This window comes from Ranitomeya imitator, chromosome 4 (assembly GCF_032444005.1).
Source record: "Ranitomeya imitator isolate aRanImi1 chromosome 4, aRanImi1.pri, whole genome shotgun sequence".
In the NCBI taxonomy this organism is placed as follows: Eukaryota; Metazoa; Chordata; class Amphibia; order Anura; family Dendrobatidae; genus Ranitomeya; species Ranitomeya imitator.
Window position 1 is genome coordinate 175,413,342 of NC_091285.1, and position 144,179 is coordinate 175,557,520.

The 144,179-nt window shown below is 44.2% G+C and overlaps 1 protein-coding gene across 1 annotated transcript; it reads right to left on the bottom strand.

Annotated features, from left to right (window-relative positions):
* Nucleotides 1–9,414: 9,414 nt before the first annotated feature.
* On the bottom strand, nucleotides 9,415–117,537 carry UBTD2 (ubiquitin domain containing 2). The gene is made up of 3 exons (XM_069764106.1): nucleotides 117,384–117,537; nucleotides 55,102–55,338; nucleotides 9,415–10,209 (listed from the first exon to the last, which is right to left on the bottom strand). Exons 1-3 carry the CDS (start codon nucleotides 117,451–117,453, stop codon nucleotides 9,812–9,814), a joined length of 705 nt encoding a protein of 234 aa, XP_069620207.1. The 5' UTR covers nucleotides 117,454–117,537; the 3' UTR covers nucleotides 9,415–9,811.
* Nucleotides 117,538–144,179: the final 26,642 nt, after the last annotated feature.

Consider the following 144,179-nt stretch of genomic DNA (forward strand, 5'->3'; position numbering starts at 1 on the left):
TATATATATATATATATATATATAATTGTCTAAGGGGTACTTCCGTCTGTCTTTCTGTCTGTCGGCAACTTCAGTCATGGAAATCCCACATCGCTGATTGGTCTTGCCAGCTGCCTGTCATGGCTGCCGCGACCAATCAGCGATGGGCACAGTCCGATTAGTCCCTCCCTACTCCCCTGCAATCAGTGCCCGGCGCCCGCATACTCCCCTCCACTCACACAGGGTTAATGCCAGCGGTAATGGGCCACGGGTACCGCACTCCGTAACCACTGTTATTAACCCTGTGTGACCACGTATGCAGCAGCAATAGTAAAAAGATCTAATGTTACAAAAAAAATAAGTTATTCTCACCCTCCGAAGTGGCGCTGTCCTCGGCAGTGCAAGCGGCAGGTTCTAGTGCCAAGAATGCTATGCGAGAAGGACCTGCCATGACGTCATGGTCATGTGACAGCGACGTCATCAAAGGTCCTGCGCTTATACCAACCCTTGGACCAGAAGCTGCCGTGTGCACCGCACACAGGCGCCAGGACTAGAAGAGCCTTTCAGAAGGTGAATGTTTATTTTTTATTTTAAGTCTTTTTTAACCTGTTACATACGTGGCTGGGCAATATACTATGTGGCTGGGCAGTATACTACGTGTCTGTGCTATATACTACGTGACTGGGCAATATACTATGTGACTGGGCAGTATACTATGTATCTGTGCTGTATACTACGTGGCTCTGTGCTGTATACTACGTCGCTGTGCAATATACTACGTGGCTGGGCAATATACTACTTGACTGGGCAATATACTACGTGGCTGGGCAATATACTACGTGGCTGGCCAATATACTACGTGACTGGGCAGTATACTACTTGGCTCTGTGCTGTATACTATGTCGCTGTGCAATATACTACATAGCTGGGCAATATACTACGTGGCTGGGCAACATACTACGTCACTGGGAATATACTACGTGGCTGGGCAATATGCTACGTGACTGGCCAATATACTACGTAGCTGGGTAATATAGTACGTGGCTGGGCAATATACTACGTGGACTGGGCAATATACTACGTGGACTGGGCAATATACTACGTGGACTGGGCAATATACTACGTGACTGGGCAATATACTACGTGACTGGGCAATATACTACGTGGCTGGGCAATATACTACGTTGCTGGGCAATATACTACGTAGCTGGGCAATATACTACGTAGCTGGGCAATATAGTACGTGACTGGGCAATATAGTACGTGACTGGGCAATATACTACGTGGACTGGGCAATATACTACGTGGACTGGGCAATATACTACGTGGCTGGGCAATATACTACGTTGCTGGGCAATATAGTACGTGACTGGGCAATATACTACGTGGCTGGGCAATATAGTACGTGACTGGGCAATATACTACGTGGCTGGGCAATATACTACGTAGCTGGGCAATATAGTACGTGACTCGGCAATATAGTACGTGACTGGGCAATATAGTACATGACTGGGCAATATATTACATGACTGGGCAATATAGTACATGACTGGGCAATATACTACGTGGACTGGGCAATATACTACGTGGCTGGGCAACATAGTACGTGGCTGTGTAATATACTACGTGGCTGGGCAATATACTACGTGGCTGGGCAATATACTACGTGGACATGCATATTCTAGAATCGGGCCACCATCTAGTATATATATTTGATATTTTTTGGTTTTTCAATTTGGTTATTTTTCCATCAATTCTGTCTACAATATGCATGATTACTACAAAGTAGGATACACATTGACAACGGTTTCTTATAATTGTTTTTCCTTCAGCTTGTTACAATTATTTCCAACAATAAATAACTAGATTGGATCTAATTTATACATATACTTTTCAAAATATTTTTATTTAATTGTGCTTAACCATTTTCATTTTAGGGTTACATATTTTTGTTTTTTTGCCAAACATTACTTTTGTTGTCAGCGTTTCCTCAGCTACCTCACCTTCCAGACCTGGTGGCAATTTGTTTTCTTTTGGTTGATTTTCTTGTACACCGTCTTTGGTTCTCACATCTAAAATGACTGTTGAATTCCAAATGTTCATTCACTCTTATTTAGGGCCGTTACATACAATCCTTTTATCACAGACGTATTTATTGCTTGTTTTTCAGTGAGGCTCCTACATGCCGCCTGTGCATCTAATACCAGGATGCTTACCACACTTTATTCAACCATCTACTCTATCGGTCACTACACAGCATGCCTCTATGGATTTAGTTAATTCGTGTTTCGTCATTTTTTATACCGTTTTCTCCTTGTAGTGTGTTTACTGCCATGGATGGTTGATCCCTCTTCATTTGGATAGCACTCCGTGCAATTTCAAATTTTTTTTTTTTGCGTTTCATGCTGCCTTCGCTTGTGCAAACTTTTTTCATAGATCTTTAGATCACTCCTTTTAATGCAAATGTGTAATTAAAACAAACTATTTGAGACAATGATAGTGTTTTTATCTGCATCATTTATTCGCACGTCTTGTGGTTGCTAGGTACCTATATTGACAGACTTAGGGTACCGTCACACAGTGCCATTTTGATTGCTACGACGGTACGATTCGTGACGTTCCAGCAATATCCATACGATATCGCCGTGTCTGACACGCAGCAGCGATCAGGGATCCTGCTGAGAATCGTACGTCGTAGCAGATCGTTTGGAACATTCTTTCGTCGCTGGATCTCCCGCTGTCATCGCTGGATCGGTGTGTGTGACGCCGATCCAGCGATGCGTTCGCTTGTAACCAGGGTAAACATCGGGTTACTAAGCGCAGGGCTGCTATACGATTTACCAACGATCCCAACCAGCGATACGACCTGGCCGTGATCGTTGGTAAGTCGTGTGGTCGCTGGAGAGCTGTCACACAGACAGCTCTCCAGCGACCAACGATGCCGAGGTCCCCGGGTAACCAGGGTAAACATCGGGTTACTAAGCGCAGGGCCGCGCTTAGTAACCCGATGTTTATCCTGGTTACCAGCGTAAATGTAAAAAAAACCCAAACAGTACATACTTACATTCCGGTGTCTGTCCCTTGCCGTCTGCTTCCCGCACTGACTGACTGCCGGCCGTAAAGTGAAAGCATAGCACAGCGCGCTGTGCTGTGCTTTCACTTTACGGCCGGCAGTCAGTCAGTGCGGGAAGCAGACGGCAAGGGACAGACACCGGAATGTAAGTATGTAGTGTTTGGTTTTTTTTTACGCTGGTAACCAGGGTAAACATCGGGTTACTAAGCGCGGCCCTGCGCTTAGTAACCCGATGTTTACCCTGGTTACCCGGGGACCTCGGCATCGTTGGTCGCTGGAGAGCTGTCTGTGTGACAGCTCTCCAGCGACCACACGACTTACCAACGATCACGGCCAGGTCGTATCGCTGGTTGGGATCGTTGGTAAATCGTATAGTGTAACGGTACCCTTACACCAGTTGTACTGATTGCTAATTCATCATAGTTGCTAATTGGTTTAATCCATTGTAAATGGCAGCTCACAATGTACTTCCTTCACTTGTCCTATGAATAAAGGTGTTTTCCCATACAACAGCCAGAAATGTGTCAGATTTCTTAACATTTCATTTTACTATGTTTTAAATCCATTTTCCAATAAAGAAATTTTATATGGATCCTGGATGGATGTGCCGATGAACTTCCATTTTTCCTTACCATTTCACGGTGTTCACCAGCGGGTGCAGCACCCTCGTGATGAACTCCAGTTGAAACATTGATCCAGCATCTTGCAAGGTAGTAAGCTTTCAAACCTCTCCCTCGTCCCTCCCCATCATTATCAACCTTTGTGTTTTATTAAACAGTTCATCCTCAGGAATCAATGTTTCCATTCATTGACGGCAAGCAGAGGAAGCTGTGCAGGCTGGATCTTATGCATACATAAGGCCAGACGAGAGATGGCTGAAGCTAAACATAAAGGTACCTTCACACTAAACGATATCGCTAGCAATCCGTGACGTTGCAGCGTCCTCGCTAGCGATATCGTTTAGTTTGACACGCAGCAGCGATCAGAATCCTGCTGTGATGTCGTTGGTCGGGGCTAGAGGGCCAGACCTTTCTTTGGTTGCTGGCTCTCCCGCTGACATCGCTGAATCGGCGTGTGTGACACCGATTCAGCGATGTCTTCGCTGGTAACCAGGGTAAACATCGGGTTACTAAGCGCAGGGCCGCGCTTAGTAACCCGATGTTTACCCTGGTTACCATCCTAAAAGTAAAAAAAACAAACGCTACATACTTACCTACCGCTGTCTGTCCTCGGCGCTCTGCTTCTCTGCTCTGGCTGTGAGCACAGCGGCCGGAAAGCAGAGCGGTGACGTCACCGCTCTGCTTTCCGGCTGCCCGGCGCTCACAGCCAGAGCAGAGAAGCAGAGCGCCGAGGACAGACAGCGGTAGGTAAGTATGTAGCGTTTGTTTTTTTTACTTTTAGGATGGTAACCAGGGTAAACATCGGGTTACTAAGCGTGGCCCTGCGCTTAGTAACCCGATGTTTACCCTGGTTACCGGCATCGTTGGTCGCTGGAAAGCGGTCTGTGTGACAGCTCTCCAGTGACCAAACAGCGACGCTGCAGCGATCCGGATCGTTGTCTGGATCGCTGCAGCGTCGTTTAGTGTGAAGGTACCTTAAAGCAATCAGTCTATTAAAGCCATCAGTATCTCAGGGTCTCAAGCCATTGCGGTCCCAGCAACTAGGGGAGCCGTTACCACAACACAGGGGGTCTCGCATGCAATTAGGCTCAGCCTGAGTGAGACCTCACCAATGCACAGTTAGCTTTGGGAGTGGAGTGTTTCCCGAGGGCTGGGTTCAATTCCAGGAGAGGGGGGAGGTATTGAGGACTCATGCAAGGAAATATTTTTGTTGTTGGCTGGAGGACCATCCATGAGCTATGGTCGTGATATCCATCGTCTGGAGGAACATAGGCTGCGACTGTACACTGTCTGGAGATACCAAAAGCTGCAAGACAACCAAAAGTTGGGAGGCAGTGGAACTACTGATCCAAGTTTGGGAACTTGTGGACCGAAGACATTGTATTTTGGCATTCTACCTGGATTTGCTGTATAACCATGGATGGAAGAAATAAAGCGAGGTGCATCACTAACCTGCCTAGGTGATTATTATAACCCACAACCTCAGATCTTCACAGTCCGGATGGTGGTTAAGCAGCCACATTTGGTTGATTGCACTAGAAGCACTTTTCTTCTTCTCCAGATTGGAGGACGGCTGGGGCAAGTGTTGAGCAAGTGGTGTAACATTATGAGATTGAGTAATTGGATACTTGTGCAGATTCAATCACCTTCAATTAGCTCACAACAAGTTTCATAACCAGTTCAGATAAGTCATCCATATCCAGCGGATACAGTGTTAAAACTGAAAAACAGGGGTGGACATATGGCCGATGCTGCTGCACAGGGGCCCCAAACAACTGCTGAAATTTATAAGCCCATTGTAGAGTCGGTGGCAGCATGATCACAGAGAGAAGAGGAAGGTACCTGTCCTGTAGTTATCTGCAGAAAAAGGAGGGTGAGCCCACTCTGCAAATGATGCCAGAAAGGACCCCATTCCTCTTCTCTCAGTACTGATGCTGTCGCCGGCTCCATGATGCAAGAGACATACAGTACTGTAGGGAGCCTCACAGTGTCAGATGGTTGACTTCATCTGCTCCTGAGAGTGGGAGGGGATGTTCAGTGCCTCAGAATCCTGGTGGTTGGCGATGAGCAAATGTGCTCGGATAACGTTGGGAGAGCAGGCAGGACTTTGCTGGAGAGATTAAACAGCTGAATGAAGTGGATGAAGAGGTAGCCTACTGTAATACACAGTATCTGAAGCAGAGCATCCAAAATATTTAGACAGCACATAGTCCCTTTGTCAGCACAAAATGATTGTTCAAACCAAGTACACGTGCTTGGTGCGTCACAGTGTGGACAATAACATACATCTTCCCACCTGCTTGGGTTCCATCCATCTCCACCCTGTCAAAGAAGAGGGGTACGTTGCTAAACAAGGTCAATTTATTTACAGTCCGTGGATCAACAGCTAGTGGATAATGCCGCTCAGCCACCATAACCCAGCGCAGACATACCAACCACCCTCAGTCCTTTAAAGTGTCATCCCCTATGAGTATTAACTACTCATCTTCCATTTAAAGAACAAACAGCATTTACCTGATGAGGATCCATGCAGGTCCAAACGTTATCAACTAGCTGTTGATCCAAGGACTGTAAATTAACTCACCTTAGTTACCAACATATCCTTTTGAGTGCAGAGTTTCATTACTACTACTGGTATGGGCTGGAACCCTACTCAGGCACCTCATCTATCCCCTCCAGAGTGTCATTTATGATTTTTCTTCTAGAGTCCCTTTAAAAGGCATTGTGAGCATAGCCAATAAACTTCTACTTAGCTTACATATTATATGGTGCTCTGCACCATCGCTCCAATTAATCAAGACAGGCATTGTTCACGGTTGCGTTGCTGAAGTCTTTATTTCTGTTAATGTTGATGATTATGGTTGCAGCCAATGAAAACCCAAAAGTCATTATCTCCGTAAATTAGAATACTTTATAACACCAGCTTGAAAAATTATTTAAAAATCCGAAATATTGGCCTATTGAAATGTATGTTCAGTAATTGCACTCAATACTTGGTCGGGGCTCCTTTTACAGCAATTACTGCATCAATGCGGCGTGGCATGGAGGTGATCAGCCTGTGGCACTGCTGAGGTGTTATAGAAGCCCAGGTTGCTTTGATAGCAGCCTTCAGCTTGTCTGCATCGTTGGGTCTGGCGTCTCATCTTCCTCTTGACAATACACCATAGATTCTCTATGGGGTTAAGGTCAGGGAGCTTGCTGGCCAATCAAGCACAGTGATACTGTTGTTTTTAAACCTGGTATTGGTACTTCTGGTAATATGGACAGGTGCCAAGTTCTGCTGGAGAATGAAATTTCCATCTCCAAAAAGCTTGTCAGCAGAGGGAAGCATGAAGTGCTCTAAAATTTCATGGCAGACGGCTGCGCTGACTTTGGTCTTGATAAAACACAGAGGACTTACACCAGCAGATGACATGGCTCCCTAAACCACTTGTATAAGGCAATCAACCAACAGCACTCAGGTGGAGGATGCACGCTCCAAAGTCCCAGGATCCAACTGGACCAATAGTAACAAAAGAAAAAGAAGGAGCAGCATCCATTCCAGGTGAAGAGTTTTCTTGAAGAATCTTTATTCTGCCATCACAGGAATACAACGTTTCGGCCGGAGTGGCTCATATACTTGATAAAGGCCACTCCGGCCAAAACGTTGTATTCCTGTGATGGCAGAATAAAGATTCTTCATGAAAACTCTTCACCTGGAATGGATGCTGCTCCTTTTTCTTTTATGGCTCCCTAAACCATCACTGATTGTGGAAACTTCACAGTAGACCTCAGGCAGCTTAGATTGTGTGCCTTTCCACTCTTCCTCCAGACTTGGAGATCTTGATTTCCAAATTAAATGCAACATTTACTTTCATCTGAAAACAACATCTTGGACCACTAAGCATCAGTCCAATTCTTTTTCTCCTTGGCCCCTGACAAGGAATGCGACACTTGTAGCCCATGTCCTGGATACCTCTGTGTGTGGTGGCTCTTGAAGCAATGACTCCAGCAGCAGTCCACTCCTTGTGAATCTCCCCCAAATTTTCGAGTGGCCTTTTCTTAATCCTTTCAAGGCTGTGGTTATCCCGGTTGCTTGTGCACCTTTTTCTACCACACTTTTTCCTTCCACTCAACTTTCCATTAATATGCTTGGACACAGCACTCAGAACAGCCAGCTTATATAACAATGGCTTTTTGTGGCTTACCCTCCTTGTGGAGTGTGTCAATGACTGCCTTCTGGACATCTATCAAGTCAACAGTCTGCCCCATGATTGTGGAGCCTACTGAAACAGACTAAGGGACCTTTTTAAATGCTTTGGAAGCTTTTGCAGGTGGTTTTTTGTTCATTGTTCTAATTTACTGAGATAATGACTTTTGGGTTTTCATTGGCTGTATGCCAGAAATAAACACTTGAAATAGATCACTCTGTTTGTAATGACTATATAATATAGGAGTTCCATTTTTTGTATTGAAGAACTGAAATAAATTAACTTTTGGATGATATTCTAATTTAGTGAAATGCACTTGTATATAGCACCATTACTTCCTCAGCGCTTTTCATACATTATCATCACTGTCTCCATTGGGGCTCACAAACTAGATTCCCTATCAGTATGTCTTTGGAGTGTGGGAAGAAACCAGAGTACCTGGAGGAAACGCAGGCAAACCTGGGGAGAACACACAAACTCCTTACAGATGTTGTCCTTGGTGGGATTTGAACCCAGCACTTCAAAACTGCAGTGCTAACCACTGAGCCACCGTGCTGCCCATATGAATAAGGAGCATCTAAAAAGTGGCATGTGACTCGGCATTAATCTTACTACAGTCAGAGACTGAAGTTAGATTTCTGGCGTAAGGGATGCCACAGGTCGTCCTGATTTAGATGAGCTGTGGTGTCACGCCTCTTCCCATATTGGCAGAGCTGGGCAACTCAATAGTGAAAACGCTAAAAGTTGCTAGATTTTTGCACAACCCACCATGGTGTCAATTTTAAAGGGACTCTGTCACCTGAATTTGGCGGGACTGGTTTTGGGTCATATGGGCGGAGTTTTTGGGTGTTTGATTCACCCTTTCCTTACCCTTCCTTACCCGTTGGCTGCATGCTGGCTGCAATATTGGATTGAAGTTCATTCTCTGTCCTCCATAGTACACGCCTGCGCAAGGCAATCCATTCTCTGTCCTCCATAGTACACGCCTGCGCAAGGCAATCTTGCCTTGTGCAGGCGTGTACTATGGAGGACAGAGAATGAACTTCAATCCAATATTGCAGCCAGCATGCAGCCAACAGGTAAGGAAAGGGTGAATCAAACACCCAAAAACTCCGCCCATATCACCCAAAACCAGTCCCACCAAATTCAGGTGACAGGTTCCCTTTAAGTCTTTTCAAAGCAACTTAAGCCAGAAATGTGACATACCGTAATTGCTTTGATGAATCAGGGGCTACATGTTTTATTAACCAAAGAGGTCACACCATACAGATTTTGAATGGTGCAATCGTACCCTTGCGCTAATGTGTTAACTATTGTTGAATTGAGAGGAGAAGTTTGCAGAACCCAACCTGGTTTACATTGAACTTGCTCCTTACTGAGTTGAGAAATGATGGTTACCGATTAGCATTATCTTCTGGACTTTTAGTACACCATTATTTTGAAGTGCGACATTTATATGTTTGATCTGGAAGGAGAGCCAAAATTACATTGGGACTATGTTTCCTGTAATATATAACCTTCCCCACAGTTTTCACAAAAACAGGACAAAACATTTGATTGTTTCAAATTTTCATTATTTCGTTTTTTAAAAGTGCAATGCTAAATACTCCACATACAGTCCAAACCTTTATAGAACAGATAAAAAAAGATAGTTTTCCTGGTGTTATAAAAAGTCTTTTGTTGCATTAAGAAATACGTCTTGATTCCCCTGTCCCACCCTCCCTTAAAACTCAGAGGAAGGCCCGGCTCTTCCTTCTGTAGTCGCATGTCCACTGAACCAGCTACAAAGTCCTGTGATGCCAAAGAGGCCTGCAATGGGTTACATTGCTTTGACAATTCAGGACTTATCAGAAGATTAAAAAAAGAAAGAGAAGTTACAGGCTGCGTACAAACATAGCAAGGAGTGATGGAAGTAAAGAGAAGGATGGTGAGCATTGTCTTTGAGATGGTCAATTCTCTACTGGTGTGGGATTGAGAACAGGCTGGCTCACTATTACTTGTACTACATAGTCCTTGGGAATCTTGAGCTCTTCTAGCTTCATTTTGTCTGTGAGTGGCCGGCCAGAAAAAAACCAGCGCTGGCTGGCAGGTTCAACGCCTTCTGCAGTGTGGAGGCGCCTCTTCATGTGATATACAGTGTCCGTGCTGCGCACTAAGAGCCGAAGGTCCTTGCCTGTCGAGAGGCGCAGGCGGAGCTGGCATTCATGACCAGTATTTGGAGGAGGCTCAGGGATATCTAAAGTCTCTGTGTCACTCTTCTCCTCAATCATATTAATGGGAGGGGCAAGGCAGTAAACTGGTAGCTGGTAGCGGTTTCCCAGTTCGTCGTAGCACTCAGTAAGGGCACCTTCAAAGTAAAAAGAGAATATACATAGGTAAAAAAATATTTATTCTGAACAATAAAGGAAACATTTATTAGTGAACAATCTACATGAAATACAGGGTCCCATGCATGTGGCAAAGACCAAGCACATAGAACTTAAAGTGTTTAAAAAGTAGCCTGGAGGCGATTTCCAATATTAATGGGGTGATCAGATACCTATAAAAACCCTTTATAAATATCTATCTTTAAGCCCTAAACCACTTTTGTAATTGCTTTATTATTAAACTCCCTACACTTCTCACTATCCTGCTATTTCCTTTACGTTTATTTTTTGTGTACTTCCTGCAGGGCCGGCGTCAGCACCCGGCACAGCGGGCAAATGCCGGGGCCCTGGGGAGAGAGGGGGGCCCACTTAGCTGTCATAGATACAGCTGGGAGAGCAGAGCAGGAGATAACATGCTCTCTCCCCCCACAAAGTCACTGCTGGCTGCGTTCTCTTAACCCCTATGTGCCAGCTCTGACACAAGCATCTTCTCACTCAGTCAGTGCAGCCAGGCAAGCACACATAGGGGTTAACAGAAGGCAGCCAGTGTGACATTGTGGGCGGAGAGAGCATGTTCTCTGCTCTCCCCCCTGGGTGGCTGCAGACAGTGCTGAAGTTTATCAGGCAGATTCCGGAGGAGCTCCGTCCTACCAGTGCCTGAGTGCAAAGGTATCTTGCAGTTGTGGCTCAGTCTGCTGCTGTCTGTCTCCGCTGCCTAAAAATGTGGGTGATGTCTGGAGGAGAAGCTGGTGGGGTGCAGCCTGTAGCCACCCAGCTCACCCAGAATACATGCATGCTGCACCAAACCTGCACCAGTGGGGTAGGAAGAAGCTTAACCCCTTCCCATCTGTATGAAGGTTATTGCTGAACCTTAAAGATAACAATCCGACCCGCATAAATGGGGTTAACCAGATGCCAGGAGGTAGGGGAGCTGCTGCCATGGATAAAACTGAGCTGTGGGCTGTACGTTGGGGCCCCGTGGCCCCAGGCTGGTGACTGGAGGGACTTTGCCCAGTGCTGGCATGTGGGTGATTTCTGCTCCGGAGTCTCAGCTTCTCTCCTCCAGGTCACACTGTGCAGTCAAAGCAACATTGGTTGTCTCTGTCCAGGTCCCAGCAGCTGCCACTGCTCCCACCACAGACATGGCATCACTTAACCCTTCCCCTGCAGCCACCGGCAACAAATCCACATTATTCCTTGATTAAATCAGGTTCCAACCCAATAGAGGAGCAGACATTTCCTGCTGCCATTAGGGTCCGGGAGGGGGTGACCTGTGACATTGGCTGCCCTGCTACTCTGTAGTGGGGGGTGACAAGTGTAACATGGGGTAACGATGACGGAGAAATGCACAGGATAATAGTGAGCGCGACAGAGGGCAGTGTATGGTATGGAGCAGTCAGGGGGTGGGCTGCAGGATCTCCCTATACTGTACATGACTGCTCGGGACAGGGAGGTGTTTGAGCTTCTAATGACAGGGCACCAATTGGGTCATTAGGGTTTGTGGAAAGGATTCAGTATCAGGTCCCTCATTAATGCCCGTGCCGCCTGTTACTTTGTAGCACAGATCTGTTGGGGCCGCAAAACCAAACAACGTTGTTTATGTAGAAAAGTCTTTGTTTCATAGAAAAACTCAAAACAGAAAAGCACCTCTCCTGTATATATACACTGCACAGCACCTTTCCTCCTGTATATATACACTGCACAGCACCTATCCTGTATATATACACTGCACAGCACCTTTCCTCCTGTATATATACACTGCACAGCACCTCTCCTGTATATATACACTGCACAGCACCTTTCCTCCTGTATATATACACTGCAGAATCTACAATAGCGGTCACTCATGTAAGAAGTGAAATCTGGCATTGTACTATACATTTCTCTGCCGTATCTGTGCATCATAAATCAGGGTATGTGTTAAAGGGGGAAGCCCACTGAGACTCTTTCGCCCGGGGCCCTCGAAAACCTGGAGCCGGCCCTGACTTCCTGTGACATTTTGTTTGGACATCACAGGAGACCGGTGCTGCACTCACTTCTCTGCAACATCTATAACCTATCCTACAACTCCATGACATCAGGGGGCTACGTGGCAGCCACTTAGCACACCTACTGTCACCGCTGTACCATGAGGACATCGTGCTTCAGTAGAAGTCAACACATCTTCAGTCGGGGCTGCAGCCACTTACCACACCTACTGTCACCGCTGTACCATGAGGACATCCTGCTTCAGTAGAGGTCAACACATCTTCAGTCGGGGCTGCAGTCACGATCAAAGCTTCTACCACCACAGACTATTTCACCGACACAAATGGTCAGCAGATGTTGGTGTTAGAAGTATGAGTGACACCTCCACCCCCTGATGAGGAGTCATTTGAGGACTGATTAAAACTGAGGGGCGGCGCTGCTGTCAATCACTCTGCTGCTATCACCGCTCTCAAATCGAATAGTTGTCAATGGGCGGCTCTGGTGTCACACTGCTTGTAACACCACCCCTTGATGAGGATTCATTTCAGGGAAAGACTTCAGTATCAGAATCAGTGACTGACAGCCATGGTGACTGAAGATGTGGTTGCCATACTTAATCACCTGTACTGAACCAAGACTTGCTCAGGGTACGGTGGTGACAGTAGCTGTTAAGTGACCACAGTGCCACCCCCAATGACATTGTTTCAGGAGGGGTGATATACACTGCAGAGCAGTGAGTGCAGCCCCAGCCTCCAGTGACTTGGTGTTTGAGACTCCTCTTAAATGAAAAGTCACAGGAAGTAAAAAAGACATATATGGAAATAGCAGGATAGGGAGAATGGTAGGAAATGTAATAATAAAGCCAAATACAAAATTGCTTAGGTCTTGAAGATAGGTATTTATATAGGGCTTTATGGGATTTGGACCACCGCTCTAACCTACCTTTCAGATTTTTAAATATGCCATAATGACAACAATTATGTGCTTAAAAACTGTTGTGTCCAATTAAAACAGTTAAGACTGTAGCATTTGTCCAATAATATTAGGCATAAATCTGGTTTAAAAAAAAAAAGATGCATTATAAATACAAATATACACAGCAATAAAAAAAGTAAAAAAAAAAAAAATTCTGAGATTTTCTCAGGATTCCTACTTTGACCTGCAGATGGCGCATAAACACTAAGCAGTTCTCATTCTACAGGAGCCAAGTCCTTATAGCAAAGCGCATTCAATAGCGTTTAGGGTAAAAATTCTGCCCATTTTCCTCAGCTGGTCCTCATCAAAAATGTAGGAGTGCTTCTCTATTTTTTATTGCAGTCAGCTGGCACAGCTTCTTGCTGCCTGAGCATGGCACAGAGGTAGGGTGGGTTATGGGTGTGGTTTTTGTGATTCCACTGTAATATTTGTGTCTAGTGACCTCATTCTTGACAACAGTAATGGGCTATAATGATTCTAGCGATCATAACTCTCAATACAACACTACACTGAAGATATGCAAACACTTGGGATCACCCCCTCTGCACAACCTGTTCGGTGATCTCTTGAGGACACTATCTGCCTACAGCAGAACATTTTATGGTCGGTGTGTGTACTGAAGAGGTAAACTAGTCATTAGCGGTGGTGTGTTTAACCAGATTGTGTAATTTATCACTAGTCACAGATAAAAGAAAAAGCTCCCTACATACAATAAAACTCCTCTAAATGCATTGTTTGGTTTTGTCTTCATTGCAGGTAAGTAGCTAGTAAATAAAACAATTTCCATACCTAAGTACATTGACCCTATGTATACCTCCTTGGAAGGATATACTAAAAACATAGGGGTGCATATATATTGCAATGGATCCACTCTATTAGTGACTCCCCTTAGACATTTTGTTGACAGATTTGGAAAGGTATCAATTTCCCAAACTATTTATTAGCTAAAACTTCCTTTACGGCAATAATAGGTAAAGCGACCTAAAGCGTACCATTTAGAATGATTGTAACAAGCTGCATGGCTGCGGAATGGAGGATACATTCCTGTGATGTAACAAAGCAGCGCAGAGCAATAATAACGGCCATTTCTAAGAGCCATGTGAAATATGGGAGCGCAGAATGGCCCAATTAAGAACAGCTGGCCTTTGATGTGCACTTCTGACAAAGCCATGGGATGGGACCTACTGGGAAAGAATAGATTCCAGAGCAGCATCGCTGTCATGTTTCCACAGATGTAACCACAGAAATAGCTACTAGCCACAATCTTCTCAAGAGGATCTTGGGTAATGAATATTTCACATAATGTCATGAATTATTCCAAAGACACTATGCTACCAGAGAAGGAGATGTCCAAACAATAGCAGGATCGATCACGATACACCCCACTAAATGGCAACCGATGGGGATACAGTTGTTTTCCTTTTTGGGATACTTCATAATGCCACAAGGGGTGGTGGTGGTGGTGACCGCAGCATCTGCCCCCTGATGACGTTTCCTTTGAGTATCCCAGCATGCACTAGGATTGTCAAATAAAGCATCATCAAAAAAAAAAAAAAAAAAAAATGGGAAAAAAAGTTAGGGATGAAAGGGGATGCTGTGGATATGCATGAAGATTAGCCCACTGAATGACTTTGGAGCTAACCCTCACCTGCCCAGTATACAGTTTAACTGTAGAGGAAAGCACAGCTGACCTAATTTTCCTGTACAGAGGAACACTGCGAACAAATGTATACCATTTGGTATACGCTTCTTTACAATGGGTCCCTTAGTGGACGGATGCCTCTGCATTGGTGCGAAGCGAACGTACTCGTACACGGTGTTATCAGAGCATGCTCGGAAGCTAACAGAGTATATTCGGCATGCTCGAATACCATGTTCCAGTCCTCGCGACTGCATATCTCATGCACATACAGGGGTTACCGGTTTACTAGGGAATCCCTACACGTGTGGCGGCTGTCAAAAGCAATTTGTTCTTGTGCACATCGATGACATCCCTATTGAATGAAAACCAATCCAGCAGAACAAACGCCGCTACTCATCCACCAACAATACACTATAGTCTTCCACTATGGAAGTATTTCATTTACCAACAGTGATCCATCACTTTTTTGGGTTTTCAGGACAAAAGAACACCACTGCCCTTCTCTCTGATGTACACGCTGAGCACAGACCATTAATATGATCAGAACTAGATGTTAGAAACTTTTAACGACATGCCTAAAGTATAAGTAACCTGGAGCTAATGCTTCCATTGTGTATAGCACAAGCCACAGTACAGAATCACTCTTTTGTATTTAGGAGCTTTTCATAGCAATGAATATGACAGTACTATTTTTGCTCCATGACATCTGACAGTAACAGAATATAGCATTAGATTTACTTCAGGATGTCTTCAGCATCTCTTAAATCTGGCACCAGCCTCTTGATACAGATTGAGAGCCAATAATGACTGAATCAAGTCCTCAAGTGTTCTTCCTCCAGGCATCAACCCGTACTACAGCCAAGAGTATGAGAAAACGACTAGGAGTGCCGGGTGGCCCTAGACAGTGCTACTGAGCATACCGACGTGCTCAATAAATCAGCTGATGGGCAGCTGTTGGCTTTTTGACTGCTTATATTGTGGGGTGATTGATTTTTCTTAAGTTTGTTTTTATAAACGTTCGTTGACAAGTAAAACTGACAGTCAGCCCAATCTCTACCACACATTTCCACTTCACACAGAAGCCAGCACCACATTATAGGGAGGCACAACATGATCATGAATACAGTAACATCTCACCCAAAGATCAGATTTTTGGCCAGAGCAATTTTTCTGTGACATACGGCATTTCCAGTCCCATGACATAACATGCAAACTGGCCATGTTCTTTGAAAAGGCAACCTCTCAGAAGGCGATTTTAGATTTTTTTTTTTAAACATTCCATATTTAAAAGACATAAAATATAAAAATCTACAAATCTCTTAAATGGACAGTATTAAAACAACTGTCCACACAGAGTGACAGTGCTATGTAGATTTGTACCCAAAAGGGAATGATTACCTGCGATCATTGATCGCTTTATTCCCCTGTTGTTATAATGGTCTCCTGTGCGAATTGATGGACAGACACTTTTTGATTTTACCTCCCCCTGATGAATATGACAAATGAAACGCGTAGGGAAGTAACAGTTTCTTTGGGGTTTCGGTATGGGTCATAGCTGGTAAATCTTTATTGTCGGGTATTTCTGTGGATGAAAAGGTGCCTCCACCCTCCCAGACACGATACCAGCGATTATGGTCCCGGATTCACCTGATGAATCAGAAACATAAGGCGAGATTGTGAAACCAGGGATTCAAGCTTCAGGAGGCTAATTTGCATATTCCAGGTGCCTTCTGGGAGAAGCGAAGTCTCCCTAAGCTAGAAGATCGTTGGGTACAGCCGGGACCAGCTGCTTCGAAAGCATCACCAAACCAGGGATTCAAGCTTCAGGAGGCTAATTTGCATATTCCAGGTGCCTTCTGGGAGAAGCGAAGTCTCCCTAAGCTAGAAGATCGTTGGGTACAGCCGGGACCAGCTGCTTCGAAAGCATCACCAAACCAGGGATTCAAGCTTCAGGAGGCTAATTTGCATATTCCAGGTGCCTTCTGGGAGAAGCGAAGTCTCCCTAAGCTAGAAGATCGTTGGGTACAGCCGGGACCAGCTGCTTCGAAAGCATCACCAAACCAGGGATTCAAGCTTCAGGAGGCTAATTTGCATATTCCAGGTGCCTTCTGGGAGAAGCGAAGTCTCCCTAAGCTAGAAGATCGTTGGGTACAGCCGGGACCAGCTGCTTCGAAAGCATCACCAAACCAGGGATTCAAGCTTCAGGAGGCTAATTTGCATATTCCAGGTGCCTTCTGGGAGAAGCGAAGTCTCCCTAAGCTAGAAGATCGTTGGGTACAGCCGGGACCAGCTGCTTCGAAAGCATCACCAATTTTTGCCTGTAGGACATTATTGCAAGAGAGCTTGGCTGAGTAGATTACACAAGAAGGAAAACACACAGCAAGTCAGCAGGATCTAGGAGCAACATGGCAGATGTGACAACCTACATGGTGAGCTGCAGCATGTGCTACATGTTCACAGATCGACCAGAAGAAGAATCCAATTTCACCTGTCAGAAGTGTAGACTAGTGGCCCTTTTAGAAGAAAAGGTGCGGGGTCTGGAAGAAAGAATAGCAACTTTGAAACTCATCAAAGAGAATGAAGACTTTCTAGACAGAACAGAAGCATCTCTACTGGTCACAGAAGGTGCAAAAAGTGTCAGAGAACCTCCAAAAGCAGATGAGTGGAAGCATGTGACCAAAAGAAGCAAGAAGACCATGGAGAAATCACCAACCACACAACTGAAGAACCGATATCAAATCTTTGTAGAGGATGAAGATGGCACACCTAAGAATGAAGCAATACCAGCAAGCAAAAAAGAAAAGGGCACACAGCAACAAGTGACAGCAAAAAGTACAGCCAAGAAGCAACGAAGAGTGGTGGTGGTGGGAGACTCACTACTGAGAGGCACCGAAGCAGCCATCTGCAGACCGGACATAACTGCAAGAGAAGTATGCTGCCTTCCAAGTGCGATGATCAAGGATGTGACCGATAGGATACCAAAGCTCTTCAGCTCCAAGGACGTCCACCCATTTCTTCTGATACATGTTGGCACCAATGACACGGCAAGGAAGGACCTACCGACAATCTGCAAGGACTTTGAAGAGTTGGGGAAGAAAGTAAAGGAACTGGATGCACAGGTAGTTTTTTCTTCTATCCTTCCAGTAGACGGGCATGGCACCAGGAGATGGAACAGGATCCTTGATGCAAACAACTGGCTAAGACGATGGTGCAGACAACAAGGATTTGGATTCCTGGACCACGGTGTGAATTACTGGTATGATGGACTCCTCGCCAGAGACGGACTACACCTCAACAAACCTGGGAAACACACATTCGCCAGAAGACTCGCTACACTCATCAGGAGGGCGTTAAACTAGAAGAAGAGGGGACGGGAAGAAAAACATTAGACTCGAACAAAGAAGACCCAGGAAAACATACTCAGAAGGGAGGTAAGAACATTTCTAAAACAATCCACAGTGAGGAGATTGGAACAAAACAAAATCCTCTAAACTGCATGCTCGCAAACGCCAGAAGCCTGACAAACAAGATGGAAGAACTAGAAGCAGAAATATCTACAGGTAACTTTGACATAGTGGGAATAACCGAGACATGGTTAGATGAAAGCTATGACTGGGCAGTTAACTTACAGGGTTACAGTCTGTTTAGAAAGGATCGTAAAAATCGGAGAGGAGGAGGGGTTTGTCTCTATGTAAAGTCTTGTCTAAAGTCCACTTTAAGGGAGGATATTAGCGAAGGGAATGAGGATGTCGAGTCCATATGGGTTGAAATTCATGGAGGGAAAAATGGTAACAAAATTCTCATTGGGGTCTGTTACAAACCCCCAAATATAACAGAAAGCATGGAAAGTCTACTTCTAAAGCAGATAGATGAAGCTGCAACCCATAATGAGGTCCTGGTTATGGGGGACTTTAACTACCCGGATATTAACTGGGAAACAGAAACCTGTGAAACCCATAAAGGCAACAGGTTTCTGCTAATAACCAAGAAAAATTATCTTTCACAATTGGTGCAGAATCCAACCAGAGGAGCAGCACTTTTAGACCTAATACTATCTAATAGACCTGACAGAATAACAAATCTGCAGGTGGTTGGGCATTTAGGAAATAGCGACCACAATATTGTGCAGTTTCACCTGTCTTTCACTAGGGGGACTTGTCAGGGAGTCACAAAAACATTGAACTTTAGGAAGGCAAAGTTTGAACAGCTTAGAGATGCCCTTAATCTGGTAGACTGGGACAATATCCTCAGAAATGAGAATACAGATAATAAATGGGAAATGTTTAAGAACATCCTAAATAGGCAGTGTAAGCGGTTTATACCTTGTGGGAATAAAAGGACTAGAAATAGGAAAAACCCAATGTGGCTAAACAAAGAAGTAAGACAGGCAATTAACAGTAAAAAGAAAGCATTTGCACTACTAAAGCAGGATGGCACCATTGAAGCTCTAAAAAACTATAGGGAGAAAAATACTTTATCTAAAAAACTAATTAAAGCTGCCAAAAAGGAAACAGAGAAGCACATTGCTAAGGAGAGTAAAACTAATCCCAAACTGTTCTTCAACTATATCAATAGTAAAAGAATAAAAACTGAAAATGTAGGCCCCTTAAAAAATAGTGAGGAAAGAATGGTTGTAGATGACGAGGAAAAAGCTAACATATTAAACACCTTCTTCTCCACGGTATTCACGGTGGAAAATGAAATGCTAGGTGAAATCCCAATAAACAATGAAAACCCTATATTAAGGGTCACCAATCTAACCCAAGAAGAGGTGCGAAACCGGCTAAATAAGATTAAAATAGATAAATCTCCGGGTCCGGATGGCATACACCCACGAGTACTAAGAGAACTAAGTAATGTAATAGATAAACCATTATTTCTTATTTTTAGTGACTCCATAGCGACAGGGTCTGTTCCGCAGGACTGGCGCATAGCAAATGTGGTGCCAATATTCAAAAAGGGCTCTAAAAGTGAACCTGGAAATTATAGGCCAGTAAGTCTAACCTCTATTGTTGGTAAAATATTTGAAGGGTTTCTGAGGGATGTTATTCTGGATTATCTCAATGAGAATAACTGTTTAACTCCATATCAGCATGGGTTTATGAGAAATCGCTCCTGTCAAACCAATCTAATCAGTTTTTATGAAGAGGTAAGCTATAGACTGGACCACGGTGAGTCATTGGACGTGGTATATCTCGATTTTTCCAAAGCGTTTGATACCGTGCCGCACAAGAGGTTGGTACACAAAATGAGAATGCTTGGTCTGGGGGAAAATGTGTGTAAATGGGTTAGTAACTGGCTTAGTGATAGAAAGCAGAGGGTGGTTATAAATGGTATAGTCTCTAACTGGGTCGCTGTGACCAGTGGGGTACCGCAGGGGTCAGTATTGGGACCTGTTCTCTTCAACATATTCATTAATGATCTGGTAGAAGGTTTACACAGTAAAATATTGATATTTGCAGATGATACAAAACTATGTAAAGCAGTTAATACAAGAGAAGATAGTATTCTGCTACAGATGGATCTGGATAAGTTGGAAACTTGGGCTGAAAGGTGGCAGATGAGGTTTAACAATGATAAATGTAAGGTTATACACATGGGAAGAGGGAATCAATATCACCATTACACACTGAACGGGAAACCACTGGGTAAATCTGACAGGGAGAAGGACTTGGGGATCCTAGTTAATGATAAACTTACCTGGAGCAGCCAGTGCCAGGCAGCAGCTGCCAAGGCAAACAGGATCATGGGGTGCATTAAAAGAGGTCTGGATACACATGATGAGAGCATTATACTGCCTCTGTACAAATCCCTAGTTAGACCGCACATGGAGTACTGTGTCCAGTTTTGGGCACCGGTGCTCAGGAAGGATATAATGGAACTAGAGAGAGTACAAAGGAGGGCAACAAAATTAATAAAGGGGATGGGAGAACTACAATACCCAGATAGATTAGCGAAATTAGGATTATTTAGTCTAGAAAAAAGACGACTGAGGGGCGATCTAATAACCATGTATAAGTATATAAGGGGACAATACAAATATCTCGCTGAGGATCTGTTTATACCAAGGAAGGTGACGGGCACAAGGGGGCATTCTTTGCGTCTGGAGGAGAGAAGGTTTTTCCACCAACATAGAAGAGGATTCTTTACTGTTAGGGCAGTGAGAATCTGGAATTGCTTGCCTGAGGAGGTGGTGATGGCGAACTCAGTCGAGGGGTTCAAGAGAGGCCTGGATGTCTTCCTGGAGCAGAACAATATTGTATCATACAATTATTAGGTTCTGTAGAAGGACGTAGATCTGGGTATTTATTATGATGGAATATAGGCTGAACTGGATGGACAAATGTCTTTTTTCGGCCTTACTAACTATGTTACTATGTATTGTTCCTTTACTATGTTTTTTGGACTAAGTTTTATGTAAAGGGCTATATCTATATGGAATTTTGCCCTTTTTCCAATATTGTTGACTTATGATTTTCCAAATATGGGTTCCAACCAGAGTCCTCATATTGAGCATACTATGAAATTACATGTAGTATTTTGCTCCCTGGATCTTTGGAGAGATATATATGTGATAATTTTGCCCCTTGGATCTTCTGAGTGACATCAGAGTTATCTTTATTCAGCACACAGCTGAGTGTGATTTTTGTGAGTCTGTTTGTGATTTTTTGTTTCTTTGAGCACTTTTTTTTTTTTTTTACACAATATATTGATTAAAAGTTATATTTTAACTTATCAGTCGCACCCTGCTTTTCATATTAATTTTGGATTGGTGGTCATAGCTTTTTAGACTAAAAACACAGACACCCAGAATAAAGTCCTTTGATTCAAAGAAAGACACACAGACTCCTTTAATAATCTTAATTAAACCATACTCACGACCTATCCCAATTCCACCGAAGCCCTCATTCTCTTGTAATAAACCTGTAATAAACCAAAAATTAAAAAACAATATCCTCACCTCTCCCTAGTTCTGTCCCACGCCGTAATCCATGTCTGGGGGATAAATAGTTTTCAATCTGGACGGTGCCAAGATGCGAACGTACAGGCTGAGAACCATTGGTGAATGAGCTGCTGAGTTCACAACGTCTGTGACCAGCAGGGATGTCAGAGGTTACCTCCGGTTACTGAGGCTCTGTCCGGCTGAACGGCAGTGACATACCCGCTAGCACGGTGAGAAAGTCTTCGTGGTTGGGTGAAGCCATTCATTGATCAAAAGTTCACATATCCTGGTGATTTCGGCCTGATAACATGCACAGATGTTGACATAAATGGGTTTGACTGGCTACTAAAGGAAACATCCTCACCTGTGACCTGTTTGTTTGTAATCAGTGTGTGTGCATAAAAGCTGAGTGAGTTTCTGGGATCCAGACAGACTCTTGCATCTTTCATACAGCCACTGACGTTTCTGGATTGTGAGTCATGGGGGAAGCAAAGGAACTGTCAACTTATCTACGGGAAAAGTTAGTTGAACTGTATAAAACAGGAAAGGGATACAAAAAAAGTATCCAAGGAATTGATAATGCCAGTCAGCAGCATTCAAACTGTGATTAACCAATTAAAAATCAGTGGCTCTGCAAAAACAAAGCCACGGTCGGGTAGGCCAACAAAAATGTCTCCACAACTGCCAGGAATATTGTTCGGGATGCAAAGAAAAACCCACAAACAACATCAGCTGAAATACAGGACTCTCTGAAAACTAGCGGTGTGGCTGTTTCAAGATGCACAATAAGGAGGCATTTAAGAAAAATGGGCTGCATGGTCGAGTCGCCAGAAGAAAGCTATTACTGCACAAATGCCACAAAGTATCTCGCCTACAATACGCAAAAAACACAGAGACAAGCCTCAAAACTTCTGGAACAAGGTCATTTGGAGTGATGAGACCAAAGCTGAACTTTCTGGCCACAACCAAAAACTTTACATTTGGAGAGAGATCAACAAGGCCTATGATTAGTGATGAGCGAGTGTACTCGTTGCTCGGGTTATCTGGAGCACACTCGGGTGGTCTCTGAGTATTTGTAACTGCTCGGAGATTTAGTTTTCATCGCCCCAGCTGAATGATTTACAGCTACTAGCGAGCTTGATTACATGTGGGGATTCCCTAGCAACCAGGCAACTCCCAAATGTACTCAGGCTGGGTAGTAGCTGTAAATCATTCAGCTGCCACGATGAAAACTAAATCTCCCAACACTAACAAATACTCGGAGACCACCCAAGCGTGCTCGGGAAACCCCAGCAACGAGTACACTCGCTCATCACTACTTATGATGAAAGGAACATCATTCCTACTGTAAAGCATGAGGTGGCCCACTAATGTATTGGGGTTGTGTGAGCTACAAAGGCACAGGAACCTTGGTGAAAGTTGAAAAAAAGCTGAATGCAGCACGTTATCAGCAAATACTGGAGGCAAATTTTTACTCATTAGCCCGAAGCTGCGCAGGGACGTACTTGGACGTTCCAACATGACAATGATCCAAAACACAAGGCCAAGTCGACCTGTCATTGGCTACAGCAGAACAAAGTGAAGGTTCTGGAGTGGCCATCTAAGTCTCCTGACCTCAATATCATTGAGCCACTCTGGGGAGATCTCAAGCGCGCAGTTCACGGTAGACAGCCCAGGAATTTACAGGAACTGGAGGCTTTTTGCCAATAAGAGTGGGCAGCTTTACCATCTGAGAAAATACAGAACCTCATCCACAACTACCACAAAAGACATCAAGCTGTCATTGATGTTAGAGGGGGAAATACACGGTATTAAGAAATGGGGTATGTGAACTTTTGATCAGGGTCATTAGGATGTTTTGGGTTGTCATTATGATTTAAAAAGAGAAAACACAGTAGTTTGACAATAAATGGCTTCACCCAACCACTAACCATGAGTGGAGAAAAAGTTTTGGCTTTATTCATATTCTCTTAAAAAAGGCCAAGAAAGCAAAAATTCAGCCGGGGTATATAAACATGTGAGCACAACTATATACACAGGGTGGTCCAAAAGTAAGTGGACAGCATGTGTAATAGGGATATGAAGGGGGGAGATGTTATGATCCGGTGACCTTGGAGCTGCATGAGAACTCTCACTGAAGAAGGTGGCCACTATACTAACCGCAATCCTGAACTTAACATCGCAACTAGAAGTAGCCGTGGAGTGAACCTAACACACCTAGACACCTCGTCACAGCCGGAGGACTAAATACCCCTAAAGATGGAAATAGGAATACTATCTTGCCTCAGAGAAAATCCCCAAAGGATAGACAGCCCCCCACAAATATTGGCGGTGAGTCGGAAAGGAAAAAACATACACAGGCAGAAAAACAGAATTTAGCACAGGAGGCCACTCTAGCTAGATAGGACAGGATAGGACAGAGTTCTGTGCGGTCAGTATTAAAACTCTTCAAAACATCCACAGCAGAATATACAAAAAACTTCCTACATCTAACTAAAAGATGTAGGAGCGTAAATCTGCAACTCCAGTGAATCCTACAATCAGAGCAGGAATAAAAATGAAACAAACACACAGCAGTGTACCACAGATACAAAAACCAAACACTTATCTTTGCTGAATTTGGCAGCAAGCAGGAGAAGTCAGAAAGTGATCTAACACTTCACAAGGAACATTGACACCTGGCAAGGGCTAAAGGATCCTGCACACCTAAATATCCCAGTCAGAATTGTAATCATCCGATACACCTGGCCAGGACTGCAAGTCAGAGACAACTGCATTCCCACCTACAACCACTGGAGGGAACCCAAGAGCAGAATTCACAACAGTACCCCTCCTTGAGGAGGGGTCACCGAACCCTCACCAGGGCCCCCAGGATGATCAGGACGAGCCAGATGAAAGGCACGGACCAAATCAGCAGCATGGACATCAGAGGCAAAAACCCAAGAATTATCCTTCTGGCCATAACCCTTCCATTTGACCAGGTACTGAAGCTTCCGCCTCGAAAAACGGGAATCCAAAATCTTCTCAACAACATATTCCAACTTCCCATCAACCAACACAGGGGCCGGAGGATCAACAGAGGGAACAACGGGCTCCACATATTTCCGCAACAAAGATCTATGGAAGACATTATGGATAGCAAAAGAGGCCGGAAGCGCCAGTCGAAAAGACACCGGATTAATAATCTCAGAAATCCTATAAGGACCAATAAACCGAGGCTTAAACTTAGGGGAAGAAACCTTCATAGGAACATGACGGGAAGACAACCAGACCAGATCCCCAACCCGAAGTCGGGAACCAACACACCGACGACGATTAGCAAAACGTTGAGCCTCCTCTTGAGACAACACCAACTTGTCCACCACATGAGCCCAAATCTGCTGCAACCTGTCCACCACCGAATCCACACCAGGACAGTCAGAAGGCTCAACCTGCCCAGAAGAAAAACGAGGATGAAAACCAAAATTACAAAAGAAAGGCGAAACCAAGGTAGCAGAACTAGCCCAATTATTAAGGGCAAACTCGGCCAATGGCAAGAAGGCCACCCAATCATCCTGATCAGCAGACACAAAGCATCTCAAATAAGTCTCCAAAGTCTGATTAGTTCGCTCGGTCTGGCCATTTGTCTGAGGATGAAATGCAGAAGAAAAAGACAAATCAATGCCCAGCCTAGCACAAAAGGCCCGCCAAAACCTAGAAACAAACTGGGAACCTCTGTCAGACACAATATTCTCCGGAATACCATGCAAACGAACCACATGCTGAAAGAACAACGGAACCAAATCAGAAGAGGAAAGCAATTTAGGTAAGGGCACCAAATGAACCATCTTAGAGAACCGGTCACAAACAACCCAGATAACAGACATCTTCTGGGAGACCGGAAGATCAGAAATAAAATCCATCGAAATATGCGTCCAGGGCCTCTCAGGGACTGGCAATGGCAAAAGCAACCCACTAGCACGGGAACAACAAGGCTTGGCCCGCGCACTAGTCCCACAGGACTGCACAAAAGAACGCACATCACGTGACAATGAAGGCCACCAAAAGGACCTACCAACCAAATCTCTGGTACCAAAAATGCCAGGATGACCGGCCAACACGAAACAGTGAACCTCAGAAATCACTTTACTAGTCCATCTGTCAGGAACACACAATTTCCCCACAGGACAGCGGTCAGGTTTGTCAGCCTGAAATTCCTAAAGAACCCGTCGTAAATCAGGGGAAATGGCAGAAAGGACCACCCCCTCTTTCAGAATACCGACCGGCTCTAAGACCTCAGGAGAATCAGGCAAAAAACTCCTAGAGAGGGCATCAGCCTTAATATTCTTAGAACCCCGAAGGTACGAGATCACGAAATCAAAAAAACAAGGACCATCGCTAATCTAGGATTCAGCCGTTTAGCAGACTCGAGGTAAAATCAAATTCTTATGATCGGTCAAGACCACAATACGGTGCTTAGCTCCCTCAAGCCAATGTCGCCACTCCTCAAACGCCCACTTCATAGCCAACAACTTCCGATTGCCGACATCATAATTGCGTTCAGCAGGCGAAAACTTAAGGGAAAAGAAGGCACACGGTTTCATTAAGGAACCAACAGGATCCCTCTGAGACAAAACGGCCCTTGCCCCAATCTCAGAAGCGTCAACCTCAACCTGAAACAGAAGAGAAACATCCGGTTGGCACAACACTGGAGCAGAAGTAAATCGACGTTTAAGCTCCTGAAAGGCAGAGACAGCCGCAGAGGACCAATTCGCCACATCAGCGCCTTTCTTCGTCAAATCGATCAAGGGTTTAACCACGCTGGAAAAATTAGCAATGAAACGGCGATAAAAATTTGCAAAACCAAAAATTTCTGAAGGCTCTTCACGGATGTGGGCTGAATCCAATCATGAATGGCCTGAACCTTAACCGGATCCATCTCCATAGACAAAGGAGAAAAAATTAAGCCCAAAAAAAGAGAATTTCTGCACCCCAAAGAGACACTTAGACCCTTTCACAAACAGGGCATTGTCACGAAGGATCTGAAATACCATCCTGACCTGTTGCACATGAGACTCCCAATCATCGGAAAAAAAATCAAAATATCGTCCAAATATACAATCAAGAATTTATCAAGATAAGTCCGGAAGATATCATGCATGAAGGACTGAAAAACAGATGGAGCATTAGAGAGTCCGAATGGCATCACAAGGTATTCAAAATGGCCTTCGGGCGTGTTAAACGCAATTTTCCATTCATCACCCTGCTTAATACGAACAAGATTATATGCCCCTCGAAGGTCAATCTTGGTAAACCAACTAGCTCGCTTAATCCTAGCAAACAAATCGGAAAGCAAAGGTAAAGGGTATTGAAACTTGACCATGATTTTATTCAAGAGGCGATAATCTATACAGGGTCTCAAGGAACCATCTTTTTTAGCAACAAAAAAGAACCCCGCTCCCAACGGTGAAGATGGCCGAATATGCCCTTTCTCCAAAGACTCCTTAATATAGCTCCGCATGGCGGTATGTTCAGGCACAGATAGATTAAAAAGTCGACCCTTAAGAAACTTACAGCCTGGAATCAAGTCAATAGCACAATCGCAGTCCCTGTGTGGTGGAAGGAAACTGGACTTGGGCTCATCGAATACATCCTGAAAATCAGACAAACTCTGGAATTTCAGAAGAGGAAGAAGAGGAGATTGACATCAAAGGAACATCATTATGAACCCCCTGACAACCCCAACTAGTCACAGACATGGACTTCCAATCCAACACAGGATTATGTACCTGCAACCATGGAAAACCCAGCACGATATCATCATGCAAATTATGCAACACCAGAAATCGACAATCTTCCTGATGGGCTGGCGCCATGCGCATGGTCACCTGTGTCCAAAAAGCCGGATTACTCACCGGTAATACTCTTTTAGTGAGTCCACGACAGCACCCTACAGGAGAGAGAGGGATCCGACCCACAGGAACAGGAAAGCTACAGAAAGATAAAGGGGGGCGGTCCGCCTTTCCTCCTCAGTTTTGATTTCAGAGTACCAGGAGGACCGCCAGTATTAGGCAAAATATCATTATTTAAGTTTAAACTTATTTGCACTATATTTAGTAAGAGGAACTTTTTACTTTATTAGTATATACTATATTAACCTAGGGAGGGATGTAATAGGGTGCTGTCGTGGACTCACTAAAAGAGTATTACCGGTGAGTAATCCGGCTTTTTACCCCTCGCCACGACAGCACCCTACAGGAGATCTTTCAGAGACCATCACCTAGGGGGGGACCACCGTGCTGAGGACAGTCCTGCCAAAGTCTAGGTCAGAAGTAGACGATAGGTCAAGCCTATAGTGGTTATAGAAAGTAGAAGGATCTGACCAAGTTGCCGCCTTACATATGGCTTCTATTGGGACGTCTCCTCTTTCGGCCCAGGAGGATGCCATAGCTCTGGTAGAGTGTGCCGTTATGCCTTCCGGAGGGTTTTCTTTCCTCGCGGAGTAAGCCAGTGTGATAGACTCCCTGATCCACCGGGATAAGGTGCTTTTTGTGACTGCATGACCCTTCTTGTGACCCTGAAAGGATATAAACAGAGCCCTACACTGTCGCCAGCTACTGGTCCATTCAATGTATTTTAAAACTTCTCTTTTAACATCTAGAGTGTGATATTTACATTCCTCAGGAGTGGAAGGGTTACTGAAAAAGGTGGGTAGGACCATTTCTTGTGAACTATGGAATTTCATCGCTACCTTGGGGAGATAGGAAGGGTCTAATTTAAGAATCAACTTATCCTGAAAAGTTAGCAGGAAAGGTGGATCTATAGAAAGAGCTTGGATGTCACTGATTCTCCTAGCTGAAGTCAGTGCTACCAAGAGGACGGTTTTGAGTGATAAATATTTAATGGATACTGAATCTATTGGTTCAAATGGAGAGTCTGTTAGGGCTTGTAGAACTAAATTTAGATCCCAGGGTGGAATTCTAGGTATATTAACAGGATTTATCCTTTCACAAGCTGTGATAAATCGGGATACCCATCTATTTCCTGCAATATTATGGCCATAGAGGGCTCCCAGTGCTGATACGTGAACTTTTAACGTATTTAGAGCTAAACCTACTTCCCTCCCTTTTTGGAGGAATTCCAATATAGATTGTACTGGAATTTCTGATGTGTTGGGAGATTTAAGGAACTGTAGGAATTTTTTCCAGATTTTTGTATAAATTTTTGTGGTAGAACGTTTTCTACTTTGGAGGAGTGTGTCAATTAGTCCCTCGGAAAATCCCCTTAGTTTTAGCATCTGCCTCTCAAATTCCAGGCCGTCAGATGGAGATTGTCCACCTGGGGGTGGAGAAACGGACCCTGGAAGAGAAGGTTGGGTGTCAAGGGGAGGACCCAAGGGTCAGAAACCGACATGGCTTGTAGGCATGAGAACCATGGCCTTTTGGGCCAGAATGGTGCTATTAGTACAACTCTCGCTCCATCCTCCCTGATCTTCCGAATAACCTGTGGTAACAATATTATCGGAGGGAAGGCGTATGCTAGACTGTATTGCCAAGGGGTTTGGAGAGCTTCTAGAATGTCCGGATGATCTGCTAACGATAGGGATGCAAATTTCTGGACTTGCCTGTTTTTTCTCGTGGCAAAGAAGTCTATTTGCGGACAACCCCATAGGGATACTATCTGTTGGAAGATATGATGGTTTAAGCACCACTCTCCCTGCCTTAGGGTATGTCGACTTAAGAAGTCTGCCTGCTGGTTGTTTTTCCCCTTTATGTGAACTGCAGTGAGGGATAATAGATGTTTTTCTGCCAAATCCAGAATTTTCCCAGCGGAAGACATCAGAGTCTCTGAGTACCTCCTTGTCTGTTTATATAAGCCACTGTGGTGGTGTTGTCGGAAAGGATTCGGACGTCTTTTCCCCGGAGCTGTGGGAGAAAATGACATAAGGCGTATCTTACTGCATTTAGTTCTTTCAGATTAGATGAGTTGTGGCATTCTTCCGTGTCCCATAACCCTTGGCAAAAATCATTTCCCATATGAGCGCCCCATCCATGAGGACTGGCGTCAGTGGTTATAATATGAGATGGTGTTATTACCCATGGAACACCACTCATCAAATGGTTAGAATCCAGCCACCATGTTAAAGAACATTAAACTTCTTGGGACAACGTTATTTTTGCATTTAAGCTAAGTAGCCGTCTTTCCTCTTGGAGGATTTGGTGCTGCAGTGTCCGGGTATGGTATTGTGCCCATTGGACTGCAGGGATACAGGAAATAAGAGATCCCAGTAATGACATGGCTTTTCTTAGGGTCATGTGAGGATTATTTATTGCTGTTGTGACTTTATGTCTGATGAGTGAGATTTTTACCTGAGGGAGCAGACATTTTTGAGTTATGGAGTCTAGATGGAACCCCAGAAACGCTTGAAGTGACAGTGGAGTCAGTCTGGATTTGTCGATATTGATTATCCAACCTAGATCCTGTAGAGATGAAATTGCATGAGCTAAACGGTCAGCACACTGAGAAACTGAATTTCCGATGACTAAAAAGTCATCTAAGTAGGGCACAATTAATGTCTCTTTTTGGCGAAGATAAGCCATCACCTCCAGAATCACTTTGGTGAAAATCCTTGGCGCTGTAGAAAGGCCGAAGGGCATGGCTGCATACTGGAAATGACAAATCTTGCCTTTGATTGCCACCGCTACCCTGAAGAACTTCTGGTATGTCATGAATAGGGAGATGGTAGTAAGCATCTTTTAGATCAATGCCCCCCATCATACAGTTTGGAAAGAGTAGCTTTATGGTGGATTTTATAGACTCCATTTTAAATGTATTATTTTTAATAAATGAATTAAGCTTTTTGAGGTTTAGGATTGTTCGGAATGAACCATCGGGTTTGGAAATTAAGAATAGAGGAGAATAGAATCCTCTAGTCTCCTGTCCTTCCGGAACTTGGACTAAAACCCGTTTTGATAATAGGGTTTGGATTTCACTCTCAAGGGCCTCCTGTTGTATAGGCGAGCTGAGAGATGTTATAATGTATGATTCGTGGGGAAAGCGAGAGAATTGTAATTTTATTCCAACACTGATTATATTTAAAATCCACGAACTAGATGTAATATTTTCCCACTGGGGAGTGAAAAATTTTAATCTGCCCCCCTACTGGAATGGTTATATCCTCAGTATTTGCTTTCTTTTTGGGGGTTGGGTCTTCTGAACACGGTACCTCTTTGTTTATCTTCCTTAGGGAACCATGTTGCCGACCTGTCCGTCTGCCTTCTCTTGCCGAATGGCTCTCCTATAAAAGGGAATAGAGGTATCAGGAAAAGAATTTTCCTGTCTTTTGCCTTCTGGAGTATGTCGTCTAAGGTTTTTCCAAAGAGGAACTCACCCTCACATGGGATTGCGCATATCTTAGATTTTGATTGTGCGTCCCCTCTCCAGCTCTTCATCCATAACGCCCGTCTTGCATTGTTTACCAGACCTGCGGATCTAGCTGCTAGGCGGAGAGAATCTGCAGATGCGTCCGCCATAAAGGCTGCTGCACCTCGTATTAAGGGAATAGCAGCTCGGGGGCGTGGCCTGACGGAGCAGGAGAGCAGACGTGCTACAGAGGAGCTCCCGCTTGTCACCCAGCTATTATAGCAAAAAGATCCACTGGGAAGCTTCTTGCCGAGCCTAAAGGACTGTCCTAGGTCCCTGGACCGGAGAGAGAGACCTCCTGGAAAGGGCGCCCAGCTGCGCTATCTGGTCCCAGAGGAGGCGACTGGTGAGGGAGCCGGCGGGAACGCTAGCCGCCATCTTGGGACCGCGGGCGGGAAAGATCTGAAGGCACAGGGGTCGGACCAACTTGAACCCCCGCTCTATACCTGTCTCCGGCGGCCGCCGTCGGGACTCGTCCGCCTGAGACCGCCGGTAAATAGAAGAAGCCGCGTGGCGCCGAGGAGGCTGAGCGGCTCGTCCTGGTGGGGGGCGCTGGAACAGACCGCCGGATCACCGAGCGGCACAAGAGGTGAGGGTGCACGCTCGACCTGACGAACATAGAGACCAGCTCCAGGGGGACGTCCGCTTGGCTGCGAGATTACCGGGCAGACACCAGCGGAGTGATCTCCTTTCAACAGCCGACGCTGGTTAGATAGCGGCTCCTGCACCGCGCCGACCAAGGGACTGCTGTGACCTCTGGTGCCTGCCGCAGCTGCTGCTGCGGAACCGACGGCGGCGAAAACCAACAGAGCATCTTTAACCCTGAGGTGGGTCCTTCCACACTAGAAGGCTAGGTGCCGGGTTTTAACAGGAGACTGTGGGCACAGCTCAGATCAGAGAATTGGGGAAACTAGCCGCAGATCATTGCAGCCACCGTTATTTGACATCCAGCGGTTCTGCCCAAACTAGCCCCCATCTTTGGGGTCATTGAGGCTTTTTATACTCCACCACGAACGTTACGCTGATATCAGAATTGACCCCCTCCCCACCACTACCATCTAGCCTCCTGATAACTTTACTGTGGCACGTTTTTCTGACAACCTCTAAAGGATCCCCCCCCCCCCATCGGGGCTCCATCATAATATCCTACCTTCTCCCACTCCTGCCTGCACAAAGTAGAATGTAGCTACCACAAAGAGGAGCTGGAGGAGACTTGGGAGTTCTTTATTTTCTTTGACTTGCAGTAATTTACCTACAATGGTCAAATCCACACAAAAACCAACTAGATCGAACTCTAGATCCGCTATCTCTACTCCTCAAGCAGATATAGAAAAATTCCTAAAAAAACGTAATAACCCAGCCATTACAACCAAACCTCCCCAATCACAAGAGAGAGAAATGGAGACTCACACAGAATCTGAATGTGAAAGCGACGGAGATACGGATGATCAGACTAGTGGAGATCAAGTCACCAGATCATTTATCAAGAGAATCCTAAGCAAGGCCCTGGGTCCTATAGGCAAAGACCTCTCAACTATTAAGCAAGACCTTAATCAACTGGGCCATAGAATAGAAGCAGTAGAATCCTCTCAAGCAGAATTAATTCATAGTACTAACTCCTCCCTGAGCTGCCACATGCAGCAAGAAGAGCACATAAACCGAATCTATAACATACTAGAGGACCACGAAAATAGGGAGAGAAGAAATAATCTTAGGCTAAAAGGAGTTCCGGAATCGACCCTTCCAGAAGCACTGACCCCTACTGTCATTGAAATCTTCCGCTCAATTCTCAACCCGTCAGACCCTCTTGAGATTGACCTAGTAAGAGTTCATAGAGCTCTGAGACCCAAACCAAAACCTGACGAAGCTCCACGAGATGTTCTATGCCGCTTCCTTGATTATAGAACCAAAGACCTGTTGCTAAAAAGAGCTCGGGAGGCGGAGTCAATCACACATGCTGGGACTTCAATCCAAATCTTCCAAGATCTCTCAGCCTCCACTCTATATAAAAGACGTCTCTTGAAACCCCTCACCTCTGTTCTTCAACAGAGACGCTACCCATACCGCTGGTTATTCCCCTTTGGTATTTCTATATCGGCTAAGGACCGGAAATTTGTGATCAAATCCACAGCTGATATTAAAAAGGTCTGCAAGGAACTGGAGATCCAACTTGATCAACCGCCTATTTTGGAGACTGTTCATGAAACCCATAGGCTGGGGCCTTTGCCGGTACCTTCTCTCTGGCAAGATTCCTCGGCCTCAAAATCTGCGCGCTCAAAACGCCGCTCCTCCAAAAATACATCACCAAGAGACAAAGACCATGACCCAGACTGAGTGAGACTGGGAGTAAAGGGTTGAAAAATCAAAAGAAAGAAGATTTTCCTGTTACCTTTTTGTTCTATTACATATGTTCTCTTCTTTGATCTCATACAATTTTTTGCTCCCGAGCTTATTAAGCTCACTGTTTTATTTGCTGTTCCTCCCGGTCGATAAAGACTTACACTTACGAAACGTTCTTGCTGCAATTTTTGAAGTATAAAAACTTCAACATGTTGTTGTTTATATGACTCCCTTCTCTGACCTCCTTCTCCATGTCCCCTATCTAAGCTATGAAAAGTTTCATACCACCTAACGTTATCCCCTCCTACCCACCATGTTCTGTTCATTCTGTTTTCCTATGTTCTCATGATTTTAACCGTTTTTCCTTTTCATCCGCCCTCACTCCTAGACACCCCTTCTTTCCTCATGATCCGTGGGACGAGCCATTCCTCTGCTTGACCTGTTCTAGACTACATACGTCATGGCTGTGAACCGTAAGTCCTTCCAGATTATTTCACACAACGCACATGGACTAAACTCTCCAATCCCCAGATCACAAACCCTAAATTCTTTCAAAAAATCTAAATATGACATTCTACTCCTACAAGAGACCCATTTCACTAAAGATAAAACCCCCACATTTGAAAAATGCTTTTTTGACAGATGGTACCATGCTACAACCCCTCAAAAGGGTTCAAGGGGAGTATCAATAGCATTCGCTAGTGATGTACCCTTTCTCCTTGTGGAATGCCTATCTGATCCTGAGGGCCGGTACATCTTTGTCAAAGGCCTCATAGCTGGCAATATGGTCACTGTGGGTAACATATACGCCCCTAATAAACATCACCTAAAATGGTTGTGCAAAACCTTAACTAAATTACGGACCTTTCAAGAAGGCGCGGTTATACTAGGAGGCGACCTTAATGTAGCACTAGAACCCACTCTAGACACCTCAACCAAGAAAAGCTCCATTTCATTAAAAGATCTAGCCCGTCTCAAATCACTATTACACTCCCTTGAACTAATAGATGCATGGCGCTATTTACACCCAACAGATATTGACTACACTTTTTACTCACATCCTCACAACTCCTATCATCGCCTGGATTACATCTTTATCTCCAGACCCCTCCTCCATTCTACCATAAGCACAAATATAATTCCCGCTATCCACTCTGACCACTCTATAGTTCTAATTAACCTAGAATTCCACAAACCATACTCTAACTCCAGGTCATGGAGGCTCAACGAATCGCTACTACAACGTGAAGACGTTAAAAAACGTATCCGTGAATCGCTCCAAGAATATTTCGAACTTAACTCTACCCCTGACATTGACCCTCCACTATTGTGGGAAGCCCATAAGGCCACGATTCGCGGTGTATTCATTTCAATTGCTTCGTTCTTAAATAAGCAGAAAAAAGCAGAAATCCTAGCCCTAGCTGACATTGTGGCCTTGGATGCTTGCCATAAGAAAGAATTATCCGGTGACGTACTTTCACAACTTATGAAAAAACGCCAATCTTTAAAAGATCTATTAAACACCCGCACTTCCAAATATTACCTTTCCTGGAAGAACAAAATTTTTGCACATGGGGATAAAGCATCCAAACTCATGATCTCTTTGATCAAAAAACGCCAAACTCGAACCTTTATTCATAAAATCAAATCTACTGAAGGTCAAACTACGCAACAATATAACCAGATCACTGATGCTTTTTTGACTTTCTTTAAAGACCTATACCAACTCCGCCAGAGTGATTCCACAGAAGACAAAAATCAAAGGCAAACCAAAACGCGAGCCTTTTTATCCTCCTTACACCTCCCCCAACTTTCTGCTCCCCAACAGGAATGCCTGCTCAGACCCTTTGATCTCTCTGAGCTTCAGTCCACCCTGTCTGGTAGGGCAAAAGGGAAGTCCCCGGGGCCGGACGGACTCCCTAAAATATATTACAAATTCTTTTTTGACATTTTGGGCCCCCACCTAATAAATGTATGTAATGCAGTTCTGGATGGTAAATCTTTCCCCTCCCAATCACTTGAAGCCCATATCTCCCTTCTTCATAAAGAGGGGAAAGACCCTGAAAGTTGTGGAAGCTACAGACCTATCTCCTTGCTTAATGTTGACCTAAAAATGTATGCCAGTCTTATTGCGAGGAGATTAGCGGAACTACTACCACAACTCATCTCACCCAACCAAACGGGTTTTGTGACAGGCCGGGAGGGGAGGGACAACACCTCCAGAATCCTACACCTAATACAATACGCAAAAATGCACAAAATTCCTCTTGTTTTATTGGGGACAGACGCCGAAAAGGCCTTTGACAGGGTGGACTGGACATTCTTACGTGAAACTCTTCTCACCTTTCACTTCCCCCCCCAATTAGTAGATGCAATCTTTCAGATGTATACCACTCCCTCGGCTCGACTGAGAATTAACAACTTACTATCAGACCCCTTCTATATCCAAAATGGCACGAGGCAGGGGTGCCCTCTCTCTCCGATTCTATATGTGCTGGCCATGGAACCTCTAATCCAAAGCATTCAACAAAATGTAGATATCAAGGGGATCCAGGTTGGCGGCTTCCATCACAAATCTGCAGCATTTGCGGATGATCTTCTAGTGGTACTGTCCGATCCTGGGAGAGGTATCCCTGCCTTTGTCCATACAATAGAAATCTATGGGGAACTATCCAACTACAAAATTAACATCACAAAGTCAGAAGCATTAAGCCTTAATATTTCCAAATCTGGAATTGACAGACTGAAAAAACTTTACCCCTTCAAATGGCCCCCTAAGTTCATAACAAATCTAGGTATCAAAATTGGGAGGTCGATGGGGGAGCTCTTGGAGCTCAATATTACACCCTTACTAAAAACAGGCTACCCTCACGGTCAACTCCTGGAAAGCTCCCTTCCTATCTTGGATGGGAAGGAAAAATCTGTTGAAAAGCATTATACTACCCAAATTCTTATATCTCTTCCAGATGCTCCCTATCTATATCCCCAAACACTACCTGGCCAAAATTAACTCCTTTTTCATCAACTTTGTCTGGAATAATAAACGCCCTCGAATTAATGCTACCACATTAGTTCTACCAAGGTCGGAGGGAGGCATGGGTATACCTGATATTTTCCAATATTATAAAGCCGCTATGCTCTCTAGAGTAGTTGATTGGATCAGGAAACCCACTGAAAAACTTTGGCTGCCCATTGAAGAACACCTCGCTCCTATCCCTCTACGAACCATGGCACTACTACATGACTACTCCAATTTAAATCAACTCCTTTCCAATGAATTAACTATAGCTGTACTTAAAATTTGGAGAACCGTGTTCCCCAAACTAACTCCACCTATCTACCCAATTTTGACAATACAGGACGTCATTGGCCCCATCCCCCCTAAATTACCATATAATGACTTGCCCAGGCCACCACTACCAATAGACACCTTCTTCACTGAAGGCTCAGTGATGAGTTTCCCCGAGTTTCAGGCTTCTAATCCTCATTTAAATGTTACTTTCCTTCACTACAAAACATTAAGGGACTATTGCTATAAAAAGAAAGACCAGCTTAATTTATTCCGCCCCATTACACCTTTTGAACAACTCTGCGCCCAACGTAACCCGCCAAAAAAGGTCTTATCCAAACTCTACAAAATTCTAATTGCCGAAAAAGCTGTCGCTAAGAGAGCATTTATAGGACTCTGGGAACGGGATCTCAATATCTCATTCACTCAAGACCAAATCACTTCTATTTACAACAACTCACACGGACCTTCCCAATGTGTGAAGTTACAAGAAAACTCCTATAAAGTGGTATCAAGATGGTATCGATCCCCTTCCCAGATACACTTATGGCACTCACCCACTCCTGAGACATGCTGGAGATGCTGCACTGATGTGGGCTCTTACCTACATATCTGGTGGACTTGTCCAAAAATTATGCGCTACTGGCAACTGATAACAGATATCATACTTTCAGTACTAGGCCGAGCTCCAACCCTAAATCCCCAGTCTGTATTACTCAACTTTCCCATATGGCCCAAAGACTCATCAATGTCCAAACTAGCCAGTAATATCATAGCAGCTGGAAAATACCTAATTCCCACCCTGTGGAAATCTACTCTTATTCCCACAAAAAAGCAAACCCTAGACAAAATAGATTTATTGTATTACACAGCTGAATTGGTAGCCAATACCCAGGAGTCTCTCACCTCCTTCCAGAATATTTGGGGGCCCTGGTCCGTGTACCGCTCCAGCCCTGAATTTTTCTCAAACACCTCTATAAACACAGAAAACTAACTATTTTCAAGCTATATGGGATGGCTCGCCCTGAATCTTGAATTTCCGCCTGACCTTGGATCACCAACCTCCTCCCCACCCCTCCCCCTCATTTTCTTCCCCCCCTACCATCATCCTCTCTTAACCCTTAACTCCCCTTTTCCTTTCCCCCCTCTTCCCCTCTCATTTCCTTATCCTTAAGTTGACGAAACACTTATTAACAGAGTCAATCTTGATCCACCATGCCCTACTCTTCGTTGTAATGAGCTGGCTCACTTATCTAAGATTAAACTTGGGCCCTTCATCTTGATTCAATGTAAAATATATGATTACACATGATTGTCTCTTCTTTTTTACAAGATTTATCATATTATATTGTGTATCGTTCAACCTGTTCTTTTTCTTCCTGTATTACATACCTTTTTTTTTTTCAATAAAAAGAAAGTTGAAAGAAAGAAAGAAAGGGAATAGCAGCTCGTAATTTTTCCCGTGAAATTTTATTCTCAATGCTTTGGTCTAGCTGGTCAATCCAGATGAGCATTGACCTGGCGGTACAAGTGCTCGCTATTGCTGGCTTAAATATGCCTGTAGTTGCCTCCCAGGATCTTTTAAGGGACGACTCGGCTTTGCGATCTAGAGTGTCTGAGAGTAACCCCGCGTCTTCAACAGGCAATGTGGATGGCTTAGAGGTAGAGGCAACAGCTGCGTCAACCTTAGGGATTTTGGTCCACGTAAGTAACTCATCATCACTAAACGGGTATTTCCGTTTTGACGCCGAGGGCAAAAAACTTCTCTGATCTGGTTTCTCCTATTCTCTTTTTATTAATGCTTTCACTGCTGGAATGACTGGAAAGCATTTCCTTTTCCTCTCCGCCAAACCCGCAAACATTATATCCTGCGTGCTTTGTGCGCCCTTTGTCTCCTCACACCCCATAGTGTCTCATTGATTTCACTAGATTATCCACACTATCTAAGGGGAAACATGAACGTCCCTCAATTTCTGAAGATGATGATGATGAGGCTATAGAGATATCGGAGAGTACGGCTTGTTCACTATCAGAGTCTGATAAAGGTGTTGGCTTTTTGGATTTACTTTTTTGTGGTTTATCCTGTGACATAGCCTTTAACTCCTCTCTTGTAATGGCGCGTAAGTCCGTAATAGACACCGCTGCTCCTTGTGTGGTTTCTGCTATACAATCTTTGCAGAGTTTTTTTGGGTATGAGTCTGGTAGGGGCTGGCTACATAAGGCGCATTCCTTATGTTTGGTTTTTTGTCGTTTTTTGGCCTGATCAAGATAAGACATAGCGAGAGGAGGAGAAAGAGAGAGAAAGGAGGGGAGACGGCGTCAGCTTAATAGGCAGAGTTATAAACTCACCCAGTGAAGCTTTTTATTACCGGATCAGACGGCCGAGATCCTTTGGATTTATCCACTGTGCAGCTCTTTCGACCGGCATCTGATGATCCTCTGCTGGAGCGGTCCTTGGAGGGAACTGGGTCTCCTGCTGCAGGATCCATGGCACCTGGAGATGACATCTTGCATCGCAGGTAACAGTGGTTAGCCAGTTTATATAGAGCGCCATTTTTTTTTAGCGGTACTGCGCATGCGCGAACTCGCGCTACCCCCACCGCCTATCTCGGCCTGCTTACCCCGGAAGTTTAGCATCTACTTCCGGGGTGAACTTACTAATGGCGGTCAGCGCGCGCGGAGCGGCCTCCAGTCCCCGGTCCGCCATGCAGGAAGCTCCTCTCACTCACCCCTTCTGCCGGGCGAGGAACTCCCACGCTGAAGCCGCCGCATAATGCAGATGCCGGGCGGCTTTCTCCGGACCCAGCCATCTGTATGCCTCCCAGACGAGGAGGGAGCCGTCTAGCGGAACTCCCCTGACGCTGCTTCCAGGCTGCAGCCCCTGCCGTTCCGAAGAGACTGCACAGGCGGCATGCATGCCCAGGTATTTCTGTAGCTTCTAGAGTCCTGTCGTTCCCGCAGGAACAGGAAACCTAAACTGAGGAGGAAAGGCGGACCGCCCCCTTTATCTTTCTGTAGGTTTCCTGTTCCTGTGGGGCGGATCCCTCTCTCTTGTAGTGTGCTGTCGTGGCGAGGGGTAAAACTGGGGCTTATTTCTAGCCAAGGGTGTAGCATCAATGCCCCTTAAAGGAATAGGGTTCTGCAAAGGCTGCAAGGGAAAACCACAACGCTTGGCAAACTCAAAATCCATTAAATTCAAGGCGGCGCCTGAATCCACAAACGCCATGACAGAAAATGATGACAATGAGCAGATCAAGGACACAGATAACAGAAATTTAGGTTGTACAGTACTGATGGTAATTGAACTGGCGATCCTCTTTGTCCGCTTAGGGCAGACAGAAATGACATGAAGCGTCGCCACAATAATAACACAACCTATTTTGACGTCTGAAACATTGTCGTTCCGTTCTAGACAGAATTCTATCACATTGCGTAGGCTCAGAAATTTGCTCTGAGGATAACGCCACAGCGTGCACAGTTCTGTGCTCCCGCAGGCGTCGGTCAATCTAAATGGCCAGAGACATAGAATCACTCAGACCGGAAGGCGTGGGAAACCCCACCATAACCTCTTTAACGGATGCAGAAAGCCCCCTTCTGAAAATTGCCGCCAAAGCATCATTATTCCATTTAGTCAACACAGACCATTTTCTGAATTTCTGACAATACAATTCTGCCGCCTCTTGACCCTGAGACAGGGCCAACAAGGTCTTCTCAGCTTGATCCACAGAATTAGGTTCATCATATAATAGTCCTAAAGCCTGAAAAAAGGAGTCAATATTAAGCAAAGCCGGATTCCCAGATTCCAGGGAAAACGCCCAATCCTGCGGGTCGCCACGCAGCAGGGAGATTACGATTTTTACCTGCTGAATGGAATCACCAGAGGATCGAGGTCTCAGGTCAAAAAACAGTTTACAGTTGTTTTTAAAACTCAAAAATTTAGACCTGTCACCAGAAAACAAATCAGGAGTAGGAATCTTCGGTTCTAAAGCAGGAGTCTGAACAATATAATCAGAAATACCTTGCACCCTAGCAGCAAGCTGGTCTACACGAGAAGCTAATTCCTGAACATTCATGCTTGCACCAGGCTCCTCAGCCACCCAGATATTAAGAGGGAAGAGAACACAAAACAGACTGGAGAAAAAAAATGGCTCAAGAGCCTCCTTCCCTTCTTCTGAGACGCATTTAACTCATTGTTGGCCAGTTGTACTGTTATGATCCGGTGACCTTGGAGCTGCATGAGAACTCTCACTGGAGAAGGTGGCCACTATACTGACCGCAATCCTGAACTTAACACCGCAACTAGAAGTAGCCGTGGAGTATACCTAACACACCTAGACACCTAGTCACAGCCGGAGGACTAAATACCCCTAAAGATGGAAATTGGAATACTATCTTGCCTCAGAGAAAATCCCCAAAGGATAGACAGCCCCCCACAAATATTGGCGGTGAGTCGGAAAGGAAAAAACATACACAGGCAGAAAAACAGAATTTAGCACAGGAGGCCACTCTAGCTAGATAGGACAGGATAGGACAGAGTTCTGTGCGGTCAGTATTAAAACTCTTCAAAACATCCACAGCAGAATATACAAAAAACTTCCTACATCTAACTAAAAGATGTAGGAGCGTAAATCTGCAACTCCAGTGAATCCTACAATCAGAGCAGGAATAAAACAAACATGCACACAGCAGTGAGCCACAGATACAAAAACCAAACACTTATCTTTGCTGAATTTGGCAGCAAGCAGGAGAAGCCAGAAAGTGATCCAACACTTCACAAGGAACATTGACAACTGGCAAGCGCTAAAGGATCCTGCACACCTAAATATCCCAGTCAGAATTGTAATCATCCGATACACCTGGCCAGGACTGCGAGTCAGACAACTGCATTCCCACCTACAACCACTGGAGGGAACCCAAGAGCAGAATTCACAACAGGGAGATTCATTAAACATGGTGTAAAGTGAAACGGACTCAGTTGCTCTTAGCAACCAATCAGATTCCACTTTTCATTCTTCACAGGCTCTTTGGAAAATGAAAGGTAGAATCTGATTGGTTGCTAAGGGCAACTGAGTCCGTTTCACTTTACACCATGTTTGATAACTCTCCACCTTCATACCCTATTACACATACTGTCCACCTACTTTTGGACCACCCTGTATGTATGTATTAGGCCGGGTAACACTTGCATGTGCAATGTGAGAAATACGCATCAATACTCGGCACTGCTGCCCGCACTCAGGACCCGAGAAAAAAAAAAAAGTGTGCATTTTGATACACTTGTAATCTTTTTGTCAGTCAATGGACCTGTGTTGTAACAATAAAAATGTCAGCTAAGGCCTCTTTCACACTTCAGTCTTTTGGCGTCAGTCACTACCGACATAGTGACGGGTTGACGGATCCGTCACAATTGTTGCGAAAACGGTTCTAACGGATCCGTTTTTTTGACGGATCCGTTACTTGGGGGTTGTCTGGGTGAAGTATCTACTTTTTGGAGCATGCGCAATTGAAAAAACGGATTGGGGCGACGGATCCGCCGAAAAAACGGTTGCGGCGGATCCGTCGCCCATAGGCGCCCATTCTATGGAATGGCGGACGCGACGGATCCGTCGCGATCCGCCATTTCGGCGTTGACAAAAAACGTTCCAATGTCCGTCTATTTTCAGAAAACGTCCGCCAAATGTCGACGGATCCGTCGCATGGCGGATGGAACGGACGACCATCCGTCACAATCCGTCACTAATGCAAGTCTATGGGAAAATAACGGATCCGTCCAAAAAAAAATGACGGATCCGTTATTTGAGGAAAATGGCGGTTTTAGACTGACGCCAAATAACTGAAGTGTGAAAGAGGCCTAAGCACAAACATGCCCTATATTTGGGCCAATGTGCCACTATCAATAACACTTTGAGTTATGATGTATTTTGAAAATTTTTATTGCATATTTGGGAAAGATGCCGCTGCAAAAACCTAACTGAAAAAAATTGAAACATTTAGAATTATGTTTTCTTTTTCTGTGTTTATTGGTATGGTGTAAATAGTTTTATTTTTTGATAGATTGGACCTTCATAGACACAAGACCTTTAATGCTAATTTTTTCTTATTAAATTGCTCTTTTAATCCCAGTAAGGTACTTGAACCTGCAAACGTATGATTGCTTCTAATATGTTTTGCTGTATTGCAGAATATAGGTGGATAAACCTGACAGACCGTGACTTTCCGCACACCCCTGACTACCATGGTAACCCATCGATTGGAGGAGCGGCATTTAAATTGTTATATAGGGGAGATTTGAGGTCGATCTGGTCTTTGATTTCTGGGCCCGAGATGCTGCTGCGCTGACGCGAGATCTCGCTGTGCTATGTGGATGACGCAGAATGTGTCATCCACAATAATTAAACCGGGAATAGTTCAAGTGCAGCCACTGCAATCAGTCACCTATTCTAGCAGATCTTATATATACAGTATTGCATTAATAATACCATGATGGGTAAGATGGTGGGGGTTAAATGAGATTTCAATGAGCCCTGCTTTCTTCCCCTATGGCCAGCACCGTGCTACTCAAGAGCAGGGTGAGTAGGCTAATCAAATCATGCACTTCTGATGTTGACATTGAAGACCTGTGCGCCACCTGACTATCCAGATTCTAGTGCGTGCCGATATCACGTTTTCCAGAGGTCATGCCACTCTTCCTACTTGGCTCGAAACCGGCTAGGTGCCCAATTATCTTCCCTGCTGCTCCTAGCAATCAGCTTCTATTAACAGCTCAGCCATTATTTGTTGAGTACACACTTGTAACTCCGCTGAATCAAGACATCTGCCAACCTAGTCTCTGCATGTCCGGTGTGCTACTGCACTCCTTTCTGATTACCTACTCAACTCTACTTTTCTTGTGCTTTATCATCACATTTGTCTGTGTACTTACAGCTCTGCTGAAATCCACCATCCTGCATATCCAGCTCTAGTGGTCCTGGCTGTTCCACATTGCATCTGGCAACTCCTATCCATGCTCTTCAAACTGCCCTATTGCTCCTCAAACCTACTGTGCCTGGTGAGGATAGAAACCATGCCCTATAATGCTTGTTATTTGTTCTCATTTTTCAGAAATAGACTAACCAGAATTCTATCCCAAACTGAACAAAAAAATATTGTTGAGAAAATATCTACAAAAGCTTGAAGAATAAAGGATTGTTGCACATATGGCATGGTATATGTAGCAAACAGCTTTCTAGATGGTACAGGACCTTGTACTTTCAATGTTGTTAACCCCTTTACTCCAAGGGTGGTTTGCACGTTAATGACCGGGCCAATTTTTACATTTCTGACCAGTACCGTTAGGTGGTTATAACTCTGGAAAGGGTCCCGGTGATTCTGACATTCCTTTCTCATGACATATTGCACATATTGTGTAGTGGTAAAATTTCTTTGACATGACTTGCAAAAACGGAAATTGTCGAAAATTTCTCAATTTTCCAACTTTGAATTTTTATGCCCTTACATATTACAGAGATATGTCACACAAAATACTTAAGTAACATTTTCCAAAGTCTACTTTACATCAGCACAATTTTGGAACCAACATTTTTTCTTGTTAGGAAGTTATAAGGGTTAAAAGTTGACCAGCAATTTCTCATTTTTACAACACCATTTTTTTTTTTAAGGGACCACATCACATTTGAAGTTACTTTGAGGGGTCTATAGAAAATACCCAAAAGTGACACCTTTCTAAAAAACTGCATCCCTCAAGGTGCTCAAAACCATATTCAAGAAGTTTATTAACCCTTCAGGTGCTTTACAGAAATTTTTGGAATGTTAAAAAATTTTATTTACGTCAGATCCAAATTTGTTTTTATTTTACCAAAAGTAACAGGAGAAATTGGACTCCAAAATTTGTTGTGCTATTTGTCCTGAGTACACCGATACCCCATATGTGGGGGTAAACCACTGTTTGGGCGCATGGCAGAGCTTAGAAGAGAAGGAGCGCCGTTTGACTTTTCAATGCAAAATTGGCTGGAATTGAGATCGGACCCCATGTCATGTTTGGAGAGCCCCTGATGTGCCTAAACAGTGGAAACCCCCCACAAGTGACACCATTTTGGAAAGTAGACCCCCTAAGGAATTTATCTAGATGTGTGGTGAGCACTTTGAACCCCCAAGTGTTTCACAGAAGCGTATAATGTAGAGCCGTAAAAATAAAAAAAAATCATTTTTTTCACAAAAATTATCTTTTCGCCCACAATTTTTTTCCCCTCTAGGGTAATAGGAGAAATTGGACCCCAAAATTTGTTGTGCAATTTTTCCTGAGTACACTGATACTCCCATCCTCCAGTATGACCGGTGTGGCAGTGGATCAGTGTGAGGAGGCATTTCTTTGGAGGGTCACACAGCCCTCCATGAGCTAGCCAAAGGTACCCCAACTGCCATTAGGTTCCATCCACTAATGCCACGTTTCACCACAGACTGTCCAAGAGTTGACTGAAGCCATAATCCAGGTCTCGGAGATCCCTTAGGAGAACATTTGCCACCTTATCAGGACCATGCCCAGGCGTTGTAGGGAGATCATACAGGCACGTGGAGGACGCACACAACTGAGCATCATTTCCTTGTCTTGAGGCATTTCCACTGAAGGTGGATCAGCCTGTAATTTGATTTTCCACTTTGAGCATCATTCCAAATCCAGACCTCCATGGGGTATTAATTTTGATTTACATTGATCGTTTTTATGTTTTATTGTTCTCAACGCATCCCATTATGTAATAAAGATTTGCAACTGCAGTGCTATGTGCACAAGTCCGGAATTGCCGTGGAAATTTCCGCGGCAATTCCGCAACTGTGACGCGGGTAAAACGCATGCGGAATTGGCATTCATTTTCCCGCTAAACACTAGCGTTTTACAAGCATAATTAGCTTGCAGAATGCTATTGTATTCCAAGCGATCAGTAGCATCGCTTGGAAAACTGATCGACAGGTTGGTCACACTTGTCAAAGTGTTTGACAAGTGTGACCAACTTTTTACTATTGATGCTGCATAAAAAAAAAATTGTGATATTCTCAGCTTCCAGTGTCCCCTGCAGCCTTCCCGCTCCTCGCGATGCTCTGGTCAGCTTCCGTTTCCAGTAATGCACCGCAGCAATGACCCCAGATGATGTAGCGGGTACCAACCGCACATGATCCGCATACTTCCCGCATGGTGGGTATAGCCACATGCGGACAGCAAGTGGATCAATGCATTCCTATGTGTGCGGAATCCCCGTGATTCCGCCGCGGAAAAAACGCAACATGTGCACAAAAATTGCAGATTGCATTCTAATAATAGGATGCTTAATGTATGCGTTTTTTTAGCGAAAAATCACGAAAAAAGAGTGAAAAATCCTGAACGTGTGCACACAGCCTAATATTTCATTCAGTGATATCAAGGATGTGGTATTTTAGTGCTCCCCTTTATTTTTTGAGCAGTGTAGATTGTTCAGTGAGCATAAGCCGCCATCGTTCTCAGCAGCACGAGTCTTGTTTGCACAGTACAATGCACTGCTGAGTGATTATTTTTTGTGCAGCACAAAAAGATCATTTCACCTGATGAATTCTTTCTATAGCCAGGGCCTGGTGTACTCAGCATGATTGACAAGGTTGGACCATAAGCATGGCTGACCCACTCTGCTCTCCCAAATGATGCTAGCATAGGCAGCTTAGCCTAGGCAGCATTGGAGGACTACATAGGCTGTGAAGCTGGCCAGCTTCACAGAAACGCCTGCATGTGCTCGCTGCTAGCCTAGGAAACAGGCCACTACTGATAGGCAAGGAGCAGCATACAATAGAATTCAAAATCCTTTTCTAGAAAATGAAGAGGATATTTAGATAGGGGTAACCTGTAAAGTCGCTCATAGTTACAAGCACTTTAAAATTGTACTTATTTCAGAAGTTAAGACAAGCAGTTTACGGCAGGCTCTTGTCACGGTCACAGGCGCAAACAGGAGCCTGTAATAACCAATGAGAACTTTCCTCTGCAGTGAAGGAAAGGGCTGATAATTTACTGAGCAGCACACTAGCGTTCTTCAACAGAGACAATACGGATCCTCAGAGGCATGCATCTACACTGCACAGGCTACAACTGGTAGTACCGCAGGCAGCATGTGATCAGTGGGCTGTGCACCCCTGGTTCATATCCATTAACGTGATGCAAACACAATCTCTACACCAGTTGGATCTCAGCATGGAGAACCAGCATATTCCAAAAGAAATTATCATTTGATGACTTTGCTTGTTAAGCCATGTATGGAAGAAAGAATAAGTATCCATTGTATTGGGTCTACCAATTTGTCCTGGTAGATTACATATCATTGCAAATTGCTGGACAATTTCCAACCCCAATTTTTTTTTGTTGCCGACTCAAGATTGAACTTACATAGTTCAAAATCAAATATAGATGACATACAGCAAACATTTAGATCCCGGGCTAAACAAATAGAGGGTGAGGAAATTGGGGAAAAAATACTAGCAGGTTGGCAGGCAGCACGGAAAAATATTTTGAGTGAAGTTTGGAGAGAGACAATTTAGGATTATGCATAGTGCTATACTGGCCTTCAACATACCAGTATCTAGAACAATGAGAGATCGCCTGGTACATTGTCCAAAAATGTAAACTTAGAGTCCAATTTACTACACGGACTCTGGGGCTGTCCTAAAGTACAAGAATTCTGGAAAGCCAAAGCATATGATGGAAAAATTGGGCATTGGGAATATATCATTGCACCCGCTACCGTTCCTTTTCTATTACTGGAAAGGAGATGGAGCCACACAACAAAAGGGAAGGAAACATTAACTCCAATGTTCCACTTAATTTGTCTGATAGCCAAAGGAAGCTTATTAAAGGATTGGTTGAGTGCTTCCATTCCAAATAGGAAAGCTATAATAGGTCAAATGAAGACTATGTTTCACTAAGAATGGATGGAAGTAGAGCGTAACAAGGAAAAAAAAAAAAAAAAAATATAACATCACTCATGATAAAGTGGAAAAGCTTTTTCCTTAACCCCTTTACCCCCAAGGGTGGTTTGCACGTTAATGACCGGGCCAATTTTTACAATTCTGACCACTGTCCCTTTATGAGGTTATAACTCTGGAACGCTTCAACAAATCCCAGTGATTCTGACAATGTTTTCTCGTGACATATTGTACTTCATGATAGTGGTAAAATTTCTTTGATATTACCTGTATTTATTTGTGAAAAAAACAGAAATTTGGCGAAAATTTTGAAAATTTTGCAATTTTCCAACTTTGAATTTTTATGCAATTAAATCAGAGATATGTCAAACAAAATACTTAATAAGTAGTATTTCCCACGTCTACTTTACATCAGCACAATTTTGGAACCAAAATTTTTTTTTGTTAGGGAGTTATAAGGGTTAAAAGTTGACCAGCAATTTCTCATTTTTACAACACCATTTTTTTTTTTAGGGACCACATCTCATTTGAAGTCATTTTGAGGGGTCTATATGATAGAAAATACCCAAGTGTGACACCATTCTAAAAACTGCACCCCTCAAGGTGCTCAAAACCACATTCAAGAAGTTTATTAACCCTTCTGGTGCTTCACAGGAATTTTTGGAATGTTTAAATAAAAATGAACATTTAACTTTTTTTCACAAAAAATTTATTTCAGCTCCAATTTGTTTTATTTTACCAAGGGTTAACAGGAGAAAATGGACCCCAAAAGTTGTTGTACAATTTGTCCTGAGTATGCCGATACCCCATAAGTGGGGATAAACCACTGTTTGGGCGCATGACAGAGCTCGGAAGCGAAGGAGCGCAATTTGACTTTTCAATGCAAAATTGACAGGAATTGAGATGGGACGCCATGTTGCGTTTGGAGAGCCACTGATGTGCCTAAACATTGAAACCCCCCACAAGTGACACCATTTTGGAAAATAGACCCCCTAAGGAACTTATCTAGAGGTGTGGTGAGCACTTTGACCCACCAAGTGCTTCACAGAAGTTTATAATGCAGAACCGTAAAAATAAAAAAATCATATTTTTTCACAAAAATTATCTTTTCGCCCCCAATTTTTTATTTTCCCAAAGGTAAGAGAAGAAATTGGACCCCAAAAGTTGTTGTACAATTTGTCCCGAGAACGCTGATACCCCATATGTGGGGGTAAACCACTGTTGGGCGCATGGGAGAGCTCGGAAGGGAAGTAGCATCATTTGGAAAGCAGACTTAGATGGATTGGTCTGCAGGCGTCACATTGCGTTTGCAGGGCCCCTAATGTACCTAAACAGTAGAACCCCCCCCCACAAGTGACCCCATATTGGAACCTAGACCCCCCAAGGAGCTTATCTAGATGTGTTGTGAGAACTTTGAACCCCCAAGTGTTTCACTACAGTTTATAACGCAGAGCCGTGAAAATAGAAAATCTTTTTTTCCCAGAAAAATTATTTTTTAGCCCCCAGTTTTGTATTTTCCCAAGGGTAACAGGAGAAATTGGACCCCAAAAGTTGTTGTCCAATTTGTCCTGAGTACGCTGATACCCCATATGTTGGGGTAAACCCCTGTTTGGGCACATGGGAGAGCTCGAAAGGGAAGGAGCACTGTTTTACTTTTTCAACGCAGAATTGGCTGGAATTGAGATCGGACACCATGTCGTGTTTGGAGAGCCCCTGATGTGCCTAAACAGTGGAAACCCCCAATTATAACTGAAACCCTAATCCAAACACACCCCTAACCCTAATCCCAACCCTATTCCCAACCGTAAATGTACCGTATATACTCGAGTATAAGCCGAGTTTTTCTGCCCATTTTTTGGGGCTGAAAGTCCCCCCTCTCGGCTTATACTCGAGTCATACTCGGGGTCGGCAGGGGAGGGGGCTATCTAGTTATACTTACCTACTCCCGACGTGGTCCCTGGACGTCCCTGCTTCTTCCAGCGCTGCAGATTCTTCCTGTATTGAGCGGTCACATGGTACCGCTCATTACAGAAATGAATATGCGGCTCCACCTCCATAGAGGTGGTGCCGCATATTCATGACTGTAATGATCGGTAACTGACAGCTCAATACAGGAAAAAGATGCAGCGGTGGAAGAAGCAGGGACGTCCAGGGACCGCGCCGGGAGCAGGTAAGTTTACGGGGAGGGGAGCACTGCGCGATATTTACCTGCTCCTCGTTCCGATGCGGCTCCGTCTCCAGCGTCCGCTAGCAGTGACGCTGAGGTCAGGGTGCGGTGACGTATTCAGTGCGCGCCCTCTGCTGAGCGTCAGTGCTGGAGACGGAGCCGCACAAGGAGCAGGTAAATATTGAAAGCGCCGGCATCCTGAGCGAAGAGAGGTGAGTATGTGATTTATTTTTTATTGCAGCAGCAGCATTATATATGGCACAGCTTTATATGGAGCATCTATGGGGCCATAATGAACGGTGTAGAGCATTCTATATGGCACAGATTTCTATGGAGCATCTATGGGGCCATAATGAAAGGGACAGAGCATTATATATGGCACAGCTTTATATGGAGCATTTTATGGGGCAATAATGAACGGTATGGAGCATCTATTTTTATTTTTGAAATTCACCGGTAGCTGCTGCATTTCCTACCCTAGGCTTATACTCGAGTCAATAAGTTTTCCCAGTTTTTTGTGGCAAAATTAGGGGGGGGTCGGCTTATACTCGGGTCAGCTTGTACTCTAGTATATACGGTAATCCAAACCCTAACCATAACTTTAACCCCAGCCCTAACCCTAACTTTAGCCCCAACCCTAACCCTAACTTTAGCCCCAACCCTAACTGTAGCCTTAACCCTAGCCCCAACCCTAACCCTAACGGGAAAATGGAAATAAATACATTTTTTTAATTTTTTAATTTTTCCCTAAGTAAGGGGTGATGAAGGGGGGTTTGATTTACTTTTATAGCGGGTTTTTTAGCGGATTTTTATGATTGGCAGCCGTCACACACTGAAAGACGCTTTTTAATGCAAAAAAATATTTTTTTCGCTACCACATTTTGAGAGCTATAATTTTTCCATATTTGAGTCCACAGAGTCATGTGAGGTCTTGTTTTTTGCAGGACGAGTTGACATTTTTATTGGTAACATTTTCGGGCACGTGACATTTTTTGATCGCTTTTTATTCCGATTTTTGTGAGGCAGAATGACCAAAAACCAGCTATTCATGAATTTCTTTTGGGGGAGGCGTTTATACCGTTCCGCGTTTGGTAAAATTGATAAAGCAGTTTTATTCTTCGGGTCAGTACGATTACAGCGTCACCTCATTTATATCATTTTTTTATGTTTTGGCGCTTTTATACGATAAAAACTATTTTATGGAAAAAATAATTATTTTTGCATCGCTTTATTCTGAGAACTATAACTTTTTTTTTTTTTTGCTGATGATGCTGTATGGCGGCTCGTTTTTTGCGGGACAAGATGACGTTTTCAGCAGTACAATGGTTATTTATATCAGTCTTGTTGATCGCGTGTTATTCCACTTTTTGTTCGGCGGTATGATAAAGCGTTTTGTCTCTTTTTCTTACGTGTTTACTTTAGGGGTTAACTAGTGGGACAGTTTTATAGGTTGGGTCGTTACAAATGAGGCGATACTAAATATGTGTACTTTTATTGTTTGTTTTTTTATTTAGATAAAGAAGTGTATTTATGGGAATAATATATTTGTTTTAACACATGTGGAAATTTTTTTTTTAACTTTCTTACTTTGTCCCAGGGGGGGACATCACAGATCGCTGATCTGACAGTTTGCATAGCACTCTGTCAGATCAGCGATCTGACTTGCAGCACTGCAGGCTTACCAAGCGCCTTCTCTTGATACAAGAGAAAGTACTATTCTAACACTTCGGAGTGTTGTATAGAGTTTCATACTTCGGATTCTGTTTGCCTCACTAAAGTGAACGTATATGTTGGGGGCAAGTCTACAGACAATCCATCATGTGATCACATCATGGGGGGACTGATAGCTATCACCCTATGTAAAATAACGTAGATGTTCTGGTCATGCCTGTAGAATTTAAGGAATTAACAAGTCTAAATCAGAGTTCCTTCTAATCCTTGATGGTCCGTAACACAGCTTAATCAAAATCATTTTAAAAGAGCTGCCAATGACAAGGGATCTCCCCGTGTTCTTGGAAAAGAAGGTACACAAAACTTTGCTAACCGTTCACTGCAAGGAATACGTACACACTAGTTTGGGATTGCGGCACTTTCCAATAATTTTCTCATTCTCCAAGGTAAATAGCACCTTGATAATTTGCATGTTTGAAGATCGGTATTGAGGATGTCACTTTCTGGCCTCACGTGAACACAACTTGTGCATTATGATTATTATAAAGAACTAATATTTGAGCTCTTCGACAAAAATCTATGGCTGGCAAACTGACAACAACCACATAAATCATAGTGACCTGCTAGGAATACATCGGCTACATACAACTTACGGTAAGTATGTGGCATGTGCAAGTCTGGCTAGGAGGTAATTATTTAAAAGTGATGTACACATGAAATACCACGCTTGCTCGATAATGTATAGTTTAGAATAATTCGCATTCAAATTTTCCTAGGAAATTAAATTCGATGTGATTAAAAAGTACTCCAAATCTTCCAATTTCCTCTACTCTCTTTTCCTCACTATTGAGCTGTTGCACAGTCTGAACTACTTCTTCAGTGTCTTATGGCTTTCTCCCCCTATCTCTATGGCTACCCTGTGACGTCCTCTCACTATCCAGACTCACCACAAAATGGCTGCTGCATTTCCTGCTTCTGCTTTTATTAAGGCTATGAAAGTCACTCCTGATTATATACAATGTGATGTAATAGCTACATGGGATGTATGGAGTAGCCTGCCAGAGGTCATGTAATCCTTCTGCAATGTGTGAAATGGTAGCAGCTGCTTAAGGGGATTTGTGTAAAGTGAAATCATAAATTGTTCAAATTCACCAGATTCAGTGAATTCCTAAAAATGATATGAAATGGATTTGCGGATCAATTTTCTCATGTTTTCACTCAAATCTTGTATTTTACTTTTTTTAAATTTACAGAATGGGTTTTCAGAGGTTGATTCACAACCCTTTCATGCTTTTAAACAAATTTTATTTTTATTCAAAACCTTAAAATCATGCTAACTACGGCTGAAATAGCGCCTCATGAATTTCTCAAACTATGCTAAGAATCGCTGCTGTATAGAAACTACTTTTCCAACCTGCAAGTTGGGTGGAAAAGCACAATAGGTCGACAGTTAATACAAATTTCATGAGAAGGGCACAAAAAGATATTCTTCTGGGTTTTGAAATTAGTCAAAAATAAACCTTAGCGGCAAAAAATGCTATGGCTATACACAGTAATATTTTTTTTTTTTTTTATAATAAGATGCTCTACCCCCAAAAAAAACTAAAATTTAACATAATAAACTTGACCTTTCATAGAATATTTCAGAGCAAGTCCAAGAGTAGAAAACATCCAAGACACAAAACGGACGTTACATATACCACCTATACAAAAAGCCCAAAAGAACATGGTACATGGGCTCACCCACTGGTTGCAGGGCAATAAACCTAGACATGATCTAGGTGGGGTGCACATTTTGGGGAACAGTTGCCTAGTACTGCATCCACTGCGGGTTGTTAAAACGTGTGACCAAAAAAAGGCTATCTAAATCAGAAATATATTGTTTAGTAGGCAATTTACTTTGGTCCTAGTTGTCAAAACCAAACAAGCTGCAACTTGCTCTAATGAAAGCTGCTCTGAAAAAGTAGTAAAAACCTCCTGACAATTTTAGTAAAAATTGAAACTGACCGGAATTCACATTTATCACTTCTTACTCCTCACAATCAACAAACCGTTTCCTCTCAAACTATCAACTTTCCACGGGATTCATTGCTTATCAGCAAAAATAGACTTTTCAAAATCATTTATAGCATAAATATGGAATAAATTAAGAGGTTTTGAAAAGGGAGTTTCCCTTTATTTCATCATTTGCATCTCATTAACATGTCTTGATCCTCTCATTACCATAATTAATTTCATTTGTGGTGTTGGAACTTCAATGTGGAGGCGTGTGTAGGAATTTTTAGTGTTATGAGCTGCAGATTTTTTTTTTGTATCATTTTGGGATACAATATTTATATCACTTTTTCAATGTTTTGTGAGGATCCCCCCAAAAAAGTCAAGTCATATTTTCATCTTCTCACAATGTTAACCGTATAAGATATAAAATACTAAATGTATGGTTTTTGCCTTTTTGCCCCAGAAAAACTATTTGAACATTATTAAAACTGCGATTCGGGTTCTTTCTTTTTTACACCTAACATTTGAATTTTACAATACTTACCATAAAAAGGAGACGTTAACATGTGATGCTATTTATGTAGTGCAATTCACTAGTCTGCCGGTGTTTGAGTGATAGGTAGCCCATTAGATCCGACCTGTAGTTGGATCTGATAGCCTAAGGTTTATCCATATTTAACTGTGAGAACAGTTTGGGGTAGGACCTTTCAGTATCAGAATGACTGTGCTCCAATTTATAAAGCAAGAGCTATAAAAAGGCATGGTTGGGCGATTTCGGCACGGAGGAACTTGACTGGCCTACACACAACTCTGACCTAAAAGAAAAGGAGGCAGAAAAAAAAGAAAACCAACAAAATAAAATGGTATAGGGTGCGTAGCGTGTCTTTTTCCCTTTTCTCTTGAGAACTGATGCCACAATGCAGTGCTGAATCAATTATACAACCGGCACCAAAAGGCAATCAGCAAACATTATCAATTTGTCGTAGGGCTCACTGGTTTCCAACAAGATGGTGAGAAGAACAGAACTGGTGCTGCACTATTTTCTCCCATACATGTCTTAAATGAACGGCAAACAGATTCCACACCAAGCCTATGATGGACGTTTTAGTTTAACAGCCAAAATAAACTTTTCTGGAAATTTTGTTTTAAGCAATGACATGTGTACGTTTTAAAACATTTTTCCTGGATAAAAGAAAAAAAATTGAACACAAAAAACTACGTTTAACCTCCCATAAAAAATATAAATTTTACTGTGCCATCAAAGTGATTTAGCACATGCTGCTTATTTTTTATTTGCAGATTTGAATATTTCAAGTCTGCAGCATGTCAATTCTTTCATCGCTTTTGAAGATTTTACACCCATTAAAACGCATCAAAAACATGAGTGTTCTATACGGCGTTTTACCTTTCGACACTCCAGTGTTTGCAGTAGATTTTTCAGTTGCAAATACTAAACCTGGGCTCTATTGGGTTGTGTGTTCAATATGTGCACATCTGTTTACCAACGTTTTACACAGTTTTAGATTTCAGCTCAGTAACCTACCATGTGGTAAAGTTATACTTGCACCATCAATGATTGCTTGAGCCAGTTCATGATCATTACTCTCAAAAGCGTGTGCTGCTGCTTTCAGAGCATCCCAAATTTCTTTCCGGCCTTCAAAAGCTGGTGCAGTGTCCCAAAATTCATCCCGTTTGCTACGTAATTGTCCATCTGTCATAGGGTAATCACTTTTCCACTTGGGTTTATCCTTTTTCAAAGGTTGATTACGTCCTAAGGCCACTAAATAGGAACAGAAAAAAATATATATATATTTTATCAAATGTTAAAAGGCATAAAACACATTCCAAAAATAAAACATACAAAATATATCCAATGTAGGCTCTGTATATACCATGCTGAACTGTTTTCAGTCTGTGTTTTCAGACAGTGAAATAGGCCCCAACACCATTGCCCAGGACTCACCTCTTTATACGTACTGCCCAATCCAAGGGCAGCATGCATCAAGACACTGGTTGTATGATTGCAGCCATACATGTTACACGTTTAATAGCTGCGGACTGAGCCGCATGGGAGACTAGGCTTCTACCAACCCACTCAGCTTAGGTGACAGGTCTCATACTGAGTGCGTGTATAGGAAAAGACCAGTCATTCCAGGGAGGCGGTGTGAAGAAGCCAGAATTGTGTTTTCAAGGTCGTTGCATGTCTCATTTCAAATGCAACAAAGAACGGATAAATTAAATGTACCACAAAGATCCCGGTTATTTACGGTGGGAGCGACAAACAACTGGGTGTTTCACCGCTATCACCATTGCCGGAACTTCCTACAGCACACCAGGTCACCTGTACCCCGTTACTTCTTGTGCGAACTACTCCTAGTGTTGTACCTCAGTACAATCCATTCAGGTGATCACACAATGTCTGTTGTCTGACCCTTTATACTAATTTACAATACTTAGATAGCGCCACATTATTCCCTAAGGGATTTCCAACACACACACCTTTGATCTCAATGAATGGAAAAAATACATTGCTGGATACTGCCTCTATTTCTGACATAACTGATATTATGTTCTCCCATAACTCCTTTGAAATGTCCTTAGCTTTGAGGAATAACTCTACTAGTGATGATCGAGTATACTCGTTGCTCGGGTGGTCTCCGAGTATTTGTTAGTGCTCGACGCAGCTACATGATTTACGGCTGCCAGCCAGCCTGAGTATACATGGGATTGCCTGGTTGCTAGGGAATCCCCACATGTATTCAAGCTGTCCAGCAGCTGTAAATCATGCAGCTGCGTTGACAAAAACGAAATCTCCAAGCACAAATACTCGGAGACCACCCGAGTAACAATGCTATTCGCTCGTCAGTACTCTCTACCTAAATATAATTCCTAATGGTCCTCTTGAAACTTAATTTCTTCTCCAAGGAAGAAAAGCCTCTTTATTTGATGCCTTATTACTTTGCCAGAATACTTTTAATCTATACTTAATGTTATGTTTTTGCATTTGGTATGTTAATTGTTGTGGTGCAACTATGTGAAGATGATCTTCATTTCCCTTCTCTCCTCTTCCTCCCTAACCCTTTTCCTCTTTTCCTTTGTTTGGCTACCTTCCTTTCCCTTCATTGCTTTCCTGACCTATTATCCCCTATACTGTAAAAATCCCCTAATAAAGAGAAATTTTGAAGGAAAAAAAAAAAAAAAAAAAAACACAATTAGGGGTCTCAGAAAAGGACTACAAAATTTTGTTTAAATATTTTTCCCAGGCCATTTTTCCCCACACAATGAGCAAAACACAGAAAACTGCAAAATCGAGTATTTTCATTTTTTTTTCTCCCCATCATTTCACTGCAATTGCAATTTTTTTCCCCCTCATTTTCCAGAAATTGTATAAAAAAAAAAATTAATGGAGTTCATTTAAAAATTACAACTTGTCCAATAAAAAACACAAAAGAGAAGCAAGCAAGAGGTTAAAATACATCCATTTAAATATGGCAATATAGTACTTTGTGGACAACAGCTTTATCAACTATAACTTGTTGATTAATAGGGGTCCGACCACTAGGATCCGCACTGATAGGGATATAAATACCCGTTTTGCCAATCAGCATGGAGCATTAGTGCGTATGCTTGACCATCACTGCATTCAGTCCCCGGGGGATGCCAAGCACTGTGCCCAGCATTTTCAATCCTGATAGGGAAAGAATGGAGCGCAGCAGTCAGTTGTCCGACCTGTGGCGCCATTTTGTACCAAGGATAAAAGTTCCCCATTCTGCTGATCAGTGTGGGTCCCAGAGATGGAGTATACATGGATTGTCCAGTAGGAACATTAATTGCCATGATCATTCCCCACTCAAAAAGGCAATAAATGTAACCATTTTTAATAAAATCACACTGAAAATAATATTTTAGAATAAATAAAGCTAAACTAATTTTATCTTTTGTAAACTTTTTATTTTTAAAATTATTTTCTATGAATAAAAAGCCGGTCATTTCAAGTAACTAAACCAAGTTAAAAATCATATAGGACGAACAGTGTAAAGGTATTTTCCAAATCCTACTTCTAACAGATTGCTGTGAATGGATACCAGCAGTATGGCGTTTGAAGTGTAATTTGAGTTTGCAGGATGCCTGGCTTCACCTAGAAAAGAAGGTGAGAGTTAAGGCCCCTTCACATTAAGCGACGCTGCAGCGATACCGACAACGATCCGGATCGCTGCAGCGTCGCTGTTTGGTCGCTGGAGAGCTGTCACACAGACATCTCTCCAGCAACCAACGATGCCGGTAACCAGGGTAAACATCGGGTAACTAAGCGCAGAGCCGCGCTTAGTAACCCGATGTTTACCCTGGTTACCATCCTAAAAGTAAAAAAAAAACAAACACTACATACTTACCTACCGCTGTCTGTCCCCGGCGCTGTGCTTCTCTGCACTCCTCCTGTACTGGCTGTGAGCACAGCGGCCGGAAAGCAGAGCGGTGACGTCACCGCTCTGCTTTCCGGCTGACCGGCGCTCACAGACAGTACAGGAGGAGAGCAGAGAAGTAGATCGCCGGGGACAGACAGCGTTAGGTAAGTATGTAGTGTTTGTTTTTTTACTTTTACGCTGGTAACCAGGGTAAACATCGGGTTACTAAGCGCGGCCCTGCGCTTAGTTACCCGATGTTTACCCTGGTTACCAGTGAAGACATCGCTGGATCGGTGTCACACACGCCGATCCAGCGATGTCAGCAGGGAGTCCAGCGACGAAATAAAGTTCTGGACTTTCCTCAGCGACCAACGATCTCTCAGCAGGGGCCTGATCGTTGGTCGCTGTCACACATAGCGATTTCCTTAACGATATCGTTGCAACGTCACCAAAAGCAACGATATCGTTAACGATATCGTTATGTGTGAAGGTACCTTTACAGTACGTCCAACACCCACAAGAGAAGGTCACACGTACTTTAAATATTTTATTAGCCATAGCTCCCCTGCTGACATGCATAGCCCAACCTTGACAGTATGCAGCAACATGAAAGCCTCAAACAGGTGACAATCTCCAGAGTTTAGACATCTATCGTTTTTTAACCAGGCTTTGGGATCTTATGTGGCCAAATATTTGGGCTGAATTTCTCCCACTCTGGGGCCAGAGCTACTTTTACAATTTTAGCCCTAATTCATTAAGACTGGCGTTTTGTATGTCAGTCTTACAAATGGGAGAATGGGGATTAAAATTAAAAAGCCACAAACCTCTAATCAATTTGGTGCATTTTTCAACAGTTAGGCGCCATGGCCAGAAAGGTGATGGCAGAATAGATTGCACCTTTGTGGCTTTTTGCTATGAAGAATTTGTTGGACGCGTTGGTTGTTGGATGTCTGAACTGAACAGGAATTGCATACAACTGTTAAAAGAGTCTCAACATTTTTGGACAACTTCAAGCTGTGAAAAAAACGAATGATGTTTCAAGCAGCTTTAAGTCAGAATTCTGGATAAAAGTGCGTAAGAAGTCAATTTTTTATTTTTTACGTAGGATAAACACCTTTTACCAACTTCAGTCACACTTCCATAAAGAGGTTGTCCACTAATTTTACATTGGCATATCCTTAGGATAGGTCATCAATGTGATCAGTTTGGATCCGACACCCGCCACCCCCACCAATCAGCAGTTATTGGCGAGCTGCTCAGTCTACTTGTAATGGCCGGGTTTGGTACTGCACATCTGCCAAGACTCAGCCACTATAAGCAGGTGTCCACACCGATGACCGCTTATCTTTTGGGGTGCTAGGTGTTGGACCCAGGCCGATCAGACATTGATGGCCTATCCTAAGGATAGGATGTGCATAACCTGATCTGTGCGCCAAACGAATGACTTTGCACTTAAAAAGCTATTCACACCGTTGCAATAGTTTATTTCTTGAAACGGTGTGTACATCTTATGCAGACTCTAAATAAGGGCATGTGCACACAGCTGTTTATACCAGGCATATTTTGTCTTACTTTTATGTGCAGAAAATATACTACACATTATAGATTACAGTAGCATCATCATGAATAAACGTTTCGAAAATCACTTCACGCTGTGAAGAAAACTCACACTGCTTGCATCTCTTTCTGCAAAACTGGAAAACTTTTCGGCCATTCACAATTGGCAAGTAACCTGCGATTAATTTCTACGTGCACTAGAAAGACTTTGCAACTTTTATGTAGTGGCTGCTTGGAAACCTATCAATCTTTATGTGAAAGAACAGCCTTAAAAATCAAAATCTGCATCTAATATTTCATGGAGTTGGACAAGTTTGGAGTAGCTCACATTCAGCAGTTTATGATCAAGTATTTTTTAAGTCAAAGCCAGTAGAGAATCCTAAGAGGTGGAAACAAAGCACAAAAATCAATTTTTTTTTAAATTATTTTTAAATTATAAAATCAAGAATAAGCACCAAAAAACTGTATTATGTGCATTTAGCCTAAGTACAGGAAAGATAAATATCTTGGTACCGTGTTAGCCAGTAGATAGAAAAATATTTAGAATTGAGAGTCCTCAGTGGTTGATACCTTTTAATGGCCAACTGAAAAAATGGTAACAAATTGCAAGCTTTCGAGACTACACAGGTCTCTTCATCAGGCAAAGACTAAAAACAAATTCTGAAGAATCACATATTTATGCACAACATAGCACAGAGGGGAAAAAAAGGGGAAAACCATGGATAAGACAGGTGACATGACACCTGTCTTATCCATGGTTTCCCCCATTTTTCATGTATCTGCATGATGTGCTGGAAAGTACAATTCACAGAAGTCTTATTTCACAACATATAGGACAGTAATAGCTGTAGAAATAATTATAAGGTAACTTTAATGATACCCAACTGAAAATATGATTTTTGCCAAACATGCATATTTAAGTAATCAAACAGCTGCAAAAAAAGTTGTCCATGTCCTTTAACAGAGCTGCTGCTCAGTTTCTTTCTACAAACCACAGGATATTTCTTAGGATCTATGAAGTACATCCCTTGTCAAATTAGAGAGGTCTCAAAGGCACATGTTGGACCTACATGACATCAGGTAGGCGCTGATAAGTGAATTGTTTAAATATCCAGTAGAAAGAATAAAAGTTTCCTAGAAATAAACTAGATTCTGAAAAGTCACGTTAACATTTACATCCCCTACTAGAACCAGAAAAAGAAGTATGAATGATAAATGCTCACAAGTCATCATTCAAACGAGGAACGGTTCCCCAAAGAAAAATGTGGTATGCATTCAGTGCCTTGCAACGCCATTAAATTTGGGGTCAAATGATTCATCAATTCTGTCTGAAACAGACAACTATTGCATGTTCGAAAGTATTCAATACACAGATAAGAGTTTATGTTATTTGCGAGCACTAATTCTCTCTGTCCTTATTCACCCAGTTTTATCAACAGTTGAAACCGTTTACCAAACGAAAATAACCAATCTTGACAATATTTTTTATTTTGTATATTCTAAGTTAAATGCATTCCAAACGAGAAAAAAAACAAGCATAATACAGTGGCTTGTGAAAGTATTTTCCCCCTTGGCTTGTTACCTATTCTGCTACATTAAGGCTACGTGCACACGTTGCAGATTTTGATGCGGATCCGCAGTGTAGTGCACAGGCAATTTTAGTCAATAGGAAATCCAGAATTGGTGTGCATATGCTGCAGAAAAATCTGCGTGGATTCACAGAGTTCTTTTCCGCAGCATGTCAATTCTTTTTGCGGATCTGCAGCGTTTCTGCACCCATTGACTTCATTGAGTCAGTCAAATCCGCAGCAAAACCGATGTTGTAAAAAGACTTACGGTTTTGCTGCAGAGTTGGTGGGAAAAACGCTGCAGATAGGGAGGAGGAAGAGTGCGTGGGCGGAGACTGCGTGAACAGAGAAGATGTGTGTGTCTGTGTGTATCTGCGGGTGTGTGTCTGCAGGGGGGTCTGTGTATGCATGTGCGTAGGCATCGTCTCATGGAACTACTAGTCCCATCCGGCTATGTCTGCTACAGTGACAGCATTAGCCGATGATGGAACAGTAGTAGTCCCATCATCCGGCTATTGTGTTAAATAGTAAAAAAAACAAAAAAAAACACACACACAGTACATACTCACCAAACAGCTAATCCCCGACGCCCTCGATCACCTTAAAAAAAAAATAAAATAAGCCAACAGTATACTCCTTGTTCCGACGTAATCCATTTAATAACGAGTGTCCCATGACAATCTCCCGTGTAGAACAGTGACATCAGGAGATATGACCGTTCTACAGGGCCTCTGGCGAGGTATTGAGAGGAAGTAATCCTCTGCAGTGTATCCCTCCACCGCCGGGAGAGAGGTCACCCCAGTTCTTGCTGTCACCGGCAACAGTGTGAGAAAATTCTCACGCAGCGGTGCCGTAAAGTGAGAGAACGAACTCCGGTGACCTCTTCAGTGATGCACTGCCAGAGCCATTGTCTCCTGTAAGTGCATCAAGGGAGGCCTACAGAGCAGTCACATCTGCTGATGTGACTGCTCTATAGGGGAGATCATCGTGGGAAACTCATTATTAAATGGACTACATCGGAACAGGGAGTATTTGTGATGGTTTATTATTTTTTAATTTTTTTTGCAGGAGATCGAGGGCGTCGCATGGATTAGCTGTATAATAAATATGGGAAACTGTGTGGTGTTTTATTACATCAAAATACTTTATTCTGGCTGTGTCTTTATTTAACCTATAACAACTATAGCATTAGTAACAGACTTAAGGCAAAAGAGGGGAGAAGCCAGCGCTGCCTGTTATGATGCGGTGGTCTAGGAGCAACATGGAACGAGCTCTGAAGGAAGTGGTAACTGTACTGACCGCAGTCCCTAAGCTCAACACAACACTAGAAGTAGCCGTGGAATGCTCCTAACTCTCCCTAGGCATCTCGTTACAGCCTAAGAGCTAACTACCCCTAAAGACAGAAGCAGGAAAACTATCTTGCCTCAGAGAAAATCCCCAAAGGATAGATTAGCCCCCCACAAATAATGACTGTGAGTGGAGAGGAAAAAGACATACACAGAATGAAACCAGGATGAGCACAGGAGGCCAGTCTAGCTTGATAGATAGGACAGGATGGAATACTGTGCGGTCAGTATAAAACACTACAAAAATCCACGCAGAGTTTACAAAAAAATCTCCACACCTGACTAAAGGTGTGGAGGGCAAATCTGCCTCCCAGAGCTTCCAGCAAGACAGAATTAATTCATACTGATAACGCTGGACAAACATAGAAAGCACTGAACGGATAAGTCCACAATCTGTGAACAGAAAAGAGCAAGCAAAAACTTAGCTTTGCTGAACTGGTCAGGATAACAGGGAAATCCAAAGAGATGTGAATCCAACCAGGAACCATTTACAAGTGGCACTGGCTGAAGAAACAGCCAGGCCTAAACAGCCGAGCAGAAGAGATGATCAGTGGAGGCAGCTGATGACAGCTAACTCCAAGGAGCAGCCATACCACTTGAAACCACAAGAGGGAGCCCAAGAGCAGAACTCACAAAAGTGCCACTTACAACCACCGGAGGGAGCCCAAGAGCGGAATTCACAACAGCTGCCTATGGTTAAGACGCAATACATAAAGTGCAAATGCACATATTGATTTCTAACTGTATTTTCAAAATGAGACATTTAGCAAACAATTGATCAATTCTTTGAGCCACCCCGCCACTTCAAGGCATTCTCATAATGGGGCAGTCCTACTCTACGTTTTTTATATTCGCTGTGCCATAAAGGCCTCCTAAATGAATTAAAAGCAAGACCACATTAAATGCAAGCTGTACCTGGAGCGTAACTGAATCACTCCCATGGCGCCAGAAGGGGCAAGCGAGGATAAAGGTTGACCAGGTCCAGGCATAGACATTTCGGGCCCAACCTCCACACTGCCCATCCAGCACCACAGATGAAGGGTAAGACAGGCTGAGACACAGGTGCATAATTAAACAAAGCCTAGGGCAGGGCAGGGCGTGTGTGTGTGTACAGCAGCCTATCAATCACAGAAACACAAAGAATGGCGCACGTAACCTGGCCCGGCAACAGTGGTGGTCAGCCACGTACCAATATCAAAGCAAAAGAGGGGAGAATACAAAAAACGTAGAGTAGGACAGCCCCATTATGAGAATGCCGTGAAGTGGCGGGGTGGCTCAAAGAATTGATCAATTGTTTGCTAAATGTCTCATTTTGAAAATACAGTTAGAAATTAATATGTGCATTTGCACCTTATGTATTGCGTTTTAACCTTAGGTAGCGCTGGCTTCTCCCCTCTTTTGCTTTAGTAACAGACTTGCCTTATTGACACCTTTCCATTACTAAGCCGACTTGATGTCACCTTACAATACAAAGGTGAAATCAACCCCACAACCATTACCCCGCTTGCCACCTCTACAGGGCAAGTGGGAAGAGAGGGGCTAAGTACCGAAATTGGTGCATCTTAGAGATGCAACATTTCTGGGGCGGTTGAGAGCTAGTGTTTGTAGCCGGGAAAGGTGGGGGGGGTAATATTCATGGAAATTGGTGCATCTTAGAGATGCAACATTTCTGGGGCGGTTGAGAGCTAGTGTTTGTAGGCGGGAAAGGTGGGGGGGCAATATTCATGGCCTCTTCCTAGGCTATTAATATCAGCCCTAAGCTGTCTGCATAGCCTTTTCTGGTTATTAATTATAGGGGGACCCCACGTCATTTTTTTGGGGCCCCCATATTTCAATAGCTAGTAAAGGATAAATATACAGCTGTGAGCTGCTATTAACAGCCTGTGAAGCTCCATGGGTATTACCCACTTCCCAGGCTAAAAACATTGGACCCTAGTCGTTGGCTTTCCCTCTCTATTTTGGAAAGTTGCGCGGGAGCCCTTTTTTTTTTTTTTTTTTTTTTTAATTTAACAGATATTGCATTTAAGGCCAGGGTCACACTTGTAAAAAACTCGCACCTCAGTACCCGGCACTGCCGCCGGCACTCGTGACCGGAGTGTGTGGCTGCATGTATTTTTATGCAGCTGAACGCTCTGGTCCCAAGTGCCGGCGGCAGTGCTGGGTATTGGGGTGCGAGACTCATACAATTTTCTCACAAGTGTGACCCTCGCCTAACGCAGATTTTGTGTGTATTTAACTCTTTATGTACCATTTTATTATGTTTATTACTAAACATCGGGCTTGGTATTTATGCATCTATAGATATATCTGTGTGTGTAAACATTCTTCAACGGAGTGTGTAAAACAAGAGGTTGGACAAAGAAATTACATCACAATTTTTTTTGTTAAATAATAGATCTGTATTTAGCTTACAAAAACATTCTGGCTATTACAGAAACCTGGATCCAGCATTCAGACACCACCACCGCTCTCGTTTGGTGGGCTGAAATTTTCACATACCGCTAGACCTGAGTACAGACAGGGTAGTGGTGTTGGTTTGCTCCTTTCATCACAATGTGCTTTCCAGGTCATCCCCCGGTTCCCTCTGTTACATTTCCTTCCTTTGAAGTCAACGCTGTCAGACTAAGCCCTTCTCCTTGCGAGTCGCGGTTGTTTATCGCCCTCCAGGCTCCTCCTGCCAGTTTCTAGACCACTTTGCCATCTGGCTTACTCACTTTCTATCCTGTGACATCCCCACCCTTATCATGGGAGACTTTAACATCCCCATCAATGATCCCCTCTCCCAATCTGCCTCTTCTTTCTCTAACTTCTTCATTCGACCTCTCACAGCTTTCTAATTCTCCTTCGCATGAGGACAGGAATACTCTGGACCTACCTGGTTTGCGCTGGTCCCGGCTCGCTGCACAACTTTACTAACTCCCCTCTCCCGCTTTCGGACCACAACCTTCTTTCCTTCTCTGTCAAGAATTGTCTCCTCACCCGGGACACCCCCACTTACCACACTTATCGGAATACACGTACCATTAATATCCAGCAGCTTATGGACATTCTACACACATCTTTAGCCCCCCATCTCCTCCCTCTCTTGTCCCCACTTGGCAGTGTCACACTTTAATACACTGAAGAATGCCCTAGATGAAGCAGCACCTTCTACACGCAGAAAGACCCGACACAGACAACGGCAGCCCTGGCACACAATGCAAACACGCTTTCTTCAGCGCTGCTCAAGGTGTGCAGAGTGGCAGTGGAGAAAATCTCTTAGCAGAAGACTTCATCCACTACAAGTTCATGCTCAAAACCTATAACTCTGCCCTTCATCTGGCCAAACAATCGTACTTCACCACCCTCATCACCTCACTATCCAACAACCCAAAACGACTTTTTGAAACCTTAAACTCCCTCCTGAAACCTAAAGTACAGGCCCCCATAACCAACCTCAGCGGTGAGGAACTGGCCACTTATTTCCTAGAAAAAAAATCAACCACATCCATCAGGATATCTCAGCCCAATCTCCTCAGTGCCTGGATCCCCTTCCTGCCGCACCTCAAGCTCACTAGACATCTTTGAGCCTATTTCAGAAGAAGAAGTTTCCAAGCTCCTCGCTTCTGCTCGGCCTACAACCTGCAACAGTGACCCCATTCCTTCACATCTCCTGCAGTCTCTCTCGCCAGTGGTCACCACTCACCTGACTAAAATATTTAACCTCTCTCTTTCTTCAGGTATCATTCCCTCCTCATTTAAACATGCCATCATAACCCCTTTACTTAACCCCTTCATGACCCAGCCTATTTTGACCTTAAAGACCTTGCCGTTTTTTGCAATTCTGACCAGTGTCCCTTTATGAGGTAATAACTCGGGAACGCTTCAACGGATCCTAGCGATTCTGAGATTGTTTTCTCGTGACATATTGGGCTTCATGTTAGTGGTAAATTTAGGTCAATAAATTCTGCGTTTATTTGTGATAAAAACGGAAATTTGGCGAAAATTTTGAAAATTTCGCAATTTTCACATTTTGAATTTTTATTCTGTTAAACCAGAGAGTTATGTGACACAAAATAGTTAATAAATAATATTTCCCACATGTATACTTTACATCAGCACAATTTTGGAAACAAAATTTTTTTTTGCTAGGAAGTTATAAGGGTTAAAATTTGACCAGCGATTTCTCATTTTTACAACGAAATTTACAAAACCATTTTTTTTAGGGACCACCTCACATTTGAAGTCAGTTTGAGGGGTCTATATGGCTGAAAATACCCAAAATTGACACCATTCTAAAAAATGCACCCCTCAAGGTACTCAAAACCACATTCCAGAAGTTTATTAACCCTTCAGGTGCTTCACAGAAGCAGAAGCAACATGGAAGGAAAAAATGAACATTTAACTTTTTAGTCACAGAAATTATCTTTTAGCAACAATTTTTTTATTTTCCCAATGGTAAAAGGAGAAACTGAACCATGAAAGTTGTTGTCCAATTTGTCCTGAGTACACTGATACCTCATATGTGGGGGTAAACCACTGTTTGGGCGCACGGCAGGGCTTGGAAGGGAAGGAGCACCATTTGACTTTTTGAATGAAAAATTGGCTGCACTCTTTAGCGGACACCATGTCACGTTTGGAGAGCCCCCGTGTGCCTAAAAATTGGAGCTCCCCCACAAGTGACCCCATTTTGGAAACTAGACGCCCCAAGGAACTTATCTAGATGCATAGTGAGCACTTTGAACCCCCAGGTGCTTCACAAATTGATCCGTAAAAATGAAAAAGTACTTTTTTTTCACAAAAAAATTCTTTTAGCCTCAATTTTTTCATTTTCACATGGGCAACAGGATAAAATGGATCCTAAAATTTGTTGGGCAATTTCTCCTGAGTACGCCGATACCTCATATGTGGGGGTAAACCACTGTTTGGGCACACGGCAGGGCTCGGAAGGGAAGGCGCGCCATTTGACTTTTTGAATGGAAAATTAGCTCCAATTGTTAGCGGACACCATGTCGCGTTTGGAGAGCCCCTGTGTGCCTAAACATTGGAGCTCCCCCACAAGTGACCCTATTTTGGAAACTAGACCCCCCAAGGAACTTATCTAGATGCATATTGAGCACTTTAAACCTCCAGGTGCTTCACAGAAGTTTATAACGCAGAGCCATGAAAATAAAAAATAATTTTTCTTTCCTCAAAAATGATTTTTTAGCCTCGAATTTCCTATTTTGCCAAGGGTAATAGGAGAAATTGGACCCCAAATGTTCTTGTCCAGTTTGTCCTGAGTACGCTGATACCCCATATGTGGGGGTAAACCACTGTTTGGGCGCACGGCAGGGCTCGGAAGGGAAGGCACGCCATTTGGCTTTTTAAATGGAAAATTAGCTCCAATCATTAGCGGACACCATGTCACGTTTGGAGAGCCCCTGTATGCCTAAACATTGGAGATCCCCCAAAAGTGACCCCATTTTGGAAACTAGACCCCCCAAGGAACTTATCTAGATGCATATTGAGCACTTTAAACCCCCAAGTGCTTCACAGAAGTTTATAACGCAGAGCCATGAAAATAAAATATAAAAATTATTTTCTCAAAAATGATCTTTTAGCCTGCAATTTTTTATTTTCCCAAGGGTAACAGGAGAAATTTGACCCCAAAAGTTGTTGTCCAGTTTCTCCTGAGTACGCTGATACCCCATGAGTGGGGGTAAACCACTGTTTGGGCACACGTCGGGGCTCAGAAGGGAAGTAGTGACTTTTGAAATGCAGACTTTGATGGAATGGTCTGCGGGCGTCACGTTGCGTTTGCAGAGCCCCTGGTGTGCCTAAACAGTAGAAACCCCCCACAAGTGACCCCATTTTAGAAACTAGACCCCCCAAGGAACTTATCTAGATGTGTGGTGAGCACTTTGAACCCCCAAGTGCTTCACAGAAGTTTATAATACAGAGCCGTGAAAATAATAAATACGTTTTCTTTCCTCAAAAATAATTATTTAGCCCAGAATATTTTATTTTCCCAAGGGTTAAAGGAGAAATTGGACACCAAAAGTTGTTGTCCAGTTTCTCCTGAGTACGCTGATACCCCATGTGTGGGGGTAAACCACTGTTTGGGCACACGTCGGGGCTCAGAAGGGAAGTAGTGACTTTTGAAATGCAAACTTTGATGAAATGGTCTGCGGGCGTCACGTTGCGTTTGCAGAGCCCCTGGTGTGCCTAAACAGTAGAAACCCCCCACAAGTGACCCCATTTTAGAAACTAGACCCCCCAAGGAACTTATCTAGACATGTGGTGAGCACTTTGAACCCCCAAGTGCTTCACAGACGTTTACAACGCAGAGCCGTGAAAATAAAAAATCATTTTTCTTTCCTCAAAAATGATGTTTTAGCAAGCATTTTTTTATTTTCACAAGGTTAACAGGAGAAATTGGTCTCCAGTAATTGTTGCGCAGTTTGTCCTGAGTATGCTGGTACCCCATATGTGGGGGTAAACCACTGTTTGGGCACACGTCGGGGCTCGGAAGTGAGGGAGCACCATTTGACTTTTTGAATACAAGATTGGCTGGAATCAATGGTGGCGCCATGTTGCGTTTGGAGACCCCTGATGTGCCTAAACAGTGGAAACCCCTCAATTCTACCTCCAACACTAACCCCCCCACACCCCTAACCCTAATCCCAACTGTAGCCATAACCCTAATCACAATCCTAACCCCAACACACCCCTAACCACAACCCTAACCCCAACACACCCATAACCCTAACCACAACCCTAATTCCAACCCTAACCCTAAGGCTATGTGCCCACGTTGCGGATTCGTGTGAGATTTTTCAGCATCATTTTTGAAAAATGCGCGGGTAAAAGGCACTGCGTTTTACCTGCGGATTTTCCGCGGATGTCCAGTGTTTTTTGTGCGCATTTCACCTGCGGATTACTATTGAGGAACAGGTGTAAAACGCTGCGGAATCCGCACAAAGAATTGACATGCTGCGGAAAATACAACGCAGCGTTTCCGCGTGGTATTTTCCGCACCATGGGCACAGCAGATTTGGTTTTCCATAGGTTTACTTGGTACTGTAAACCTGATGGAAAACTGCTACGAATCCGCAGCGGCCAATCCGCTGCGGATCCACAGCCAAATCCGCACCGTGTGCACATAGCCTAATTCTAAAGGTATGTGCACACGCTGCGGAAAACGCTGCGGATCCGCAGCAGTTTCCCATGAGTTTACAGTTCAATGTAAACCTATGGGAAACAAAAATCGCTGTACACATGCTGCAGAAAAACTGCACGGAAACGCAGCGGTTTACATTCCGCAGCATGTCACTTCTTTGTGTGGATTCCGCAGTGGTTTTACAACTGCTCCCGTAGAAAATCGCAGTTGTAAAACCGCAGTGAAATGCGCAGAAAAAACACGGTAAATCCGCCATAAATCCGCAGCGGTTTAGCACTGCGGATTTATGAAATCCGCACCGGAAAAATCCGCAGAGGACCAGAATACATGTGCACATACCGAAACCCTAACCCTAGCCCTAACCCTACTCCTAACCCTACCCCTATTCTAACATTAGTGGGAAAAAAAAATTCTTTATTTTTTTTATTGTCCCTACCTATGGGGGTGACAAAGGGGGGAGGGTCATTTATTATTTTTTTTATTTTGATCACTGAGATATAATCTATCTCAGTGATCAAAATGCACTTTGAACGAATCTGCCGGCCGGCAGATTCGGCGGGCGCACTGCGCATGCGCCCGCCATTTTGGAAGATGGCGGCGCCCAGGGAGAAGACGGACGGACCCCGGCAGGACCGGTAAGTATGATGGGGTGGGGGGGGAGCACGCGGGGGGGATCGGAGCACGGGGGTGGTGGATCGGAACGCGGGAGGGGTGGAACGGAGCACGGGGGGGGAGGGGGGGTGGTTTAACGGAGTGCAGGGGGGGTGATTGGAGCACGGGGGGGTGATTGGAGCACGGGGGGAGCGGACAAAAGCACGGGGGGAGCCGGAGCACAGGACAGAGGGGAGCCGGAGCAGTGTACTGGCCAGATCGGAGGGCTGGGGGGGCGATCGGTGGGGGCACATTAGTATTTCCAGCCATGGCCGATGATATTGCAGCATCGGCCATGGCTGGATTGTAATATTTCACCCGTTATAATAGGTGAAATATTACAAATCGCTCTGATTGGCAGTTTCACTTTCAACAGCCAATCAGAGCGATCATAGCCACGGGGGGTGAAGCCACCCCCCCCGGGCTAAACTACCACTCCCCCTGTCCCTGCAGATCGGGTGAAATGGGAGTTAACCCTTTCACCCGATCTGCAGGGACGCGATCTTTCCATGACGCCACATAGGCGTCATGGGTCGGATTGGCACCGACTTTCATGACGCCTACGTGGCGTCATGGGTCGGGAAGGGGTTAAAAAGCCATCCCTGGACCAGAACTGCACTGCTAACTACAGACCTTCGTCCACTCCCATCTAATCCGCCATCTCTTGTATAACGCTCTTTTCGACCCCTTACCATCTGGTTTCAGCTCTTTACACTCCACTGAAACTGCCCTCACTAAAGTCTCTAATGATCTAATAACAGCTAAATCCAAAGGTCATTGTTTCCTGCTGATTCTCCTGGATCTCTGCCGCATTTGACACTGTGGATCATCAGCTCCTCCTCTCTATGCTCTGCTCTATAGGCCTCTCCTGGTTCTCCTCCTACCGCTCTGACAGCTCCTTCACTGTATCTTTTGCCGGCTCCTCTTCCTCTCCTCGTCCCCTTACTATTGGGGTTCTACAGGGCTCAGTCCTAGGCCCGCTCCTCTTCTCTCTATATACTGCCCCTATTGGACAAACAATCAGCAGATTTGGGTTCCAGTACCATCTCTATGCTGATGACACCCAATTATACACTTCTTCCCCTGACATCACCCCCCCTAATTCAAAATACCATGGATTGTCTATATGCTGTCTCTAACATCATGTCCTCCCTCTATCTGAAACTAAATCTCTCCAAAACTGAACTTCTTGTCTTTCTCCCCTCTACTAACCTCCCCTCTACTACCTCACATCGAAATAACCCTGGAGGGTTCAACCATAACTCCCAAGCAGCATGCCCGCTGTCTTGGGGTCATATTCACCGAACTTTCCTTTACTCCCTATATCCGATCACTCACTCTTGTCACCTGCATCTTAAAAACATCTCCAGAATCCGACCTTTTCTCACCTTTGAAACTGCTAAGACTCTTACTGTCGCTCTTATTGATTCTCGTCTGGACTACTGCAACTCTCTTCTGATCGGTCTCCCTCTTTCCAAACTTTCTCCTCTCCAATCCATCTTGAACGCAGCAGCCAGAACGCAGCAATATCAAATATGCAAATATGTGTATTGTTTTTTTTTACTGCTTCATTTTGAATAGGGCGAAAGGGGGGTGGCAGCCCTGCTCTATGTAGCAGATGTGCTCACTTGCTATGAGCTCCGACCACTGGGCGGCGCTCATAGCTATCAGGCTATGACAACAGTGGTCTCCTGCTGACCCTGGGTTGTCATGCCAACTCAGCGGCGACCCTTGGTCATGTGACACGGGCGCCGATGCGAGGAGGTAGTGACGCGCTTCCTGCACGTGCATGTTAAATGCCGCTGTCAGAGTTGGACAGCGGCATTTAACATGTTAACAGCAGTGGGTACATAGCGATTCCACCGGCAGCTGTTAGGGGCACATGTCAGCTGATCAGATCAGCTGCCATGTGCCAGAAAAGGTGAGAGCTCCGGGGTAGGGGGGAGTTGTCCAATGAGTCAGGGTTGGGTTATTTAAAAAAATAAAATAAATAATCCCAATCTTTGATGATCCCCCGAAACACTATCAAAGTGGAAAGAACATGGTACCACAACAAACATGCCAAGAGAAGGCCACCCACCAAAACTCTCAGCCCGAGCAAGGAGGGCATTAATCCAGAGAAGCAGCACTAAGACGAAGGTAACCATGACGGAGCTGCAGAGTTCCCAAGGAGAGACTGGAGTATCACTTCATAGAGGTGGCCTTTATGGAAGAGTGGGCAGAAAAAAAAAAGCCTTTGAATACACAAAAAAAAAAAATGGAAGGCCTGTTTTGAGTTTGCCAAAAAAAGCATGGAAGATGCTCCAAATGTATGGGGGAAGTTACGGTGGTCAGATGAAACCAAAATTGAACTTTTGGGCCACCAAGGTAAACATGATGTCTGGCGCCAAACCAACAAACCATCACCCCAAGAACACCATCCGCACAGTGAAACATGGTGGTGGCAACATCATGCAGTTGGGATGTTTTTTTGGCAGCAGGGACAGGGAAAATGGTCCGAGTCGAGGAGAAGATGGATGTGCGAAATGCAGAGATATTCTTGACCAAAACCTCTTTCAGTCGTCAGTGATTTGAAACTGGGACACAGGTTCACTTTGCAACCATACAATGACCCAAAGCATACTGCTAAAGAAAAACTCGAGAGGTTTGTGGGGATACGTGTAAATGTTTTGGAGTGGCCTAGTCAAAGCCCAGACCTTAATCCAATTGAGAATCTGTGTTTAGACTTGAAGATTGTTGTTTACCTGAGGAAATCATCTAACTTGAAGACGCTGGAGCAGTTTTGCTTTGAGGAATGGGCCAAAATGCAAGTGGCAAGTTGAGGAAATCTCAGAGACTTATCCAAAGCAACTTACCGCCAGAGCAGGGACAAGGTGTGGAAACCTGCCTAGGGTGCTACCTTTTGCTTAGCCAAGGAAAGCACACTTTGAAAAAAAATTGCTGAATGTCTGCGGTTGCCCGCCACCTTCTTCTGGATGTTGACATTCAGCAACGTGACAGCCAGGGCTGACACCGCTCACCCCTCTCACTGCTTACGCCCCAGCTATCGCTCCTGCCCCATACTCAATTGTATTCATGTCCGTGTTTTTGTTTAGCATAGTGGAAATACAAACATACAATCATGCTATGTTAGAGTAGATGTTACTAAAAATTACAGCTCTTTAAGCAGAATTTATGCTCTATGCCTATGGCAGTCCTTAATAATCAGTTGTGCGCCACTTCAGAGTCTAAATCTGAAATGTCCATTGTAAGAAAAAATGCTCTTTACAAAGAAAAAAAACCCAAAGATTTAAAGGGAGCATGTCATGTAAAAATGCTATTAACTTTCAGATATGGGATTAATCATGACTGTATCCCTTTAAATAGTATGCCATTTTCTGATTATAGTTTCTGCTTCATCATATGGAGTGTCATTAACGTGCATCAATCCTGAGATTTCCATAATTCCACACTTCATCCTTGGTGTTGTTTTCAATGTTTAGGAGTGATTTTGCAATCTAAATTACTCTTTTTCTGGTCATAATTTATATGAACGTTTGTGGAAACATATACAACAAATACATCAACCCTGTCAAACAATCTATTGGCATTAAATATTGACAAGAATTATAAGACTTCACGGTTTAGGGATGGAATTTTCCAAAACACACCCAAACAACGCCACAGCCTTGCGAGACCGATTTCACATTGTTCTTGCTTTATTAACATTACAAGAGTCAGAGCACTTGGCAGAGGAACGTTTCCAAACTAATAATTCCCATTCGGAGTGTAAATATGGCCATGTGCTTCCTAACAGCTACATAAGTAAAGGAGAAGCCTGGATTTCGCATTCCATGTTCACAGAACAACAGCTGGAGGACATTAATCTTTCATAATCAATATTAGTACAATGTTTGAAAGACATCGAGCTCAAAAAAAAAAAAAAAAAAAATCGGATAGGATGAGGTTGTGACTTTCCAATGCTGTAGAAGGGCTGCTGCACCCAAAGGCTCATTATGGAAGGGATTTTACATGGAATTGTTCAATACATCATCCACAGACGAGTTTGTATGGAATACGTCATCAAAAGATGGCAGGAGGTCCTAGAATTGCAGCCATAATACACATGCTGCAAGACTATAGCATTACTAGATTGTGGCCCGATTCTAACGCATCGGATATTCTAGAATATGCATGTCCCCGTAGTATATGGACAATGATGATTCCAGAATTCGCGGCAGACTGTGCCCGTTGCTGATTGGTTGAGGCAACCTTTATGACATCATCGTCGCCATGGCAACCATTATGACCTCTACGTCCATACTGTGCTCGTTGCTGATTGGTCGAGGCCGCCAGGCCTCGACCAATCAGAGATGCGGGATTTCCTGGACAGACAGACAGATGGAAAAACCCTTAGACAATTATATATATATATAGATGGCTTTCTGAGAGCAGCCAATTCTTGAGATCAGTACTTAGAAATAAGATTTTGAAGCTGCAAATTGGTTCACACAGTGTTTTTGATCAGTATTTGTATGCCAGAACTAGGAGGGTCTCCAAAACACGGAACAAGTGTCAATCTTTCAGTTATAAGCTCCACTCCAGGTTTTGGTCTAAAAACACTGATGCAAAATATTGGTCAAGTACTGATAAGTGAATAAGCCCTTAACAGTGGTTGACAAATCTCATACGTAAAATGACAATTGTATATGACAAAGGGGGTTCAACATAGTATCCAACTGAAATCTGGAGATAAAATGTCATTAATCGCAAGCTGGTGGCTTTGGGCCTGTAACCAAGTAATCTGAAAATATTATTTACTAGCTGAAGAGCCTGGCGTTGCCTGGGCATAGTAAATATCTGTGGTTAGTTATAGCACCTCACTTCTCTTATTTTCCCATCACGCCTCTCATTTTCCCCCTAACACTTGTCATTTCGACCTCCCATCTGTCAATTTCTGATCACTCCACTATTTTCCACCTCACAGCCCTCATTTCCACCTCACAGCCCTCATCTTCACCTCAGTATATACAGGTTTGTCATCTCCCTTATATATAGTATACACCTGTATGTCATCTCCTGTATATAGTATATACCTGTATGTCATCTCCCCTGTAAATAGATAAACCTGCTGTATGTCATCTCCTCCTGTATATTGTATATACCTGTATGTCATCTCCTCCTGTATATACTATATACCTGTATGTCATCTCCTCCTATATATAGTATATACCTGTATGTCATCTCCTGTATATGGTATATACCTGTATGTCATCTCCCCTGTATATAGTATATACATGCTGTGTCATCTCCTCTATATACTTGTGTCATCTCTTTTATATAGTATACCTGTAATTCATCTCCTCCTTTATATAGTATATACGTGTGTCATCTCCTCCTGTATATAGCATATACCTGTAAGTTATCACCTCCTGTATATAGTATATACCTGTGTGTGTCATCTGCTCCTGTATATAGTATATACCTGTGTCATCTCCTCCTGTATATAGTATATACAGTGGGGCAAAAAAGTATTTAGTCAGTCAGCAATAGTGCAAGTTCCACCACTTAAAAAGATGAGAGGCGTCTGTAATTTACATCATAGGTAGACCTCAACTATGGGAGACAAACTGAGAAAAAAAATCCAGAAAATCACATTGTTTGTTTTTTTAACATTTTATTTGCATATTATGGTGGAAAATAAGTATTTGGTCAGAAACAAAATTTCATCTCAATACTTTGTAATATATCCTTTGTTGGCAATGACAGAGGTCAAACGTTTTCTGTAAGTCTTCACAAGGTTGCCACACACTGTTGTTGGTATGTTGGCCCATTCCTCCATGCAGATCTCCTCTAGAGCAGTGATGTTTTTGGCTTTTCGCTTGGCAACACGGACTTTGAACTCCCTCCAATGGTTTTCTATAGGGTTGAGATCTGGAGACTGGCTAGGCCACTCCAGGACCTTGAAATGCTTCTTACGAAGCCACTCCTTCGTTGCCCTGGCGGTGTGCTTTGGATCATTGTCATGTTGAAAGACCCAGCCATGTTTCATCTTCAATGCCCTTGCTGATGGAAGGAGGTTTGCACTCAAAATCTCACGATACATGGCCCCATTCATTCTTTCATGTACCCGGATCAGTCGTCCTGGCCCCTTTGCAGAGAAACAGCCCCAAAGCATGATGTTTCCACCACCACGCTTTACAGTAGGTATGGTGTTTGATGGATGCAACTCAGTATTCTTTTTCCTCCAAACACGACAAGTTGTGTTTCTACCAAACAGTTCCAGTTTGGTTTCATCAGACCATAGGACATTCTCCCAAAACTCCTCTGGATTATCCAAATGCTCTCTAGCAAACTTCAGACGGGCCCGGACATGTACTGGCTTAAGCAGTGGGACACGTCTGGCACTGCAGGATCTGAGTCCATGGTGGCGTAGTGTGTTACTTATGGTAGGCCTTGTTACATTGGTCCCAGCTCTCTGCAGTTCATTCACTAGGTCCCCCCGCGTGGTTCTGGGATTTTTGCTCACCGTTCTTGTGATCATTCTGACCCCACGGGGTGGGATTTTGCGTGGAGCCCCATATCGAGGGAGATTATCAGTGGTCTTGTATATCTTCCATTTTCTAATTATTGCTCCCACTGTCGATTTCTTCACTTCAAGCTGGTTGGCTATTGCAGATTCAGTCTTCCCAGCCTGGTGCAGGGCTACAATTTTGTTTCTGGTGTCCTTTGACAGCTCTTTGGTCTTCACCATAGTGGAGTTTGGAGTCAGACTGTTTGAGGGTGTGCACAGGTGTCTTTTTATACTGATAACAAGTTTAAACAGGTGCCATTACTACAGGTAATGAGTGGAGGAAAGAGGAGACTCTTAAAGAAGAAGTTACAGGTCTGTGAGAGCCAGAAATCTTGATTGTTTGTTTCTGACCAAATACTTATTTTCCACCATAATATGCAAATAAATTGTTAAAAAAACAGACAATGTGATTTTCTGGATTTTTTTTTCTCAGTTTGTCTCCCATAGTTGAGGTCTACCTATGATGTAAATTACAGACGCCTCTCATCTTTTTAAGTGGTGGAACTTGCACTATTGCTGACTGACTAAATACTTTTTTGCCCCACTGTACGTGTCTCATCTCCCCTGTATATAGTATATACCTGTGTGTCATCTCCTCCTGTATATAGTATATACGTGTCTCATCTCCCCTGTATATAGTATATACCTGTGTGTCATCTCCTCCTGTATATAGTATATACCTGTGTGTCATCTCCTCCTGTATATAGTATGTACTATATACAGGAGGAGATGACATACAGGTACATACTATATACAGGAGGAGATGACCGGTATATACTATATACAGGAGGAGATGACACAGGTATATACTATATACAGGAGGAGATGACATACAGGTATATACCCGTGTGTCATCTCCTCCTGTATATAGTATATACCTGTATGTCATCTCCTCCTGTACATAGTATGTACCTGTATGTCATCTCCTCCTGTATATAGCATATACCTGTAAGTTATCGCCTCCTGTATATAGTATATACGTGTCATCTACTCCTGTATATAGTATATACCTGTGTGTCATCTCCTCCTGTATATAGTATATATACGTGTGTCATCTCCTCCTGTATATAGTATATATATATGGGTGTCATCTCCCCTGTATATAGTACGGTATATATCTGTATGTCATCTCCTCCTGTATTAGACCGCGTTCACACGTTATTTGGTCAGTATTTTTACCTCAGTATTTGTAAGCTAAATTGGCAGCCTGATAAATCCCCAGCCAACAGGAAGCCCTCCCCCTGGCAGTGTATATTAGCTCACACATACACATAATAGACAGGTCATGTGACTGACAGCTGCCGTATTTCCTATATGGTACATTTGTTGCTCTTGTAGTTTGTCTGCTTATTAATCAGATTTTTATTTTTGAAGGATAATACCAAACTTGTGTGTGTTTTAGGGAGAGTTTCATGTGTCAAGTTGTGTGTGTTGAGTTGCATGTGGCTACATGCGTGTAGCAACTTTTTGTGTGTCGAGTTGCATGTGACAGGTTAGTGTAGCAAGTTGTGTGCAGCAAGTTTTGCGCATTGCGAGTTTTATGTGTGGTGCCTTTTGAGTATGTGCAAGTTTTGTGTGAGGCAACTTTTGCATGTGTTGCAACTTTTGTGCATGTGGCAATTTTTCCGCGTGTGCAAGTTTTGCGTGTGGCGAGTTTTCCATGAGGTGAGTTTTGCACGTGTGGAGAGTTTTGCGTGAGCCTAGTTTTCCATGAGGTGAGTTTTGAGCGGTGACTTTTGTGTTTCGACTTTTATGTGGTGAGGTTGGTGTATGTGTGGTGAAATGTGTGCGGAGGGTGGTGTGTGTGTTCAAGCACGTGGTAGTGAGTGGCGCATTTTGTGTGTGTGTGTGTGTGTGTTCATATCCCCGTGTGTGGTGAGTATCCCATGTCGGGGCCCCACCTTAGCAACTGTATGGTATATACTCTTTGGCGCCAAGGCTCTCACTCTTTAAAGTTCTCCTTGATCAACATCTGGGAGCTGTCAATTTGCCTCCAACACTTTCTTTCACTTTTTCCCCCCATTATGTAGATAGGGGCAAAATTGTTTGGTGAATTGGAACGCGCAGGGTTAAAATTTCGCCTCACAACATAGCCTATGACGCTCTCGGGGTCCAGACGTGTGACTGTGCAAAATTTTGTGGCTGTAGCTGCGACGGTGCAGATGCCAATCCCGGACATACACACACACACACACACACACACACACACATTCAGCTTTATATATTAGACTAGCTGAAGATCCCGGCGTTGCCTGGGCATAGTAAATATCTGTGGTTAGTTATAGCACCTCACTTTTCTTATTTTCCCATCACGCCTCTCATTTTCCCAATCACATCTTTCAGTTTCCCCCTCACACCTCTCATTTTCTCCCTCACTCCTCTCATTCCCCCCTAACACTTGTCATTTCAACCTCACATCTGTCATTTTCCGATCACTCCACAATTTTCCCTTACTCCTCTCATTTTGCAGTCACACCTTTTCATTTTCACCTCACACCTCTCATTTTTACCTCAGTATGTACATGTTTGTAATCTCCCTTATATATAGTATACACCTGTATGTCATCTCCTGTATATAGTATATACTTGTATGTCATCTCCCCTGTATATAGTATATACCTGCTGTGTGTCATCTCCCCTGTATATAGTATATACCTATATGTCATCTCCTCCTGTACATAGTATATACCTGTGTGTCATCTCCCCTGTATATAGTATATACCTGTATGTCATCTTCTATATATAGCATATACCTGTATGTCATCTCCTCCTGTATATAGTATATACCTTTAGGTCATCTGCTCCTGTATATAGTATATACCTGTGTGTCATCTCCTCCTGTATATAGTATATACCTGTATGTCATCTTCTATATATAGCATATACCTGTATGTCATCTCCTCCTGTATATAGTATATACCTTTAGGTCATCTGCTCCTGTATATAGTATATACCTGTATGTCATCTCCTCCTGTATATAGTATGTACCTGTATGTCATCTCCTCCTCTATATAGTATATACCTGTGTGTCATCTCTCCTGTATATAGTATATATCTGTGTGTCATCTCCCCTGTATATAGTATATACCTGTGTGTCATCTCCTCCTGTATTAGGCTATGTTCACACTTTGCAGATTCCACTGCGGATTTTTCCGCAGCAGAATTCCAAAATCCGCAGTGAAAACCGCAGCGTGTTTTCACTGCGGATTTATCGCGGTTTTTACTGCGTTTTCTTCTGCGGATTTTCAACTGCAGTTTTCTATTGGAGCAGCTGAAAATCCGCAGAAAAGAAGTGACATGCTGCGGAATGTAATCCGCAGCGTTTCCGCGCGGATTTTTCTGCAGCATGTGCACAGCGTTTTTTGTTTCCCATAGGTTTACATTGAAATGTAAACTCATGGGAAACTGCTGCGGATCCGCAGCGGTCAAATCCGCTGCGGATCCGCAGCAAAATCCGCAAAGTGTGAATATAGCCTTAGACTTCGTTCACACGTTATTTGCTCAGTATTTTTACCTCAGTATTTGTAAGCTAAATTGGCAGCCTGATAAATCCCCAGCCAACAGGAAGCCCTCCCTCCTTGGCAGTATATATTAGCTCACACATACACATAATAAACAGGTCTTGTGACTGACAGCTGCCGTATTTCCTATATTGTACATTTGTTGCTCTTGTAGTTTGTCTGCTTATTAATCAGATTTTTATTATTGAAGGATACCAGACTTGTGTGTGTTTTAGGGCGAGTTTCGTTTGTCAAGTTGTGTGTGTTGAGTTGCGTGTGGCGACATGCATGTAGCGACTTTTTGTGTGTCGAGTTGCATGTGACAGGTTAGTGTAGCAAGTTGTGTGCAGCAAGTTTTGCGCATGGCGAGTTTTGAGCGTGGCGAGTTTTATGTGTGGTGCCTTTTGAGTATGTGCAAGTTTTGTGTGAGGCAACTTTTGCATGTGTTGCAACTTTTGTGCATGTGGCAATTTTTCCACGTGTGCAAGTTTTGCGTGTGGCGAGTTTTCCATGAGGTGAGTTTTGCACTTGTGGTGAGCTTTGCGTGAGCCTAGTTTTTGCATGTGGCGAGTTTTGAGCGGTGACTTTTGTGTTTCGACTTTTATGTGGCGAGGTTGGTGTATGTGTGGTGAAATGTGTGCTGAGGGTGGTATATGTGTTCAAGCATGTGGTAGTGTGTGGCGCATTTTGTGTGTGTCTTCATATCCCCGTGTGTGGTGAGTATCCCATGTCGTGGCCCCACCTTAGCAATTGTACGGTATATACTCATTGGCGCCATCGCTCATTCTTTAAGTTCCCCTTGTTCACATCTAGCAGCTGTCAATTTGCCTCCAACACTTTTCCTTTCACTTTTCCCCATTATGTAGATAGGGGCAAAATTGTTTGGTGAATTGAAAAGCCCGGGGTTAAAACTTCACCTCACAACATAGCCTATGACGCTCTTGGGGTCCAGACGTGTGACTGCAAAATGTTGTGGCTGTAGCTGCGACGGTGCAGATGCCAATCCCGGACATACACACACACATACACATTCAGCTTTATATATTAGATTTTTATAAAAAGAACGTCAAGTAAGATCAACCTCCAAACCACATATGTAGGCATACTGCTCTTTGTCATGTAAATCCATTAATACCTTTATTTCCTCTACCTGTTTTGCATTCCTGAGTAATTAACATTTTTATTCATATGCAAATTAGGCATCAAGTGCTCTGGGTGTGACAGAACAGTTAAGGAGTCACTGACTCCCCAGGTAGTTTACTGTCCAGCACCAGTCTCTTTAGCTAGCTTGATATGTGACATCAAGCAATGATATCAGACAGTGAGAACATAATCAAGCTGAAGAGGCTGGTGTCAGGCGGGGAAACATCTTGGGGAGGCATTGTCTCCAGAAGTGCTTTGTGATGACCAAAGCACTGAATGTCTCATTTGCATACGAGTTAAAACGCTAATTATTCAGAAATGCAACAACAGATTGAAATGTAAATCCATTGCTGCCTTTATATCTTATTTGATCTATTCATGCGGTTTTGGGATGAGAAAATGGGTGGAGGGAGTTAATCTGACATTACTTAAGTAAAAAGCCTTCTATATATTCTTCTCTACTGCTTTATTTGAAGGAAATCTATTTTGATGTAGCCAATGCATAATGAACATACTATCAGATGTTATTGACAAGCAGCAAAACACAAACTCCTACCTAACGAGATTTCTTTTTCATTGCCTGGTACAAAATGGCTACATGAGAACCTACAAATACATTCAGCATAAGTGGCGTGTATATACACCAAGGCATTTACGGTAAATAGTGCGGTGTGGACAAACCATAATGGAAATCTAATTGCTCTATGGAAGAAGCTCCTGTAAACCACTTGGTTATTGTAGATAACCTGATAGCATTACCACGCCCCAAAGGGTTTGTATAAACTGAATGCTCTTTTTGGAAAAAGTCTAGCATTATTTCTAAAAAAATAAAAAATAAAAAAGTGCTAGCGGGAGCAAACTGTTCTCCAAAGCGGAGCATAATTAACAACACTATTTCCTAAATAGTCCAAGCATAGACTGGTAAAATGTGCTAGGTTTATCATAGCGGTTCATGAGTTTTAAGGCATCTTCTGCCTTATCTAAAGTTGTCCGAACTTGTGGACAATTGTTCAGTCAACAGCCATCTTTACCGTGTGCCCTATACATAGTGCGTTCCCTTGTTCTTTATGAGAGAGCCGCCAACAGACGTTTCTTACCTACGGGAGAACAAAGATCAGCAGACTGAAATCAGTCACGCCCAACTAACATCTCTTTTAACAATCAGTTGGCCGACAACCCATACGCACTGGAGTGTTGGCCGAACCCACCAATATCAGAGGGCGCAGCCAACATTAGTCTAATGTGTGTTGGGGAGCTGAAGTTGGCCTATTCGCTGTGCAGTGTCTTAAAAGGGGTTGTCCACTGCTAGGACGTCCCCTTCTTAAGCGGAATGTTTGGCCTCAATAAAATAAATCTATACTCACCTCCTATGCCGGTTCCGTTCCCGTGGAGTCAACACTCGCGGTCCCGGGGCTATGATGAGATGAAATGACACGTGATGCCCAGTGCCCAATCAGCACTGACATCACTGTCTCTCAATGTTCATTGCGAAAGGAAGCAGAAAGTCAAAGATCACCTGTAGCCTGGACTTCTGCTTCATGTTCAGTTTGTCCGAAGGCGGAGACGGACGCCAGCGTCACAACACCGCATCACATCCCCGGGACTGCAAATGCCGATATCTCTTGAATGGCACCAATATGGGAGAGGAGTATGGGTCTATTTTTTTTTATCAGGGCCGTACATTTAGTTTAAGGTGTTGTCCTAGTAGTGGACAACACCTTCTTAAGCTAAGATCTAGTGCAAATCAAGAAAGGCGGACAGTTTTGATGTATTTTATCTGTCATTGTGTCTACGTTTGGTTCCCTTATTACCAGTGTTTACACCCTTGCTAACAGAAACCATCTGTATTACTTGGATGACACGTTTACGAGTTTCCAATAGTATGTCTACTATAGGTTTTTAAGTTTGCTAGGATTATCCCTAGTGCTGAAAACCACGGAGGTCAGCGATTAGATGCAGCAGTCAAGAGTGTAGACATCACATAAGCCAAGTAAAGAAAATCCAGCCGGAATTATTGGGGCAGGGGGAATAAAGGAGTAAAGGAGCTTTTTATTTTAATCACACTGCTTGACTTTCGCTTTTATCTTAGAAAACACCTTTAAATCTCTTTTTTTTAAATGTATTTATTTTTTTTATTATCTGGACTACAGAAGAACTAAACCAAATCAGAAATCAACCAAAGTTCAGGGTAAGCAATAATAATGCTTGAACAAAATAAATAAATCAGGTGCTACTGTTCAAATACATCCTTATGTGCAAATTGGCCTTGGTCACACATTTGCCAGCAAAATAAATCTGAGGGTATGTGCACACGTCAGGTTTTTTTCCTGACAAAATCCGGAGAAATATGCCAGAAAATCGCGTTTTTTTCCGCGTGTTTTTCTCGCGTTTTTTGCGCGGATTTTTTGCGTTTTTTTTTTTCCCTGAATGCATTTAATACGCAGAAAATCCGCAAAAAGAATGAGCATGGCCATTCTTTTTGCGGATTGCGTTTTTTTGCGGAAAAAAACGCATACATCTGCACAAAAAATGCGGAATGCATTCTAAATGATAGGATGCATAATTTGAGCGTTTTTTATGCGGATTTATAGCGTTTTTATCGGGAAAATCCGCAAAAAAAACGCGAAAAATCCGGACGTGTGCACATACCCTGAGGCTTCTATGTCACAGCATGACTGCCTGAAAACTGTCTGGTCACATCAGGCAATGCAAACACATTAACATGCTCTGTTTACAATGAACGCAATTAATATAGGAAAAGTCAGAGAATTAAAAGACCCGGTCTGACACGTTACTGAGATTCAATCGAATAGCTCTGGGATTATCAACTATAGGCAATAACTGTAAGGGTACCGTCACACAGTGGCATTTTGATCGCTACGACGGCACGATCCGTGACGCTCCAGCATCGTAACAATATCGCTCCAGCGTCGTAGACTGCTGTCACACTTTGCAATGTACAACGCTGGAGCGATAATTTCATGACGTATGTGCGATGTAGAAGCCATTGGTTACTATGCGCACATCGTATACAATATCGTGCACACCTTTGTTACACCATGCGATCATGCCGCCACAGCGGAACATTAGACGACGAAAGAAAGTTTCAAACAATCTGCTACGACGTACGATTCTCAGCGGGGTCCCTGATCGCAGGAGCGTGTCAGACACTGCGAGATCGTAACTATATCGCTGGAATGTCACGAATCGTGCCGTCGTAGCGATCAAAATGCCACTGTGTGACGGTACCCTTAGTGTGAAGAAGGTTTTGTTTTCAATCAATAATGGAGAAATGCTTTGGATAATCTTGGGAGCACACTCCAATACTATGATAATTAACTACACAATGATGACATTAATTTTCATGAAACCATCAATGCAACTTCTGAGTGTTAAAGGTATTCCCAATATCAAAGCCCTTTTACTTTCACATGTAGATGGATAACCAAAAAGAAAAAAAAAAAAAAATTAAAGATGGAAGTTGGAAATTACTGCAACACTTCTCCACTAAATTATTTTCCATGAAAAGTTACAATAAATTACGTAATTACACAGCATTGCTTTTACACTACCAAACACTACTTTCAACTTTTATTAGCCCTTCAGTGCGGCAAGTTGGGTTTTTTTTTTTACATCTTATTTTTACTATGTGAGGTTTGTTTTAGGTCTTATCTAGTGATGAGCGAATATACTCGAGATTTCCCGAGCATGCTCGGGGGTCCTCAGAGTATGTTTTAGTGCTCGGAGACTTCGTTTTTCTTGCCACAGCTGAATGATTTACATCTGTTAGCCAGCATAAGTACATGTGGGGATTCCCTAGCAACCAGGCAACCCCCACAAGTACATATGCTGGCTAACAGATGTAAATCATTCAGCTGCGGCAAGAAAAACTAAATCTCCGAGCACTAAAAAATACTCGGGAGGACACCCAAGCATGCTCGAGAAATCTCAAGTAACAAGTATATTCGTTCATCACTAGTCATCACTTTTGCACCCATAGGTATGCACACAGTATGCACTTTTATTTGTCTTAGTGTTGTACAAGAAGGAAGCCTTTACTGAAGCCCATGCATAAAGGTCACCCTCTAAAGTGATGAGACCAAAACACCAGATTACTTACCGGTAATGCTCTTTTATAGAGCTACGACAGCACCCACTTGAGAGAGGGGATCCGCCCCTAGGAACAGGAAACCCTATGGAGAGATAAAAGGGGCGGTCCCCCTCGCTCCCACAGTTGGGTTACAGAGATTGCGAGGAACCGCCCACCAGATTTAGTAGGCAATTCGACATCCTCATTTATCATTAGTTAACTTAAGTATGGCTAACTACAAGAACCAAACACCCTTAACCGTGCTCCTAAACAAAATAAACCTATTAGGGTGGGAAGTGAAGGGGTGCTGTCGTGGCTCTATAAAAGAGCATTACCGGTAAGTAATCCGGTGTTTTCTTTTCGCCACGACAGCACCCACTTGAGAGACTTTCAGAGATAGTCATTTGGGAGGGATCACCGTGTTAAGAACTGATCTACCAAAAGACAGGTCAGATGAAGTAGACAAATCCAATCTATAGTGATTATAGAAGGTAGTAGGAGAAGACCAGGTTGCGGCCTTACATATCAGTTCTATTGGAACTTCAGCTCGTTCAGCCCAAGATGATGCTATCGCCCGGGTGGAATGTGCTTTTACTGTCTCAGGCGAACTCTCCCCTTTGGATGAATAGGCCAGACATATTAAATCCCGCATCCACCGAGATAAAATTACCCTTCGTGATTCCAGCTCCTTTTCTATGACCCTGGAAGGAAACAAAGAGCCCTGCTCTTCCTCCAGGCGCTAGTTCTATCTACATAGGCTATTATGGCTCTCCTCACATCTAATGTGTGGTATTTTTGTTCTTCCTGATTTGTAGGGTTATCATAGAAGGAAGGAAGGAAAATTTCTTGCGATCTGTGAAATGTAGTGCATACTTTGGGTAAGTAGGAAGGGTCCGTCTTTAGGACAACTCTATCTGGAAATATTGACATAAAAGGAGGATCTATCGATAATGCCTGTATGTCACTTACTCTTCTTGCTGATACTAAGGCGACAAGAAGAGCCGTCTTGAGGGAGACGTGTTTTATGTGAGCTGAATGTAGTGGCTCAAAAGGGTGGTCTGTTAGAGCTTCGAGAACCAAATTAACATCCCAAGGTGGTACGTGGGGAATTTGAACTGTCTCTGATCTCTGGCATGCTGCAACAAACCTGGCTACCCACTTGTTACCTACAATATCGTGACCATATAAAGCACCAAGCGCAGAAATGTGTACTTTTAAAGGTACTGACTGCTAAACCTAAATCGCGCCCTTTTTGAAGAAATTCTAAAATCATAGGAATATGAATTTTGTTTGACAGGGCCGTCGGGTAGAGGTTTAGAAATTTTTTCCACACTTACATAAATGGATGTATTGGATTTTTTTCTACTTAGTAGCAGAGTGTCAATTACTTTGTTTGAAAAAGCCTCTCATTTTTAGCAGCTGCCTCTCAAATTCCAGGCTGTCAACCGTAGACCCTTCACATGAGGGTGGTTGAAGGGGCCCTGGAAGAGAAGATCCTGATCCTCCGGAGAATCCATGGGTCTGAGATTGACATGGCTCAGCAAGGAAAACCATGGCCTCTTGGGCCAAAACGGAGCTATTAAGATCACGTTTGCTTTGTCCTCCCTTATCTTCCTGATCACCGTTGGAAGTAGTATCAACGGGGGAAAGGCATATGCTTTCCGGAATGCCCATGGAACTTGTAGGGCGTTGAAGATAACTGGATTGTCGGATCGGAACAATGAAGCGAACTTTTTGACTTGTCTGTTGTGTCTTGTCGCAAAAAGGTCTATCTCGGGAGTGCCCCATTTTTTGGCTATCATGAAAAATTTACGACGACTGAGAACCCACTCTCCTTGGTGGAGGGTGTGGCGGCTGAGGAAATCTGCCTTTGGATTGTCGACTCCTCTCACATGCAGTGCTGATAAGGATAGGTGCTCTTCTGCTATGGCTAGAATGTCGCCGGCTATAGACATGAGAGCTTCTGATCTTGTTCCCCTTTGGTGGTTTATATATGCCACCACTGTCATGTTGTCTGAAAGGATTCTTGTATGCGTTCCATGTAGCTGCGGAAGGAATTTAGATAAGGCATGATAGATGGCCTTCAGCTCTTTTTTTTATTAGAAGAATCATTCGATTCTCTAAGAGACCACAGACCTTGAACTATTTGATCTCCTAAGTGTGCTCCCCAACCACTAGGACTGGCATCAGTGAAGACAGTTTTTGAAGGTTTAACCACCCAGGGAACCCCACTGGTAAAATGATTCAGATCTAACCACCAGGTAAGAGATTGTAACACGTCTGTTGGTAAAGATAACCGACTATCTAATCGGCCCTGTAATCTTTCTTCCTCTTGTAGTATTGTATACTGTAATTTCCTACTATGGAATTGGGCCCATGGAACAGCTGGAATACATGATTTGAAAGAACCAAGAAGGGACATACCTTCTCTTAGGGAAATTAGGGGGTTATTAATCACTGATTGTACCTTGTTTATAATTGCCATTTGTTTAGATTCGGGAAGAAAGAACGTTTGATTTATAGAATCTAGAATAAGTCCTAGGAATGTTTGTCGAGTTGTGGGGGACAATCTGGATTTTTCCCAGTTTACTAACCACCCTAATAACTGCAGGGACAAAATTGTATCAAATAAACGTTGATGGCATTGAGAAAGAGAGTTCCCCACTATCAAAAGGTCATCTAAATATGGTATTATGAGGGTGTCTTTTAACCTCAAATATGACATTACCTCTGACATTAATTTTGTGAAGACTCTAGGGGCTATTGACAGTCCAAAGGGCATTGCTGTATATTGATAATGCTGTATTTGACCTTTCATCATAACTGCCACCCGTAGATATTATTGATGTTCAATGAAGATTGGAAGATGGTAATACGCATCTTTAAGGTCAAGAACTGCCATAAAGCAATGGGGAAACAGAAGTTTTATAGTTGACCGTATAGATTCCATTTTAAAAGTTTGGTTCTCTAAGAAGACGTTTAGTCTCTTAAGGTTAATTATTGTTCTAAATGATCCGTCTGGTTTCGGAATAAAAAATAAAGGGGAATAAAAACCCCTTCCTTTTTGATGAAAAGGGACTTCCACTAATACTCCTTTGGACAGGAGATTTATTATTTCCTGCTCTAAGGCCTCTTGTGATTGAGACCTTAAGGAAGTCAATAAGAATGAGTCCGGAGGGACTCGGGCAAATTTTAATTTTAGACCCGTAGTTATAAGGCTAGTTGCCCACGGATTGGAAGTCATTGCCAGCCATTGTGTAGAGAAGAAAGACAACCTACCACCAACAGGTAGATCTGTCCTAACGGGGTTTATCCTCAGGTTTGAATGGGCGTTTTCTAAAAAAAGCTCCTTTTTGTTTAAAGTCTTTATTAGCCCAGCGGTCCTGGTTTTTATAGTCCCTTCTTCTATTAAACATGGGCTTTCGGAACGCTCTCCTATAGGATGGAAGATAAGCATTATTGGGGAACCCCTTCTTCCTCTCACCCGCTTTGGTAAGTATTTAATCCAACTTAGTACCAAATAGGTACTCACCCTGGCATGGAAGACCACATAATTTAGACTTCGTTTGGGGATCTCCTTTCCACCCCTTTAGCCACAAAAGCGCGGCGAGCCGCGTTAGTCAGACCTGCCGATTTAGCTGCTAATCGTATGGAATCAGCTGAAGAATCCGCCAAAAAGGCAGTAGCTCCTCTAATCAATGGTATGGAAGAGATAAGTTTATCCCGGAAAAGGCCACCTTTCAATCCTTCTTCCAAATCATTCAACCAGACTAGCATGGACCTAGCAGTGCATGTAGCAGATATAGCCGGTCTGAAAGCTCCTGTACAGGATTCACATGCCCTTTTTAAAAGGGAATCAGCTTTTCGGTCAAGCGGGTCTTGCAAAGAACCCGAATCTTCTACGGGCAGTAAAGATTTTCTAGAAGTGGATGCCACTGCCACATCTACCTCCGGGGCTTTTGACCATGTGGAGAAATCTTTGTTGTTAAAGGGATAGTGTCTTTTTGACGAAGACGGCAACCCTTTTTGTCCCTGGCTTTCCCATTCTTTGACTAGATTTTTTATTGCTGGAATTACTGGAAAAGGTCTTTTTCTTTCAGACAGGCCAGCAAACATCACGTCCTGTGGCGTTTTATGGATTTTTGTATCTTCAATGCCCATGGTGTTACATACTGATTTGACTAAATTGTCAATACTGTCTGTGGGAAAGCATGTATCCTGCTCGCCTTCTGAGGAAATCATCTCTTGGGAACCCTCCGAATCTTTATCTTCAATATCAGAAGATTGTTCAGACCTGGGAGAATTATATTTTTTCCTACCCTCAGGAATATTGTCCGAGCTTCGAAAGGCTCGTAATTCTTCTCTAATCATATTTCTTATATCCTCCGACCTTACTGAAGATTCCTCACGTAAGGTTGATTCGATGCATGATTGGCACAGCTTCTTTAAATAACTATCCGGGAGCGGCTGAGAACATAAAGCACATTGCTTGTGTTTGAACTTCCCTGTTCTTTTTGCCTAGGGAATTAGACAAAGAGGGAAGTATAATCAGCCTAATAGGGTAGACAGACACTCACCCCAGTGAAGCTGTTGTCACAGTACCGGCTGATGAGGAGGAGACGGAGGCACAGATGGAGGATCCGACCGGTCTGACCTCTTATCCCTGGTGCTCTTTGAAGAAGATCTGCGGCTGCTGCTTGTCCGGCTTCCAGGCGTAATAGCGGTGACTTCAGATGAAGCCAACGCTGGGTCCTGGGGAGACGCCATGATGGACGCCGGGGCATCGCTGCCGGCGTCCTTTTGTAATGGGGGCCGCCATCTTTTTCCTGCCGCACCCGGAAGTGACTGCTGCATCCGGGTCGCGGCCATGCTGTACACGCCTACGCACCCACCAGCGTTAGCGCAGGCGCCGTCCTCCTCCTGTATCACCCCGGAAGTTGTGGCAATGCTTCCGGGAGACGATATACTGGACCACACGCTGAAGATGGCGTCACAGGATCTCCTTACCACAGCGATTTGGTCCCTGCAGGTCAGCTGGATGGACTTCCGTGAGCCAGGCGACTCCCCGGACCTGGCCTCACGGTACCTGCCAACAGAGGGGGGAAGCTGCCACAGGACCCCCAACGCTGCTTCCAGCTCTGGAGCCCTTGCCGTCCCTTAAAAGGTAAACTGCGCAATCGGCATCCAGGCTGGGTATCCTTTTCTCTCCAGGTGTCTCCCGTAGGAACAGGAAACCAACTGTGGGAGCGAGGGGAACCGCCCCTTTTATCTCTCCTGTTCCTAGGGGCAGATCCCCTCTATCAAGTGGGTGCTGTCGTGGCGAAGAGAAAATTAATGTTTTTAGAACTGATTGCTTCAAACCTGTAGGACATTGCAAAGGTGAGGAGTGCAAAGAAAAACGTATGTTACCTACAGTGAAACATGATGGTGGTAGTGTCCTTATATGGAGTTGCACGAGAGCTGCTGGTATCTGCTGAATTCACAGATCTCTATAGAAAACAGCCTGGCCTGTCTCCTGGTAGCGCCTTGAGCCTCTGGACACTATGCTGACCGACACAGCAAACCTTCTTGACACAGCTCGCATTGATGTGCCATCCTGGATGAGCTGCACTACCTGAGCCACTTGTGTGGGTTTAGAGTTCGTCTCATGCTACCACAAGTGTGAAAGCACAACCAACTTTCAAAAGTCACCAAAACATCAGCCAGAAAGCATTGCTACTGAGATGTGGTCTGTGGTCCCCACCTGCAGAACCTCTCCCTTATTGAGTGTGTCTTGATAATTGCCAATAATTTCCATCTGTTGTCTATTCCACTTGAACAACAGCATGTGAAATTGATTGTCAAAGTGTTGCTACCTAAGTGGCCAGTGTGATTTCACCGAAGTTTGATTTACTTGGAGTTATAGTCTGCTGTTTATTTTTTTTTCAAAAAAGGAAACCCTTAATTATATATTATATATAAATATACAAACACACACACAAACACACATATACATATATTTTTTTTTTCAAAAAAATATATATTATACACATATATACATATATACACAAACATTTCTTATGGGAACATAAATCCTTTATAGATGTGTCCGGAAAGTAAATCCTGAGAACCGCAGATAATGTCTGCAGAAACTAGAGTGGTGCATGGTGTGTCTTCTATGTTTTGCAATGAAACAGCAGGTTTTGATCCATCACATATCTCCCTGCTAGCCCCATGACCTAGATAAAACATCCTGTTGCTATGTGGATACACTTACAATGCTGAGTTGAGAATAACAATCAATGTGTCATGTTGGCCAATGTATTGTGAATGTAATCACTACGGGAGGACTGGACAAGCAGCAGTATAACTTTCTGTGCTCTCATCTCTTCAAGAACCTTCTTATCCGCATATTTGGTTTGGCACAGCCTGTAAATCATTGTGTTCCTGTGCTGAATCAGCATAAAAATCTGCACATTTACTATTGTCTAGCAGCTTCTAAAACAGATGTTTTTCAGGATCATATTTTGTTGCCTGGCAAATCGATGCATAAATTATCAATGAAAATAGACAGACAGTGGTGGTGGAGCTTTCACATTTCGCGATGTCTTGTCCATTAATATGAAATAACAACTAAGATCTTTAAATTGTAAATGGAAGCCTGACTTTAGAAGATATTACAGAAAAAAAAGTCAGTAGCTTCACAAACTATGGTTTCTCCAGCCGCTATTACATTTTATCGAGATTTTTAATGACGACATATCGGAAGGAAACCATTATTCATAGCCACATCCTACATTTGGTGGCTTTAAAAGATTTCCAAATATGCCAATATCGGGACGTTTCTGGCAGATGTCTACTTGGGTAATTACAGATATTTATTTTCTTCAGTGTAAGCTGTTCCATATGAACAGAAAGCGCAGATTAGCTGCCCCGTCTAAAGTAGAGCAGTCTGACATCTACTTGTCTGGTTACAGTCTGCTGCTCCCCTTTCCCTAAAGGTACCTTCACACATAACGATTTCGTTAACAATATCGTTGCAGCATCACGCTTTTTGTGACGTAGCAACGATCCCGCTAACGATCTCGTTATGTGTGACAGTGACCAACGATCAGGCCCCTGCTGGGAGATCGCTGGTCGCTGGGGAATGATCAGGACCTTTTTTTGGTCGCTGATCACCCGCTGTCATCGCTGGATCGGTGTGTGTGACGCCGATCCAGCGATGTGTTCACTTGTAACCAGGGTAAATATCTGGTTACTAAGCGCAGGGCTGCACTTAGTAACCCGATATTTTCCTTGGTTACCATTGTAAAAGCAAAAAAAAAAAAAAAAAAAAAAAAACAGTACATACTTACATTCCGATGTCTGTCACGTCCCCCGCCGTCAGCTTCCCTGCACTGACTGTTAGCGCCGGCCGTAAAGCAGAGCACAGCGGTGACGTCACCCCTGTGCTCTGCTTGACGGCCGGCGCTGACACAGTCAGTGCGGGAAGCTGACGGCGGGGGACGTGAGACATCGGAATGTGAGTATGTAGTGTTTTTTTTTAACTTTTACAATGGTAACTAGGATAAATATCGGGTTAATAAGCGCGGCCCTGCACTTAGTAACCCAATGTTTACCCTGGTTACCCGGCGACTTCGGCATCGTTGAAGACAGTTTCAAGTATGCCGAAGTCGTTCCCCTGATCGCTGGTCGCTGGAGAGAGCTGTCTGTGTGACAGCTCCCCAGCGACCACCCAACGACTTACCAACGATCACGGCCAGGTCGTATCGCTGGTCGTGATCGTTGGTAAGTCGTTTAGTGTAACGGTACCTTTATGCTTTACACTGCTGGTCTAATATTGACTGTTTAGTGTTAACATAATCCCTATACAAACAAGCAGAACAAGTGTTAACGGGGAGTTGAGATCTGCTAATTTTGCCTAAAATTGATTATAAAGGTTGTCTACTATTTTAAAGGAATAATAATAATAAGAATAATAATCTCCACCTCTAAACCCATTTGGTCTCATTTTACAATTAAGACAGACATCTTCTGCGTCTCAGATCTTCCATGTCCCCCATCAGCACCAGCTCCAAAACTCCTGATACATATTGGCTCAGTGGTTAGCACTGTTGCTTTGCAGTGCTGGGGTCCTGGGCTCAAATCCCAAAAAGAACAACATCTGCAAGAAGTTTGCATGTTCTCTCCATGTTTGCGTGGGTTTCTTTGTGATATTCTTGTTTCCTCCCACAATCCAAACACATAACAGTAGATAATTTAGATTGTGAGCCAATGGGAACAGTGATAATGATGTTTGTAAAACGCCTATTTAGTAGCACTACAAAAGTGAGTAAAATACATTCATAGACTGCGTATGGGAGCATATGTGATTTTGGACTTCAGAAGCGGCTTTGTTCACCATCTAATAAGTCACCGTCAAAGATGTCTTTGCAGTGGCTCTATCATAGGGAACATGGGTGGGCTTGTGTGTAGCAATGAGACAGCAGAGATAGCTGCTGGACAAACCTTCAGCCAGCCACCAAGGGAACTCACAGGCAGGAAATTATCCTATATGTTCACAGCAAGATTTAGACAGGACTAATTTCGGATTATGCAAAAAATACTGCAGAATAAAGCAACTGTTCCTAAAGGGGCTGCAGCAGTGAATCAGTGATATTCTAGCAAATATGCTATTACTTTATGGATTTGGAAAATGCCTCTTAAAATGGATTGAGAAGGTCACTGGTATAATACTGGAGATGTTAGCCTTAGTGATCTGAACCTGGAAAAACGCTCCAGCATACTGAGTGCTGAGAGGGGTTAATCAGCCATGTTAAGGGCTGGGATTTTGTGAACAGCTGAAGAGAGGGTGGGAGGTTGTTCACCATAAATCTCCACCCCTGGGTGGGTCCACAAGTTAAAGGGAACCTGTCACCCCCAAAATCGATGGTGAGGTAAGCTCACCGTCATCAGGGGCTTATCTACAGCATTCTGTAATGCTGTAGATAAGCCGCCGATGCTACCTGAAAGAGGAGAAAAAGAGGATAGATTATACTCACCCAGGGGCGGTCCTGCTCTGATGGGCGTCTCAGGTCCGGAACAGCGCCTCCCATCTTCATTCCATGACGTGCTCTTCTGGTCTTCACGCTGCGGCTCCGGCGCAGGCATACTTTGTCTGCCTTGTTGAGGGCAGAGCAAAGTACTACAGTGCGCAGGCGCTGGAAAGGTCAGAGAGGCCTGGCGCCTGCGCACTGCAGTACTTTGCTCTGCCCTCAACAGGGCAGACAAAGTATGCCTGTGCCGGAACCGCGGCGTGAAGACCAGAAGAGGACGTCATGGAATGAAGACGGGAGGCACCGGAGCGGACCTGAGACACCCATTTGACCGGCCTGCAGCGGAACCGCCCCTGGGAGAGTATAATCTAACCTCTTTTTCTCCTCTTTCAGGTTACACCGGCGGCTTATCTACAGCATTACAGAATGCTGCAGATAAGCCCCTGATGACGGTGAGCTTACCTCACCATCGATTTTGGGGGTGACAGGTTCCCTTTAAATGTGGAGCCTTTAATCTCAGTGTTTGGCGACCACCAGAGCTGTGCCCACAGTAAACAGAGCTGAACATTGAGTTTTTTCATCTGAGTGGGCAAACCCTGCAGCCACACAGACTGTACTGTATGACATTTTGTTCCCGTTATGTAAGAGGGCCTGTGTAATTTTGAACTAGTTTATGCAGCACTTTTTTTTTTTTTAATAAACCAGTGGAAGACAAACAGAAAGCATTCCTGAGTCAACCTCTATGAACACATCCATACGCATTATGACACAAACCTAAAAAAGGCACAAAACAATTTTCTTAGGCCAACAAATAAAAATAATTGTGAAGATAAAACTACAGAATGTGCAAAAAAAGTTTGGTTATATAGAACCGAAATGCACTGGTCAGAGGTTTAAGCAATGGAGCTCCACAATAGTAAGGGGATCTGATATGGTCATATGCTTTTTGAAGGTATCTAGTTCTAAAAGCGGAATATATATTTGGGTTGTTGTAGAATTATTCACTTAGGAAGAACTCCCTAATCAGCTAGTCATGCTAAATTAATAATTGCACCCAAGTCTCTACCTTGCAATTAATATTTGATGTTCTGCACCGATGAAAGACCTTTGTGTCAGCTACTTTGGCAGAGTTGTTGCTAGATTTACTTTAGAATTCGTTAAATGCTTTCTACATCAATTTCCAGTTTGTCTTGCACCTTCCAAGGCGCTAATCCAATGACAATTCTAAAATTTGTAGGAAGAAAATGTAATACTTCATGCAGCCTTCGTCTACGCTTTCTGATGAAGTTAAATGGTCACTTGTTTCAACACTTTGCATAAAAAAACAGGAGCAAAAAAAGATTGTAATTATCTTACCGACAGATTTTTTTCTCCACTTAAAAACATCTTATGTTTTTCATCCGTGACTCTTAAATTTGCCCCTTTGTTAAAGTCTTTTTTATTATTATTATTATTATTATTATTATTATTATGTGTTAACCCCCGATGACAAACAAACAAAACAAAAAAAACATGCAAAGTTTAGAGTTTCCATATGTGTCCCCTTGATTGAGTTCTCCTCTGAAGTGATTTTATCTATGCCAGAAAATGTCAGCGCAATTTTTGGACAATTTTGCCAAACCTGACTTTTTGCACAAAAAAGCTGCAAAAAGGTTGAAGACAAAAATAAAGATTAATTTAGTTTTGAAGAATTTGGCACATGAAATGGCAATGGTGCCATTTGACAAAGGGTGTTTGCAGACAAAAATATTTTAATTAAAACATTTTTTAACATTGGAGAGAATTTGCTACTGTGAAAGCGCAAAACACCTGGGGCAATATCCGTCCATCCTCCTGATGAGCCGTGTGGTGAAACGCGTAGAGGTCAAATGACATCTGAATGATTGTTATTATGCTGTATCTGATATTCTACTGGAGGTCTGGAGGATATAGTTTTTGTTCACATTTTTGGCTATTTCTTTGTGATCATGCTGTATCGGATATCCTACTGAAGGATTGACCTTTGGTGTATATCATATCAAAATGAACTGACAGCCATAGAATAGCACTTACTTACCCTCTGCTTCCACATACCATTATTGCTAAACCCCTGCATAAGGGCTTCTCAGGGATAGCCATTGTGGAGCGGGGGCGCCATATCCGCTGACCAGTAGGGTGCCAACCTCCGCTGTATAGGCAGGGCACAGCGCAGGTTTAGTACAGGGGCTTGTCAACATTAACTCTCTGTTAAGTGGTTTTAAACATCTTGCAAGATGGTCACCTTTTCACTGACCTTGTATACACCTATTTTTCCTTTTTCTGACTGTCTCTATTACATCAAGACTGTCTCTGGGTCTCCTGAGTACGTGAAAGTTGTGTATCTAGGACAGTAGGGTCAGCCATCTTTGAGCGGGGGCGCCATTCTAGTAGATTTCTTTATAGGATGCCAACCTCCGCAGGCAGGTAGGTTACAGGTCAGGGATCATCTATAGGGTGGAAGTAGTGTGCACTTTTGTATGGTGTGTGTTACTATATGTTACTTGTCCCTTTTCATGTGATTAATTAATTAAGGTATAACTATCAGTCTTTAATGGAGTTTTTCTTATGATAGCTTATACAGACTTAGTACATCCCCACCACTACAGAGGTCCTTCAGTTCTTAGTTGAAGTCATGCATTCAGAACGACTTCTGTTGTAAAAAATTGAAACAAAATGGACATGGTAATTATCGATGGAACCTCTCTGATTCAATTTGATAATTGATCACATTGGCACATGCCTGTTCCTGAGGAGACGTTCGGTATGTTACATCAGTATTTTACCTCAGTATGTGTAAGCCAAAACCAGGAGTGGAACAATCAGAGGAAAAGTATAATAGAAACACGTCACCACTTCTGGATTTATCACCCACTCCTGGTTTTTGCTTACACATTCTGATGTAAAATACTGACCAAATCCTGAAAGACTGCTAAAATGGAACAGGCAAGCAGAATGTGAACTTAGCTTTAATAATTCCAATAATTTTTGCATCATGGAAAAATATGACCTCTTTATTCTGCAATCAGTAACCATTGCATTAGATAAAAATACTGTAGTATCCTTAGTAATAATATGAGCGGGTGGCAGTAGCGTAGCTACCAGGGGGCAGAGAAGACATGCATACAGGAGGGGGGGGATATGAGCCAGAGCCATGCATTCAGGAGGGGGAATATGAGCCATGCATTCAGGGGGGGGGGGGGGAGATATACGCAAGAGCCATGCATACAGGAGGGGGGAATATGAGCCATGCATTCGGGGGGGGGGGGGGATATGAGCCAGAGCAATGCATTCATGAGGGGGGAATGTGAGCCATGCATGGGGGGGATATGAGCCAGAGCAATGCATTCATGAGGGGGGAATGTGAGCCATGCATTGGGGGGGGGGGGGAATATGAGCCAGAGCCATGCATACAGGAGGGGGAATATGAGCCATGCGTACAGGAGGGGGAATATGAGCCATGCATTCGGGGGGGGGATATGAGCCAGAGCCATGCATATAGGAGGGGGGGAATATGAGCCGTTCATAGGGGGGGGGGGGGGGAATGTGAGCCAGAGCCATGCATACATGAGGGGGGGGATATGAGCCGCCATGCATACAGGAGGGGGGGGATATGAGCAGCCATGCATACAGGAGGGGGGGGGGGTCATACAGTATTGAGCATCATGTGGGATCATTATACAGTATGGAGAACTGTGTGGCCATTATACAGTATTGAGCATCATGTGTGGCCATTATACAGTATGGAGCATCATGTGTGGCCATTATACAGTATGGAGCATCATGTGTGGCCGTTATACAGTATGGAGCATCATGTGTGGCCATTATACAGTATGGAGCATCATGTGTGGCCATTATACAGTATGGAGCATCATGTGTGGCCGTTATACAGTATGGAGCATCATGTGTGGCCATTATACAGTATGGAGCATCATGTGTGGCCATTATACAGTATGGAGCATCATGTGTGGCCATTATACAGTATGGAGCATCATGTGTGGCCGTTATACAGTATGGAGCATCATGTGTGGCCATTATACAGTATGGAGCATCATGTGTGGCCATTATACAGTATGGCGCATCATGTGTGGCCATTATACAGTATGGAGCATCATGTGTGGCCATTATACAGTATGGAGCATCATTTGTGGCCGTTATACAGTATGGAGCATCATTTGTAGCCGTTATACAGTATGGAGCATCATGTGTGGTGGCCGTTATACAGTATTGAGCATCATGTGTGGCTATTATGTGTGGCCATATTTCTTTTTGTTTATAATTATTGTATATAAAACAGTGTGATCAGCAGTGCTAAATGGCTGTGGTTGGGACGTGGATATGGGTGTGACTAGTTCTGAAATGGGTGTGGTCAGAGGCGTGGCCTAAAATTTGCCGCGGCGCACTACGCGCACCGCAAACTTTATACCTCCTTCCCTTCTTCAAAAGTTGGGAAGTATGGCACCACATTTGCCAGATCACGGCAAGTGCCGCAAATCCCATAGGGAATGAATGAGGCTGAATGCAGTGTTGCTGTAAGTGATCCGTTACACGGCAGATGCAGAAAAACTGTCCGACCTGCTGCAAAAGGCGACTTTCACATCAGCGACTCTTGCCAAAGTCACTGCAGATAGTGTCATACTCACCAAAGGGGGAGGCAGCACTAAAAGCGCCTAGGGCAGCAGAAAATCTAAATACGGCCCTGGGGGGCTACATTATATTCTGTGGGGGGACTGCATTATACTCAGGGTACTACATTATATTATGGGGGGCTACAGTATACTCTATGGGGGGCTGCATTATATTCTGTGGTGGAACTGCATTCTCTCAGGGGACTACATTATATTCTGTGAGGGGGCTACTCCAACCCTTGCTACATTATTAAGACGTTTACTACCTTATATTATACCCTGATATTAGCGCTTTTTACCGCACAATTGGTGGTCTTGTATCTATTTCTATGTAGCTACATAGTGGGCCCAAGGTGCTCCAGTCCAACGCTGTATCTAACACTGACCATATGGCGGTAATATCCATATTGGTTTTTATATAGAGATTATCTTAAGAAACAGCGCGGTCATCTGCTGAGGTTCTCCTCCAGTATTAGGGCGCATCACCAAGTTGTAATCAAGGTTACCTGGTTAGGGGCCCACTCAGAAGTTTCAGAACCAAAACCCTAGCTATGCCTCTGGTGGGTGGACAAGTTAATGTAGAGTACTTAACTTGCTGCCACCACTTAAAGGGAACCTGTCACCCCCAAAATCAAAGGTGAGCTAAGCCCACCAGCATCAGGGGCTTATCTGCAGCATTCTGTAATGCTGTAGATAAGCCCCCGATGTATCCTGAAAGATGAGAAAAAGATGTTAGATTATACTCACCCAGGGGCGATCCGATGGGAATCGCGGTCCAGTCCGGGGCCTCCCATCTTCTTACGATGACATCCTCTTCTTGTATTCATGCTGCGGCTCCAGCGCAGGCGTACTTTGTCTGCCTTGTTGAGGGCAGAGCAAAGTACTGCAGTGCGCAGGCGCCGGGCTTCTCTGACCTTTCCCGGGGCCTGAGCACTGCAGTACTTTGCTCTGCCCTCAACAGGGCAAAGTACGCTTGCGCCAGAGGCGCAGCGTGACTACAAGAAGAGGACGTCATCGTAAGAAGATGGGAGGCGCTGGACTGGACCGGGACGCCCATTGGACCAGAACCAGACCGCCGGCCCTGGGCGAGTATAATTAACCTCTTTTTCTTCTCTTTCAGGGTACATCAGGGGCTTATCTACAGCATTACAGAATGCTGTAGATAAGCCCCTGATGCTGGTGGGCTTAGCTCACCTTCAATTTTGGGGGTGACAGGTTCCCTTTAACCGTGTGAAGGCCATTACATGCAGTTTTACCCACAAATATAGGACATATTTCTGACTACTGAAGGTGCTGAGGAGAGCGTGGACCAATTATCAATAAAGGCATTACATAATCATCAACATTAACAGAAATAAACACTTGAAATAGATCAATCTGTCTGTAATGACTCTATATAGTATAGGAGTTTAACTTTTTGCATTGAAGAACTGAAATAAATTAGATTTTTGATGATATTCTAATTTAGTGAGAAGCCTCTGTACTTACCAGCCGCTGTGTAAAGCCACGTTCACAAGTTCAGTATTTTACCTCAGTATGTGTAAGCCAAAACCAGGAGTGGGTGATAAATCCAGAAGTGGTGACATGTTTCTATTATACTCTTCCTCTGACTGTTTCACTCCTGGCTTTGGCTTCTAAATGGTGATGTAAAATACTGAACGTGTGAGCGTGGTCTTAATCTGTCCGGTCTTTTTCTGCAGGTTGTGACCTGACGGCTGCTTCAGTGTTTGCTAGGTGGACCAGAAGTCACTACTCAATGTAAGTCTACGAGAGCCAGAATGAGGCCAGAACGAGTTTCTTAGAGACTACCATTAAGAGTCTGACTGTTACCTTTGACTCCCGGTCAGTCAGAGGTTCCACAGGAGAGGCACTGGTGGAGAGCAGAAGAAACCAGCTGGCAAGTTTAATACTAAGGTTTGGAGAATGTACATTAGTAGCATCACTCCAGCATTGAAATAAAAAATAAGCCCTGGAGTGGTGCCTTTAACCCCTTAGTGACAATTTTGACCTTAACGACCAAGTCAAATTTGAGACATCTGACCAGTGTTACTTTGAGGTAATAATGCTGGAACTTTTCAGCGCATCTAACTGATTCGGAGAATGCTTTTTCGTGACATTGTACTTCATGTTAGTGATAAATATTGGTCGATCTGATTTGCGTATATTTATGAAAATATTGAAATTTCTACTAAAAAAAAAAAAAAAAAAAAAAGGGAAAATTTCGTAATTTTCAGACTTTAAAATTTTTATGCTTTTAAAGGGAAGGTGCCACCAGTTTTCTTGTATTTTGTTTTTTTGTGAAATTAAGCTTAAAATAGTAATTAAAATGTATTAATGCAATGTTTGCACTGTTTGCAAACATTTCTATATGAAAAATATTATATATTTTTCTACAAATATACATATTTACCACTAGGGGGAGCATTTTCCGTTTTAGACCTCAAGCAGCTATAGTAAGATTTAGCAGCTCTGCCCCAGGGATATTAGACCACCCAAAAGGGGAGGGAAATGGTGATGTCAGCAGTTACTGCTCCAACAGTAAGAACGAAGAGCAGCATCACAGGGCAGCACCATTTTGTGTGTGACTGCCCTGTGACCTGCTGTCACCAGCAGTTACTGCATCAGAGGCACAGCTCGTATATGTGACAGCTCATATATATATATGCAGCATGCATGTAGCATGCATGTATGGAGCATGTATGGAGCATGTATGGAGCATGTATGTAGCATGCATGTGTGTAGCATGCATGTGTGTAGCATGCATGTGTGTAGCATGCATGTGTGTAGCATGCATGTGTGTAGCATGCATGTGTGTAGCATGCATGTGTGTAGCATGCATGTGTGTAGCATGCATGTGTGTAGCATGCATGTGTGTAGCATGCATGTGTGTAGCATGCATGTGTGTAGCATGCATGTGTGTAGCATGCATGTGTGTAGCATGCATGTGTGTAGCATGCATGTGTGTAGCATGCATGTGTGTAGCATGCATGTGTGTAGCATGCATGTGTGTAGCATGCATGTGTGTAGCATGCATGTGTGTAGCATGCATGTGTGTAGCATGCATGTGTGTAGCATGCATGTGTGTAGCATGCATGTGTGTAGCATGCATGTATGTAGCATGCATGTATGTAGCATGCATGTATGTAGCACGCATGTATGTAGCACGCATGTATGGAGTATTTTTTTTTTTTTTTTCATTCAACACATTAGCCGGATGATGGGACTATTACTGTCCCATAATTGGCTAATGTGTCAATCACTGTCATTGTAGCAGGCATCGTCCGATGGGACTTTTTAGTCCCAACGGACGATGCTTGCACACATGCATAGAGACCCCCCCCCCCCCACGCCGCACAGAGCCCCCCCCCCCACGCCGCACAGAGACCCCCCCTATGCCGCACAGAGACCCCCCACGCCGCACAGAGAGGGAGAGCGACGACACAGGGGGAGAGTGCAGTTTACCGGAGATCACTGGGAATGTGTGCAAGTGGGGAGGCGGAGACAGAGCAGAGGGAAGCACACGGCAGAGTGTGAGAGCAGAGGATGTCTGCCCAGAACCTGCAGTGCCTGGAGTACAGAGGAGCAGTCAGTGCTTCTGTCCTGTGATAGAGAGTAAGTGGAGCTCAACAGATAGCACAGGGCTATAATAAAATGGCAGCTAGTCACACCTACAGCAGTGAGTTGTGCAGCCCACAGAGGCGTGCCCAGCTCACTGCTAATGCTGCTGCAATGTTACAGATAGGAGATAATAGACCGGCTCGGACCCTATGTCCATGGGGTGCCGTAATCTGACACTGATAGTGCCCTGCTACTGCTGCAAAACCAAGATGTCAGCCCCCAGTTCCTTCTTTCTACTCATATAACACACGGAATCTGTTTTACATGCATTCAAATCTGGGTTATAACAGCATGTTATGCTACATTACATTGATTAATTAATGATCTACAAACACGGTACCTTCCCTTTAAATCAGAGTTGGATTACACAAAATAATTCAGAAATAAGATTTCTCATTTGTTTACCTTAGAAATGCATCATTTTTTTTAAACTTTTTTGTTTGCTTGTTAGGATGTTAGAGGGGTTACAAGTTTAGCAGTAATTCCAAATTTTTTCAACAAATTTACAAAACCTCTCTCTTTAGGGACTTATTCAGATTTAAATGGACTTTGATGGGACTATATATCCACAAAAAGGAAGTCATTTTAAATACCACACCCCTCAAATTACTTCAGAACTGCAGTTGGGAATTTGTTAACCCTTCTTCAGGTGTAAAAAAACACAGGTATTAATGCAAAGTGGAATGAAAATCTACTATATAATTGTCTAAGGGTCACTTCCGTCTGTCTGTCTTTCTGTCACGGTTATTCGTTCGCTGATTGGTCTCGGCAGCTGCCTGTCATGGCTGCCGCGACCAATCAGCGACGGGCACAGTCCGATTAGTCCCTCCCCTATTCCCCTGCACTCACTGCCCGGCGCCCGCTCCATAATTCCCTCCACTCACTGCTCACACAGGGTTAATGGCAGCGGTAACGGACCGCGGTGTAACGCACTCAGTTACCACTGCTATTAACCCTGTGTGTCCCCAACTATTTACTATTGATGCTGCCTATGCATATGTCATGTTAAAATTAACGAAAAACACAAAAAATCCTGCTAAACTCACCATCTGCCGCCTTTTGGGAAATGGTTCAGTTCCCAAACAATTTTACCCTGGGTGGCAATTGCCTGGGGGCAGTTAGGTAGGTTTATTTGGCAGTTCCTACATTTGTGTAGTACACATGTTGTTCAATTTTACCCAGCCCGTCTGCCCTTACATACTGTGGACAGCTGGGGATATCCATGTCAGTTTTCGTTATTCCAGGGGACAAGTCATGCTTAAAGCCCAGTGTGAATTGCAGCTACAAACTGAAAAGGGGACATAAAACAGATGAAGGAAGTTCCACAAGGGTGGTGCTGGAGCGGAGATCAGCAGGTGGTCTACAAGCGGTCATACCACTAGATGTGGAGCCCAGGCAATGCCTTCCAGCAGGTTAGAGTCACCCTGCTGCGCTTTCACATTTGTGTCAAAGTAAATCAATCCTTTTGTTAAAAACAGCATTTTTAACCATATCCACTTGCCTACTCTTAAAACGGAGCCAAGACATGCATTATGAAATTAACCAGTGCAATTTAACTATTCCCTAAAGGGTTCCCAATATTGGGTGAGTGGTGCACATATGGGATTCCACATTGGATGGGGGGGGAGGATTTTCAATTTTTTCATTTTCCTCCCCTTCAAAGAGCCATAACTTTTCATTTTTCTGGACAAAACCAAATGAGGTCTTGTTTTTTTTTTTGGAGGAAAAGTTGTAATTTTGAATGGCATCTTATCATATGATGCAATGTAAAGCAGGGGAAAAAAATCCAAATGTGGTGCAATTGCATAAAAAAAGTGCAATTTGACAAATATTTATTAACCATGATCACTATACAGTGAAACTGACCTCACTATCTTCAGGTCAGTAGAATTACGTAGATACCATAGCTTTTTTTTCCCGTTTGTTTTTTTTTTTATTTAAGTAGTGAAAGAAAAAAAATCTGAAATTTGTATAAAAAAAAAAAACCACAACTTTTTTTGTCGACATTTTCTGAGACACGTAAGGTTTAAAGTTTTTGGGATATAGGGCAAAGTGAAGGCTTCTTTTTTGCGCCCTGCGATTGTATTTTTAGTGATACCCTTTTGGGGTAGATCTGATGATTTTATCGCCTCTTACTACATTTTATTGCAATGTTGCGGTGACAAAAAAACAAAAACAAAACGTAGTTCTGGCGCTTAGAATTATTTTCTCGTTGCGCCTTTTACCGATCAGATTAAGTTTATTTAAAATTTTGATATTACAGTCTTTTAGTAAAGCAGCGATGACAAACGCATATTTTTTAATTGCTTTATTTTTTAATGGGGCATGAGGGGGTGTTTCTTTCATATTTCTTAGAAACACACACATATACAGTACAGACCAAAAGTTTGGACACACCTCATTTAAAGATTTTTCTGTATTTTCATGACTATGAAAATTGTACATTCACACTGAAGGCTTCAAAACTATGAATTAACACATGTGGAATTATATACTTAACAAAAAAGTGTGAAACAACTGAAATTATGTCTTATATTCTAGGTTCTTCAAAGTGTCAGAATGGGTGAAAAAAACGGTTTTTACGTACCGGTAATAGGATTTTACAGAGTCCACGACAGCACCCACAACGAGAGAGGGGATCCGCCCACCTTCCGGACAGGAACCTACAGGTTAAAAAGGGGTGGTCCCCCTCGCCCTCCAGTTTGTGTTCCAGAGTACAAGGGATACCGCCAATGAATCAGTACATGACAATATTATCTTAAACACTACTAAATACCACCACCTCTATAGAGTGATCTCTAAGAAACACCTTCCAACAGAGTGCAGGAATAAGTAACTAAATACGGGGGGGAATGTATGGGTGCTGTCGTGGACTCTGTAAAATCCTATTACCGGTACGTAAAAACCGGTTTTCTTATCGCCACGACAGCACCCACAACGAGAGACTTTCAAAGACTATTTAACTGGGAGGGACCACAGCACTAAGTACTGAACGGCCAAACTGTAAGCTGGAATTAGCAGATAGATCAAGGCGATAGTGCTTATAAAAGGTGGAAGGTGATGACCAAGTTGCCGCCTTACATATCATTTCAATGGGGACATCTGCCTTCTCCACCCAGGATGATGCCATGGCCCAAGTGGAGTGCGCCCTGATGCCTTCTGGTGGTGTTACTCCCCTGGCAGAATAGGCAAGACATATCGCTTCTCTAATCCATCTAGCGATAGAGTTCTTCGTGACACCAGAACCTTTTTTCTGATTCTGGAAAGAAACAAACAGAGCCCTACTCTGTCTCCAGCTTTGTGTCCTATCCAGGTATTCTAATATCGCCCTCTTTACATCTAGGGTATGATATTTTTTCTCCTCTTCTGAACCTGGATTTTCATAGAAAGATGGTAAATAAATCTCCTGACTTCTATGAAATTTAGTTGCTACTTTTGGTAAATAAGCAGGATCAGGTTTTAGGACAATCTTATCCTGGAGAATTATTAGATAGGGAGGATCTACTGATAACGCATGTATATCACTGACCCTCCTGGCAGAAGTTAATGCTAAAAGTAGAGCTGTCTTTAAAGTTAAATTTTTTATCGAAATAGAGTCTAATGGCTCAAAAGGAGGTTCGGTCAACGCCTCAAGCACCAAATTTAGATCCCAAGGGGGTATTCTTACAATATGGATTGGGTTAGAACGCTGACATGCCTTAATAAACCTAGCAACCCATCTATTACCAGCTACATCACTGTTATATAGAGCTCCCAAGGCTGAAACATGAACTCTGAGTGTTGACTGCTAAACCCAATTCCCAGCCCTTCTGAAGGAATTCTAAAATAGCTGAAATCGGAGCCTTATCTCCTAATGGTTGCTGATGAAACATAAGGAATTTTTTCCAAATTTTTGTATAGATCTTTGTAGTAACCTCCTTCCTGCTTTTCAATAAGGTAGTAATTAAAGCATTGGAGAACCCTCTCTCCTTCAGAAGCTCCCTCTCAAGTTCCAAGCCGTTAAGTGAAGAGTCTCCAAATTTGGATGACGAAATGGACCTTGAGAAAGGAGTTCCGGAACTACTGGCAGCACCCAGGGATCGGTCACTGACATTGTCCTGAGGAGAGAGAACCAAGGCCTCCTGGGCCAGAAGGGGGCAATTAGGATCACTCTGGCTCCTTCCTCCCGGATCTTCCTGAGAACTATCGGAATCAGACACATAGGAGGAAAGGCATATGCCAGCTGGAAGTCCCAACGGACACGAAGGGAATCCACTATGAATGGTTGGTCTGCTATGTGCAAGGATGCGATCCTCCTGACCTTCCTGTTCTTCCTCGTAGCAAATAGATCTATTATCGGCAAACCCCACAGATTGACTATTCGATCGAATATCTGTTGGTCTAGGGACCACTCTCCCTGACGAAGGGAATGGCGACTGAGATAGTCCGCCTCTATATTGAGTTCCCCTTTTATATGAACTGCCGACAGGGATTGTAAGTGATTCTCGGCCAGAGACCATATCTGTGCTGTAGTGGTCATTAGGGATCGTGATCTTGTCCCCCCCTGATGATTGATGTAGGCTACCACAGTCATATTGTCTGTTTGTATCTGTACATGTGCATTCCTCAGGGATGGTAGTAAGCAAAGAAGAGCCTGTTTGACTGCCACAAGCTCTCTTAGATTTGAGGAATTCTGGGATTCTTGAATCGACCATCGCCCTTGGGTTAGAATGTCTCCCATATGGGCTCCCCAACCGAACGGACTGGCATCTGTTGTAATTACGTTGTTCGGAGTGATGGTCCAGAGAACCCCTTTTGACAAGTGTGCCAGATTGAGCCACCATCTCAGATCGTGAAGAGTGGCGGGAGATAGACCGAATTTTCTGCTCAGAGAACCGTGAAGATCTTTCTCTGCTTGAAGAACCTCGTATTGAAGCATTCGAGTATGAGCCTGAGCCCATCTCACTGCCGATATACATGCAGTCAAAGATCCTAGTAGAGACATTGCGTCTCTTAAACTTAAGTTTGGAGTTTTCCTTACAGCCGTGATTCTTTGAATGATCTTCTGCTTCTTCTCTTCTGGTAGGAAGGATGACTGATCTTCTGAGTCTAGAAGAACTCCTAGAAAGATTTGACGTCTTGTGGGTTCCAGTTTTGACTTTTCCCAGTTGACTATCCACCCGAGTTCCTGTAGGGATGATATTATGGCATTTACCCTAAACGTACACTGAGCAATTGAATTTCCAACTATCAAAAAATCGTCTAGATCGGGCACTACAAGGGTTTCCTTTTCCCTAATATGGGCCATTATTTCCGAGATAACTTTAGTAAAAATTCTAGGTGCCATGGATAGACCAAAGGGCATTGCCAAATATTGTAAATGTTTAATCTGATGGTTTACCCATACTGCCATCCTGAGGAATTGCTGGTGATTTCTGTGAACTGGAAGATGGTAGTACGCATCTTTTAGATCCAAGACCGACATGTAGCACCTAGGAAACAAAAGCTTAGTTGTTGATTTAATGGATTCCATCTTAAAAGCGTGGTACTGAAGATATTTATTCAATTTACGTAAATTTATGATAGTCCTAAAGGACCCATCAGGTTTAGAGATTAAGAATAGCGGAGAATAAAAACCCGTCTTCTCCTGATGTTTTGGTACCTCTTCAATAACTCGCTTTGTAAGCAATTGTTGAATCTCTAATTCTAAGGCCTGTTGTTGGGCCGGAGTGTCCAGTGATGTTATCACAAAATGATTTGGCGGAGTTCTCAAAAATTCTAATTTTAATCCTGACTCAATCACCCCCATTATCCAGGCACTAGAAGTAATCTTTTTCCATTTATCTGAGAAGAACTTTAGTCTTCCCCCTACTGGTAGATCAGTTTTATCTGTAATTACGTCTACGTCTTGAGAAAAGATGAAGGGTTCTTATAGTATCCACCTTTCTTCTTTTGATCCGATGTTTCCCAGTCGCGATTATTTCCCTGCTGGTCTGACTGGAATCTTCTGAAGGGCATGAGTCTCCGGAAGGCATTCCTAAAAGTGGGATTAAACGTTTTAGGAAATCCCTTTTTTCTGTCTTCTGCCTTTGCAAGGATGTCATCCAGCACCGGGCCGAATAGGTACTCACCCCTACATGGAATGGAGCACAATTTGGCTTTTGCCTGAGCATCCCCCTTCCAGGTTTTTAGCCAAAGTGCCCGTCGGGCTGCATTTGAGAGACCCGCCGATCTTGCAGCCAATTTCAGGGAATCAATCGAGGCATCCGCTAGATAAGCCGCTCCTTCCCTGACCTGAGACAGAGAGTTTAACAATTTATCCCTGGGTACTTTTGCTTTAAGCTGTTCCTCCAGCTGAGTCACCCAGACCATAACTGATCTTGCCGTACAGGTGCCTGCGATTGCGGGCTTAAAGGCTCCAGATAATGCTTCCCACACCTTCTTAAGGAGCATGTCAGCCTTCCTGTCTGAAGGATCTTTAAGGAGTCCTACATCCTCTAACGGTAGCGAGCCTGTTTTTGAGGTAGAGGCTACTGCCGCATCTATTTTTGGGATCTTCATCCACTGGGATAAGGTGTCATCCTCAAAGGGGTACCTTCTTTTTGCGGCCGAAGGTAAGAACCCTTTATCCAGCTTGTCCCACTCCCGTTTGACCAGATCTTTAATGGTATCTACCACCGGGAAAGCTTTGCGACTTCTCTGGCTCAGCCCTGCGAACATGATCTCCTGGGTTGTTTTCGGCTCTTTACTCTCAGCCACCCCCATAGTCGCACGGACTGCCTTAATTAAGGTCTCCATATTATCTGTGGCAAAGCAAGGCCTTCCTTCCTCATCTGAGGAGGATGGTGATGAACTCTCCGAGCACTCGCCCTCCTGCAACGAAGGGCTGGAATCGGATACCATTTCCATACTACTCTTCTCATGCCGCTTAGATTTAAGAGAAGATTTTATTTCTTCCCTAATTACTTCCCTCAAATCCGATACACGAAGGGGGGCCTCTTACTCTAACGTACGGCATATACACGTCTGACATAATCTCTTTACATAGGTGTCAGGTAGTGGCTCCGTGCATAACGCACACTGCTTATGTTTGGACTTTGAGGCCTTCTTCCCCTATAACAAAACATAGTATAGAAGACAGTTGTATCAGCCAGTGGCTCAGATATAACACTCACCACTGCTGATGAAATTAGAGTACCGGTTTCTGAGGGGGTGAGGTGCGATGTGACGTGCCAGGATCCTGCTGCCCGCGTGCCACATCTCCACTCTGAGATCTGCTGCTGCTCCTTTGCTGCTCTCCTTTTCAGTGTTCGGCGTCTCCTGTGGAAGACATGTTGCCGCACACCACTCACCAAGCGCTGCCTTCTTTTCAAAGGTCCCGCGCTCCTCCTCCCGGCCTCCTCCGGAAGTCGTTAGATCACTTCCGGGTCATAAGCGCCGACCTGCTCCCGCAGCGTCGCGCGCATGTGGACGACCCAGGGCGGCGTGCCTTCCCCTGGGAACGCCACTTCGGCGTTCAGCCGCTCCTTGCCAGACGAGGGGGGAAGCTGCACACAGGACTTCCCCCGACGCTGCTTCCGGGCCCCCGACTCTGCCGTTCTCACCTGGACACCGCACAGAGGCTTGGCGGACCCGGGTAGGTGAATGAGACCTGTAGGCTCCCGCCGTCCGGACAGGAACCCAAACTGGAGGCCGAGGGGGACCGCCCCTTTTTAACCTGTAGGTTCCTGTCCGGAAGGTGGGCGGATCCCCTCTCTCGTTGTGGGTGCTGTCGTGGCGATAGGAAAAATAAATATGATTCAACATCTTGAGGAACTCACTAGCTGGGAATCCTTCACACACCCTCAATTTCTTAACCCCCGGAGCCTTTTTCGGTTTTGCGTTTTTGTTTTTCACTCCCCTTCTTTCCAGAGCCATAACTTTTATTTTTCCGTCAATTTGGCCATGTGAGGGCTTGTTTCTTGCGAGACAGTTGTGCTTTTGAATGACATCATTGATTTTAGCATGCCGTGTAATAGAAAACGTGAAAAAAATTCCAAGTGCGGTGAAACTGCAAAAAAAGTGCAATCCCACATTTGTTTTTTTATTTAGCTTTTTTTGCTAGGTTCACTAAATGCTAAAACTGACTGGTCATTATGATTATCGAGGTCATTACGAGTTCATAGACACCAAACATGTCTAGGATATTTTTTTATCTAAGTGGTGAAAAAAAAAATTCCAAACTTTGTTAAAAAAAACATAGGCAGCATCAATAGTAAGAAGTTGGGGACACACAGTGTTAATAGCAGCGATAACGGAGTGCCTTTCCCGCGGCATAACGCGGTCCGTTACCGCTGGCATTAACCCTGTGTTAGCGATGACCGGAGGGGAGTATGCAGGCGCCGGGCACTGACTGCAGGGGAGTAGGGAGGGACTAATCAGACTCTGCCCGTCGCTGATAGGTCGCGGCAGCCATGACAGGCAGCTGGCGAGACCAATCAGCGACGCGGAATTTCCGTTACAGAAAGACAGAAGGACGCAAGTACCCCTTAGACAATTATATATAGATATATATCTACTATATAATTGTTTACGGGTCACTTCCGTCTGTCTTTCTGTCTGTCTTAGATATTCATTGGTCGTGGCCTCTGTCATGGAAATCCAAGTCGCTGATTGGTCGTGGCTAAGTAAACGCCCACGACCAATCAGCGACGGCCATAGTCTGGCAGCGAAAAGGCCACTGCGTTACTGCCCTGCAATCAGTGCTGAGCGCTCACACAGGGTTAATGCCAGAGTTAATGGACTGCGGTGTAATGCACTCCGTTAACGCAGCTATTAACCCTGTGTGACCAACTATTTACTATTGAAGCTGCGTATGCTCCTCAAGCCTCCTTCCAGGATAGCGCAGCAAGGCGCGGGATGCGCCGCTGACCCCCCACAGGACCACTGGAAACACTACGGCCCTTCCTAAATTAGGTTTCCTTCTACCTGGGACAGCAGCCCTTACTGGCCCCACCATCAGGTTACGCTTGCTCTTCCCCTACTACTGCCACCTATATGCATAGATTTCAAAGGACTAGAGTAACCCCATGAATAAGACCCGGGAGGGTCGAAACGTCGGGTTCATTGTCTACTTTTTCCAATGTGGCAACTACTATTTTTGTATTGAATAAAATTGGCATATACCTTTTTTGCATCATACCAGTATCGAGTGTGCGGTAATTTTTTCTGTGTGCAAATCAGTAAGTCTGCAGTCACAGAACCCCCAACGCACACACTGAGTGGCGAGGATTCCCCGATTTCAGACCCAAGATTGGAAGGTATGTATGCGTAATACATAGTCCCGACCTCACTTCCATACACTTATATGAAGCAAGGCCAAGCTCCAACTAGTGACGCGGCTCCATACAAGTGTAAGGAAGAGGGGCCGCACTGATTTCCTGGGAGTATGTACAACTCATACATACCCGCCTAGTCCCGGCTCAGTAACCAGCGAATCCCGGCAGCGCACAGAGCGTGCACTGGGGAGATTCATTAGTCTGTGTGACTTCAGACTTATTGATTTGGACCAGAAAGCCCCTTTAATTGGTGTAATTTGGGGTACATATGATGCTTCGACAGCTTTTTATTGCTTATTTTTGAGGGTGTGGAAACAAAAAAGGGCAATTCTGGAGATTTATTTTTATGTACTAAGGCTAGATTCATACATCTGTGTGTTACAATCCAGAGAAATGGACCAAGATTTTGCTTCATCCTGGTAGCATCAGTTTTTCTATTTTCCACTGCAGCAGGCAGACTTTCTGACCTTACTGTATCAATTGAAGACGGAAGGACTTATGATCGAACCCAAGTCCAACATTTGTCGTCCCGGTTTCATTCGTTTCTTCAGGATCCTCTAGACTTTAATGTCCAAGTCTGAGCCATGAAAGGTGATGAAAATAAGGCATGCCCCCAGTCTCGGACTGGAGAGACATTAGTATTTTTAACTTGATGCATCTATGACTCAATGAAATTATTGGTCAGTGTGCTGTCAAAACAACAAAAATGGACAGCACTAGGATGTGTCACGTGGATGTGTGAATGTTGCCTTTTGCATTTATTTATGAAAATTTTGAAAAATGTTACATTTTCTAACTTTATGCCCTTAAACCAGATAGTCACACAAAAAGCTCCACATGCTACAGATACAGAAACAAGTCGTGGAAACGCAGCGAGGAGAGTAGTTTCTTTAAAAATAATTTTACCAGGCATTACTTATGGAGGCGAACATACCTCACACCTGGGGGGGCTGTGAGGGGCCAACATACCGCACAACCCGGGGGGGCTGTGAGGGGCCGACATACCGCACAACCCGGGGGGGGCTGTGAGGGGCCGACATACCGCACAACCCGGGGGGGGGGGCTGTGAGGGGCCGACATACCGCACACCCCGGGGGGGGCTGTGAGGGGCCGACATACCGCACACCCCGGGGGGGCTGTGAGGTGCCGACATACCGCACACCTCGGGGGGGCTGTGAGGGGCCGACATACCGCACACCCCGGGGGGCTGTGAGGGGCCGACATACCGCACACCCCGGGGGGGCTGTGAGGGGCCGACATACCGCACACCCCGGGGGGGGCTGTGAGGGGCCGACATACCGCACACCCCGGGGGACTGTGAGGGGCCGACATACCGCACACCCCGGGGGGCATCACAAATGCAAAAATTGCATGTGAGCGATCAAGTGATGACAGAGCGAACTGACAAGCGCAGCCAAATCTTAACATTGTGTAAGTTATGGTAATAGCGTAAGATACATTGCCAAATGTTAGCACTGGTCCAAAAAAAAACAAAAAAAAAACGCCTCTCTAAAAAAATAATGCAATGGTTTTGTATAGATAAAAAGTTGGCCCTCAGAATCAAGACCTCTGGTGGGCCAAGCGTTCTCCAGTCCAAAACTGGCAGTGACTAGAATTTGCTTTCTCAGTAAAGTGAAAATCTATAATAATGGAACACAGATTTCAACTCTTGGGATCAAATGAACAGTCCAGAGAAAAAGAGAAGCACATTTATAAAATAAATTACAATGGTTACTGTAAACCAGAGGTACCCAACCTCCTGATCTTGGGAGCCACTTTCAGCTATGAAACAGAGGCGCAAGACAATTTTCAGGTGGAATACGCATGGAACCTGCCTGAAAAAACAGTGCTAAAAAAATGCAAAAAGGATTGAACACATGCAATGGCGAAAAGAAGTGACTGGTCCATTCATCTAGCAGCTTCTACTTGGAACCCATCATTATGTTCTATATGGAAAGGAATAAGAAAGACCAGTTGCAAAGCCGCCCCAAAAGAGGTCCAAGAAGAAGTCAGAAAAAAAGCTGGTGTTTTCCTCCAGTGTCATCTATTTTTAAAAAAATGATACGGATAGACCAGGGTCTGAAAGATGCCGTGGGCACCAACCCTTAGACTAGAATATGGACCGACAGACATCAGCACTTTCGCGAGACAGTCTCTAATAACCAAACAGTATACAATGGTCCCTACATTTTGGCTATTCGCAGACATCATTAGAAGCAGCACCCCAGACGAGCTCCCTACACTCTCGAAAGGAGAAATCTGCCTCCCTCACCCATATACCTCTACATGAAGATTGCAGGCTTGTCTTTCAGAACTTTAGGACATCCTAACAACAACTAATATGGAAGCTGTAATTACAGCCACCTTTGTTGTCACCCGGCACCCCCCCAAATATGGCAGAAATTGGCATACAATGGGGAAACCATCCAGAAACGCCTGCGAGATAGTTATCATTACAGCCAGGGACAGAATGCAGTCATACACTGTATATACCTTACATTTCATCAGGCCCTTAGGAACAGCAGCACAGAATTTAAAAAGTGAATTGTTTAGCGATTATGATCCTAGATCAGGTGTATTTTAAAGGGGGTATCCGGGACTTTACAAAAAATAATAAAAATGCACCTAACCACTAACAGACAGGTAATTGAAACTTACCTGCCTATTGGGCACGGCGCCGTTCTTCCCAGGCAGAGTGGTCACAGTCCGCTCCTGCCGGGGATTCAGAAGGTTCCGCTGACCTCAAATTTAGCAGGATCCACTTTGCCTAACTGGGGGGGGCCGGCTGGCAATGAGACTGACCTCGGAAGACCCGCCCCATTGCATCAGCAGAGACCGCTGAATCCCTGGCAGGAGCGGTCTGCTACTGCTCTGTGCTGGGGAAGAACGGCGCCAGGCACAACCGGCAAGTAAGCTGCAATTACCTACCTGCCTGTTAGTGCTTATATACATTTTTTTATTTTTGCAAAGTCCCGGATATCCCCTTTAAGAGTTAAAAAAAAAAAAAAAAAAATCAACTTTCACAAATCTTGCAAAAAGTCAGTTTAGGCTGGGATCACACATACACGAGACATGGCTGAGTCTCGCAGGTGAAATCCCTCCTCTGGCACCGGCACTCCGGAGCGGAGCGTGCAGCCGCACAGCAACACATGGAGCTGCACGCTCCGCTCCGTAGTGACGGCGCCAGAGGAGGGATTTCACCTGCGAGACTCGGCTGTATCTTGCGTATGTGTGATCCCGGCCTTAATGGGGAACTGATGCTTCCCTTTCTAGCTGGAATAAGGGGGGCAAGCAATAAAACTTCTGTTGGCATTTTTAATCTCTTCCGACATTGTGAGTCATTCCTATAAGGCCATGGTCACACGGTCAGTATTTGTAGCCAAAGCCAGGAGAGGAACAATCAGAGGAAAAGTATAATAGAAACACGTCACCACTTCTGGATTTATCACCCACTCCTGGTTTTGGCTTACAAATACTGATGTAAAATACCGACCAAATACTGATAGTGTGAACGTGGCCTGACCCCTACCAGTGATGCAATCAGTCTCCTGTTTGAGGATATTGGCGGTCATGCATGCCTCTGTGCCATGTAAAGTCTATGGGACTGTCCGAGGCAGCACTAACCTATCTGCGTTAGTACCATAGACTTTGAAAGGTTCCCAGGCCTCTTTTCTGGCTGCTGAGGGGTGCTCCTGCCCTGTACAACGCTCCCCTATGAATCGGCCTCGCCTCTGCAGCATTGGAGGAGTCAGTGGCCATCTTCAGTGCAGAGCTCAGCAGCTGACTGAATTAGAAGAGAGCTTGGAAGCACGGTTTTTGGTTCGGCCACCACTCCACGCCAGCAGAGGTGGTCGAGTCACCTTGGCATCGAGATATATAAAAATTATACAGTAAACCAGTTAACAGCCATTTAAAATTGGACCACCACTTCATTCTAAGGCGGGACATGGTCCACCAGTTCCCAACCAGTGGGGCTCAGCAGTCATATACTTTTCACCTATCCTATCTATCTAATATATAATTGCCTAGAATACTACTTCCTGCAATTTGTGCCAACTTCCGTGGCTTTGTCCGGAGCTAATGTCCGGAGCTAATGTCCGGAGATAATGTCCGGAGATAATGTCCGGAGATAATGTCCGGAGATAATGTCCGGAGATAATGTCCGGAGATAATGTCCGGAGATAAGTGACGTCAACAGTGTCCAGTGTCTGATTGGTTGCCGCCTGCTGCGAGCGACCAATCAGAAACGTGCCGTACTGTGACACACTCCGCCCGCCATTTTGGTGTGATTTTTGAATTTTTACCTCACAGCAAGTTTCTACTGCGTGGAGGCGGGCCCAGTGACGTTGCTCTTCAAGCTCCTGCCGAATTTCGTCAAAAAAATGATAAGACCATTTACCAAAACTATATATATTTAGTTGTGAAGTGGTTCAGTGACATTTTCACACCAATTTTGAACTTTTGTTTGGTGTTTTCTCCATATACTGCCTATTATTTTTGTTCTTTCTTACTATTATTTATTAATTGTATTATTCTTACATTTGAATAAATAAAGTATATATGGATTCTAGACTCCCGATTCTTTAGAATCGGGCTGCCATCTAGTGATTAGATAAGTGGCAATTTTGGGAAGACATCTTTAATTGCATTATTAGGGGAAAGTAAAAGTGATCTGAGAAGCCGACCTGTACGAGGGGTTTTTGTTATTGCAGATTTTCTGCCCCCATTAAGTGACATAGTAGAGACATTCTAGTAACCTAACATGCAGAATAAAAACTCATGGTGGGAACGAAGCCCAAGAATCTGGGGCCCCAACTAAACTTCTATGACTACCAGTATCTGTCTGCACCCCCGGCCTTATACACCCGTCAGACCCGCAGGGGCGATCTTCAGAAGTGGCAAACTTGTGGGCACAATTGGCGCCCGGCTCCATCCATACAGCAGGCGGCGCTCTCCCCGGGGTAAATCGTGTACACATGGATGGTGTAGGGTTATGGCTCGCTGACCCAGGCTGGGCAGTACGGCACAGGCCAGGGGGCACCAGGGGACGCTGCCCTGTCAGGAGGAGTTGTAGGAGGACCTCCATTGTCCCTGGTCAGCAGCCTCCATCCCAGAATGACAGTGTGCTGCCAGGGGGCGCTACCCTGTGTACCGGCTGCCAGTGCATACCCCACTCTGCCCATAGGGGGCCATGCTGGGTGCCCTCAGGGGGCATTATCTGCACCGGGCCAGTAACAGACAAAAGGGCAGCGAATCTCTCTTCATCTCCCTCCTCCCCCTCCATCCTTCCTTCTTTCCTTACCTCCGGTCCCGTCAGAGTTCTCGTTCAAGCTGCCCGAGGAGTCGTGGTGAGTGCCCACACACCCTCCCATGGGTGCCGGCGGGGGCAGCCTCTGCCGTTATCTCCCTCTTGCCTCCTTCACACGGGCGGGCGCGCTCACGCTGCGCGTCACCGAAACCGGGGACGAGGAAGAAAGAAGAGAACGTCGCGGCAGCGCGCCTCTGACGTCACAGAGCTCCACGCCCCCTCCGTCGGCCTCCTTGTACCGTGCTGATGACGTCACTGAGCGGAATCCATGCAGCCGCTCTCATTGGCTGTGTGCGGGGGGGACGGGAGCCGGCGTGTGCCTATATAATGGCGCACCACTCCGAGTCCGCTGCAATTCCCTGAGCCTGGCCAGGGGTTTCCGGCCTTCAGAGAGCTTGTCAGCGGCTTCCCTCAGTCTGTGCCCCCACACAGTAATAATCACCCCCCTGTGCCCCCACATAGTAATAATAACCCCCTGTGCCCCCACATAGTAATAATAACCCCCTATGCCCCCCACATAGTAATAATAACCCCCTGTGCCCCCACATAGTAATAATAACCCCCTGTGCCCCCACATAGTAATAATAACCCCCTGTGTCCCCACATAGTAATAATAACCCCCTATGCCCCCCACATAGTAATAATAACCCCCTGTGCCCCCACATAGTAATAATAACCCCCTGTGCCCCCACATAGTAATAATAACCCCCTGTGCCCCCACATAGTAATAATAACCCCCTGTGCCCCCCACATAGTAATAATAACCCCCTGTGCCCCCCACATAGTAATAATAACCCCCTGTGCCCCCACATAGTAATAATAACCCCCTGTGCCCCCACATAGTAATAATAACCCCCTATGCCCCCCACATAGTAATAATAACCCCCTGTGCCCCCACATAGTAATAGTAACCCCCTGTGCCCCCACATAGTAATAATAACCCCCTGTGCCCCCACATAGTAATAATAACCCCCTGTGCCCCCACATACTAATAATAACCCCCTATGCCCCCCACATAGTAATAATAACCCCCTGTGCCCCCACATAGTAATAATAACCCCCTGTGCCCCCACATAGTAATAATAACCCCCTGTGCCCCCACATAGTAATAATAACCCCCTGTGCCCCCACATAGTAATAATAACCCCCTATGCCCCCCACATAGTAATAATAACCCCCTGTGCCCCCACATAGTAATAACCCCCTGTGCCCCCACATAGTAATAATAACCCCCTGTGCCCCCACATAGTAATAATAACCCCCTGTGCCCCCACATAGTAATAATAACCCCCTGTGCCCCCCACATAGTAATAATAACCCCCTGTGCCCCCCACATAGTAATAATAACCCCCTGTGCCCCCACATAGTAATAATAACCCCCTGTGCCCCCCACATAGTAATAATAACCCCCTGTGCCCCCCACATAGTAATAATAACCCCCTGTGCCCCCACATAGTAATAATAACCCCCTATGCCCCCACATAGTAATAATAACCCCCTATGCCCCCCACATAGTAATAATAACCCCCTGTGCCCCCACATAGTAATAATAACCCCCTGTGCCCCCACATAGTAATAATAACCCCCTGTGCCCCCACATAGTAATAATAACCCCCTGTGCCCCCACATAGTAATAATAACCCCCTATGCGTCCACAAAGTAATAATAACCCCCTGTGCCCCCACATAGTAATAATAACCTCCTGTGCCCCCACATAGTACTAATAACCCCCTGTGCCCCCCACATAGTAATAATAACCCCCTGTGCGTCCACATAGTAATAATAACCCCCTGTGCCCCCACATAGTAATAATAACCCCCTGTGTCCCCACATAATAATAATAACCCCCTGTTCCCCCCACACAGTAATAATAACCCCTGTGCGTCCACATAGTAGTAATAACCCCCTGTGTCTCCACATAGTAATAATAACCCCCTGTGTCTCCACATAGTAGTAATAACCCCCTGTGCCCCCACATAGTAATGATAACCCCCTGTGCCCCCCACATAGTAATAATAACCCCCTGTGCCCCCACATAGTAATAATAACCCCCTGTGCCCCCCACATAGTAATAATAACCCCCTGTGTCTCCACATAGTAATAATAACCCCCTGTGCCCCCACATAGTAATAATAACCCCCTGTGCCCCCCACATAGTAATAATAACCCACTGTGTCTCCACATAGTAATAATAACCCCCTGTGCCCCCACATAGTAATAATAACCCCCTGTGCCCCCACATAGTAATAATAACCCCTGTGCGTCCACATAGTAGTAATAACCCCCTGTGTCTCCACATAGTAATAATAACCCCCTGTGTCTCCACATAGTAGTAATAACCCCCTGTGCCCCCACATAGTAATAATAACCCCCTGTGCCCCCCACATAGTAATAATAACCCCCTGTGTCTCCACATAGTAATAATAACCCCCTGTGCCCCCACATAGTAATAATAACCCCCTGTGCCCCCCACATAGTAATAATAACCCCCTGTGTCTCCACATAGTAATAATAACCCCCTGTGCCCCCACATAGTAATAATAACCCCCTGTGCCCCCCACATAGTAATAATAACCCACTGTGTCTCCACATAGTAATAATAACCCCCTGTGCCCCCACATAGTATTAATAAACCCCTGTGCCCCCACATAGTAATAATAACCCCCTGTGCCCCCACATAGTAATAATAACCCCCTGTGTCCCCACACAGTAATAATAACCCCCTGTGCCCCCACATAGTAATAATAACCCCCTGTGCCTCTACATAGTAATAATAACCCCCTGTGTCCCCACATAGTAATAATAACCCCCTGTGCCCCCACATAGTAATAATAACCCCCTGTGCGTCCACATAGTAATAATAACCCCCTGTGCCCCCACACAGTAATAATATCCCCCTGTGCGTCCACATAGTAATAACTCCCTGTGTCTCCACATAGTAATAATAACCCCCTGTGCGTCCACATAGTAATAATAACCCCCTGTGCGTCCACATAGTAATAATAACCCCCTGTGCCCCCACATAGTAATAATAACCCCCTGCGCCTCTGCATAGTAATAATAACCCCCTGTGTCCCCACATAGTAATAATAACCCCCTGTGCCCCCACACAGTAATAATAACCCCCTGTGCGTCCACATAGTAATAATAACTCCCTGTGCCTCCACAGAGTAATAATAACCCCATGCCCCAGGGCCGGCGTCAGCACCCGGAATACCCGGGCAAGTACCAGGGCCCTGAGCAGACGGGGGGCCCACTCGCTATTGGGGACACCTGCGCACTATAGGGGCCTGGTGTCTGTGCTAATGCAGACACTCGTGAGTGGGCCCCTCCACTTGATCAGGGTCCCGGCACTTGTGACGCTTACCTCTCCCAGCTCCACCGCTGCTGCGTTTGATGACTGTGACATTCAGGTCAGAGGGCGCGATGACGTCACGTCTGTGCGCCCTGTGCCTGAGCATTCATAGTAACATAGTAACATAGTAACATAGTTAGTAAGGCCGAAAAAAGACATTTGTCCATCCAGTTCAGCCTATATTCCATCATAATAAATACCCAGATCTACGTCCTTCTACAGAACCTAATAATTGTATGATACAATATTGTTCTGCTCCAGGAAGACATCCAGGCCTCTCTTGAACCCCTCGACTGAGTTCGCCATCACCACCTCCTCAGGCAAGCAATTCCAGATTCTCACTGCCCTAACAGTAAAGAATCCTCTTCTATGTTGGTGGAAAAACCTTCTCTCCTCCAGACGCAAAGAATGCCCCCTTGTGCCCGTCACCTTCCTTGGTATAAACAGATCCGCAGCGAGATATTTGTATTGTCCCCTTATATACTTATACATGGTTATTAGATCGCCCCTCAGTCGTCTTTTTTCTAGACTAAATAATCCTAATTTCGCTAATCTATCTGGGTATTGTAGTTCTCCCATCCCCTTTATTAATTTTGTTGCCCTCCTTTGTACTCTCTCTAGTTCCATTATATCCTTCCTGAGCACCGGTGCCCAAAACTGGACACAGTACTCCATGTGCGGTCTAACTAGGGATTTGTACAGAGGCAGTATAATGCTCTCATCATGTGTATCCAGACCTCTTTTAATGCACCCCATGATCCTGTTTGCCTTGGCAGCTGCTGCCTGGCACTGGCTGCTCCAGGTAAGTTTATCATTAACTAGGATCCCCAAGTCCTTCTCCCTGTCAGATTTACCCAGTGGTTTCCCGTTCAGTGTGTAATGGTGATATTGATTCCCTCTTCCCATGTGTATAACCTTACATTTATCATTGTTAAACCTCATCTGCCACCTTTCAGCCCAAGTTTCCAACTTATCCAGATCCATCTGTAGCAGAATACTATCTTCTCTTGTATTAACTGCTTTACATAGTTTTGTATCATCTGCAAATATCGATATTTTACTGTGTAAACCTTCTACCAGATCATTAATGAATATGTTGAAGAGAACAGGTCCCAATACTGACCCCTGCGGTACCCCACTGGTCACAGCGACCCAGTTAGAGACAATACCATTTATAACCACCCTCTGCTTTCTATCACTAAGCCAGTTACTAACCCATTTACACACATTTTCCCCCAGACCAAGCATTCTCATTTTGTGTACCAACCTCTTGTGCGGCACGGTATCAAACGCTTTGGAAAAATCGAGATATACCACGTCCAATGACTCACCGTGGTCCAGTCTATAGCTTACCTCTTCATAAAAACTGATTAGATTGGTTTGACAGGAGCGATTTCTCATAAACCCATGCTGATATGGAGTTAAACAGTTATTCTCATTGAGATAATCCAGAATAACATCCCTCAGAAACCCTTCAAATATTTTACCAACAATAGAGGTTAGACTTACTGGCCTATAATTTCCAGGTTCACTTTTAGAGCCCTTTTTGAATATTGGCACCACATTTGCTATGCGCCAGTCCTGCGGAACAGACCCTGTCGCTATAGAGTCCCTAAAAATAAGAAATAATGGTTTATCTATTACATTACTTAGTTCTCTTAGTACTCGTGGGTGTATGCCATCCGGACCCGGAGATTTATCTATTTTAATCTTATTTAGCCGGTTTCGCACCTCTTCTTGGGTTAGATTGGTGACCCTTAATATAGGGTTTTCATTGTTTCTTGGGATTTCACCTAGCATTTCATTTTCCACCGTGAATACCGTGGAGAAGAAGGTGTTTAATATGTTAGCTTTTTCCTCGTCATCTACAACCATTCTTTCCTCACTATTTTTTAAGGGGCCTACATTTTCAGTTTTTATTCTTTTACTATTGATATAGTTGAAGAACAGTTTGGGATTAGTTTTACTCTCCTTAGCAATGTGCTTCTCTGTTTCCTTTTTGGCAGCTTTAATTAGTTTTTTAGATAAAGTATTTTTCTCCCTATAGTTTTTTAGAGCTTCAATGGTGCCATCCTGCTTTAGTAGTGCAAATGCTTTCTTTTTACTGTTAATTGCCTGTCTTACTTCTTTGTTTAGCCACATTGGGTTTTTCCTATTTCTAGTCCTTTTATTCCCACAAGGTATAAACCGCTTACACTGCCTATTTAGGATGTTCTTAAACATTTCCCATTTATTATCTGTATTCTTATTTCTGAGGATATTGTCCCAGTCTACCAGATTAAGGGCATCTCTAAGCTGGTCAAACTTTGCCTTCCTAAAGTTCAGTGTTTTTATGACTCCCTGACAAGTCCCCCTAGTGAAAGACAGGTGAAACTGCACAATATTGTGGTCGCTATTTCCTAAATGCCCAACCACCTGCAGATTTGTTATTCTGTCAGGTCTATTAGATGATGCTTTCGAAGCAGCTGGTCCCGGCTGTACCCAACGATCTTCTAGCTTAGGGAGACTTCGCTTCTCCCAGAAGGCACCTGGAATATGCAAATTAGCCTCCTGAAGCTTGAATCCCTGGTTTGGTGATGCTTTCGAAGCAGCTGGTCCCGGCTGTACCCAACGATCTTCTAGCTTAGGGAGACTTCGCTTCTCCCAGAAGGCACCTGGAATATGCAAATTAGCCTCCTGAAGCTTGAATCCCTGGTTTGGTGATGCTTTCGAAGCAGCTGGTCCCGGCTGTACCCAACGATCTTCTAGCTTAGGGAGACTTCGCTTCTCCCAGAAGGCACCTGGAATATGCAAATTAGCCTCCTGAAGCTTGAATCCCTGGTTTGGTGATGCTTTCGAAGCAGCTGGTCCCGGCTGTACCCAACGATCTTCTAGCTTAGGGAGACTTCGCTTCTCCCAGAAGGCACCTGGAATATGCAAATTAGCCTCCTGAAGCTTGAATCCCTGGTTTGGTGATGCTTTCGAAGCAGCTGGTCCCGGCTGTACCCAACGATCTTCTAGCTTAGGGAGACTTCGCTTCTCCCAGAAGGCACCTGGAATATGCAAATTAGCCTCCTGAAGCTTGAATCCCTGGTTTGGTGATGCTTTCGAAGCAGCTGGTCCCGGCTGTACCCAACGATCTTCTAGCTTAGGGAGACTTCGCTTCTCCCAGAAGGCACCTGGAATATGCAAATTAGCCTCCTGAAGCTTGAATCCCTGGTTTGGTGATGCTTTCGAAGCAGCTGGTCCCGGCTGTACCCAACGATCTTCTAGCTTAGGGAGACTTCGCTTCTCCCAGAAGGCACCTGGAATATGCAAATTAGCCTCCTGAAGCTTGAATCCCTGGTTTGGTGATGCTTTCGAAGCAGCTGGTCCCGGCTGTACCCAACGATCTTCTAGCTTAGGGAGACTTCGCTTCTCCCAGAAGGCACCTGGAATATGCAAATTAGCCTCCTGAAGCTTGAATCCCTGGTTTGGTGATGCTTTCGAAGCAGCTGGTCCCGGCTGTACCCAACGATCTTCTAGCTTAGGGAGACTTCGCTTCTCCCAGAAGGCACCTGGAATATGCAAATTAGCCTCCTGAAGCTTGAATCCCTGGTTTGGTGATGCTTTCGAAGCAGCTGGTCCCGGCTGTACCCAACGATCTTCTAGCTTAGGGAGACTTCGCTTCTCCCAGAAGGCACCTGGAATATGCAAATTAGCCTCCTGAAGCTTGAATCCCTGGTTTGGTGATGCTTTCGAAGCAGCTGGTCCCGGCTGTACCCAACGATCTTCTAGCTTAGGGAGACTTCGCTTCTCCCAGAAGGCACCTGGAATATGCAAATTAGCCTCCTGAAGCTTGAATCCCTGGTTTGGTGATGCTTTCGAAGCAGCTGGTCCCGGCTGTACCCAACGATCTTCTAGCTTAGGGAGACTTCGCTTCTCCCAGAAGGCACCTGGAATATGCAAATTAGCCTCCTGAAGCTTGAATCCCTGGTTTGGTGATGCTTTCGAAGCAGCTGGTCCCGGCTGTACCCAACGATCTTCTAGCTTAGGGAGACTTCGCTTCTCCCAGAAGGCACCTGGAATATGCAAATTAGCCTCCTGAAGCTTGAATCCCTGGTTTGGTGATGCTTTCGAAGCAGCTGGTCCCGGCTGTACCCAACGATCTTCTAGCTTAGGGAGACTTCGCTTCTCCCAGAAGGCACCTGGAATATGCAAATTAGCCTCCTGAAGCTTGAATCCCTGGTTTGGTGATGCTTTCGAAGCAGCTGGTCCCGGCTGTACCCAACGATCTTCTAGCTTAGGGAGACTTCGCTTCTCCCAGAAGGCACCTGGAATATGCAAATTAGCCTCCTGAAGCTTGAATCCCTGGTTTGGTGATGCTTTCGAAGCAGCTGGTCCCGGCTGTACCCAACGATCTTCTAGCTTAGGGAGACTTCGCTTCTCCCAGAAGGCACCTGGAATATGCAAATTAGCCTCCTGAAGCTTGAATCCCTGGTTTGGTGATGCTTTCGAAGCAGCTGGTCCCGGCTGTACCCAACGATCTTCTAGCTTAGGGAGACTTCGCTTCTCCCAGAAGGCACCTGGAATATGCAAATTAGCCTCCTGAAGCTTGAATCCCTGGTTTGGTGATGCTTTCGAAGCAGCTGGTCCCGGCTGTACCCAACGATCTTCTAGCTTAGGGAGACTTCGCTTCTCCCAGAAGGCACCTGGAATATGCAAATTAGCCTCCTGAAGCTTGAATCCCTGGTTTGGTGATGCTTTCGAAGCAGCTGGTCCCGGCTGTACCCAACGATCTTCTAGCTTAGGGAGACTTCGCTTCTCCCAGAAGGCACCTGGAATATGCAAATTAGCCTCCTGAAGCTTGAATCCCTGGTTTGGTGATGCTTTCGAAGCAGCTGGTCCCGGCTGTACCCAACGATCTTCTAGCTTAGGGAGACTTCGCTTCTCCCAGAAGGCACCTGGAATATGCAAATTAGCCTCCTGAAGCTTGAATCCCTGGTTTGGTGATGCTTTCGAAGCAGCTGGTCCCGGCTGTACCCAACGATCTTCTAGCTTAGGGAGACTTCGCTTCTCCCAGAAGGCACCTGGAATATGCAAATTAGCCTCCTGAAGCTTGAATCCCTGGTTTGGTGATGCTTTCGAAGCAGCTGGTCCCGGCTGTACCCAACGATCTTCTAGCTTAGGGAGACTTCGCTTCTCCCAGAAGGCACCTGGAATATGCAAATTAGCCTCCTGAAGCTTGAATCCCTGGTTTGGTGATGCTTTCGAAGCAGCTGGTCCCGGCTGTACCCAACGATCTTCTAGCTTAGGGAGACTTCGCTTCTCCCAGAAGGCACCTGGAATATGCAAATTAGCCTCCTGAAGCTTGAATCCCTGGTTTGGTGATGCTTTCGAAGCAGCTGGTCCCGGCTGTACCCAACGATCTTCTAGCTTAGGGAGACTTCGCTTCTCCCAGAAGGCACCTGGAATATGCAAATTAGCCTCCTGAAGCTTGAATCCCTGGTTTGAAGCTTGAATCCCTGTTCACAGTTCAGAGAGCTAGAAGACGACGATGCTGAGGAGTCCGGAGCAGAGCAGCAGCCAGCAATGAGAGGTGAGTATTTAATTTTTTTAATGTTTGAAGCATCATATATGGGGCCCATCATGTATGGGGCTCATTATACACCGGAGCATCATTTATGGAGCCCATTATACACTGGAGCATCATATATGGGGCCAATTATATATGGAGCATGATATGGGCACATCATACACTGGAGCATTATATATAGGGCCCATTATATATGGAGCATTATATGGGACCTATTCTATATGGAGCATTATATGGTGCCCATCATATACTGCATGGAGAATTATGTAAGGCTTGTTATACTTTATGGACCATTATTTGGGGCTCATTATACTGTATGGAGCAATATATGGGGCTCATTATACTCTATGGGGCCCATCCAATACTGTATGGAGCATTATATGGGGCCTGCTATATATGGAGCAATATATAGGGCGCCCTCTGCTGGTTGTCCTCATATGAACTCGAGCCTGGGAGCTTTCTAGGAAAGTACCCACGCTCCAGGAACAGCCAGCAGAGGGCGCCCTCACTGCAAATGAAGGTAAATACATTACCTTAATTCCCTGGGGTTTTGCAGCCAGGAGCAGCTGCATTAGCAGAGCTCCTGGCTGCAAAATATTTTAACCCCTTCAGATGGATTTACATCGTGGGACGTTACAGATCTTCGGAAGGTATGTATATTGTTGGTTTATTATTTTTACTTTGTTACAGAGCGAGGGTCTTCAGAAGGATTGAGCGAAGAATAAATTATTACAACAACCTTTGTTTTTATTTGAAACCAGAACACATGAGCTGCGCGCACAGTGAACAAGCCCGTAGAGACATGTTCACACCACCAAGAGACTTGAAAACACAAAAAAGCAGAGTAAAACCAAAAACACACTGTTGCAAAAAAATCACAGTGGACAGCAAGTGCTAGTAAAAAGATGGAAAAAACAGGGTATTTGGTTGATATGTTTTTTTGCAAAAAATGTATATTAAACCGCTCTACCAAACTGTTTTTTGCAACAGTGTGTTTTTGGTTTTACTCTGCTTTTTTGTGTTTTCAAGTCTCTTGGTGGTGTGAACATGTCTCTACGGGCTTGTTCACTGTGCGCGCAGCTCATGTGTTCTGGTTTCACATAATTGTTTTCTTGTGTCCACAAGACTGGGGAGGCCTCCACCCCTCTTTTTTTGAGCTGTGCGCACAGGAGCTGTTCTGTCCAGCGTGTCCACATGGACATTCCTTTTCTGAATCCTGCTCATACAGGTATTGTACATATGACCAGGTTTTAAATACATCAGATAGGGATTACATACATTAGTTAGGACTGCTCTGATATGGGTATACCTTGACGTTTGGTAGAGCAGCTTAATATACATTTTTTGCAAAAAAACGTATCAACCAAATACCCTGTTTTTTCCATCTTTTTACTAGCACTTGCTGTCCACTGTGATTTTTTTGCAACAGTGTGTTTTTGGTTTTACTCTGCTTTTTTGTGTTTTCAAGTCTCTTGGTGGTGTGAACATGTCTCTACGGGCTTGTTCACTGTGCGCGCAGCTCATGTGTTCTGGTTTCACATAATTGTTTTCTTGTGTCCACAAGACTGGGGAGACCTCCACCCCTCTTTTTTTGAGCTGTGCGCACAGGAGCTGTTCTGTCCAGCGTGTCCACATGGACATTCCTTTTCTGAATCCTGCTCATACAGGTATTGTACATATGACCAGGTTTTAAATACATCAGATAGGGATTACATACATTAGTTAGGACTGCTCTGATATGGGTATACCTTGACGTTTGGTAGAGCGGCTTAATATACATTTTTTTGCAAAAAACGTATCAACCAAATACCCTGTTTTTTCCATCTTTTTACTAGCACTTGCTGTCCACTGTGATTTTTTTGCAACAGTGTGTTTTTGGTTTTACTCTGCTTTTTTGTGTTTTCAAGTCTCTTGGTGGTGTGAACATGTCTCTACGGGCTTGTTCACTGTGCGCGCAGCTCATGTGTTCTGGTTTCACATAATTGTTTTCTTGTGTCCACAAGACTGGGGAGGCCTCCACCCCTCTTTTTTTGAGCTGTGCACACAGGAGCTGTTCTGTCCAGCGTGTCCACATGGACATTCCTTTTCTGAATCCTGCTCATACAGGTATTGTACATATGACCAGGTTTTAAATACATCAGATAGGGATTACATACATTAGTTAGGACTGCTCTGATATGGGTATACCTTGACGTTTGGTAGAGCAGCTTAATATACATTTTTTGCAAAAAACGTATCAACCAAATACCCTGTTTTTTCCATCTTTTTACTAGCACTTCCTGTCCACTGTGATTTTTTTGCAACAGTGTGTTTTTGGTTTTACTCTGCTTTTTTGTGTTTTCAAACCTTTGTTTTTATTTCATTAAAATAATTTTTATTAATGTGTGTGTTTTTTTTAACCCTTTACTAGTATTGGATTAATGTCACCTTACAATAGCAAGGTGACATTAACCCTACATTACCCCATATCCCACCGCTACACGGGAGTGGGAAGAGAGTGGCCAAGTGCCAGAATAGGCGCATCTTCCAGATGTGCCTTTTCTGGGGTGGCTGGGGGCAGATGTTTTTAGCCAGGGGGGCCAATAACCGTGGACCCTCTCCAGGCTATTAATATCTGCCCTCAGTCACTGGCTTTACTACTCTGGCGGAGAAAATTGCGCGGGAGCCCACGCCAATTTTTTCCGCCATTTAACCCTTTAATTTAATAGCTAGAACGGCCAAATTTTGCATATACACACTACTAACATTAATAGTGTGGAATATGCAAAAAAAATGGTGATATGAGATGGTTTACTGTATGTAAACCATGTCTCATATCATGTCGGGTTTAGGAAGGAGATAGCAAAAGCCGGTAATTGAATTACCGGCTTTAAAGCTATCTAGCGCTGTATGAAGTAACAATATATATATACATATATGTGTCTACTGACATATATATATATATATATATATATATATATATATATATAGACAGTACTAGCGGAAGAGCCCGGCGTTGCCTAGGCATAGTGAATATCTGTGGTTAGTTATAGCACCTCACTTCTCTTATTTTCCCATCACACCTCTCATTTTCCCAATCACATCTTTCATTTTCCCCCTCACATCTCTCATTTTCTCCCTCACACCTCTCATTCTTCCCTAACACTTGTCATTTCGACCTCACATCTGTCATTTTCCGATCACTCCACTATTTTCCCTTGCTCCTCTCATTTTGCACTCACACCTTTTCATTTTCACCTCACACCCCTAATTTTCACCTCAGTATATACATGTTTGCATCTCCCTTACATATAGTATACACCTGTATGTCATCTCCTGTATATAGTATATACCTGTATGTCATCTCCCCTGTATATAGTATATACCTGCTGTGTGTCATCTCCCCTGTATATAGTATATACCTGTATGTCATCTTCTATATATGGTATATACCTGTATGTCATCTCGTTCTATATATAGTATATACCTGTATGTCATCTCCTCCTGTATATAGTATATATCTGTCATCTCCTGTATATAGTATATACCTGTATGTCATCTTCTATATATAGCATATACCTGTATGTCATCTCCTCCTGTATATAGTACATACTTGTAGGTCATCTGCTCCTGTATATACCTGTGTGTCATCTCCTCTTGTATATAGTTTATACCTGTATGTCATCTCCTCCTGTATATAGTATGTACCTGTATGTCATCTCCTCCTCTATATAGTATATACCTGTGTGTCATCTCTCCTGTATATAGTATATATCTGTGTGTCATCTCCTCCTGTATATAGTATATACCTGTGTGTCATCTCCTCCTGTATTAGACCTCGTTCACACGTTATTTGCTCAGTATTTTTACCTCAGTATTTGTAAGCTAAATTGGCAGCCTGATAAATCCCCAGCCAACAGGAAGCCCTCCCCCTGGCAGTATATATTAGCTCACACATACACATAATAGACAGGTCATGTGACTGACAGCTGCCGTATTTCCTATATGGTACATTTGTTGCTCTTGTAGTTTGTTTGCTTATTAATCAGATTTTTATTTTTGTAGGATAATACCAGACTTGTGTGTGTTTTAGGGCGAGTTTCATGTGTCAAGTTGTGTGTGTTGAGTTGCGTGTGGTGACATGCATGTAGCGACTTTTGTGAGATGAGTTTTGTGTGGCAACATGCGTGTAGCAACTTTTTGTGTGTCGAGTTGCATGTGACAGGTTAGTGTAGCAAGTTGTGTGCAGCAAGTTTTGTACATGGCAAATTTTGCGCATGGCGAGTTTTATGTGTGGTGCCTTTTGAGTATGTGCAAGTTTTGTGTGAGGCAACTTTTGCATGTGTTGCAACTTTTGTGCATGTGGCAATTTTTCCGCGTGTGCAAGTTTTGCGTGTGGCGAGTTTTCCATGAGGTGAGTTTTGCACTTGTGGCGAGTTTTGCGTGAGCCTAGATTTTGCATGTGGCGAGTTTTGCGCGTGGCGAGTTTTGAGTGACGACTTTTGTGTTTCGACTTTTATGTGGCGAGGTTGGTGTATGTGTGGTGAAATGTGTGCTGAGGGTGGTATATTGTTATGACCTGGTGGTTAAGAGGCCACACTGAAATGACCTGGTGGCTAAAACGCAACATGGAGCGAGCTCTGAGAAGGTGGTATCTCTATTGACCGCAGTCCCTAATCCTAACAACAACACTAGAAATAGCCGTGGGATGTTCCTGACTCTCCCTAGACACCTCTTCACAGCCTAAGAAATAACTACCCCTAAAGAAGGAAATAAAAAGCTATCTTGCCTCAGAGAAAACCCCCAAAAGGAAAGATAGCCCCCCACAAATATTGACTGTGAAAGGAGAGGGAAATGACGTACAAAGAAAAATGAAATCAGAATTCAGCAAAGGAGGCCAATACTAAACTAGATAGACAAAGAGAAAAGGATACTGTGCGGTCAGTATAAAAAATACAAAATCCACGCAGAGTTTACAAAAATGAACTCCACACCGACTCACGGTGTGGAGGGGCAAATCTGCTTTGCCAGAGCTTCCAGCTAGCCTTAATACCACATAGTGACAAGCTGGACAAAAAGAGACATATTTGCAAAGCAAAAGAGTCCAAACAAATGGACAAACAAAAACTAGCAAAAACTTATCTTTTGCAGACAAGGACTGGCCATATGAGAATTCCAAGGAAAGAACCAAATCCAACCAAGAACATTGACAGCAGGCATGGACTAAAGCCCAGAGCAGGTTTAAATAACAAACCCAGGCAAGGTGATTAGTGAAGGCAGCTGCTACAGCTACCTAAAGGAGCAGCAGTTCCACTCGAAACCACCAGAGGGAGCCCAAGGGCAGAACTCACAAAAATACCATTAGCAACCACAGGAGGGAGCTCCAGAACGGAATTCACAACAGTACCCCCCCCTTGAGGAGGGGTCACCGAACCCTCACCAGAGCTTCCAGGCCGATCAGGATGAGCCAAATGGAAAGCACGAACCAAATCGGCAGCATGAACATCGGAGGCAACAACCCAAGAATTATCCTCCTGGCCATAACCCTTCCACTTGACCAGATACTGAAGCTTCCGCCTCAAAAAACGAGAATCCAAAATCTTCTCCACCACATATTCCAATTCCCCCTCAACCAACACCGGAGCAGGAGGATCAACGGTGGGAACCATAGGTACCACATATCTCCGCAACAAGGATCTATGGAACACATTATGAATGGAAAAGGAAGCTGGAAGGGCCAAACGAAAAGACACTGGATTGATAATTTCAGAAATCTTATAGGGCCCAATAAAGCGAGGCTTGAACTTAGGGGAAGAAACCTTCATAGGAACATGACGAGAAGACAACCAGACCAAATCACCAACACGAAGCCGGGGACCAACACACCGACGACGGTTAGCAAAACGTTGAGCCTTTTCCTGAGACAACGTCAAATTGTCCACCACATGAGTCCAAATTTGCTGCAACCTGTCCACCACGGAATCCACACCAGGACAGTCAGAAGGCTCAAACTGCCCTGAAGAAAAACGAGGATGAAAACCAAAGTTACAAAAGAAAGGCGAAACCAAGGTAGCAGAACTAGCCCGATTATTAAGGGCAAACTCGGCCAACGGCAAAAAGGTCACCCAATCATCCTGATCAGCAGACACGAAGCATCTCAAATAGGTTTCCAAGGTCTGATTGGTTCGCTCCGTTTGGCCATTTGTCTGAGGATGGAATGCTGAAGAAAAAGACAAATCAATGCCCATTCTAGCACAAAAGGACCGCCAAAACCTAGAAACGAACTGGGAACCTCTGTCAGACACAATATTCTCCGGAATACCATGCAAACGAACCACATGCTGAAAAAATAATGGAACCAAATCAGAGGAGGAAGGCAACTTAGGCAACGGCACCAAATGGACCATCTTAGAAAACCGGTCACAAACCACCCAGATGACAGACATCTTCTGAGAGACAGGAAGATCAGAAATAAAATCCATGGAAATATGCGTCCAGGGCCTCTCAGGAATAGGCAAAGGCAAAAGCAACCCGCTGGCACGGGAACAGCAAGGCTTAGCCCGAGCACAGGTCCCACAGGACTGCACAAACGAACGCACATCCCGCGACAAAGAAGGCCACCAAAAGGACCTAGCCACCAAATCTCTGGTACCAAAAATCCCAGGGTGACCAGCCAACACCGAACAATGAACCTCAGAAATTACCCTACTAGTCCTTCTATCAGGAACAAACAATTTCTCCACAGGACAGCGGTCAGGTTTATCAGCCTGAAACTCCTGAAGTACCTGCCGCAAATCAGGGGAGATGGCAGAAAGAATCACCCCTTCCTTGAGGATCCCAGGCGGCTCAAGAACTCCTGGAGAATCAGGCAAAAAACTCCTAGAAAGGGCATCAGCCTTCACATTCTTAGAACCCAGAATATAAGAGACCACAAAATCAAAACGTGAGAAAAACAGAGACCACCGAGCCTGTCTAGGATTCAACCGCTTAGCAGATTCAAGGTAAATCAGATTCTTGTGATCAGTCAAGACCACCACGCGATGCTTGGCTCCCTCAAGCCAATGTCGCCACTCCTCAAATGCCCACTTCATAGCCAACAACTCCCGATTGCCGACATCATAATTACGCTCAGCAGACGAAAACTTTCTGGAGAAGAAAGCACACGGTTTCATCAAAGAGCCATCAGAATTTCTCTGAGACAAAACGGCCCCTGCCCCAATCTCAGAAGCATCAACCTCAACCTGAAAAGGGAGAGAAACATCTGGCTGACGCAACACAGGGGCAGAAGTAAAACGACGTTTAAGCTCCTGAAAGGCCTCAACAGCCGCAGAGGACCAATTCACCACATCAGCGCCCTTCCTCGTCAAATCGGTCAGAGGCTTCACCACACTAGAAAAATTAGCAATAAAGTGGCGATAAAAATTGGCAAAGCCCAAAAATTTCTGAAGGCTCTTTACAGATGTAGGTTGAGTCCAATAATGAATGGCCTGGACTTTAACAGGTTCCATTTCAATAGCCGAGGGGGAAAAAATGAAACCCAAAAAAGAAACCTTCTGAACTCCAAAGAGGCACTTAGACCCCTTCACAAACAACGCATTAGCACGAAGGACCTGAAATACCATCCTAACCTGCTTTACATGAGACTCCCAATCATCAGAGAAAACCAAAATATCATCCAAATACACAATCATGAATTTATCCAGATAATTCCGGAAGATATCATGCATAAAGGACTGAAATACCGATGGAGCATTAGAGAGCCCGAATGGCATCACAAGATATTCAAAATGGCCTTCGTGCGTATTAAATGCTGCTTTCCATTCATCACCTTGTTTAATACGCACGAGATTATACGCCCCTTGAAGGTCGATTTTAGTAAACCAATTGGCACCCTTAATCCGAGCAAACAAATCAGAAAGTAAAGGTAAAGGGTACTGGAATTTGACAGTGATCTTATTGAGAAGGCGATAATCTATACAGGGTCTCAAGGAGCCATCCTTCTTGGCAACAAAAAAAATCCCGCTCCCAACGGTGACGAAGACGGGCGAATATGCCCCTTCTCCAAGGACTCCTTTACATAACTCCGCATAGCGGCATGCTCTGGCACAGACAGATTGAAAAGTCCGCCCTTAGGGAACTTACAGCCAGGAATCAAATTAATGGCACAATCGCAGTCCCTATGAGGAGGCAGGGAACTGGACTTGGGCTCATCAAATACATCCTGGAAATCCGACAAAAACTCAGGAACTTCAGAAGAAGGGGACATCAAAGGTATATCACTATGTATCCCCTGACAACCCCAACCAGTTACAGACATAGATCTCCAATCCAGCACTGGGTTATGTACCTGTAACCATGGAAAACCCAGCACAACAACATCATGCAAATTATGCAACACCAAAAAGCGAATATTTTCCTGATGTGCTGGAGCCATGTACATGGTCAACTGAGTCCAATACTGAGGTTTATTCTTGGCCAATAGCGTAGCATCAATCCCCCTTAAGGGAATAGGACTCTGCAAAGGCTCCAAGGAAAAACCACAGCGCTTGGCAAATTCTAAGTCCATTAAGTTCAGGGCAGCGCCAGAATCCACAAATGCCATAACAGAAAAGGATGACAATGAGCAAATCAGGGTAACAGACAAGAGAAATTTAGGCTGTACAGTACTAATGGTAACAGACCCAGGAACCCTCCTAGTACGCTTACCACGGTGAGTCATTGGACGTGGTATATCTCGATTTTTCCAAAGCATTTGATACCGTGCCGCACAAGAGGTTGGTACACAAAATGAGAATGCTTGGTCTGGGGGAAAATGTGTGTAAATGGGTTAGTAACTGGCTTAGTGATAGAAAGCAGAGGGTGGTTATAAATGGTATAGTCTCTAACTGGGTCGCTGTGACCAGTGGGGTACCGCAGGGGTCAGTATTGGGACCTGTTCTCTTCAACATATTCATTATTGATCTGGTAGAAGGTTTGCACAGTAAAATATCGATATTTGCAGATGATACAAAACTATGTAAAGCAGTTAATACAAGAGAAGATAGTATTCTGCTACAGATGGATCTGGATAAGTTGGAAACTTGGGCTTAAAGGTGGCAGATGAGGTTTAACAATGATAAATGTAAGGTTATACACATGGGAAGAAGGAATCAATATCACCATTACACACTGAACGGGAAACCACTGGGTAAATCTGACAGGGAGAAGGACTTGGGGATCCTAGTTAATGATAAACTTACCTGGAGCAGCCAGTGCCAGGCAGCAGCTGCCAAGGCAAACAGGATCATGGGGTGCATTAAAAGAGGTCTGGATACACATGATGAGAGCATTATACTGCCTCTGTACAAATCCCTAGTTAGACCGCACATGGAGTACTGTGTCCAGTTTTGGGCACCGGTGCTCAGGAAGGATATAATGGAACTAGAGAGAGTACAAAGGAGGGCAACAAAATTAATAAAGGGGATGGGAGAACTACAATACCCAGATAGATTAGCGAAATTAGGATTATTTAGTCTAGAAAAAAGACGACTGAGGGGCGATCTAATAACCATGTATAAGTATATAAGGGGACAATACAAATATCTCGCTGAGGATCTGTTTATACCAAGGAAGGTGACGGGCACAAGGGGGCATTCTTTGCGTCTGGAGGAGAGAAGGTTTTTCCACCAACATAGAAGAGGATTCTTTACTGTTAGGGCAGTGAGAATCTGGAATTGCTTGCCTGAGGAGGTGGTGATGGCGAACTCAGTCGAGGGGTTCAAGAGAGGCCTGGATGTCTTCCTGGAGCAGAACAATATTGTATCATACAATTAGGTTCTGTAGAAGGACATAGATCTGGGGATTTATTATGATGGAATATAGGCTGAACTGGATGGACAAATGTCTTTTTTCGGCCTTACTAACTATGTTACTATGTTACTATGCTTAGGGCAATCAGAAATAGCATGAGCAGAATCACCACAGTAAAAACACAGGCCATTCTGATGTCTGAATTTCTGTCTTTCTGCTCTAGTCAAAATCCTATCACATTGTATAGAGTCAGGACTTTGCTCAGAGGACACTGCCATATGGTGCACCACCTTGCGCTCACGCAAGCGCCGATCAATCTGTATGGCTAGAGACATAGATTCGCTCAAACCGGTAAGCGTAGGAAAGCCCACCATAACATCTTTAAGGGTTTCAGAAAGACCTTTTCTGAAAATAGCAGCCAGAGCCTCTTCATTCCACTTAGTGAGCACAGACCATTTTCTAAATTTCTGGCAGTATAACTCTGCCGCTTCTTGACCCTGACATAGGGCCAACAGTGTTTTCTCAGCATGCTCTACTGAGTTAGGTTCGTCATACAACAATCCGAGCGCTTGAAAAAATGCATCCACACTCAACAATGCCGGATCCCCTGTTTCATGAGCAAAAGCCCAGTCTTGAGGATCACCATGCAGTAAGGATATGATGATTTTTACTTGCTGAATGGGATCACCAGAAGAACGGGGTTTCAAAGCAAAAAACAATTTGCAGCTATTTTTAAAGTTCAAAAACTTGGATCTGTCCCCAAAAACAAATCATGAGTAGAAATTCTAGGCTCTAGAGCTGGAGTCTGGACAATATAATCTTGGATACTCTGGACTCTTGCAGCAAGTTGATCCACATGAGAAAACAAACTCTGAACCTCCATACCAGAGCATATATCCAGCACCACCCAGATATCAAGAGGAAAAAAAAGACAGAACAGAGCACAGAAAAAAAAATGGTTCAGAAATTTCTTTTCCTTCTTTTGAGATGCATTTAATTCATTTCTGGCCTGCTGTACTGTTATGACCTGGTGGTTAAGAGGCCACACTGAAATGACCTGGTGGCTAAAACGCAACATGGAGCGAGCTCTGAGAAGGTGGTATCTCTACTGACCGCAGTCCCTAATCCTAACAACAACACTAGAAATAGCCGTGGGATGTTCCTGACTCTCCCTAGACACCTCTTCACAGCCTAAGAAATAACTACCCCTAAAGAAGGAAATAGAAAGCTATCTTGCCTCAGAGAAAACCCCCAAAAGGAAAGATAGCCCCCCACAAATATTGACTGTGAAAGGAGAGGGAAATGACGTACAAAGAAATGAAATCAGAATTCAGCAAAGGAGGCCAATACTAAACTAGATAGACAGAGAGAAAAGGATACTGTGCGGTCAGTATAAAAAATACAAAATCCACGCAGAGTTTACAAAAATGAACTCCACACCGACTCACGGTGTGGAGGGGCAAATCTGCTTTCCCAGAGCTTCCAGCTAGCCTGAATACCACATAGTGACAAGCTGGACAAAAAGAGACATATTTGCAAAGCAAAAGAGTCCAAACAAATGGACAAACAAAAACTAGCAAAAACTTATCTTTTGCAGACAAGGACTGGCCATATGAGTATTCCAAGGAAAGAACCAAATCCAACCAAGAACATTGACAGCAGGCATGGACTAAAGCCCAGAGCAGGTTTAAATAACAAACCCAGGCAAGGTGATTAGTGAAGGCAGCTGCTACAGCTACCTAAAGGAGCAGCAGTTCCACTCGAAACCACCAGAGGGAGCCCAAGGGCAGAACTCACAAAAATACCATTAGCAACCACAGGAGGGAGCTCCAGAACGGAATTCACAACAGTATATGTGTTCAAGCACGTGGTAGTGTGTGGCCCATTTTGTGTGTGTTCATATCCCCGTGTGTGGTGAGTATCCCATGTCGGGGCCCCACCTACTCTTTGGCGCCATCGCTCTTGTTCACATCTGGCAGCTGTCAATTTGCCTCCAACACTTTTCCTTTCACTTTTCCCCATTATGTAGATAGGGGCAAAATTGTTTGGTGAATTGGAAAGTGCGGGGTTAAAATCTCACCTCACAACATAGCCTATGACGCTCTCGGGGTCCAGACGTGTGACTGTGCAAAATTTTGTGGCTGTAGCTGCGACGCCTCCAACACTTTTCCTTTCACTTTTTCCCCATTATGTAGATAGGGGCAAAATTGTTTGGTGAATTGGAAAGCGTGGGGTTAAAATTTCACCTCACAACATAGCCTATGATGCTCTCAGGGTCCAGACGTGTGACTGTGCAAAATTTTGTGGCTGTAGCTGCGACGCCTCCAACACTTTTCCTTTCACTTTTTTCCCCATTATGTAGATAGGGGCAAAATTGTTTGGTGAATTGGAATGCGCGGGGTTAAAATTTCGCCTCACAACATAGCCTATGACACTCTCGGGGTCCAGACGTGTGACTGTGCAAAATGTTGTGGCTGTAGCTGCGACGGTGCAGATGCCAATCCCGGACACCCATACATACACACACACACATACACACACACATTCAGCTTTATATATTAGATATATGTTTTTTTCTTTTTTTTTACACATGGATCCCTTGTATAGCCGTATGTCGGTTTTGCAAGCCGGCGAGAAAAACTCGCAGTACGGATGCCATACGGATTACATACGGAGGATGCCATGCGCAAAATACGCTGACACACCCTGCCTACGGAGGAGCTACGGACCACTATTTTGGGGACTTTTCAGCGTATTACGGCCGTAATATACGGACCGTATTGTCTTGCGCTGAGTGTGACTCCAGCCTAATAATAACCCCCTGTGCCCCCTCATAGTAATAATAATCCCTGTTCCCCCACATATTAATAATAACCCCCTGTGTCTCCAAATAGTAATAATAACCCCCTGTGTCCCCACACAGTAATAATAACCCCCTGTACCTCCACAGAGTAATAATAACCCCCTGTGCCTCCACATAGTAATAATAACCCCTTGTGTCCCCATATCGTAATAATAACCCCCTGTACCCGCACATAGAAATAATAACCCTCTGTGCCTCTACATAGTAATAATAACCCCCTGTGCCTCCACATAGTAATAATAACCCCCTGTGCCCCCACATAGTAGTAATAACCCCCTGTGCCCCCACAGTAATAATAACCCCCTGTGCCCCCACATAGTAATAATAACCCCCTTTGCCTCCACATAGTAATAATAACCCCCTGTGCCCCCACATAGTAATAATAATCCCCGTGCCCCCACATAGTAATAATAACCCCCTGTGTCTCCACATAGTAATAATAACCCCATGTCTCCACATAGTAATAATAACCCCCTGTGTCCCCACACAGTAATAATAACCCCCTGTGCCTCCACAGAGTAATAATAACCCCCTGTGCCTCCACAGAGTAATAATAACCCCCTGTGCCTCCACATAGTAATAATAACCCCCTGTGTCCCCACATAGTAATAATAACACCCTGTGCCCCCACATAGTAATAATAACCTTCTGTGTCCCCACATAGTAATAATAACCCCTGTGTCCCCACACAGTAATAATAACCCCTGTGTCCCCACACAGTAATAATAACCCCCTGTACCTCCACAGAGTAATAATAACCCCCTGTGCCTCCACATAGTAATAATAACCCCTTGTGTCCCCATATCGTAATAATAACCCCCTGTGCCCCCACATAGTAATAATAACCCCCTGTGTCCCCACATAGTAATAATAACTCCCTGTGCCTCCACATAGTAATAATAACCCCCTGTGCCCCCACATAGTAGTAATAACCCCCTGTGTCTCCACATTGTAATAATAACCCCCTGTGCCCCCACATAGTAATAATAACCCCCTTTGCCTCCACATAGTAATAATAACCCCCTGTGCCCCCACATAGTAATAATAATCCCCGTGCCCCCACATAGTAATAATAACCCCCTGTGTCTCCACATAGTAATAATAACCCCATGTCTCCACATAGTAATAATAACCCCCTGTGTCCCCACACAGTAATAATAACCCCCTGTGCCTCCACAGAGTAATAATAACCCCCTGTGCCTCCACAGAGTAATAATAACCCCCTGTGCCTCCACATAGTAATAATAACCCCCTGTGTCCCCACATAGTAATAATAACACCCTGTGCCCCCACATAGTAATAATAACCTTCTGTGTCCCCACATAGTAATAATAACCCCTGTGTCCCCACACAGTAATAATAACCCCTGTGTCCCCACACAGTAATAATAACCCCCTGTGCCCCCACACAGTAATAATAACCCCCTGTGCCCCCACATAGTAATAATAACCCCCTGTGTCTCCACATTGTAATAATAACCCCCTGTGCCCCCACATAGTAATAATAACCCCCTGTGTCCCCACATAGTAATAATAACTCCCTGTGCCTCCACATAGTAATAATAACCCCCTGTGCCCCCACATAGTAGTAATAACCCCCTGTGTCTCCACATTGTAATAATAACCCCCTGTGCCCCACTTGACTCTTCCTCGGGTAAGTCCTCCATTCCTCCCTCACTCTTAGCTACATTGAAAGCTCACGGTTAGAGACTACAGATAGTGGATAATTGGCGCATCCTACACCTGGGGGACAGAGACTATACATACTTCTCCCACCTCCATAACTCCTATAGTAGGATAGACCATTTTCTGGTCTCACATCACTTTCTTAGCTGGAATCCCACAGAGTCCATAGGGGTAATGACATGGTCAGATCACGCTCCCATCTTTTTCTCATTCCAGCCCCTCAATTTGAACCACATATATTGGCGTCTAAATCTGAACCTTCTTTAGGATCCTGAGAAAACTAACGCAATTAAAACCACCATCCAAGAATTTTTAATAAACCATGAGGGAGATCCTACCCCATTGCCCGCCTAGTGGGAGGCCCTAAAATGCGTAATTAGGGGGATTTTAGTACGGGAGGGTTCCAGACTTAAAACGGAGAAGACTGCTCACATGAAGGAGCTGCTTGTACAGATACACACCCTGAAACAGGAACATAAGCGTTAAAATAGGCAAGAGAGGATTTGAAAAAATTAGTAGATCATGGTTTTACCAAATACAGAGAAAGATTGCAGGGTTTCTTTTACGGGTTTGATGACAAGTGTGGGGGCCCCTTGGCTAGAAGTATTTACCCAAGGAGCCCCAATACCTATATATCCTCCTTTCGCAATAGCGGAGGGGTAAAGGTAAATGAATCAGGCCAGATTGCTCAGTCGTTAAGTGACTATTATGAAGTGCTCTATAACATTACCGGCCACTATGCAAACATGTCCCCCACACGTGAGCAAACGAAAATAGATCAGTATATCAGACAGTCTGCCCTTCCCTCGTTATCGGCAGACCTCAGGGAGACCCTGGATTTGTCTTTTAGTGAGGAGGAGCTTACGCAAGTGATCAAAATGTCCCCGACTAATAAAAGTCCTGGCCAAGATGGCCACACAGTCAAATTTTACAAATTTCTAGCCCCCCAAATAATGCCCTTTTTGACCAAAGTGTTCAACAAGGTTTCTTCGGCGCACCCATTTCCTGACCAGACACTGGAGGCTCATATTTCTCTCATTCCTAAAGCCAGGAAGGACCCTAAATTATGCCCCAGCTACAGGCCAATCTCACTAATCAATCTAGATGTAAAATTATACTCCAAAATGTAGCAATGAGATCAGGGCCGGCGTCAGCACCTGGCGCACCCGGGCAAGTGCCGGGGCCCTGACAAGCCAGGGGGGCCCACTCACGCAGTCATACATCCATCTGGCCGCTTTAACCCTTTCTACCCTTTCAATTTGCTCTGCCTGGCACAAGCATCTTCTCAGTCAGTGCAGGGCCAGGCACATAGGGGCTAAGGACACAGCCAGCGTGACATTGTGGGTGGAGAGTTCTCCTGCTCTGCTCTCCTGGCTGTGTGCAGTGCTGCTGAACTAATCAGGCACAGGCAGATTCCGGACTGGAGGAGCTGCTACCGGCACCTGAGTGAGTGCCATGCTATATCGCTGTATATTCTGACAGTCTGGGTGACCTGGGGGGGCGGCCATGGGCTGGGTGGCAGCAGCTGACATATATATATACTACAGCAGCCGCCCAGCCCAGGCCCCCAGCACAGCCTGTATAGATACAGTGTATATAATATATATACAGGACAGGTGCTGGGGGCCTGGGCGGCTGTTGAAGTATATACACCGCACAGTACCTCTCCCCTGTATATATACACTGCACAGTACCTCTCCCCTGTATATATACATTGCACAGTACCTCTCCCCTGTATATATACATTGCACAGTACCTCTTCCCTGTATATATACACTGCACAGTACCTCTCCCCTGTATATATACACCGCACAGTACCTCTCCCCTGTATATATATACTGCACAGTACCTCTCCTCCTGTATATATACACCGCACAGTACCACTCCCATACCTCCCAACTTTTGAAGCTGGGAAAGAGGGACAAAGTTAGCGGCAAATTTTAGGCCACGCCTCTGACCACACCCATTCACTAGTCACACCCATATCCACGTCTCAACCACACCCATTTAGCACTGCTGATCACACTGTTCATAAAGAATAATTATAAACAAAAAAATATGGCCACACAGTGCTCCATACTGTATAATGGCCACACATGATGCCCCATACTGTATAATGGCCACACATGATGCTCAATACTGTATAATGGCCACACAGTGCTCCATACTGTTTAACGGCCACACATGATGCCCAATACTGTATAACGGCCACACATGATGCTCCATACTGTATAATGGTCACACATGATGCTCCATACTGTATAATGGCCACACAGTGCTCCATACTGTATAACGGCCACACATGATGCTCAATACTGTATAACGGCCACACATGATGCCCCATACTGTATAATGGTCACACATGATGCTCAATACTGTATAACGGCCACACATGATGCTCAATACTGTATAACGGCCACACATGATGCCCCATACTGTATAATGGCCACACATGATGCTCCATACTGTATAATGGCCGCACATGATGCTCCATACTGTATAATGGCCACACAGTGCTCCATACTGTATAATGACTGCACATGATGCTCCATACTGTATAATGGCCACACATGATGCTCAATACTGTATAATGGCCACACATGATGCTCCATACTGTATAATGGCCGCACATGATGCTCCATACTGTATAATGACCACACATGATGCTCCATACTGTATAATGGCCACACAGTGCTCCATACTGTATAATGACTGCACATGATGCTCCATACTGTATGATGGCCACACATGATGCTCAATACTGTATAATGGCCACACATGATGCTCCATACTGTATAATGGCCACACATGATGCTCCATACTGTATAATGGCCGCACATGATGCTCAATACTGTATAATGACCTCACATGATGCTCAATACTGTATAACAGCCGCACATGATGCTCCATACTGTATATTGGCCGCACATGATACTTCGTAACGTATAATGGCCACACATAGCTACTCCTACACACGCGGCTGCGCTCCGTACACTTTGCATACACGGCTCCGCTCCATACACACGGCTCCACTCCATACATCTCAAACACACACGGCTCCGTTCCGTTCACCTCGTACACATTCAGCTCCGCTCCATACACCTCAATACACACACGGCTCCGCTCCATACATCTCGTACACACGTCACTACGTACACCTCATGCACACACCGCTCCGCTCCATACACATTGCAGAAGCTACTCCGCTCCGTATACCTTGCACACACACGGCTCCACTGCGTACACCTCATACACATACGGCTCCTCTCCATACATCTCGTACACACACGGCACTACTCCGTACACCTCGTACACACACGGCTCCGCTCTATACACATTGCACACACTGCTCCGCAACGTATACATTGCACACACATGGCTCTGCTCCGCACACCTCGTACACACGTGGCTCTGCTCTGTACACCTCGTACACACGTGGCTCCACTCCATACACCTTTCACACTCTACTCTCATCCGAACACCTCTTACACGACTCCGCTCCGTACACCTCGTACACACGCGGCTGTGCTCCGTACACCTCCTACACACGACTCCGCTCCGTACA

Bases quoted from the DNA above. Each gene is read 5' to 3' on its own strand.
- UBTD2 (XM_069764106.1), bottom strand. From the start codon at position 117,453: ATGGGAGGGTGTGTGGGCACTCACCACGACTCCTCGGGCAGCTTGAAC. The intron at 55,339-117,383 runs GTAAGGAAAGAA...GTTCCTATTTAG, and splicing joins GAACTCTGACGGGACCGGAG to TGGCCTTAGGACGTAATCAA. The intron at 10,210-55,101 runs GTAGGTTACTGA...TTTACTTTGAAG, and splicing joins AAGTATAACTTTACCACATG to GTGCCCTTACTGAGTGCTAC.